The following is a 144,179-nucleotide window of genomic DNA, read 5'->3' as shown; positions in this document are numbered from 1 at the left end:
CCTTTTTTACATAACCATTTATATAGTTTTTGCTAAAGATAATGTATTGCATGATGTGGTTGTATCTTTAAGCTTGAATTTATGCCGAATTTGTTTGTAAAACCATTTAAAGATCTCTAATTAATTGTTTGCTTTGACTCTTCCTCCTCTCTGTCTTATGTGCTTGTAGTATTTCATCCTTGCTTGATAATGTGATTTTTCAATGCCTTGGATCGACCAGATAAATAGACTTACACACTATTTAATAAAATATGGAGCATGGTTGTATAAAATATGTTTCACATTTAAAAAACAAAGAGAGATAGTTAAAAATATTATTTGAGTTAGACAATGAAGAAACTTATAAGAACTTTTTACCATATAGTGAGTGAAGTGTTGATTGCTTCAAGCTTTTGTCATTGCCTTTTTTAGAAGGTTCAATTGGTCTTTGAAGTCTTTCAGATCATCTTTCTAATCAATTTTATCACAATAAAAATTATTTTATTTAGTTTTTCCCAAACTTTAGCTTTTTTATTCTGAGCCTATCCATTATCAGCATGATTCTTAACTACATGATGTAGGAATTTTCATTGATTATATTTAATGGTTGAATCTCCATTTCTAGAGTTAATCTTACCAAGCTTTCTATAAAAGCCTAGGAACCTTCTAGCCTCCACTCCACCAATAGATGGCTTTTTGGGAACACAATTTCTATCCTTGGACTTTTGAAGGTCTAGTTCAATAACAACATTATCTCCATGCAAACTCTATGGTTACATCTTGTCAAGAACATCTTGTCTAGTTCAATTACATAGGGTTCTCATACATATTGTTATACTTGTTAACATTTATTTGATGGTATGGTATTTCTTGAGTACAAAAGCCCCGTGAAACATTTATCTTTCTTTTGAGGAAAATGCATGTGTCTATAATAGTAAAAAGGATAGTTCATTTTGATTATAGTTGAGCTAATTAAAGTATTTATCATGTGTGGTAAACCCTATGAGGATCACCACCCAACAAAGGAGGCTCCCACTTCCCTTGTGTGTATTGAATACCATATGGGTCACCACTGAGTGAGAAAATTAAATGTTCATCTTTCTATTCATAGGTGGCCAATGGCTAGAATGCGCTAAAATTATACTTTAGTCGACATTGATAAGATGCCCAAGAGAAATTACGAGTTAAGTTTGGCGGTCAGATTGACTAGAAAGCCCAGATGATTAAGACTTTTTCACTCTGATAGTCACATTGATTAGAAACCCATATAATGAGTGGTTTTATAAAGTGAAACTAGCTTATAATCAAAGAAATAAACCATGAATTGGTGAATCCATACAATTAAGCTCTCTAGAGCCTAAATCTAGCGACTCCTAAAATTTAGGAGATTATTATTTTTGGAAGTTACTTAAATGGAAACTATAATTATGTAGTCCTCAAAGATAGTTGTGCTAGGGCTACTAAAATGGCAATGCAAATACACTGCATTATTTGCTATCTCTTTACACGTGAAGCTCTATTCTTTTCTTATTGGAACCTAGCAAACATTGAGAGAGTAGTTAGAGATAAAGTGATGCAAACAATTCCTTTGATCATGTGAATGTAAAGCAAGATAAATAATGCAAATAGTAATGCACCTTTTTATCATCAACATAGAAGCTAAACAAAGTAGAAAGTTGGATGTCTTCATTATGCAAGTCCCCCCTCAATTTTTGTAATGTGCACATTGACCCTGCCTTCATAATGATCAAAAGTTAACCATCTAGCCAAACATCAATATCACATAATGAATTTCCAGAAAACTCCCTCATGTTTTGGTCTAGTGGCACCAGTTTCCCACAAACATGGTGTCATCTTCTATACAAAAATGACATGATAAAGTTTTGAGTGGCAATCATGTACTTATAGACAACAGAATCTAGTTGCACCTTGCAAGTGAATCCATCTTGTACCTTTGTATCCCACTCTATATCTGCAAACTTTGGGATACTGTCTACATCTGGGCACTTCACTAGAAACATGGTTCAAAAGGTCTTGACTTCAGTGCTAGAGAAGAAGTTCACAAAAATGGCTATAGACATAAATGTGGATATTCTTCTTTGACTACATGAAATGTTGTTGGGCTTTAGGCATTTCTACACCTCGTGAAATAGTTTGCACCTGTAACTCTCGCTTATTCTAGAATTTAGGTAACTACCAATCCTTGGTCTTCAAATCTAGAAGGGAAAGGCTAGACAATGCTCCACATTGCCCACTCGGGGAGGTGATATGTAAAAATAGTCATAAAAGAATATGCCTCTCTCAGCCACCACTGTTGCTTTGATCCTCCCCTTGTAAATCTCTTTGCCAACAATAGAGTTGTGGATGACATCCAAAACATCTATCAAATATTCTACTAGGGCTACCACTCTTGGACACTTGCTGGATACAAGTATGTTAACATCAATTGGTCTTATCAGTTTTGCAATGTGAATAGGAAACACGAACCTTCATTCATACCAAAAAGTAGCTACAACCAAAATGCACCAATATTTGGGTCTATGGAGAGGGATATTAGAGACAATGGGCTCAAGGTGAAGGTCCTTAAAAACATGCTGTACATGCACTTCTTTGATTGTCTACTTAAAGCCACCAAGCCTAAAATCCGTTACCCTACCCTTCCAACATGATAAAAAAGGGATGACTGTCAAAGATCTCGTCCACTTTCTTCGTTGCATGAGTATCTAACTTCCCTTCATTATGGTAAAAAAGGGCTAGCTGTCAACAAATATCTCTTCCACTTTCCCCAATGCATACTGTCTCTTTGACAACCACATACCCTCTAAAGTCCTAATGATCTCTATGCAAATAAAATAGCACAACCCTCCTAAATCCTTCATCTCAAATTTAGCCTTGAGAAGACCCTTCACATTGTCAATCTTTATCTTGGTATCATCCATAATGATGAAATCATCCACATATATAGTAATGACCACAATACCTACATCACTCTCACATACATAGAGTGAATGATTAGCATGTACTCTATAAAATCCAATATTGACAAGATATTTTATCATCCTTTCATGGCATGCCCTAGGTGCTTGCTTCAGTCCATCTAAGGCCTTATGAAGCCTGCAAACATAATCTGGATGATTCTCATTCAGATAACCAAGTGGATGCTCCACATAAACTTCCTTTTACAACTCCCCCTACAAGAAGGCATTGTTAACATCCATTTTATGCATAATTCAACCTTTTGATGTAGCCATTGCTATCCGATCCTTTATAGTGGCCATTAAACCACTAGAGCAAAGATCTCATCATAATCAATACCATGAGTCTACCTACGCATACCCTTTGGCAACCAGTTGTGCCTTATAGTGCTCAGTAGATCCATCTGACTTATGCTTGACCTTGTAAACCCATTTGTAGCTTTCCATAAGTGCAACCATTTATTCATCCATAGCACAATCTCAATACACATTGCCCACTGCATCCTCAAAACAAGTGGATTCCATATCCTAAACAATCTTAACCATGTATACATAGTGATGAGCTACATAGCTATTATATGTCAACATTGACTTTCTCACTCTACTTCAAGTGCATGGACATGGATCACTACCAAGTGCTTTAGCATTCTCTTGTGCCTTCCGTAACTAGGTATTTTAATATATGGAATTCCAAACTCCTCATCTAAGCTTTCCTCAAAGGCATCTGAATCAACATCAATATGAGAGAAACTTGATTATATATATCTGTCACAATAGGTGATTTTTCAACTTTCTGTTTACCTTTTCTTAATATTTGTGGTGTACTTGGTGGAGCAACATGTGACCTCAATCTATCACTCCAAGGTCTATCAATATAACCATGATTAGAAGCCTTTTGTGGTCCACTCAATATTTGTGGCTGTTGACTTGTTTTCTACATAGCCACACTCTCATGCTCATCATCCCTAGCTATATTCTACACATTACTATACTAGCTACTCGTTTCATAAAAAAACAATATCCCTACTAACTCTCAGCTCACGTGTAATAGGGTTATAACATCTATATCCCTTCTGCTCAAGAGAATATCTAACAAAAATACATTTTTTTTGCTTTGGGATCCAATTTATTGCACAACTCATTAGGAATATGCACATAAGCAATGCATCCGAATACTTTCAAATGGGATAGATTCGGCTTTCTACTCATAAAATTCTTTTCATGTATCATACCATGTATAGGAGTAGTGGGTGTCATATTCATAATATATATAGCAGTAGCAACTACTTCAGTCTAATAGTAATAAGGCAAGTTTCTTTTTGGCATAAGTCCATGAGCCACCTCTACAATATGCCTATTCTTTTGCTCAATAACTCCATTTTATTGTAGAGTATATCTATATGTATACTACCTATGCATACCATTTTTCTAAAAAAAACAAAAAACTCATTGGAGATATATTTTTCCCCTCCATTTGATCTTAGGTATTTAATAGACAACCCTTCTCCTTCTCAACTAAAGCTTTAAAGCTTTTAGAGTGAGTGAACGCCTCACTTTTTTCATGCATAAAGTAAACCCACACTTTGTGAGCATGACCATCAATGAAGAAAACATAATACCTACAACTACTCAAGGTTGCAGTCTTTGTAGGACCCCACATATCAAAATTTATCAATTTAAGTGGCTTCTTGGATACATGCTTTTCATGTGAAATTCCATGTCTTGCTTTTCAAATTGATATGATTCACATACTTTTTGTATCTCATCAACTCTAAACTTAGGCAAGCCATTCATGATCTTTTGACTGCATGATATTTAGCTACTACACATTCACATGACCAATTCTCTTATGTTGAATTTCAATCTTTGCCACCACAACACTTAAGCCTTATGAAAACATGGCAATATCCATTTCAAGAAAACTTACATCAAGAGTAAACCATTACGAACATGTTTCCCTTTTGTAATCAACTTGCAATCATCTTTTAGATCTTCTACATAACAACCATCAGATGTGAATCAATTTTGTGATCCCTATTCTACCATTTGACTAACCAAAACCAAATTTTTTGTAATATTTGGTACATGTAGCACATCAACCATGTACTTAGTTTTTCCATCCTACATACTCAAAGATATATTTCTAACATGAGTAATGGGGTGAGTTGTATCATCCCCTATCTCCATATAGCCCAAAGACTCTAGACCACACATCTCTCTAAACCACTCTCCATGAGAAGTCATGTGGTTGGAGGCACGTGAATCTACATACTATGCATTATTCTTTGATGAACCATCAACAGTCATAGTGTTCATAAAGTTCTATATAACAAACAACTATTCACTTCTATCATCATTATTTCTGCTCTATTAGATGCATAGTTACCTTGCTACTTTTTTCCATTTCTAATTTTAGCCTTCTTTTTGAAGCAATTTTTAGAAATGTGGCATTTTTTACCACCATGCCAGTACTCTTTGCTATCACCAAAAATTTATTACCTATTAGAATCATCAACTTGCCCTCTTTGGATCCCCCTTCCTCGAGACTGTCCTCCTCTATTTTTTTATGTAACATAACCTCGACCGACCACCACATTGGCCTCTACCACAACCTCCACCTCTACTAATAGAGTAAAACACATGTTCCAACTTGTTCTTGCTTTGAGAAGAAGAGGAATCCAAGCCAAGTTTTTTCTCCTCAAGTATTAGCATAGAAAAACATAGGATATCATCCGTCATATTCATCATAGATGACCTGAAGCTCTTATATTCATCTCCAAGTCTATCTAAGCATGCATGCACAAACATCATCATCATTAACTATGACACTAATAGATTCAAGACCTTCCGCAATACTCTTGATCTCCAAGGCATAATCATTAATGGATGTTCTCTCTTTTCACTTGGTTCATCTCTAACTTAAGCTACAGCTTTCTAGCCTTTGTATTTACTTCAAAAAACCTTGCAAAATTCTTCCATGCAATAGCGAAGGTTTCAAATTTCTACAAATAGCCCATCATGCTATGTGTAACACTGACAGACAGCCAATACATGACATTACTTTGTGTCTACTCCCAATCTTTCTTAGCCTTTAACTATTCTACAACATCATTTCATGTAAGAAGTTTAGGTGCTACAGCCATATCTCCTTCAATGTAATTCCAAACACATTTTTCCTTCAGGAAATTTATCATCCTAAACTTTCAACCAAGATAATTGTTCTTATCAAGCTTCTCGTTGACAATCCTGTTGAAGTTGTTAAGCATTTCAACAAAATAGAAAACCTTGCAAAAAAATTCCAATCTTCAAGTAAGATGATACCAAGTGCACCACAACTAAACACGCAACCTTTTTCACTGACTACACAATAATAACTGTAATTTACAATCTATATGCAAATGCTTTTGTGTCTGCCAACCTAGCAAACACTTAAAACCTTACAGAACTTGTAGATCCAGAGTGGAGGCTAAAATGACCTCAGATGCCAAAAATCACATTGGGCAAGCCTTTATGGGCTTGTTTGTAGTATATACATTATTCTTCCTACTCACCAAGTTTACTACAATTGAAGATTGCAACCCTGCCAACCTCAAGAGCCTCCTAGAACAACTATAACCTAAGGAAAATTGAGCAAGGGGGGAAAGCTTCTTACTCCTTGCTTGCTTGCTTACTTTTTTGCTCCAACACCTTCACTCAACCCCCATGGGATGGCTTTGCTACAATGAAAATAGAGAAAAGGGGAGAGAGGTGAAGCATCCAAGAGCACACATACACAAAAGCAATGGATGCTTGAGAACACACAGAGATAGGATTGAAACCTTCTTCTTCACACAAAAAAACTAAGTCTACAACATGATAAAAGACTAATATGAAAGTATCACAATGTATGTACACACATTTACTAAGTGTGAATCTACTAATGAAAGAAGAGGTGGCACAAAGAATGTGCCATAACTAAGGATGGACTACTTGGCCGTAGTCCAACTACTATAAAATCACAAGCATATTCTCATATATGTCATCTAACATGCCAATGAATAATATCATGTCACATCACCAAGGCACGTAGTGGATACCAGCTCATGTAGAGCTCAACATCTCAACACTCAATGTTCACCTTGGAGATGAAATACTCCTTTGGTCATCCAATACCAAATTGATGAAGATACCACCACAAGATACTTCTTCCAAGAGTTTTGCTACTACAAGGTACTCCTCCCAAGATCTTTAATGTGACATTGTATTTCAATATTTTTTTATAAGCATGGAACATAGGCTTTCATACAATGACCATTTTACTTTGATTGTCATATAGAAATATGTTAGGCCTCTTTTGCACTACTCCTTTGTACTCAACTTTTATTGTTGACAGAACAACTATTGATTGCTTCTTCCTTATCCATGAGATGACTCCAAAGAAATGTACCTTAAAGCATAAAGTTTGCCTTCAATGACTTTTCTGTTTTTTTATCAAAGAATAGTCTAAAACATGTGTAGCTTCACTTATGTCTAGGTATATATTACACAAGTAAACAGGTCCTCCCATAAGCTTTTTCAATATATCACTATTAAACAAAGCAATACATCTTCTTTTGAAAGCTTCAAGTTAACTTCAAATGGTATAACCACTAACTTGCATACCAAAATATTTAAGTATCTCATAAACAAATATTCTTTGAGAGATGAAAATCCTATCTAGTTTTTCCCAAACTTCAATTCCTAAACAAAAGTGAGTAAGCCCAAGTTTTGTCATCTCAAATTCACTACATAGAGATTCCTTTTTTTAGGAATCTTCTCATCATGATCCCTAAAAAGAGTGAGATCATTTATAGATACTACAAGGAGCATGTACCTACAATTTTTCTCAAACACATATAAGCTAACATCAAAATGGCTTTTTTAAAAGACCAAACACTTAGCTTTGCAAAAGTATATAAACTTTGTCTTCAATTGGAGCTTCAAAACCAAGTGATTATTTTGTCTTGTATTAATTAGCTTTGTAGACCCACTTGGTGCCAAGCACCTTGTGATTCTTAAAATGTTCTACAAGGTCTCAAGTGTGATTGTGCATGATTATCCACTTAGCCAAGGGATTCTTTTGTCAACCCCTAAGGTTCATTATTCTTGCCATGTTGAAGTTATTCATGACTCCTAAGCACCAAAAGGGCTTTTGCCTTACATCTCATGGTTTTTCTTGATAAGAAGGGATTTCTTGGGTGTTTGAAGAAGGATCTTCCTCCTCACATTGATGTGGTTGCTTTAAAAATACCATGTCGCAACTTATAATGAGTTTCCTTTTAGAAGCATTGTATATCTAATAACCTTTTGAATATTCACTATACCTAAGAAAAATAATTTTTTTTGCTCATTACATCCCACTTGGTTCTTAAGACACATCGTACCACATGAGGAGCACCTCCTACTAGATAGTTGCTATGGCTTTTAAATACAAGCATTTTCGTACAATTTAGGGATTAAATATACACCATCCCATCTTGCACAAGTGACATCACAAGCATTGAATCCTTTATCTCTTACCAAAGTTCAAGAAAGAATCTAATGTATCTATCATATGGCTCAAGTCCATCACGTGCTTAGTTAAAAATCAATCAAGTGTTATGTGTCAATGTATGAATATGAAACACTTAATGCAATGAGTGAATGCATCATGCACAACTAAGCTTTTATTAATTAAAGTATAAGTGCACAATGACTTTTCTCTTTTCATGTATGCCAAAACATTCACTTCCAAAAAATTTGAAATGAGTAATTAAAGGCTTCTTACTAGTAAAGACTTACAAAGAAGTCCCTTCTTTCACAAACTTGGGATAGTTATGATTCTAAAACATACCCAATCCAAATCATAGGAAGGGTTGTTCAATAGTCATCTAGGGATATGATCCTAGCCATCACCATCTGTGCTACTCACGAGCATGTGGACTTAGCAAACTAGGTGCTCCCTAGGTTTACCTTGCAAGTGAAGCATCTGGCCTCATCCCACGAGGATCAATGTGCAAGCTCCTAATGGACCCATCTATGGTCTCTAGTAGTATTTTAGCATCAAGCAAAGAAAGTTACTACTGCGCATGATTCATTGAAGACTCGCAATAGGTGAGCATCACACTTGGTTCAATGAGAGTGAGAAACAAGGGAGAGCTAAGCATTTGCCCCTCTACCCACCATAAGGCATAGTCTCACATCAGTTCCCTAAAATAGTGCTACATAGGCTCTAGGACTTGACCCTTAGTATCATCATGGTTTATGGCCCTTTCCCAAATTTTAGGATAAGTGACCCAACTAAGAAGACCATCCACCCACTTTTCACTTTTAGACGTGATGCTTTTTAGTTTTCTAAGAAAAAAATCTAGTCACAATGTGAAAAACATAAATTCCATAATTACCCTTCAAAAAATAATCTATTTTTTTTGTCATAATTACAACCACTCTAAAGAGAAAAATTAAACCCAAAATCGGGTTGTCACCATGCCTTGTTCATCCAAGACTTTCAACACTAAACCGTGGTGGGCTCATATAGGTTTCCTTCCCTATCAAAGGACTAGGTATGAGATTATAACCTCTAACTAGAGCCATGTTGATTCTCACTAGTTGTAAGGGAGAACCTTTCTATACAAATGACCATACATACCTAAGTGGTGGTCAACCACCTTAAGTAGTTTATTACAACTCAAAGTGAAGAGTTTTTAGCATGGCCCTAGGGATGACACAACACCTCAATCCCATCTGGCTGTCGAAGGCATGGGTAATATTAGAACTATTTTTAGGATTTTTCTTCAATTAAAATCAATCAAGAAAAATAATTCGATAAAACATCCCTTTTTAGACAATGTTTAAAGTAACTTTTCCAATGGTATCTCAATAATTTTCATTCAATAATAATAATCAACTCACAACTTGAATTTAGTTTATATGTGTTTGAATGCACATATGTTAACTATTAAGGTGTTTTGATTAATTGAAAAGTTGAAAAAAGGAAAGTAAATTATTTACTTATCCTATTTGAATACATTATGGAAAAGATAATTGTTACACATGTAATCCATAAAGGAATTATGATTGTAAATAATTTCTAGGCTAATGTTACAAAAATGCTAATTTTACTTGATTATATTAATGAGAGTTTAAACAAAATGTATTCCTAAGCATCTTACAAGTCCAAAAATAATTGTTCAAAAAAATTGATAAATTTATAGAATTAAAAGTTACTTTTCTTATTTTCTTGAGATTTCTTTGCTAATTAAGCTAAGGTCTTTGGAAAATTTAAGTTTTAACTTCTCATCTAATTTACTTATGACTTATTTTATTTATCCAATATTTTTTTAATTTTTAATTGAATAATGATAATTTAATGCTAAATTTTAAAGCTAAATGTTATTGTTTCAACTCTAAATTATTAGTTTTTTATCATTTTAAACATATTTTAGTAGTAAAACTTTAATACTTTAGCAAATTTATCATTAATAAAAAATTAATAAGTAGAAGATAAGTCTAATAGAAATTTAAGATAATTTTAAAGCTTGATTTTTTTAGTGATACAACTTATTTAAGAAATTTTTAAAATAAAATACTAAACATATATCATATTGGCTATTGTATTCTTAGTATTAGGGGTAGAAAAAGGTCCCACAAGGTTGATGTGCTTACATGGGGCAGTGGTAGTTGAAGAAGAACACTAGAATGATAATGCTTGCAAGAAGGATGATGACACGTGAACAGCCACAACGTCCTTGTTGCACCTTGAAGCTTTAAATTTCTTCAAGATTTAGTACTTCCTGATCTTCAAGGCTCGCCTACATCCATTGTACTCCATCCTTGGGATTAAGATTGCAAATGTTGAAGGGGATTTCAACATTGCAAGCATTATGAAGCAACATTTTGGGGCTCTTGCCATGGATATACTCATTAAGGAAAAAGGTGGATATCGAGGGAGATAGTGGGATAAAAGAGAGGTGACCATCCCTCACTATCAAAGATCTCGAAGAGGTGCAACCAACCAACCACAGGGGAAACTTTACCCACCTCCCAGTGATTCAGAGTTTGTGTAGGGAGCCCGTCCTACAATTTTAACCCTCAAACAAATGTCACAAGTGGAGTTATTGAAGATTTGAAGACCTCAATTGAAGAGCATCAAAACAATGTACTCATTGATCAAATTACAAGAATTACCAGTGGACATATCCTTTTAGCCTTCAAGAGCAAGGTATAGGTACTTGTAGGTGAAACAAGACACTTGGTTATTAATTAGGAAAGAGTTTCACTCATCTACATGTGTTGTAGACTATTTTAGGTCTTATGCAAGTTGCTCACATGTTATTACAATGAAACAAGGCACTAGGAGTCACTTTGGGGGTGATACCCACTTAATTGCAATTGCTACAAGTTATTTTAGAGCTTAAATGAGGCTTTTACATGTCACTACAAGTGATACTTAGTATCTACATGTCTTATCTAGGGTGCTACAAGATTTAGAGACCTTATTTTGGACCTACAAGTGCTTGACAAACCAAAGTTGTTAGTTTATAGGGTGTTAAACTATTAAGTTTAGTAGACAAAGACTATTTTCAAAATATAATGATCTAATTGTGAAGTGGTTCTTGATAGATTATCTCAAAGATGTATTCATTATATTCAATTTTAATCATAAAGTACCTCATTTGGATATCATGGTAAAAAGTTACAGCCTTTTTTGTGTGATAGAGGGTCTATTTAGAGTGACAGTGAGTAAAAATGGTAGGAAATAGGAGAAAGACTAAAGCGAATGAGAATTTCCAGCAACAAATCAAGGAATGACATGATGCAATACCTAATCCACATCATGAAGATGAGGAATCATAAGAATATGGTGCATGCAATACTTCGAATGCCACAGTTTGTAACCATGAAGCTAGAAATTCCATCAAACACATGGATGTTGTTTCCAAGTTAGATCAAGTGGTTGAGCAACTAGTTTAGTCAAATGCTCAAATCAAGGAATTACTGGGGTAAATTATACTAAGGAATATTTGGAGAAATTTATTGCTTCCACTAAATAATCTTTGGACAAGCTTGCTCCTCAAATATTTATGCTTGTGGCAATACAAATGGTAGAGAAGGAAAGTAGGTATAAGCAATCATTTTAGGCTTCAAATCATAATCCACATCATGGTATCATTGGAAAGAAAGGCATACCACATATTACCTCTGAGATAGGGGAGACATCTTTTAGGGTTGATGAGCCAATCGTGAGTATTCATGCTTCCACTCAACCCTCTGGGAGCTAGATTTCAACCACCTATTCTTCCATGAAGATTCCAAATAAATTATCACAAGAGTACTTCTAAACTTTTAGTTCCCATTGGTAGTTACATGGATACGCATTTCAAGTTTCAAATGGGTAGCCAACTTTTGTAGAAAGATAACTCTGTGTGACAAGATAGTATTGACTGAAGACAGTGGTCATTCATCTTCACCATTAGATTTGGAGCAATGGACATTCAAATTAGAGTCTTACTTTGATATTTTCCCTAGTTTTGATGATCAAAATATCCATTTTGGTATGCCTCACCACCATACATGGTGGAGGTACATTAAAAGAAAGAACTAACAAGTTGAAAATTGGGAGGATTTCAAAGCAAAAGTGGCTCAAGTATTTGTGTCTCCCATAGAAAAAGAGAAATTGGCTAGGAGGTGGTATAAGTCAGACCAAAGAATCCTATTTGTTAGAGAGTATACCAACTAGTATATGAATCTTACCATTTATGTGGAGAGTGTAAGAAATGATGCAAAGCTCCATAAATACATCTATTGTTTAGAGCCTAGTTTGTCAGTTGATGTCATGGCCTAGAAAGCCATAACACTATTCCAAGCTATTGACTTTGCTAAGAGGTATACTTGTAAGTACAAGTACGTTATCCTTACTCATGCCACTTTTGGACATCAAAGGGCTATAAATAGGCAGGGCAACTTTGGTGGCAATTTTGATAGATATAGCACTTCATTTGGTAATGCCAAAGTCCCCACGTATCCACATTTAATGCTTTAAGGCAGCAAATCACTTCAAAGACAATAGTCAACCATAAAATTGAGCCAAAACAAGGTGAAAATAGACCCAATAATAATTTAGCCGATGATGAGAATTTTATACCTATGGATCTCTTTAAAGAGAGCAGAAAGAGAAGGCTCTATTCTTTAAGTATGGTGAAACATATGCGGCTGACCATGCATCCAAATGCACCTACAAAAATGCTAAGGCTAAAAATTACAATATTATTATGCTTGAAGATATTGATAAGTAATTGAGGATCCAAATACATGTGCACATGCTGAATTTGAGAATCTTGAGCAGGATCAGTTCTATGACCCAACAGATGGCTTTCCATTTGACCCAAGTGGGCATGTTCCATTTAGTCTAGGTGGGATTGATCTACATACTATTGCCACTATAGTTTATTCTATCTCCATGGATGCATGGACATATTCTAGAAGCCCTAATGCACTCCATATAAAATGTACTATTTATGGGAAAGATGTATCTATCTTAATAGATAGTGATAATACACATAGTTTTGTAAATAAGTCAATTATTAATAGGTTGAATTATCTCCCCAATGATTTATAATAGCCCATGAAAGTTTAAGTAGCCAATAGAAAAGAAGAAATCAGCACCAACCTAGATGTGTCCATAGGTCCACATACAATTGGCTAAAAATTATGAATCAAAAGTTAACATTGAATACCTTGGAAGTGGGACCCATAGATGTAGTGCTTGGGTGTGATTGGCTAATGACTTTAGGAAGAATTACTATAGATTTTTTGTAGTTGTACATGGACTTTCTCATTGCTAGTAGCCTATCCATCTATAAGGACTCCATAGTAAGTCATATTTTTAGCTTATCACCATTAATTCAGCATAAAAAGAGCTCTCATATTTTTGTATTACACCTAAATAAAGAGGTAGTAGATCAATCCAAGGAATCGGTTGATAATTCAACACTAAAAGCTCTACTTGATGAGTACAAGGATTTGTTTGAGGTGCCTACATTACTACCTCCCAAGAGAGCAGTGGATCGCCCTATTGACCTAGAGTCCACCCTATAGATTGTTTAAATGTGAGTATGAAGAAGTGGCCAAGAAAACCAAGAAGCTTTTAGAGATGGGTTTCATTGAGTCTAGTTCTTCAACATATGCTTCATTAGTCTTGTTAGTTTCTAAAAATTTGTGGATCTTTCAGAATATGTATAGATTACAAAGATCTAAATAAGATCACAATCAAGAACAAGTACCCTATTCCTAGATTGGATGATTTTCTTGATGAGATCAAGGGGTCTAAGATCTCTACAAAAATGAACTTGAGGTTATCAGATCCACATTCGAGAAGGTGATGAAATTAAAATGGCCTTTAGGACTAATCATGAGTTATACCATTTCTTAGCCTTGCCATTTGGGCTAACCAACCACCTTCTAAAGTTTGATAAATTAAAATATTGTAGCCTTTCCTCTTCAAATTTGTTCTAGTATTCTTCAATGATATACTTATTTACAACAAGACATTGGAGAACCATCTTTCACATATGAGGAAGGTATTTGATGTGATAAGATATCACTAACTATTTACTAATGAGAAGAAGTATTTTTTATGCAAATAGAGGTTGAGTACTTGAGCCAAGCCGACCCTAAGAAGGTGCAATGTATTAGAGATTGGCCAGCACTTGCAAACACTACTTCTCTTAGATGATTTCTTGGCCTATCTTCATTCTATTGCGGGTTCATAAAGCATTATGTCACTGTCATAACTCTTTTGACTCACAAGTTGAAGAAGAAAGTTTTTTTTTAGGATGCCATTGTAGATATAGGTTTCAATCAGTTAAAGAAAATCCTCACTTCTACTCCTATCTTCCTATGCCTAGATTTCTCTAAGGAGTTTTCTATACAATGTAATGCCAGTGGTAGATGCATAGGGGCTATATTGCCATAGAAGCATGGTGCCATTGTCTTTGAGAGTCGCAAGCTCAAGGATAAAGAAATGACTATGAATATGTATGACCAAGAGATCTTGGCTACACTCTATACGATTAAGAAGTGGCACCATTACATGTATGGAAGTCGGTTTAGGGTCAAGAGTGATCACAGGGTCCTTAAGTACTTCCTCGCCCAATGAAATCTCACTCCTAAGTAGCATAGGTGGGTAGCTACCCTACAAAATTATTATTTTGACATCATGCACATATACAAGTTAAGGATAATATAGTGTCTGATTCTCTTTCTAGGATATGGGCATGTAAAGTTTCAACTGTGATTGAGATACATAGTGGTTGGGTTGAAGAGAAACAAGAAGCTTACCTTTTGGATAAAGAGCTCAGCCATATATTCCAAAAATTACAACAAGAATTAATCGAGGGCATCTCACATTTTTAGCTTAAAAATTGTCTCATTTGGCTCAACGGCAGTATAGGATCGTTATTCCCTCTACTTCTTAATTCAAGCTGAAAATTATACAAGAGATACATTCTTTGCCTATAACTAGATACTCATGCATGTTCAAGACCTGTGATAAAATCAACAAAATTTTTCACTAGAAGGGATTGTGGAGAGATATGAAGGATTATGTCAAGAAGTGCATTCCATGCTAACAGAATAAGGACAACACTCATAAGCCAGGTGGTTTCTTGTAGCCATTACCGATTCCTGAAGGAAAGTGGACACAAATAACCATGGATTTATTTTATTGTCTTGTCTATGACTAAAAAGGGATGCAATAGTATCTATATGGTGGTGGATAGACTCACCAAGGTATCCCATCTATTTCCACGAAGACACAATTCATTGCAACACAAATGGCTAGTTAGTTCATGGAGCACATCATTAAGTTACATGGATTACCACAGGTGATTGTGCATGACAAGGATACAAAGTTCATGAGTAGCTTTTGATAGGCAGTATTCAGCTCCATGGGTACTAATTTAGCTCCCTCTATAGCCTATCACCTACAAACTGATGGCTAGATAGAAAGTATTAATAAGTGGTTAAAGACCTACCTTCAACATTTTTGTTATGATGTGTAACATGTATGGGACTCCTAGTAACACTTGACTGAGTTTTCTTATAACAACTCTACCCGTGCCAATATCAGAGTTTCTCCTTTTGAGGTCTTTTAATGCTATAAAGTGTCCCTTCACATAGTTCTTTTTAGTGAGAAGAAAAACCCTCATGGGAAAGAGAAGTTAGAGAGGATGCAAACCATTCTTCAACAATGCAAAGTGAATCTTATGAAAGCCCAAGAGCAAATGAAGATGTATGCTAATGAGAAGAGGAACCCTATGGATTTCTAAGGAGAGTTTATTTTGCTGAAAGTACCCAAGTCTCATTACTCTAGCTTGAAAGATGATTCCTACAATAAACTTGCTCACATATTTTATGGACCATACAAGACACTAAAGCATATAGAAGACTTGACATAAAGACTAGAACCACCCTCTTCCACTAATATTCATAATGTGTTTCATGTTAGTCAACTCAAGCCATTTTATGGCACCCAAATTGATAAAGTAGATGCAACCTCCCATAGATGAAGAAGATCTCCTAGAGTATATCCCTAGAGAATCATAGGATAGCATGAGTACCACTGCCTTGTGAATCTCTCTTTTTCTACTAGAGACACAAATACTTGAACCATATGCATTTTAAAATCTTCCCAATTGATAAACTATTGATTTTCTCTACTTATGTAGTGCCACCATGTGTGGGAAAATCCTTCCAAATTAGATAGGCAGAAATGATTTTTTGATCATCTAAGCACAGGTAGATATTAAAATATTTTGGTCCATACTTCCAAGTCAAATGGGGATGGTGATTTTCCATTGTATATGGTGAGAATGATCTTATCATGGAGGAAAATTGGGTCTAGTTACCCATGGAATCCTTGGTGCACATACATGCCATGCTACCCATGAAAGCCATGTTGTGCATTACTGCCCATTTAAGCCATGATGTCCATAAATGCCATGCTAGCCATTAATGTCATGCTTTCCATGAATGCCATGCTAGTCGTTAATTCCATGTTGTCCTGATTTGGTTGAGCCACATAAGTTCCATTTGGACCACCATTATTGGAATCACTCCTAGGGAAAGTGGGTGGGCTTCTACCAGTAGTGGGTTGTGGCCTCACTAAGGGGCTAACTGCATGTATAATAGGAGAGCTCAAAAGAGGCTCTTCATTTCAATGCAAGGGCTCACCAACCTCCTAATTACTAGATGGGATACCCCTAGCTCCAATGATGCCCTATGAGCCATGTACTTGCTCCAATGGTAAAGGTTGTCCTACTTTAAGCTTGGACTCATCGGTCTTCTCTTGCACTTGAGTAGTAGCTAATTGGGTGACAAGAGTGGTGAGATGCTCAGTCTGAGATTTGGAGAGGTCTATTTATTTGATTGCTTGATCTATCTTAGAGATCATTTGTGATGGTTGGTGACCATGTCAGTATGCCTCTCCACATGGCGAAGTTCATTCTAACATAAGGTGTGGTTGAGCATACTATAGAGATTTGTTTCTTCCTGTATTTCTCCATTTTACTCTTGGGCTAATCTAGTCTCATCATTCATGGATACTCTGGATTCTATTATTTCCCTTTAGGACTCTTCCTGGGCCTTTCTTTTGCCTCTATGTCCTGCCATTTTAATGCAATCCACAAGACTTTGTTGCATGAAAACCATTATAACTTTCAGCTCATAATTCCAATCAAAGAACTTTTTGATTCAAATCAAAGGGAATGATTCATTTTTCATAATGACCTATAGAGCTCTCTAGAAAGAATTATAGAAAAAAAATTGTAAGCAATTTTTTGTGGCTACATGAAAATTCATGTATCATGTCTATTGTCTCTTGACCAAATTTCCACTATCTTACCTCCTTAAGGGCTCAATTCCATGTGCCACCTATTGCAAGGTATACATATCATTGTGCTATATACTAATGACTCAATACATTGATTGTAAATGTTTAAACTCAATGAGCAATCTGTACATAAGCCAGAAATGCCATACATCCAACCCTTTGCCAGTATATTTTGTGAGAACCAATTGCCACTACCAATCTGTTTAAATGGGATAAGGGAGTATGGATGGGAAAAATGGGGATGTACTAGCACCTACAAACTAGTATTGGATCCAAGACTTGAGGGGTATGCAAACTTATGCCTCAACTAGGTTGTGTACCCTTTCATGGTTTTTAGTAGCAAGGGAGGGTCACCTCACTCTTATCTTGCAACCTCGCCTCGCATTAGTCTTTTTGTTAGCTAGAATAGACATGGCACTAGAATTCTATGCTAATCAAATAGCATACAATGCAAGTTTTATAGAAAGAGCCTTTTGCTTTCGATGATATACAAGAGCAATAGGAAAATGAACTGAGGGAGGGAGCATACAATACAAGTTTTATAGAAAGAGCCTTTTGCTTTTGATGATATACAAGAGCAATAGAAAAATGAACTGAGGGAGGGATTACTTCAATAGCTCAATGACTCACTGGCTACTAACTTACCCCTTTTACAATTTTTCTTAAAAGATTTACTCAAGGGAAGTACACAAATGTTAACCCCGAGTCAAGATGGCGGAAAATGAAGGAAAAAGCAGAAAAAGCACGAAAAAAGAGTAAAGACGCATAGGGAACCGCTAAAGCTAAGCCGGGACAAAAAGTGCAATTTTAAATTAAAGGCGCCTCAAAAACTTGGAAAACTCTTGTAAAAGAGCGCCAGGCTCTCTCCTGTGCCAATTATAAAATATTAGACAGGTGTAGGCTAAAGGCATAATGCTAGAAGAGTAAAATGGAAAAAGGACCTTGCCACAATGGCCGGTCATGTAAAAAAAAGGGGATGGGTACCCATGGGATTTTAGGGCTTGTATATAAAGTTCAAAAAAATGAATGGAAGCTCATTCTTTGGTATGTGGCCAACAAGAGCTCTTATCTTCTTCTCTTTTTCTCTTCCTTCTTGCTTGTGTGTGCTCTTGAGAGAGGGAGTGTGAGAGTGTGAGGGAGTGAGTGTGTGGGAGTGAGGGATCAAGAGGGTGAAGCTCTTCACCATCTCCTCCTCTCTTCTTCTCTTATCTTCTCTTCTCTTTTCTTGCGTGCGCGGTTATGGAGGATGGAGCTTGGCGATGGAGGATGCTTGAGGATGCTTGAGCTTGCATCAAGAATCGTGGAGCTACTAAGGTGTGTGAGGGAGGAGGCTACTCACATCGACATCAAGGTAAGCTCACTACACTCGTAGGATCGACGGCGCGTTGGCTAGGTGAGAGATAGCCATTAGAGCTCTCTTGAAACACTTGAAGCAATAAGCGGTCTGTGGGTCTTGGCGGTTGAGCGTGAGCTCCCTCTACATTTTGGTTCCGTTGCTAGGACCAACGGATTCAAGCTTGAGCACTTGCGTGCCTCATATCGAGCATATCGAAGTAGGAGATTCATCCCCGAAACGGAGCTTGAGATAGGTAGGAAGTTTGGGTGTTTTTGATCTTCAAAACAAGTAAGTATTTTGGGATATTTTGGTTGTTTGATGATTGGAAAACATGGAGAAATTATTTCAGTTTTTTGCTTCCGATTCTTGTTGCATTTAGAGTAGGCTAACATTAGGAAATCGCACCCGAGAGGCATAGGGTTTGCTATTGTAAAACAGAGAGAAAATTGGGAAAAACAAGTGGAAAATGGAGGAAATGCTCATTTGAATGTGTAGGAATCGCAAGGAGAGTGATCGGTAACATATGGGTAATGTCCAGCAGGGGTATAAGTTCTTGGAGGGCAAGGAAATCCTCATTTGCAACTAGTTGAGAGAGAGAGAGAGAGAGAGAGAGCTTGGGTGACCCATTTCGATCGATCAGTGCAAGGAGTTACGTTGTTATCGGTGATCCCCAGGTATATAGATCTCTTCCCCATCACTCTAGCATCATTCCTGTTGAATCTTGTAGCTTGTAATAATCGATACCTTAAGATCTTGACGATTTCATGGTCGAAAGTGCGTTCGGGTCGGCGGGATCGAACATCTGATCCAGTGTCCAATTCTCAGAATCGGATGTTCGGACGTTCGATTCTGAGAATCAGACAATCAGATAACCGTCCGATCGGACCATCTTGTCCGATCGGACCACTCCGACCAACCCGTCCGATTTTGGAAATCAGACCACTCGGACCACTCGAACCAACCCGTCCGATTTTGGAAATCGGACCATAGAAAATCGAACACTTGACCCCTGTCCGATTCTGAGAATCGAACAACTTGTAAATCGGACGTCTGATTCTCAGAATTGGACACACCCTTAGGCAGAAAAAAGAAAACATCAAAAATTTACCCCCGTGACCGACTGGAAGCGCAACCCGCTCTAGGACAACATAGCGGATGCCTTGTAGGCAGTTCCCGACATAGGAGTCACGACCAAGGGACAGGGGGACAGTGCTGGAGCACTCCCCAGTGACTTGACTTGTTGAAAACGGAAATCCAATCGTAGGACCTGTGATCGACCCTTGAGTGAACAACAAGAAGCAACGCAGACCCTAGAATCCACTAGAACGGCCAGGACTTGAGTGACAAAGCTTATCAGGCCCAAGATAAGACAAGAGGGCGTAAGGCATATAGAGATTGTTTGTCGCACTCACATTGAATTCCGCACTTGAAGTACACATAAGAAAGCTGAAAGCCTGATTGATCACAAGTGCACAAGAAATGACACACACTGAGTGATCATAAATCGAGGATTATATTCAATAAGTCAAGGAACTCACTCAGATAAAACCACTCAAGGAACCCACTAGCAGGGAGAGAACCAAGACATAGACAAACCATCAAAGCGCAGAGTAGGACCAAGCAAGGAGCACCAATGACGTGGATCTGTCAAGTCTATTCAACCTGATCGACAGCTTAGTGGAGCACGAGAACTCGACCATGGCGGAAGAGAGCTCAGACCATCGGTCTAATGAGGAGCTTGATTTGAACGTATTCCTAGATGCTATTCAGCAAAGCTGGTGAGCAGTTACGACGTGCACGCCCGGTACGAGCACCGCGGCAGGACAGCAGATGCAATCATCGCAGATCTAGAAGAGGAGAGAAGGCTAGCCCGCAAAGCATTGCAGAGCATAGTCGAGTACAATAGGATCAACAGGCTAGGAGCCAAAGGCAAAGCATGGAGCTGCATGAGGTGCAGCGAGTGCCGAACTTAGCTGGCCGAAACCGAACGGACCATGAGAGAGCACTAGAGGGAGACTTGACATTGAGTGAGCTTCTCATGAAGCGGTGCTCAATAATACAGCAGCAGAACAGAGTGCCACCGCACTAGCGACGTCATTGCTTGCAGGATTAGGGGCAAGCCAAGGCTCAAAGAGCCAGGCCAAGATACCGATTGTTGCCAAGCAACTCGATAAGTACCAACCTCATGACGACCCATACAGCTTTGTTCAGCAGTTTGAGCAAGTCTGCGAAGCCAATGGCCTCAACGACCAAACTCAACACTCGCAAGCGTTCGGGCTTTGCCTAGGGACAAGGTAGGACGTGGTATAGAGCTTAGATGCTGCAGAGCGTTGCCAATTTCAATAGCCTCATCTCTTCATTAAGAGATTTGCCGAGCATGAATACTCCGATAATCTACTAGTACGCTTGATGAACGTCAAGCAGAAAGAGAAGGAGGACATCCGCGACTACATAACCCATGTGAGAAGCCTCTTCAAGAGAATCCCTATGGCCAAGCGACCGATTGAAAGAGCAGTTTCGACTGTGTTCATCAGCAGTATTTGGGACGAGGAGTTATATAAGGCTTTGGCAGGCAATTCGAGCTTGCAGCGAGACGCGATAGCTAGAGTGTTTGAGGAAGCTATCAAAGTCGATGATCGATTGAAGGAGCGGAACTCCAGGAGCTCGAATCTAGAGGAGACCAACTCACGAAGCTCAGAGAGAGCGTCAGCCTCTAGTGAGAGATCAATCCCATCATCCCAAGATAAGGGGAAAGCCACTGAGACAGACCTTGGCTGATGTCAAGATGGAATTAGCCAAGTTGCAAGACATGTTGAGACGACCAACACGCCCGCATGTCCAATGCGTGTACTGTGGCGGAAACCACTTGCCGGCCGAGTGTCAAAGCCGAGTGTCAAGACCCTAGGTCAAGACCTTGTGCTAACTGCGGTAGGTTCGGCTATGATGTCTCGCATTGTAGATTACCAAGAAGACTCCGTACTCGCAACCCTACGGCCAGCCTTACCTAGCGAATAGGCCACAGCCATTCTTCAGAAGGGGAGCCCCATTGGCTCTTCCTGTGCCTAACAATATAAAACCAGCCGTCCCTAGAATGGACATAAACCCTACAGGCATTCCTAGACTGCCTGGTCCTTGCGTGACCCATCCACCAAGCGATGCTCTAGTCCACTACGTGGAGGAGCCGAATGAGGAAGAGACCTACATATACCCTTATGTCTCGCACGACGACGAGGACAACGTGGTCCTCATGGATTATCGACCTGTGCCAGTGATGGTGTTAGAAAGAGGACGAGGTAGAGGCCTAAGAGGGTAGACGCAGGATCCAGTCACTTATTGGACTTGTGGTCACCCCAGTCATGTCTCATCATGCTGTCCTGAAAGAGGACGAGGTAGAGGCCTAGGAGGGCAGACGCAGGATCCAGTCACTTGTTGGACTTGTGGTCACCCCAGTCATGTCTCATCACGCTGCCCTGAAAGAGAGTAGCAAAACAAAGACAAGGCTGACCAAAGGTGTGTAGAGTGCGGAATCACCCATCTCTTTGTAGATTGCCCAAAGCAAAAGCCATCTTCTAGCCCAGCCAACGTACCATCTGTCCCATTGGGGCTATTTGGTGTCAAAAACCTCAATGGGGAGGCCACACCTATCCCATTGTGGGTCATGACCCGAGCCCAAACGAAGCAGGACGGCATCTCTCTGCCAAGACCTAGCAATCTTGATGCAGCCTCGATAGGAAAGAAAAGTCATAGGCGGAAAAAGAAGAGATCGGAAGCTAAAGTCACACTAAAAACCGAGAGTGCTACAACTCTACCTGCTGGAAAGAAGGTCTCTGACGCAGAGGCAGAGACTTCAGCCCCTAAGATGGCCGAAAAGGGAAGCACTAAGGTAGGGGAGTACCTACATCCGAAGCGACAGTTAGAGGCCATAGAAAAGGTGAAGGAATGGGTAAAGGAGGCTCAAGAGCATCTCAAGGACGCTGAGCCCATCATAGAGGACAAGATCAATGATCTCTCTAGTGTGAGTACGCCAATATCACCTCCTCAACCAAGGTCGAGAGACGTAGCTGCACCACAAGCAGTGCTGCTAAGACCAAGCCTTGATGCTACGAGCACACAACGATGCATGCGGTCTTGTCGGTTTTAGCCCTAGGTGACACAACAAGAAAGGGAATCGTAGACACGGGAGCTGGGGTTAGTGTCCTTAGCCACGCAGTGCTTCAGACTTGGGGAAACCTGACTATCAAAACTGCTAGATTTAATGTCACGTTAGCAAACGGTATGAGAGTGAAGCCATTCGGGGTACTTAAGAATTGGCCAATGAAGATCGTAGGTGTCCAGTTCTCTGTTGACTTTATAGTCATGAAGGGAGTGGACTACGATATCCTATTAGGCTGACCTTGGATGCGCAATGCTAGAGTCATCGATGATTGGGGTAACGGCTTGATCTTCCTTGGCAATAGAACGGATGCCGTAAGGATAGAAATGGACACTTGGAAGACCTCACCAGTCGACCTAGACGCCATCTCTGCTATGCTCAAGGGTAACACTCAGGTCAAGAAGTCTTATGGGCCCTTGACCAAGTATATCCCATGCCCAAAGGATGAGCGGGATTGGATGCACGTTCTCGCTACAATCGACCTACCATTCTCAGATCATGAGGCATATGAGAAAGCCATCAAAATGATCGGCAAGTCTAACGAAGCACTCTCTATACCAGTCCGCATGATAGCAGGAAGCCTCCGTGGAAAGCCTAAGCCTGTCACCTTCCAAGTACCATCCAACAAAAGGGAACTCCAGGGGATACTGGAATACCTAACGGACAAGCTAGCTGGCAACCCAGCTGCAAATTTCAAACCACTCCAGGATCTCTTAGAGGAATCCAAGTGGCAATGGACCAGGGTGCATGATTTAAACCTCATGTATAACTGGGCCCTAGTTCTTGACCAACGACATGAGACATACCAAACTCTAGGAGACGATGAGCAGTCGGATGACAAAGATTCTAGCGACGAATACGAAGACTACCAATCCTTCAGTGATGAGAGCGAGGGTGAAGTAGATACCGTAGAATACGACACTGAAGGACAAGAAATTGAGCAGATACGAGCAGACTCCAAGCCGCAAAAAAGGCAAACCTTTATGGTAGAGCAAGGAGTCATGTGCATGGAATGTGATCGCGCTTGGTTGGAACACGTAGAAGCCATAGATCTTGAGCAAGCAGGCCTAGCCCAGCCAGGAATGACATCAGTACTTAGGACTGAATCACCATCTGAACTGAGACCACCAGGGGAGACCACCTCTTCTAGCGAAGACGGAGGGTTTGACTCTGAATCGGAAGTTAGTTTGGATAGTGATCCAGAGATTCCTAGGTTTCCCACGACCAGACGTACCAAGGGGGACCTACCCGTCCACCTAAGGCGTAGACGGTTAAGGCGGGAAAAGGCAAAGCAACCCAAGGATACACGAATAGAAGAACAACGAAAGCCGCAGGACCTCCCTAAACGCTTCACAAAATTCAAAAAAGGGGATAAGGTAGTAGTTCTGTTAGGTGCCAAGCGCCAAGGGCAGAGGAGCGAACCAATCGAGGGACCAGCCAAAGTCAAGGAGGTAGACTTAGCCCAGGAAGGGGAAACACCCCGACCAGTATTCATTGTCGATGACTTGACTGATGAAGAAGAAACGAGTCTTGTCGCTCTCTTGTGAGAGTATATAGACGTGTTTGCCTGGTCCTTAAAGGAGCTTAAGGGGGTAGATCCGAGTGTCGTGACTCACAACATACCCATGACGCCAGACGCAACACCGGTCAAGCAACGACCATACCCTATGAATCCAAAACACGCTCATGCTGTCAAAGAGAAAATTGACAAGCTGATGAGAGCTGGATTCATTTACAAAATTGAGCACACAGACTGGGTATCGCCCATAGTCATTGTGATGAAGAAGAATGGAAAAATCCGGGTGTGCATCAATTACAAGAAGGTGAACGCTGCTACGAAGAGGGACAACTATCCATTTCCATACACCGAGCACATGCTTGAGAGGGTGGCAGGCAAGGAAGCCTACAGTTTTCTGGATGGCTTCTCAGGGTACAAGCAGGTGCAAGTGCATCCTGCGGACAGGCACAAGACCGCCTTTGCCACTGAGTGGGGTGTCTTTGCATACATAGTCATGCCCTTCGGGTTGACCAATGCCCCTGCCACTTTCCAATGTCTCATGTGCACCATCTTTAAAAACATGCTTCGCAAGGAGTTAGAAGTCTTTGTTGACGATCTCTGTGTCCACTCGCACTTAGACAAACTCCACGCAGTCTTTGAGTGGTGTCGCTTGTATCGTCTCTCCTTAAACCCCTTAAAGTGCCAGTTTTGGGTTAAGCACGGATGTATCTTAGGGCACGTGGTGTCGAAGAACGGCATTGCCACTAACTTCTCGAAGGTCAGGGTTATTGTTGACCTTCCACCCCCCAATTAACTACAAGGGAGTTCAATGCTTCTTAGGCCATACGGGGTACTATCGGCGGTTTGTATTGAACTATGCATTGATCGCCAGACCATTATACAAGCTACTGATCGTCTTCGAATGGACCGAGGCATGCCAACAAGCGTATGAAGAATTGAAAAAGGCTCTAACAACAGCACCAATTCTACGAGCCCCAGATTGGACCATTACCTTCCACGTGCACATCGATGCTTCCAAGTTTGCCGTGGGGGCAGTGTTGTGCCAACCTGGTGAGCACAACTTAGATTATCCAGTGAGCTTTGCTAGCAGACAACTCACTAAGACGGAAATGAACTACTCGACAACAGAAAGGGAGGGATTAGCCATGGTGTTCGACGCTGTGAAGAAATTCTGGCATTATCTACTGGCCACACCCTTCATCTTTTTTGTGGACCATCAAGCCCTGCTCTATCTAGTAAACAAACCTTGTGCTACAGGACGCATAGCTCGATGGCTCCTTGTGCTTCTAGAGTTCGATTTCTCCGTGGTAGTACGGAAGGGAAAATAGCATTGCATGGCTGATCACATGTCACGCATCCCCACAGGAGAAGGCGTTGGACAAGGTATCGTTGATGAATTACCCGATGCCCATCTATTTAACCTGTCTAGCGAGAGAGAGTTATTCAAGGCTGATCTAACGCCATATTGGGCGGATGACATAGTCCAAGTGCTTGAGCACGGACTGCCTGAGCGACCAATAGAAAAAGCCCAACTTAGGCAATTAATCCTTAAGATCCAGCCCTATCAGCTGATTGCAGGCCAACTCTATAGGCTGGGGCAAGATGGATTGCTGCGTAGATGCGTATGCGAGCACGAGATGCACGATGTGCTCTCAAAGGCACACAACGGCATTGCGGGAGGACACTTTAGCGGAGACATGACAACACGAAAGGTGCTGTAGTCTCAACTGTGGTGGCCCACGCTTTTCCGCGACGCAGCACGATTCGTCAAGCATTGTGACGAGTGCCAACAGACAAAAGTTCCGATTCGCAAGGATCAGATGGAGTTGACCCCAGTTATTGCTCGACAACCATTCGAAAAATGGGGCATCGACTTCATAGGACCCATTAGTCCTACGGCACAATATTCACAAGCCAAATATATCATTGTGGCCACGGACTGCCTCACTGTAAGAACGACGCTAGGACGACTGCCAAGTTCTTATGGGAGCAAGTAATCTCGCTATTCGGCTACCCCATCGAACTGGTCAGTGACCAAGGCACGCACTTCATCAATGAAGTGATAGTGCATCTCTTGTCCACCTTTCTCGTTATCCATCGCAAATCATCGCCATACTACCCTCAGGCGAACGGTCAAGCAGAATCCACGAATAAGATTCTTGTCAATGTCTTGACCAAAATAGTCTCAGTCTCACGTAGCGACTGGGACAACAAGCTTATGGCAGCTTTGTGGGCTTACCGTATAGCTTATAAAACGGTTGTTGGTCAAACCCCATTCAGGTTGACCTATGGAATAGAAGCAATCCTACCCTTAGAATTCTTTGTTCCTAGCCTGAGAATAGCCCTTCAAGAACAATGGGAAGGGAAGGAGGCATGGACGCAACGCCTGGTCGAGCTTGAACGCCTATCAGAGACTCGTCTTCTAGCCACCCACGCGCTTATCTGTGAGAAAGCCCGACGCAAGAGTTGGTTTGACAAGCATGTCAAGCAACGTGAGTTTGAACAGGGTGACTTAGTGCTCCTTTACTCAGTTAAGGGGCATAAGCAAAAAATGAAATTCAGAGGTCTCAGACCCTTCAAGGTTCGTGCAATCAGCCGAATCGGCAATGTCGAGCTTGAGACACTAGACGGTGAGGGAATAGGCTTCTTCAATGGCAGTCATGTCAAGAAGTACTACCCTCCCACGCATCCTTTGCATGAGCCACCATTGTTAGAACCGTTGGTCAAAGTACGAGTAGCTACAATCACTGAAATCAACGAAGAGGATAAGGAAGCCGTAGAACCCGCTTACCTCCGTATCACGGTCACTGCCAAGCAAACATGCACTTTCAACGCCTTGATCGACGGGGGAGCAGACTTCAATATCTTAACCCACAGTCATTGGATCCAACTTGGCAAACCACTACTTCAACCCATAACTGCCAAATTAAACCCATATGTGGCCCACTCATATGCACTTCTCGGTAAGTGCAGAGTCACCGTTTCTATCGAGTCTGAGACTGTTCCAATGCTTTTTTATGTATTGCCAAGTGCTACAGACGCAGGCACGGAGTCACTGCTGGGGCAAACCTTCAAAAAGAAAACTCACTGCAATGTTGATTATGAGTCGCAGCGCATACACCTAGCAATAGGCAATGTGCGCATTGTCCAGCTTTCAGCAAGGGCTGCACAATACCATCACCGTCCGCAAAGCCACCGGTAGAAACATCCGTAGGCAAGACTAAGGAGGGGGTTAGTGCACGGTCGCCACTCCCCGACTTCCATAAACTGCAACCCACAGCAGCCAAAGCTAAGGCCCAACAGCCTCGCCTTCAATGGGTGCCTAAACAGCCGCAACGTCCGCCTAGGAGTCGACGCTCCTATCCTCATAAGACCAAGAACTCTAAACCTAGGAGGCCAAGATGCAATCACAGGAAGCGCCGCATGATCAAGCAAAGATGGGTCCCTAAAGCCCTCTTGCATGCGCAAGGCTACTACGAGGGAAATACCTGGCTGTGGATCCCTAAGGCCCCCACGGCCAGAGGCACTATTCATATGCCACCCTCAAGCTTGATCAGTCCACGTCCCATAACACCTCAAAACCATAAGCCGCAGTGCTCTCCAGAGCCCCAGCCATCCGACTCATCTATGCTTCGGCCCAAGAGAGTCGCACAGGCCTATCGGCCCAAGCAACAACCACCGTCACAGGAGGCATCATCCAACCAAGTCAATCCGACTTCCCAAAGCAAACCTGCATACAACAGTCCATCTGTTGTGGCTGACCCTAATCCACCCATATTCCAAACAGCCCAACTGCAGGCTCAAGGGAACTCCCAACCACCCATCTTCGTTGTCAAGGCCTCTAGTTCTAGCAAACCTCGACCACTCATCGGCCTTACGCCCTCATATGAATGCAAGTCCTTTTTAGTGCTGGCCGCCGACCTCGCTGAGGACACCGAGGATGACGTGGTGGAATGCATTAAACGACTCGATGCCACCTTTGTGTTGCTAGCCCTCAGCTACGACCGCTTGGCCTTAGGTCTATTAGAAGAACCATTTGCAACGGAAGTGCACAATATGCCTTGCTCTTGGGAGACCTTTGAATTCGCATTTGCAAAAGCTTCTCGCTCTGCTGCTGTTGAGTTTCTCAACAGCGAGATCTCCAAAGAGCAAGCCATTAAACAACATCTCATCACATCCAATGATCAGCGAACCACTTCTGCTATCACTGATCAGGAAATCACAGAGTTATCCAAAGAAGAGCACATCAAGGGGCATCCCTACCTTGACCGCCTCTTAATAGAGGAAGAACTCCACATTGCTAGTCACGTCAATTTTGGCGATCTCCTAACCGATGTTCTGACATACATCACGCACATGGGTATCTGTCCCTTCAAATTAGACCGTGAAGCTCAGCTAGAGTACAACTCCAACTTCTATGCTTGGCTCGTGCCCAAATAGACCGACGCTCTGTATACTAAATGCCCTTGTCCTCTCAACCTCCAATCCTGGGACGGATTCTTCTTGTTCCAAAGGGGGAGGGGGTAAGGTGGAATTTAAAAAAGTGAACCAAGTATGAAACGTCAATAAAAGTTGAAATGCAATGGTAAAATGTAATGGTAAAACTCTGAAAAGAAAAGTTAAGGCTATACTCAAAATATTTCAGATCAATAAAATCTGCTACGCTTTTCTTCTTTCAGCAAGTTACTTGTCAAAAAGCACTAATGGTGGAAATGGCTGAACTTGCAGGCATCTATCATGGCAAGCCAGGACAAGGCTGGCAAGCTCCCCTTCTCGGAGGAGGAGCAAGAGAAGTACGGGCTCACGGTGGAGACTAGAGCCTTTAGCCAGTTGAAGTTCCGTCACATCTTCAACCTTGAAGATGTGGCCATCGAAGAGCCGGCAGTGCGCAGATTATAAACCAGTGCCATCTACAGAAATACCTAGAAGCAGTGGGCCAGAGGGTAGACTACACCCAGTGTGCCGACTTTTTGCGCACCTTTAACAGAAACAGAGGCACCATCACGGTGCACAAGAATGAAGCCACCCGGCAAGTACAGATTGAGCTGACCTCGGAATTGGTGGAGAGGGCACTGGGGCTGCCAAATAAAGTGGAAAGAAAGCCGAAGAGGGACGTCTATGCCATGTTGGGAATGGACAAGGTGAAGGTCCATACCAACAATGGGATTAGCTTGGCAAACATCCCAAACCCGGATATCGAGCTGCAAGCAAAAATGGTGCACACTTTGTTCTCAAGCCAGAGGTACAACTCCATAATGAGCCGAATCAACGTGCCTCTACTCGACAGCATTGCGGCACAATCACTGGACGAGGTAAACCTGAACGGGTTTGTGAGGAGAACCATAGAGGCTTCAGCTAAGTCTCTAGCAATGGGAGGAAGAGCCGCTGGAGGAGAATCCCCATCGTCCAAATCAAAATGCAAGGCATCGTCCTCCAAGGCCTCAACCATAGGGTTTGGAGACGTCCTTACTGCCATAATCCGAGAAGCACTAGGGCAAGGACGGGAAGAAGAAGGTACAAAGGGAGACGAAGAAGGAAGTGACGAGTCACCGTCACAATCCCCACCTTACACAGAAGAACAGCACAGGTCTTCAGATGAAACGGAGACTAACAAAGACGAAGAGGGAGAGTCCCAGGGCACCCCACAGAGGCACACAAAACAAAGAATGAAAGCCCTGCATGGAAAGAGGAAAGAAGAGCGCAAGAAAAAAGAAAAAGAAGATCTAGATAGGGCTCAGAGGGAGTCGCTCAGGGATGAGGAGGAGAGAAAAAAGAAGGAGCAAGAGGAGGCAAGATTAGCTGAGATGGAATCAAAGAAGGTAGAGAAGGAGAGGAAGAAGACTGAAGAGGAGTTGAGAAGAAAGGAAGAGGAAGAAATAGCACTAGCCACCCGTCGCTCCATTGAGGAGCAGCACAAAAGAGATGAGGAGGGTGCAAAGAGCCCACGCAGAACAAAAGCACCTGGTTCCAGTACCAATGTGCCAGAAATCACACCCCCGCCCCCAGCAAAAGGAAAAGGCAAAGAACCAATGGCGCCAATTCCCCCTCTCTTTGTACCTACCACACCAGCCACTCTCATCACGACAACGCCCACTACCACCGCCACCCAAGGCTCCACTCCCTAGGTCGATCCCAGCAATGTCTTGGAGTGGGTGCAGTTTTTGGTTGACAAGTAAATGGGCCAAGGAGGAGGAGAGGTCATGCCCTCTGCTCCCAGAACTAAGAGACCTATAGCTGTTGATGCAGAGTCGCAAAGGGACCCAAAGAGACAAAAAACAGAAACTTCCACCACCTCCGTCCCCACAACAGGCATGCCAGCACAAGAATATGATGAATACGTGAAGCAGCTACTAGCTCAACTGGAAAAGAAGAAGAAAGAGAAGAACGCAGCGGCTGCTGAGCTGGAAGCTAAGAAAGAGGCTAGAGCTGCCTTCTAGCTGGAAACAATGAGGCAGCTAGCCGCAGCTCAGAGAGAACTACATGAGCTGAAAGGGCAGCTCCAGGAAAAGGAGGATGCGGAAGCCGAGTATGAGACCAAGGCCAATGAAGATGCCGAGGTCATGGCATCTTTAAGACAGCGAAATGATGAACTTGTAGGATTTTGCGAGGATATGCAGGCCCAGGGGGAAAAGATCCAGAAGGCTGCGAATGACCTAGAAGTGGTACCAGAAGAGAGAGCTCGTAGGTATGAGCAAGAGATAGAAAAGTTAAAACAGGAGCTGAGTGCGAAGCAAGAGAAACAGGTACAGCTGAAGAAGGACATGCAAGACCAAGAGCAGCGAGACTAACAGTGCTGGCTCAAAGGCAAGACGAGAGTCTGGAGGATATGAGAAAGAGGGCTGAGGAGTGGGCCGCTCACAATGAAAGGCGGGTGAAGACTCTCGCCCAATGCCTAGGACAGTTGGAGAAAGATAAACTGATGGTGGAAACAAGGGCAAGTGTCGTCTCCATGAGCTTCAATGCTCAACAACATGCTTTCATGACCACCTTGCTGGACGTAACAGTGCCAAAAGACAATGAGACCGTGGAAACAGCCTGCAAGAGACTAGGCATGGTACGCAGAGCACTAAAAGTAGGACTATAGCTGCCGGCTCGAATGACAAGAGCCAGCCCAAGCCTGGAAAAACAACGTAATTCACTACTAGAGGCAGGGCTATCTCCCCAGGAGATAGACTCATTGGGCTTCACAACAGAGGCAGTGCAGCAAGAGCAACGACAAGAGGGGGATGAGACCGACTTCAATTTTGAAATGGGGCCTCAAGAGGAGGAGTTGGTCCATCCACCCCCTTCGCCACCACCAGAAGACTAGCCGCCCACTGACCCATCCACAGAGAGAGCAGCCGCTCAAGAAGAAAGGCAGAGGAAGCTTATTGAAGAGGTCAGGGCTAGACAGAGGGCTCGGCCAGTGATAGTGGTCGCAGTGCCGATTCCGCCCACCCTAGAAGAGCGCCCTGCGCGCTTCCAAGCAGACATCACCGCCTGGGAGAAGAAGGAGCTGAATAGACAACCCTATGACTTCGCTTTCAGCTTCCCCACGAACTTAAGAAGAGTTTTACCCAGTGGTGGACGAAGTCATAGGTGTCGCTGAAAGGCTAAGAGACAGGTGGTTGCTGGAAAGAGAGCAGCATCCGACTGCATGGAGCAATGTAGATAGCGAATACTGGCAGAACAAGGTATTCAAACCTCCAAGATCTATGCCAGGATTCGAAAGCCAGCCTCTGTGGGGAGGAGAAGGCTATGTTTGATGAATATGGACACTTGGATGACCTTTTGCAATGCACTCCCCTCCGAGCGTAATGATCCCACTCACATGTCGTACCCTCGGAGGATTGGAGTCGATTTTGACCCAAGTGCCCATGGAAGGTATGATTTCCCAATCATCTACAACCCTAATTGCACAAATTACGAGGAGGCTCTTACCTTCACCCCTAGCGATCTATGTAATGCCATTGTACACTTCCTAGACACATTCTCCTCTTGCCCTGACCCAGCGTTTATCACCACTTGTAATTACCTTCGCCTACTTAGAATTCTCCTTAGGATAGATCTCACTCTACAAGAGCACAACTTACCCCCTCTCTTCTTCGATCCTAACATGATTGATAGCTGTACCATGGCCCGTCTCATGATGCGAGCCACGCTCCTACCCTCGTTTTGCCTAGCCCTTTTAAAGGATATGAGCGACAGCCGATTTTTGACTTGTAATCATCCCTTCCTCTCCACCACCACACTCCAAACCCGCCTCGATCTACGTAGGTATCTGCAAAGTCGACCCTTCCTTAATAGATCCCACAAAACCCAACCTCCTTCCCAACATGATCAGAGTGAGCAACAGTAGCCATATCCTCCTCTGTAACTTCTTCCCTTATTAACAAAAAAAAAAAGCAAAGAACATACAAAAAGAGGAAAGCTAAGAAAGAAAGGCAAAGCAGAAAGCATGACAACACAAGCATTCACTTGTAGAAGCACTCAATCACCACATAAGCACTATCACTGCACCTAGGGGTTCTCAAGTTAGGCGTGCCCGGTGGCTTCGGTTGGCCGGCTCCGCTCCTAACCCCCTAGCCCCTTTTGCTCCCCCACTTCACCCTTAGGGCACATCAAGAGCAGGACCTACCTAGGGAGGTAACACTCGCATATGGTTAGACCTGTCGCCCTAAACCACTTGCACCGCACCTCCCTCGGCACAAATGGGGTCCTCAAGTGTGGGACATCACCCAGGCTTGCCTGCGGTTAGACCCACCTCCCCATTCCACTAGCACGAGCACAGTACACTAACACGGTATGGTAGACACTCCCCTTAGGTAGAGCATAGCACCTTCTCTTATCAATCATCACAGAAAGCAATAAACCACCAACTTCGGAGGCCTCATCCACCACTCGCTATCCATTTAACTTCTCTGACAACCATCCTTCCTCAGCTTCCACGAGCACCTGAATCTCCACGTGGCCATCCCCTTTACATCATCATTTGTCCAACAGCCTACCATTGTGCAACAACACAGAAGTGCCATGGGACTAGCACCCATCTAGGAGGGGGTAATGTTAAGCTCGAGTCAAGATGGTGGAAAATGAAGAAAAAAACAGAAAAAGCACGGAAAAAGAGCAAAGACATGCAAGCGATCGCTAAAGCTAAGCCGGGACAAAAAGCGCAATTTTAAATGAAAGCCGCCTCAAAAACTTGAAAAACTCTTGTAAAAGAGCGCCAGGCTCCCTCCTGTGCCAATTGTAAAATATTAGATGGGTGTAGGCTAAAGGCATAATGCTAGAAGAGTAAAATGGAAAAAGGACCTTGCCACAATGGCCGGTCATGTAAAAAAGGGGATGGGTGCCCATGGGATTTTAGGGCTTGTATATAAAGTTCAAAAAAATGAATGGAAGCTCATTCTTTGGTGTGTGGCCAACAAGAGCTCTTATCTTCTTCTCTTCTTCTCTTCCTTCTTGCTTGTGTGTGCTCTTGAGAGAGGGAGTGTGAGAGTATGAGGGAGTGAGTGTGTGGGAGTGAGGGATCAAGAGGGTGAAGCTCTTCACCATCTTCTCCTCTCTTCTTCTCTTCTCTTCTCTTCTCTTTTCTCACACGTGCGGCTATGGAGGATGGAGCTTGGTGATGGAGGAGGCTTGAGGATGCTTGAGCTTGCATCAACCAAGCTCAAGAATCATGGAGCTACCGAGGTGTGTGAGGGAGGAGGCTACTCACATCGACATCAAGGTAAGCTCACTACACTCGTAGGATCGACGACGCGTTGGCTAGGTGAGAGATAGCCATTAGAGCTTGCTTGAAATGCTTGAAGCAATAAGCGGTCCGTGGGTCTTGGTGGTTGAGCGTGAGCTCCCTCTACAACAAATCAAAGGGTTACAAGTTAAGATACAAATTTTGATCAAGTAAAGAGATTAACAAAATCATTAATAACCATTGATGCATCTAGTGAATGATTGAATGGTATTGATGCTTTCAATTGTTATGTTTCATGTAATGAGAAAAATAAGTGAAAAAGAGGGTTAAATGCCTAAAATCTCTCAAAAAAGTGGCATAGGCTCACCAATGGATAAAGAGAGAGATTAGAATTCATTAGACATACCTCTTCCATGCTTGGAGTAGGTGGATGGAGCTTACTTGATCAAGGGACCCGAATCCTCCACTAATTCAATCTATGGGAGCAAGATAACTTCAATGTATTGTACTCTTCAACGAATAGAAGCATGCACTAATGTAGGGGAATCCCTTGAGATTTGTCTAGCTTCCACTTCAAGAGATTGAAAGCTTAAGTGAAGCTTTCATGGCTTCCTATGAAGGTTTCTTCCACTTTGAGTTTCATGTCTTCAATCTCGAGCAAACTTAACCAAGAGGGACTGAGAATCGAAGGTCTCTTGAAGCTTTGTGAGCTCAAGGCTAAGTGGTTATGGTTTCTCTTTACTATCCACAACAAGGTTTGCTCTAGGAGATGAGGGATGCCAAAAGGGAGGAAGAAGAAGGTTAATGCAGGTCAAGAAGGTGCCATTTGTGCTTTGGATGTAAGCTTCAAGAACTACCAAGTGGGAGAAAGCACTTGAGGATGAGCATTTCAATAGCTCAATTTGTGATGCTAATTATGGGCACCATCAAAGAACTCTCTATGGCTTGCACCACTCAAAAATGGTGCTCAAAATGCTTCAAATCAACCAATGAAAGCTCCTATAAGCTCACTGATCCAGAGTATCAATGATATTTGGAGAATGCTAAATTGGAAGATGAAAGCAAAAGTTTTTTGGAAAGACTATTATTTGGAGGCTTCATTACATAATTTTGGACACTTGTGTATTATTCTACTTCATGGGACATTAGATTATTATAGTTGTATCATTTTGTGAGAGTCGGCTCACTTCCATGCACGTTGTATCATCTTCCACAGTTATACTTCTCATACTCACAATTGTTATGTAAGTTATGCACATGTATTTGTCATTGTATTAGTGTAGGCATGGTCTAATAAGGCTAAGGCACAAGTATGCTACAAGAAATAACTAGGCTAGATTCCATAAAGTGGGTAGAACACCCAATTTAGGAGGGTGAAAATCCTAAAATGCAAAAGGGATGTAAACCCTAAAATGCAAAAGGGAGGCAAAGCATAAACTGCTAGCAAGACACTATCTTAGAGAACTGACCTAGCCCTAACCCTAACCCTAATTTTGATCTATATAAGGGTGGGAGGTCTTACTTGTATTTACCCTTTTGGTGCATCCATGCTACTACAGAAGCTCTATTAGTGCAACTATTGAAGCTTTCTATTCTCTTTCTATATTCTATCATCTTCCACCATTATTGAGAATGAATGAGAGAGAGTGAGTGAGAGGTGTGTTAAGTGAGGGATTGAGGCAAGGTGAAGCTCTATGTCATCTTCTTTCTCTACTTCTTCTTCTCTACTAGCTAATCAACTTGTTGGTATGCTTGATGGTGGATACAAAGGAGTGATGGCATCAGATCGTGTTACTTGGGCCATGGAACCAACTTCAAGCCTTTAAGACTTTGGACCTAATTGTTGTGTGTTTATTTTTGCTTTTGTTGATGGGACCAAGGATGGTGCAACCACCAAGGTTCTCACACTTCTATCATGTGTAGAATAAGAGTCTTGTTTGCTTGAGTAGATGGGATTAATGTAGTATTGATCGTCCACACTTATGACTTGCATACTTTGAAACACGTGTCTAGTTCACGAAGGCTAAATCCGGAGAAACTGTTTTGTTAGATTGAGATCGAAAAGATTGAGAAACTATTTTGTTAGATTGAGATCGAAAAGATTAGATCTACTAGACTAAATGAAAATACAAAAATCTAACTCAAAAACACAATAAAACTCAAAAAAATACCTAAAAATGCCAAAATACAAAACTCAAGACTCAAACTTTCTTGCTTAAGCAAACTATGTGATTATCGTGGATTGAAGATACATCACCTTGTCATACTTGTTAGGTTTTGTGTGTATTGAAACAAGAAAAACACAAAATGCAAAATGCAAAATGTAAACTCAAAAAATACCAAATGCAAAACACAAAACTCAAGTTTTTTTACTTGAGCACTTTGTGTATTAATGTCTTAGGTGCAAATTTCTTATTAAGGATCATTGATAGTGTGAGCATTGAAGGAATAATAGTGAGTAAAACTCAAAACTCAAAATACAAAAGGCAAGGCAAAAACTTAAAATCCAAACTTATCTTACATGAATAATTTCTACCATACTACTACGAATTGAAACAGCATCATGCTTATCATAATTATTTGGTTGCATTTGCATTGAAAGAAGAGATCATCAAAACTCAAGAAACACAAGACTTATGATGCAAGAATCAAATATATAGAAATTTTTTCATTATTTGGTTTATTGTTGCTTGTCACCATTTGATACATAGGATCCTTTGCACCTAGGTTTAGAGTTTCTTTGCACTAAAAGATCATTCTCATCATAATTCATTCTCACCATAAGTTTAGCCATCATATTTCACTCATTTAAGTTCACTCTCACTAGAGTTTATACTCATCAAGTTCACATCTTGAAAGCTCACTCATATCACGTTTACTTATTAACTTCACTCATATCAAGTTTACTCATCTTGAAGATTCACTCATATCTTGTTGTCACTCATCTTGAAAGTTCACTTATATTGATTCACTCACTCATATTAAGCTCACTCATCTTGAAAGTTCACTCATATCAAGTTTATTCTTGTACTTCATTTTCACTAATTCATTCTTGAGATTTCACTCTTGTAAATTCACTCTTGTGAGTTGATTCTTGTCACTTCACTCTCACTAAGTCCAATTTTCTTGCACTATGCACCCTTGCAGTTCCCATTATGCCTGAATAGCACCCTACCATAGCATACAAAGAAGCTCGAATCGGCTAAGAAGAGGCTACAAGTACGCTTGCTGGCAATAAAACCTACAATAAACTTTCTTCTTCACCAAGAAACTATGCTCTATAAATACACAAGAGATAATAATGATACACTAAAGATGAAGCAATGTCTTCATCCTCACTCTCTTCCTCCTCTTCACTTTCCATTGAAATAGGCAATGAAGCACAAGAGAGAAAGAAACAAGCATAAGAAATGAGAGTTGTGCCAAAATGAGAGTGTAACGTCCCCATTACTTAGTTTAATTTAAGGTGTGTATACATTCCAAAGAAAATTGATTTATGTTACACATTTTAAAAATACTAGCTCTAATTATAAAATTGATACTCATTATCAAGATAATTATTATTATTACTGAGGTTATATTCCAGTTCATGGAAGAAAGACTTGGAAGACCCTCCCAAGATTAGCATATTAAAACTATGTTTGTAGTATAGAAAAAAAATTAAGAACTAGCCTAGTGGATAATCACTTGGCAGTTAAGCACACTTGAGTGACAACACTGCCAGGATGAATGACCTCTCGGGAAATTTTTCCTATATGCTAGTGGGAGCTTCTCGTGCGCAGCCAATGGCGACAACGAAGACTTCGTAGCCTATTGCCAAGTATGCCAAGGTCTATGCCTTGGTCGCCGCCTTGGTCATAAGCCTTTGAATGACGGCCGCCGATTTGTCAGCATAACCCTCAGGGAAATAGAAGATGATGAAGATCCCGCCTTGGAAACCGACATGGAGAGAGCAAGAATTCATGCCTCTCTCAACAAGAAGGGACCAAATCAAAAATTCTTAGTGATTTGAACACCATTAATCTATAACGGTAAACTTTTTAAAATTTTGATTGATTGTGGAAGCACACATTCATTCATATCACCAAGGTGTGTTAGAAAACTAGGCATAGACACAACACATGCACCTAGGCTGATAGTTGAGTTAGTTGATGGAAAAGAAGTTTCCTCGATACAACAAACAAGTAAGGTGGAGTTTAATCTAGGTGGCAATCAAACCAATATGCAATTTCAGAGTGATGAACCTGGGAACCTATGAGTACCTATTAGGAATGGACTGGTTAATTCCCAATGATGCTCATATTCATTGTGAAAAGGGTCAAGTCACATTCTTAAATCTTGTAGGATAACAAGTGACCACACAAGGAGAAGCAGGAAAACCAAAGATTCAATTAGCAAAAGCTTCTCGAATTGCTAAAGGTTTAAGAAAAGTCTCACCTGTATACCTAATCAAATTAAGTAAGATTGAATAGGATAAAGAAGCTAAAGATGAACTATCGTGGCTTAGGAAATATGCTGACGTATTTCCTAAAGAATTAACTAAACTTCCACCATAGAGAGAAGTCGACCACAAAATCAAGCTAGTACCAAGAGCTGTACCAGTTGCAAAGTGACCATATCGAATGTCCATTCCGGAAGCCATAGAACTAAAGAAACAACTCTTAGATCAGGGATACATTAGACCCAATAACTCACCATGGGGAGCTCTCGTGTTATTTCAGAAAAAGAAGGATGGGACTCTCCATCTCTGCATTGATTACCGAGGGCTAAATCAAGTAATAATCAAGAATAAGTACATGATTCCAAGGATCGATGAACTACTTGATTGACTACAAGGTGCGAAGATTTTCTCCAAGATTGATCTCAGATCAGGGTATTACCAGATCAAAATCAAGTAAGAATATATGTCAAAAAACGCTTTTAGCACAAGATACGGTCATTACGAGTTTATCATAATGTCATTTGGATTAACAAACACCCCCGATACCTTCAATAGATTAATGCAAGATATATTTAAACCTTATCTTGATGATTTCGTCCTTTTATTCTTTGACGACATCTTAATATATTCCAAGGATGAAGGAAGTCACGAGTCACAACTGTGGACACTTCTTGAGTTAATTTAAACAACAGAATTGGTGGAGAACAAGTAGCAAGAACAACAAGTCAACAAGCCCATCTTCTTCTCTTATCATCTCATCGATAAAGCCCTTCTCTTATTCTTGATTCTAGATAGCCCATCTGTTCTTCTTGAGGATGCACTCAAGAAGGGGAGAGAGAATGTTGACACCATGCTTTCCATCATCGTCATTTCTTTCTTTCTTTTGAAAATTTCTATGCATTGTTGAAGAGAGAAACTATTTGAAACCTTCCATAGCTAAACCTCAAAAACCTTGTTTCTTACAAGATCGATAGTCACCTTTTTCCAACCAGTGCAACCACATGAATAGCACCCTACCACGGCACACCACTGCATTATGATTTTTGAATTTTCATGCATATAGCTAAGTTCTTAGAGATGCTTTAATTTTGAGATAGGACAAAAGGTGTGCACCCTCCTTTTCCTTTCACAATATTTAAATGTGAGCCTTTGGACTACAGCTGGTTTTACATTGCTTCATAGACAATTTTTGACGAGTTACATTTGCAATGGATCATTATACAAAAGATGTTTCTATGATCATGAGCACATTTTTGTGCCTTTATTTGCACACATTTTCGAGTTATCATTCCTCCCATACTTAAATGCAAAGCGTCCCCTCAAACAATCTAAAGAGAAGAACCACAAAAAGTTCTTGGAAAATGTCTTCATCTTTATCTTGTTTTTTGGTCTTTGTCTTCCTTATTGCTTCTATTTGCCTTCTTAAAGGAGGAAATTCAAATTGGACACACAAAAGAAAAACCACATAACTAGGTCATAATGCCTAGGTTACAAACACACCGCACAAAAAAATCTCACATAGCACACAAAGGGTAGGGCTCTCAACCAACTTGCACACAAGAACAACTTAGGACAAATAGAAAAATAACCAAACAGTGAAGCACATTGAAAGAAACCCCCAAAAGATAAAACATGCAAACACACCCTCGCAAAGGATATTAAAATCATATTCTCCACCCGTTTTTTATTAGAAAGGAACAAGAAATGAAGTTTTGTTAAAAAGAAAACTAAGAAACAAAAATATATAATTTCTTGTGTGATTTGATGAGGATGAAATTCCTTAATGATGAGAAAAAGAGGGCATAAGGAATTCAAAAGCTACCCGTATGAATAAGGTATTTTAGAGAGAATCGCTTATTAAAAATGATGTACTTCATATTAATGTTCTCTCTCAATTATAGGTTGAGGATAAGGCAAAAAGAAGAATCTCATTGTGATGTTACATGGATCAATGCCTATGAGGGAGATGCATAGCAACAGGTGGAGATGCCAAGATGAGCCAACCATGTCAAATTGGTCGTGTATTGCTGCTAAAAAATGAGGCACAAAAGTTTAGGCTATTGGTTATGTCAAAGATGACAGTTGTTGTGTTGCACATGTCATGGGGATCAATGTGAGGAGTGCCACTGTGATGCAAATCTAACAAGGGGATGCAATCATAGTGGATGTGGTGCCATAGGGGCAATTCTAAGGTATGAGGAGGTGGAAGTGCTCACATTGGAATGTGAGCCTGTAGCAACTTGTGTATAGCTGGTGGTAGGTCTACTACCAAATGGAGGCATTGAGGGTGTTTACATCTTAATAGTGCTAAGAGACTAGGCAATCTAGGGCAACAGGACTGGGCCAGCAATGACAAGATATGGAGGGCATGAGAGGAAAGGATGGTCCACGTATTCATAATGGGGCACCCAATGGACACCTACTGCTCACAATGAATGAAGGGGATGATGAAAGGAGGATGGAAGGAAGGAGAGGAAAGAGGGAGACACAGGGACAAGGTGGTTTTCTTTCTTTTTGAATAATTAATTTAAACAACGAAATTGGTGGATAACCAATAGCAAGCAAAATGGCTTGGCAAACCCATCTTCTTCTCTTATCTTCTCATCGATAAAGTCTTTCTCTTCTTCTTGATTCTAGATAGCCCATCTATTCTTCTTCAGGATGCAATCAAGAAGGGGAGAGAAAAATGTTGACACCATGCTCTTCATAATCGTCATTTCTTTCTTTCAAAAATTAGCATGCATTGTTGAAGAGAGAAACTATTTGAAACCTTACATAGTTGAACCTCAAAAACCTTGTTTCTTACAAGATCAATAGCCACGTCTTTCATGGTTAATACACCAAATGAACAGCATCCTACCATGGCACATCAAGAAGCTCAAATTGGTTAAGAAGAGGTTACAAGTATGCTTGTTGGCCACAAAACCTGCAATAAACTTTCTTCTTCACCATGAAACCATGCTCTCTAAACACACAAGAGAGAAAAATGACACACAAAAGATGGAGCATTGTCTTCATCCTCGCTCTCTTTCTCCTCTTGACTCTCCATTAGAATAGGCAATGAAGCACAAGAGAGAAAGAAACAAGAAAAAGAAATGAGAGTTGTGCGAAAATGTGTGTGTGTGTGTGTGTGTGTGTGTGTGTGTGTGTGTGTGTGTGTGTGTGTGTGTGTGTGTGTGTGTGTGTGTGTGTGTGTGTGTGTGTGTGTGTGTGTGTGTGTGTGTGTGTGTGTGTGTGTGTGTGTGTGTGTGTGTGTGTGTGTGTGTGTGTGTGTGTGCAAGAACGAGAGAGAGAAATGAAGCATGAGAGGAGAAGATAAGGGGAAAGGGGGTTACAACCACCCTCAAAACCACCACCTCCTCAAATCATCCAACAAGCCTCCTCCTTTTCCTTTCTTGAATTATGATTTTCAAATTTGCATACATTTAGCTAAGGTCTTAGAGACCCTTTAATCTTTAGATAGGACAAAAAGTGTTGGCCCTCCTTTTCCTTGCACAATATTTAAAAAGAAAACTAAAAAGCATAGAAATATATTTTCTTGTGTGATTTGATGAGGATGAAATTTCTTGATGATGAGAAAAAGAGGGCATAAGGAATTCAAAAGTTACCCATATGAACAAGGTATTATAAAGAGAATGACTTATTAAAATGATATACTTTATGTTAATGTTCTCTCTCAATTGTTCAGGATAAGGACAAAAAAAAAACTTATTAGGACACTGTGTGGATCAATGCTTGTGAGGGAGATGCAAAGGAACAAGTGGAGATGCCAAGATAAGCCAGCCATGTCAAATCAGCAATGTGTTGCTATTAAAAAATGAGATGCAAAATATTAGGCTACTGGTTCTGTCAAAGTTGATAGGCATTGTGATGTAGGTGTCATGTGGATCAATGTGAGGAGTGCCACTACTGGTTCTGTCAAAGTTGATAGGCATTGTGATGTAGGTGTCGTGTGGATCAATGTGAGGAGTGCCACTATGATGCAAAATATGACTATGAGGGGATGCAATCATGGTAGATGTGGTGGTGTAGGGTTGATACTGAGGTATGGAGAGGTGAAAGTGCTCAGGTTGGATTCTAGGCAACCATCTGTTCTTCTTGAGGATGCAATCAAGAAGGGAGAGAAAATGTTTGTATTGTGCTCTTCATCATCATTGTTTCTTTCTTTCTTTTAAAAATCAACATGCAATGTTCAAGATAGGAACTATTTGAAACCTTCCATAACTGAATCTCCAAAACCTTGTTTCTTGTTGGCAAGCTCGAGAGCCACCTCTTTGCCACCAGGCAATGCACCAAATGAAAAGTACCCTACCACCATGGCACACAAAGAAGCTCAAATTGGCTAAGAAGAGGTTGGAAGTATGCTTGCTAGCCAAAAAACTTGCAATAAACTTTCTTCTTCACTAAGAAACCATGCTCTCTAAATGCACAAGAGAGAATAATGACACACAAAAGATGAATCAATGTCTTCATCCTCACTCTCTTCCTCCTCTTCACTCTCCATTAGAATAGGCAATGAAGCACAAGAGAGAAAGAAACAAGAACAATAAAGGAGAGTTGTGCCAAAATGAGAGAGGGAAAAATGAAGCATGAGAGGAGAAGATAAAGCAGAACGGGTGTTGCAACCACACTCAACCACCTACCTCCTCAAATCACCTGACAAACCTCCTCCTTTTCCTTTCTTAAATTATGATAAATTTAGCTAAGATCTTAGAGATCCTTTAATTTGGAAATAAGACAGAAGGTGTTGACCCTCCTTTTACAATATTTAAATGTGAGCACTTGGACTGACATGGTTTTACATTGCTTCATAGACAATTTCTCATGAGTTATATTTGCAATGGATCATTAAACAAAAGATGTTTCTATGATGAGCACATTTTTGTGCCTTTATTTGCATACATTTTTGGGTTATCAAGGCCAGCATTGACTCATTGACCTTTTAATGATGGTGTTATCATGGCATTGCTTGCATATATGCATAGTGAATTTGAATTAAAGAAAGCCTAATTTTGCACATCTCATTCTTGTATGTTCAAAGTGTCTCAAGTGTCTTGAAGACTCTATGTTTTGGAATCAATTTATTGGAAGAAGCATTTAAGTTCCTTGGAAATTTACTATAACAAGCTTAACCCAAGGTTAAGAGGCCTAAGAAACATTTTGTCATATCACAAGGACCTGGCACACTTAGCCTATAGGCAATACACATTTGGCTAACATCACCTAGGGACATTTATGATCATAGTGCATAACCACAACAATCATTTCCACATGTAGGAATAAGGCACGCACTACAAATCAAGGTGGGAAAGTCATCCAACCAAGCTTCCATCAAGTTCTTAGTTCCAATCATTATGTGGGCCTAATGAGTAAGAGGTTATTTATGATCATAGTGCATAACCACAACAATCATTTCCACATGTAAGAATAAGGCACACACTACAAGTCAAGGTGGGAAAGTCATCCAACCAAGCTTCCATCAAGTTCTCAGTTCCAATCATTATGTGGGCCTAATGAGTAAGAGATTACTGACCAAGCTACCAAGAGTCCCAAGCCAAATTCAAATCATGTCAAGTCTTACACTACACCAAGATTGAAGTGATTGAGAGGAAAATCCACCCACTAAGCCCACAATTTCAACACTTGCACTTAGTGTAGGATCACAAGGAAGATTAACCAAATAGAGATAAATTTGAAGGATAGAATGTCCAAGAAACAAAGTTTCAAGATCCAAGAAGAGTTGACCATTCTAGAGATTCAAAACAGTTAAAGCGCATGTAAGGCTACACAAGACCTTGATTTAGCAAGCAGAGTGAAAGAGTTTGATATTTGGCTATTAAGAGCCTTATACTCAATTGATGTGCTTAATAGTAGACTAGATTGTGAAGTCTACGAGTCCTGAACCTTTAGGGGTCAACTAAGAGTGCACACACCCATCCAACTTTCCATTGACAATATGGCTAAGCTAGCAACTCAAGAGCCAAGGCCACAATAGTGGATTAGATGGTGATCGATAATTTTCCAAAGGTTGATCTTAGATGCATTGAATGTAGTATCACTCATATGTATCATGATTGTCTGACATACAAGGTAGATTGTAGCGCCCTAACAATGTATACATAGCCTCACATTCCAAAGGGCCAAGCCTCAAACACTAACCGAGAAGACGAAAAGCTGATGTCTCCTACATATCTTAGGGTCAAACTAACTGGTAAGTGAGAGCTCATTATTGGCACTCTCATTAAAAAAGGTTTTGATTACATGATCCTAACTTATGATGTATGGAGTAAGATTGGTCAATCTAAACTCATCCCAACAAATGTAGTCATCAAACCTTATGGAGGGTTACCTTATCCCCTTCTAGGACAATGCAAGATTCTTTTGACTATAGAGACTGAGAGCCTACCCATCATTTTCTATGTGCTTCCAAACCAAGAAGATATGGGTAAGGAAGTCCTATTTGGAAAACCTTTCAAGCGTGCAACCAAATGCAATGTGGACTACATGGCATATCACATACACTTGAGCTTGCCAAGTGTCAAGATTATAACAACTTTCACTAAAGGAAACCTTGTCTCTCCTCCAAGGAAGGGCAAGTAAATTGCCTCAAAGTCAAATAAGAACCCTAGTGAGGATGGCAAAATATTTCTAAAGGAACTCCTCAAGGCACACTCTTATAAGAAAGAGCCACTAAGTAAGAGTCCTCCTAGAAGCAAGGGAAATACCAAATCTACTAGGATCACTACACCAACTTCTCCAACTGTCGCAAAGAGAATTTCCTCCTAAAGGAAGAGGAGATCTAGGGCATATCATCTCATGCATCAATGGAAAGTTAGCACAATATCGCAATGGGTTCCCAAAGCATTACTATGTGCTCAAGGGTTTTATGCAAGAAATTGATTTGGTTTTTGAAACCATCCGCAAAGCCACCTCCACTAACCATAGCCCAAGTCCTATCAAAATTCAAGTGCAAGGGAAAGAGACCCACCAAATGTAGATCTAGGTCAAGGACCAAGATGCTTGAGGAGCCAAAAATAAACAAGTTAATGATAGCCAAAACACTAGTTCTTGTGACACCAGCATCCACAGTTTTGGAGGAGCATCTACTTGAGGTAGTTGCTAATTCACATGAGGAACTAGTAGTGTTTAAGAAGTCATTGAGTCAAGAACAAGAAAGAAAGCAGCCACTTCTTAGTGATGTTGCTTCATGCTGAAATAGCCAATCCAAAGAAGGAGAAGATAGATTCCTTAAGTGTGACAAGTAGCAATCCTTAGTTGTTGTTGGTCCTTTGCAACGACAAAAGTCTCCCAAAAATAAAGAACCTTTGTCACCCAAGCTCAAATTGAAAATCCATAGCAACCTAATACAGTTGCTCAATCCCAAAAAGTGGATCCATAAGGAATAGCCAAGAAAATGTTAAAGAATTGACAACCTCCCTTTGAGACTATTGCCAAAAATAAGTTTTAAAATTCCAGAATTGAGACTACTTCTCATCAGTCCATCAATCCAAATATGCAGTCATCTTTGATTGTCACTATTGACTAATCCATTGAATGAGAAGTTATTGCTTCCGATTCTAAGGTAAAACCCACACATTCATAGCCAAAGGCTATGACCAAGACTATCACTTCAACTAAGAAACTAGCCTCTAGTGCTTCATCCTCACAACTAAATACTAACTCTAGCCCAAAAAGCACAATGAATCCAATGACTCACAAGTCTTGTTCTTCTCAGCTAGAAGCTTCATTACATTTATAGCCTAAGTTAAGAGATCTCTCATAGAAACTTTAGAAAATATGGGACAATAAAAAGATCAATCCAAGGTTAGGAGTTCTAGGGAACTAGATGAAACATCATTGACTTTGCTCACTCATGCATATGTTCATGCTCACATTCGATTTTAAACTGTTGAGGATGAGAAGCTCTTAGAAAGGTCTTTGATATGGTCAAAGAAACCACTAATTTATTGGTGTTATCTAGTAGGTGTGGGAGAAGTCATGAAGAAAATGACCAAGGCAGAGCAAGAGAAGTATCACTTTATTCCTGTGTTCCACCCAAGGCAGTGTCAAGCAAGTAGGGAGGAAGTTGCAACATTAGACGGCAAAGAAGAATGTCAAAGTGAGTTTGAAAGGAAATAGTATTCAAGTCGAGGTTTAGCTATAAGGTATGGCAGCAGCCTAATGACTATGGCTTAGCAAAGAAAGTCACACTGGACTTCCACACATGATCCAACATATATAGCCCCTACATCTTTGAGAGTGCTTGTGACTATCGATAGTGTCAACATTTCTAAACTTGTTGAAATAAATCTCTTGTATGATAAACTCCTTTCAAAGAAAGAGTTGCATATTGCAAGTCAATTGGGAAAAAGCAACATAATGATTGATTTCGTTAGATATATTTTCTACCTCACCCATGACCCACTATTTTTCGTTAGATACTCTAGAGGAGGTTGTTAGACTCACCTGTAGATCAACCCTACAAAATCTAACCCTCCTTCAAGCATTTATTATTTGCTGGTATGTTGGCCATTAAGTACCATGGCTACTCATTTGGCAAAGAAATTCAATTCCTCCTATACAAAATACCTACTCTAATTTGATGCCATATTTACTACTTATGCCAAGCTATTTACAATGATTGATTTAGTCTTTGATGACAATGAGGCGATACAAGTTGCTTCCAAATGGCATCCCACTTAGGAAGAGAGTGAGTACCTTCACCACAAAAGTATCTTGATTCAATATGAATATATAAAGACCCTTCCTCAGAAGCAATTGTAGTCATGCCAATTCATTCCTTCTTATGGTTTTGTGACCCACATTCAAGACTAGTCAGTACTTCATGAGCTTGAGCAGAATTGTGATTCCTCAAGTCCATTCTTACAAAAGTGGTATTCTCATTAACTTGAGCTTGCTTGCAATGGAAATTGTCTTATGACAATGAGACTGAGAAATAGTGTATAGTCAGTACACTTCAATCTAACCCAACTTGCTATGAGAACACTTCCTTGCACTCTATCATCCTCTCTCAAAATTTAGCATTGCCAAAAAAGTTGAAATATCACCCATTTCTTGAAAAGATTTTGATTGCAGAGGAGTTACACATTGCCAATCACTTTGTAGGACCATCCTTGCTTAGCGACCTAATTACTTACATTTGTGGACTAGCTATGAAACCAACTGACTTGGATGCTTTTGCTCACTTGGAGTATAATCCAAATTTCTATGACTGGTGAATCCCAAAAACTAGAAATTTTAAGTCTTGTATACTTTATATAACAAACCTTAGTTTTCTTGTATATTTTTTTCTTTTGTTGCACTAACAAGAGCCAAAGCCCTTCAAATCTTGGAACAATGCTACATCTTATGTGAGGGCATGATCAAAGGTACAAGATCAAAATTTTTTCTTAAGATATGATGGTGAAATGAAAAAAGGGTTGCTTGTAATCATTTATGTCTTTTGACTTTAGATCTACTGTACGGTATGCTCAAAGCTTCACCAAGTGAATGCAAGAAGATGACAAGTGACAAAGCAAAGCACTACACATTCAAGACTTGACTACATCATAGAAAATAGAAGAGCTCTCCAAATTCAAGCTACAACACATGAAGACAACATCATCGGTAATAAAAGCATTCTTTAAAGATTCAAGCTCTAGTAATCTCACACCAAATATAAATGACACTAACCAAAGACAAAGGCATCCAAGTGCCATCAACAATGACATCCAATTTTTTCAACAATAGCATACCTTGATTGCAACATCTAATGGTTATCTATTTCTTAACGAGTAGTTGCAACTTGGTTCATCAATGAGCATAGAAGTCTTCATCACCAAGGTCAAGTTCTTCTTCAGTAATTGCTTCATCAACAACAAGGCAATGTGCTTTCAAGGTTCAAGGCTCAATCTTCCATTTCCATGTGTACACTTTGGTGCACAACTCCATTCTTTTGATCTGAGTTTATTATCTACATTATGCCTTCAAATCTTTCCTACTTCCATTTATCTTTATAAGGCTACATGTGTATGGACATGTCATTGTTTACAAAAAGGAAAAAGAGTAGTAAAAATAAACAGAAAGGAAAGGAAAGGATAGAGCCACAAAAAGAAAATAAAAAAGAAGTAAACAACAAAGAAAAGAAACACAAATATGCACACACATGTACTAGGGATCCTCAAGTTAGATGCATCCCTTTGACTCTGTCTCTAAAACCTAAGACCTTTTCCATTTTCCCCTACATTTACTTAGGGCATATCAAGGTCATGACATACCTAGGGAATCTCAGCTCACCTAGGTTAGACCTATCTCCCTGAACCACTTGTATATTTTTTTCTTTTCACTTCATTCATCCTAGTGCTAGACAATCAACTTTGACGCAAGCAAGAAACAATTCTTCAAGCAAAAAGGAATCCATTCCATTACCTATACATGTGTTTGATCCTATGGAGAATCATGTGCTTTAAGAGCTTATTGAATTGGCCTCCCTCTTTTGTCCATCTCCCCAACAATGCCTCTCCAACTTCCTCCAAAAAGTCCCTTTTCCCTCAACACAACACTTTTTCCTTATATTCAATGGTTCAAGATTCCTTGCTTCATCAACCATCCTCAATAGAAGAACCCATGGAGCAATCTTCTAACTATGTATTAGCTTATGTATGCATAGGCACTCGTATAATATTTGCACCATCATCTATTCACAGTTTTGTATCCTCAGTGTGGGACAACACTTTAAGTTTGTGGGCACATCTCTCAAACCAATAATATTTTATGTCATGTATATAAATTGAAGACTAGCACTCTCCCCTAGGAAGTGATTGCATGTGAGGTTTTACTTTGTAGATACAATGTTTGTGAAGAGTCATGATCACTCCCTTCTATATCTATGATTGAATCTATCATATTTTGCAATCTCTTCTTCTTTTTTTGTGCCCTTCAAGTTCTTTCCCCTAGAAAAATCATTAGTCACATGTCTCTTTACCAACACCAACCCCTAAAGTTGTGTTTCTAATCATATTGTTCTCATTCCCATCCAACAATGTACTAGCAACATCACCCATACCACTTGCAATAGGAATACCATCTTCGTTTAGAGTTCTTCATTAGCTGCATAAATTACTCCTCCATCATGACTATTCCTTCTTTAGAGCTACTTCATCAACTATTCCTAGCATTTCACTTCTACCTCTTTGACTGAGTGCCATGAGATTGGCACTCATCTCAAAGGGGGATAATGTTAATGGTATTTTGAAAAGGATAAATTGGAAGGTCAAAGCACAAGTGCAGAGACTATTTTTTTGAAATAATTATTATTTTGAGGGGCTTCATTATATTACTTTGGTCTCTTATGTATTTTTATCATAGTTTTATTATTTCATGAAAGTCATGTTGACTCCTATGAACATTGTATCATCACCCACAATTGTATTTCTTGCACTCACAATTGTTGTATAGGCTTCACACATGTATTTTTCATTGTATTAGTGTAGGCATGGTTTAGTAAACCCAAGGCACAAGTGTGCTTCAAGGAATGACTAGCCTAGATCTCATAAAATGGATAGAATGCCCAAAGGAGAGTGCAAATCCTCATTCACAATGGTGGAAACCCTAAAATGCAAAAAGGGCACAAACCCTAAAATGCAAAAGGGATGTAAATCCTAAAATGCAAATAGGACACCATCCTAAAGAAGGGACCAAACCCTAACTTTAATATTGATCTATATAAGGGTAGGAGGTCTCATTTGTATTTATGCTTTTGGTACATCCATTCTACAGAAGCTCTATCAATGCAACTATTGAACCTTTCTATTCTCTTCCTCTATTCTATCATCTTGACTCCATTGTTGAAAGTGAATGAGAGAAAGTGAGTGAGAGGTATGTTGAGTGAGGGACTAAGGAAAGGTGAAGCTCTATGTCTTCTTCTTCTTCTCTACCATCTACTGGACTTGTTGGTGTGCTTAGTGGTGGATGCGAAGCAGCAATGCAATCAAATTGTGTTGTTTGGGTCATTGAACTATCTTCAAGTATTCAAGCTTTCAAACCACAGTACGGGAAGGTAAGTTTGTGATTTCACTACACCTCAAAGCTTGTCTTGTATTCTTAATTTTTGGGGATAGTGAGAGGGATGCATGGTTAGTTAGAGCAGAGTGTTGAGAGACAAGATGAGAGATTTTTGCCCAAGGAAGTTGTAGCTTATGAAATAATAGAAGTCTATCAAATGTCTCAATTGTTGTATGTTTGGCTCAACACATTAGAAGGGGAGATTCAAAAATGATATTCAATTTTCTTGTTGAGAATCCATGGTATCTTGACAAGGAGAAGAGAAAGAAATTCCTCAACCAAAAAGTAATTATGGTTTCCCTCTTCTCTAACTCCTATGTTTTCTTCATTTACTAAGAACCTCTAAAAATTGCATGAAACTTAGTGATGACCTACTAAGATAGCTATATTATCTTTCAATATGTCCAAAACTTTAGCTCCTTTGTGTCTCCCCCCAAGAAAGCTCCCAACTAATTGTAGTTCTTCCTACTATACTAATACTTGTTGTCCTAAGTAACTAAGGTTTCATATTTTTACAAGAGAGCTAGATTCAAGAAATAGAAAGGGAGAAAGGACCAAAGCACAGGGGTCTAATACCAACAGTAATGAAGAGGACTAGAGAGGGAGGAGAGAAGAGAGTCAAGAATACAAAGAGGAGAGAGAAAGAGAGAGAATAGCAGAGAGAAAGACTAGAGAAAGAGAGAAATACAAAAAGAGAGAGAAAGAAGGAGAAAATTCCATGGAAGCTTCGAGAAGGTGAAGAGAGTTATAGATTGATAATTTTTGGATACCCTAACTAAGTCCCTTTACACCTTTTATACCACGTCAATGTGACTAGGTATTTTTCCACAATTCTTGTGCAATCTCACACTTTACAACAACGTGCATGATGAAGAGGCCCTTAAAAATCGAGAAAGAGAGAGAACAGGAGAGACAAAGACTAGAGAAAGAGAGAAAGGTAGAAAGAGAGAGAAGATAGAAAGATAGAGAAAGAAGGAGAAAGGCCATGGAAGCTTGGAAAAGGTGAAGAGAGGTATTGATTCATAATTTTTTAATACCCTAACTGAGTCTCTTTACACCTTTTATACCCATCAATGTGACCAAGTATTCTGTAGTTCTCGTGCAATCTCACTCTTCACAACAATGCGCATGATGAAGAGGCCCTTGAAAATTGAGAAAAAAACTTTCTTTGTGCCATCCATGCTTATAAACCATGTTATCCCCTTTTCACCCAAGCACACTCTTTTACGCTCTAGTTGAGTTTAATGTGAGGTTGTTCGACTCGCATACTTGCTCAAACTACTTTATAAAGCTATATGGGTTATTCCCTATTCCATACTTATCCACTTGTTTGGTAGTTTGAAGTATTTTGGCTTTTGCTCTCTAGTCTAAGGTGTAATGACAACCCCCTTAGTAAGGTATTTGCCATTTGACTTCCAACCTAAGGCACGATAGAGCAGTCTTAGCTTATGCTCTCTTCAAGTGACGACTTGTTAGACATGCATACTTGCTCAAACTACTCTATAAAGTGTAGTGCCACCCTGCACTTTATACTTATCCGTTTGTTTGGCAATTAGAGGTATTTTGGAATGCTCTCTAGTCTTAACTGTCTCATGCAAAGCCTTTCCAACTAGGGTTAATCCTCATCTTGGCAATTAGGCACAATGTTAGCATAGTCTAAGCATGTAGGTAGATAGGTAGACAACTAGACTACGTTTCAAGTAGGCTAATGACGAGGTGGAACTAGCTTTCAAGAATGCATGCAATCATGGGTGTGTAGTCCAGCCCCTTGGGTAGACAAAGTAGACTAGGTAGGCTACTTCAATTGGGGACTAGGCAATCTTGGCCAAGAGAAGGTAGGCTTGTGATGATGGGACAGAGCACTAAAGTATGCTAACTCTAGTTAGGAAGAGACTGGGCAAATAGCAAACAAGTAGACAACTAGGCAAATAGGTTTCCCAAGTAGAGAGAGTAAAGACTATGTGGTAGTCCAAGGGAGTGGATAGACAAGTAGACTAGCAAGCTTTGGACAATTAGGCTCATCCAATCCTAGTCTTGGGCTTCAGGTACCCAACAATGAAGTAGATAGGCTACTAATTGTGGGCAAGTAGCCTAAATAGGTGGGTAGACTAGTAAGCAAGTAGACTAACTCCAGTTTGGTAAGTAGGTAGGCTAGAAGGGTAAAGTAAATTGGGTAGACTATTGGATCCTTTAGCCATGTCTTAGTCCAAGTAGTTGGGTAGATCGATGACATTGTAGCCAAAGTATGTGGGTAAGCATGTGGACTTGGTAGTCATCACAACTTAGTAAAAATGGTTGGGAAATTTTGTCCTGATGTGGCAAGTAGGCTACCCCTCAAGTATATTGAATCAAGTCACTCCAAGCTTCAAGTAGGTGAAGAATCTACTCATGATTTGGCAAGTAATCTAAAGAACTGGATAGACTTGTGTTGATGTGGCGGTCTAAGGAGAGAGCTAAGCTTGGCAATAGGGATTGTGGGTTGACTTGCCTTAATTGCACTCATGAATCATTACCCAAGGCTAAAGAGTCATAATAAACTTATCATGTTAGACTTATCTCTCTAGGTTGTGGTTTTCTTTGTCCAATGTAGACTCTTCTTCCTTTCCATCTTTGTTATGTTTTCTCTCCTACTTCTTCCTTCTCCTTTAGGATATCAACCTAGAAGGGCTTGGATTTGAGAGTGGATGGCTCAAGAATAGCTTCTTGATGGTAGGAGAAGAGGATGGGTATGAGATGATTATGCAAAGAAAATATGCTTTCTAAGAAGCATAGATAGTCAAATGAAAGGAAGGCTATATGGGACATAACTCTTGCTTAATGGAACATATTCAAAGACAATGCCAAGGTTAATATTGATTATGATTCAATCTCTATTCTCTCTTCTCATGTGCAACTTCCATGTTGCAACACATCACATGTTCTCTCAACTCTTCTCTCTGCTCTCTTCCTTTCTTAATTCACATATAAGTGGTGCTCTTCCTCATCCTACAACAAGTAATTTGTGAGACATTTAATCATGTTTAGCTAGGTAGAATCATATGCCTTGAAGGTTAAGCATATGGCTAGTACCTCTACTACAGTCATGGGGTGCTAGCTTAACGTGTATGCTACTTAGTGTGTGTTGATGATGAGCTTTGTTGTTCCTATAGCTTCCCTTGAGGAATTGTGATTGAGGATATTGCTTTATGTGTTTTTGATGAGCAATAGGATCACTTGTAGCCAGTCATGGGCAAGTTAATTGCAATCACTAGCAAGTAATACTTGGTTGTGCGTTGCCAAAATAGGTAGATTTGTTGCTTCCATGCATTGGGCCAGCTAATCTAGGTAGTGGTGGCCTCTTTCAAGAATTGCTCCTAAGTCAATTGTATGCAAGTTTTGATGGATCTTGCCCACTTTTTGAGTCATGGGAAACTTCTTTAGCAAGAACCCTAGGTAGCTAGGTGCTTTTATGCAATTAGGGGTAGCTTAGTAGTATCATGGATAACATATGCAGTCATGGATAATGCTAATCTAGAGCCATGTGTGGGCTAATCATGAACACATGAGCATCATGGGCAACTCTTCAAATCTTTTTCTATAACCCATGTTCAAGGAAAAAATCAACAAGTTAAAAGAAAAAAGTATACTTAGATTTCTATGTGGCACTAGGGGAGATTTGGACTCAAGTTTGGGCCTTGTAAAAATTTCCACCTGAGCATAAATAGAGGTAGTTCAAAAATAGATGAAAATAGCATAAAATTTAGTTTAATTTAATTTTTTTTCTTTTTTTAATGAATAAATTAGCATGAAGCTTTTAAGTTGTCAATTACCATTGATTAAGAGTCTAAAGGTCAATACATGCAAAATAGACTAGCCAATGGTCAGAATTTGATGGCTCGTATTTAGATCAATTTGAAGTAATAGTGCACTTCCTTTTCATCAAAACTTGAGCCAAAATACCATGCCAAGACTCGATCTATCTTTTGACATGTTTATGTTTTATACATTCTTATTTTAGGTATTCTCATTTCTTCAAAACAACTCTAGATAATACTAAGAAGCTTGTGAGGATGGCTTCGACTGAATCAACATCACAGAGAGAGATGGACAAGGCCTAATCATCAGCAAAGAGGTACAAGAGAGATGTGTATCACCTCCATAGCAAGCTTGATATATATAGATGTTTCAAGAGATGGTTGGATCTATATTATAGAGGCATATGTGGAATGTACATTATCTTCATATAACAATCTTGATCATGAGTATGAATCCTTAAGTAAGAAAAAATATGTATTATCTTTTGTATTTTACTTCTAAATAAGTATTAGGATTCTATAATGTAACAAAAAACTTTGAGACATACAAGATACGAAGCTACAATAGGACAATATAAAGAAGAGGATACATGCAACAAAGTAAGATATTTTCTAAAATTATTTTTATGCTCATTATTTCTATATCTCAATTCATTTTTTTTTTCTTGATGGAAATAGACCATGGATTTTTGAGAACACATCCATCCACTCAATCAAAAAACATTGAAGCGCACATTAAGATGATTAAGTCTATCAAAGTAGCAAATCCTTTGAGATGGAAATCTTATTTGTTGGAGTTTTCTTGTATAATCACATCCCTTGGCTTCCAAATGAATATAATAGTATATCAATTTGGTCGTTCAAGAGATGGAGAAACCATAGTATCAAGCTCATTCATATTACTCTGCCATATAAGATACAATGGAATGTAAAAAGCTAATATTCTAGAGGAATTATATCAATGAAAATTGCTCCACAAAGCCAAGCCAAAATAAAGTAATACAATTCTTAAAAAGACAAGCAACTAGGGAATTGTGGCACAAATCTAATGTAGTGATTAAACATCACCACTCCTTGCATTGCACGAGTCCAATTGTGAGCATGGACCCACATAACATGAGAAGGGTCCCTAGGGTTCACAATGCAAGGCGGGATGCTTGAGATTTTGAAGTCATCCTTTCTCATGTTGTGCAAGTCCAACACAAGCATGGACTCACACAATGCAAGAGGGACCCTTGAGACTTTTAAGTGCCTCCCTCCTTGCATTGTGTTGGCATTGTGCAGATATATTGCCAACACATTGTAAGGGGAAGTCCACCATTACATTTGGAAATGCCTTATCACATTATGCACGTCACTACCACCCAATTTCTTCATAGATTAATTTGCTAGTGTTCATTTTGAGAAATTTTTAATGCCCCACAAAAATTTGGACTATTCAAGTTATACCTACATTTAGGGTTTAAAATTTCTCAAAATGGATAGCAGAAGACTAAGATATGAGGAAATGGAGAAGATATCCAAGAGGATTGGAATAACATGAGGGGAGCACCCACCAAAATTGATGGGGGTCCTCTGCATGTTATACTGATATAAACCTAGGGAGGCCCCCACCAAAATTGGTGGGGGCCCCTTGCATTGTGCCAATTCTCTTGAGTATCTTTTCAATTTCCTCATATCTTAGCCTCATGCTTTCCATTTTGAGCATTTTTAAATCCCAAATGTGTGTTTTGGGCTATTATGGACACAATAACACTATTGGTTTTGCCTAGTTTTGCATCCAAAATGTTGATTTTGTACTATCAATTGATTTTAGAAATGGCTTAAAATGTGATAAGATATTTTCAAACAAGACAATGGACCCTCCCCCTTGCATTGTGCTCGCTCTAGGCTAACACAATGTGAGATGATCTTGGCCGATAGAATGCAAAGGGGGACCATCCAACAATCTTTGGGGGGGGGGGGGGCTTTTTGCTCTATGCTAGCCCAAGTCCTCCCCTAATAAAATTCACCTTTGTTCATCTATATTTAAAATGTATACTTTCCATTGAGATAGAAAACAAAGAAAATGAAAAGTAGGAGTGATGAGAAAATCACATGAAAATTTTTGCAACTAGAGGCGCTTCATTTAATACTCAATATTTTCAAGAAAAAGATAGGTGTACTAGAATGGAGGGAGAATATTTTGATGTAATATTTGAGAATTACAAGAAAATGATAGAAAGAATAGAAGGGTGTACATGACTAATAAAAATTGTTGTTATCTAGCCTCTTAAATTGTTCTAAAGCCTCTTTGTTTCTCCGCCTCACCCCCAAAAATATGTTAAATTTTTTACGTTGGAAAATTTTAAGGACAAACAAGTTAGATAACCCTATTTTTCCCCATGTGGGTGGGTAGGTTAACTAACTAGGATCCAAGTGCGAGAGTAGACAAGTAGTAGTAAGCCTAAGTATGCATGCAAACAAGTAGACTAACTAATTGACTCTCAATCACACAATTATATGCTCAACAACATTGTATCCACTTCAAAAAACATAAACTCTCCTATGAATCATTCATAAATCTCAACAATCTCATGCTAGCCACCAATAAACCAGCATTGCATAACATCACTCACACAAGATTGATGGATTATATTTTTATACCCTCTGAGTTTTTTTCTCAATTATTCCTAATCTACTTCCATTTCCCAAACCAATTCCTCACCAATTTGATATCCTAATTAGCCATGAGTGCTTCAGAGTGAGCAAGCCATACAAGCAGGAATTTGGTTCTTCATCATTCAATCCCTATCAAGCACAACACATAATGCCTCCTATTATATCACATAGTGACAACATGAGTACCTTAAATGGATTGATTCCATCCTGACCAAAATTTTAGGCTTTATGATAGCTCAAAAATGGGACAACTGACAGAGACTCTTACTATTTCGAGAAATTGATATACCTATACCTCAACTAGCTCTTACCTTATCAGTTCATATTCTCAATCTCAAAACATCTAAGTTTCCTCTCTCAATCCCCATGAAGCTAGAGATCCAAAAGTGTAGTATTTTCATCTACATTTGTAGTGCAAAAAGCATGGAATACTCGTTAGTGATCTCATGAGTCATATGTAGCTCCTCAAGCCACCACTTCTCCTCCTTTGTATCCACACCATTGAATCTCCAATTAGAGAGAAGAATAAGGATAAGAATAATATGACGAAGAATATCTTCTCCCAATTAGTCCTTGTTTCTCCATTACACACTTTCTCTCACTCGACCTCTTACCCACCACACTCTCCCACTCACACACTTCCTCTCACTAAACCTCTTACCCTTTAGGCACTTGAAGTAAGAGGAGAAGAAGAGATGGAAGAAAGGAAAAGAAATAACTCAAATTCAACCCATGGTCTCACTCTCTCTCGCTCACTCTCAAGTAATGGTTGCCACAAGATAGTAGATAAAAAGATAGAAGAGTGGAAATTTGCACAAACGAGAATGAGCCCTCTACTCACTCTTATATTATAAGCATTAGGGTTAGGGTTTCCACTTTAGATTGAGAACCCAACCCTTATAAAATACCCTTTCTTTTGAATTCATGTGGTATCTTACATGTTCTATAAGGCAAACTCCCCAGAATCTCAACCATCTCCACAAGCTCTCCATAAGCATAGCCACATGGGTTGAGAAGAGGTGAAATACCTTCCCATAATTTCAAAAGAAACAACTAAAAAGATAAATTAAAAATCCTAGACCTTTCTTTTTTACCTAGAAAATCCTGAAATCGTCCACAAATACATAAGCCACTCTAACCACAACTACACTACAATTACCTTGATTGCCTTAATCATGTTTACCTAGAGTCATCTTCACCAAATTTGTCATAAGTGAATAACCATGTTTGTGAATTGACTACTCGATCACCACTAGTATTGTTGTAAATGATAGCCTAACTGCTTGATTGCCTAAGTGCCTAAACTACCAGAGTGCATGAGTGCTTGATCTAAGGGCTTGAGTGCTTAACTACTTGACTGCCTGTGTATGAAAGCCTAAGTACCTACATAGCTTGTTTGATTGATTAAATCATAGTAGCTTGCCACTATTGAATTCACTTGAAGTATTTAAGTTTGGAACTGTTGAGATGGCAAGCTCAACAGGTGTAGACATTGATAATGGACCACCTAGTTAGATAGTTCCACACATTTACACTTAGCACATCAATGGTCATCATGATCCTCACATGGCCACTGACTTATCACTTATTATATTTAGTTTATTTCTCCTACCTACAGATGGCATAGTTATAGCACCATTTTATTAGTATAGTCAATTATACATTGTTTGACTTTATAGGCCACTTTCCTTTATGGTGTATCTTATCTATGCTTTGTGTACATTGTATTAGGTGAGGGAAAATAAGAAAAACTTGCAAGAAAACATTTTGGCCTCCCTCTCTTCTTGTATACTTGAGTGAGCTTCATCTTGTGTGTGTGGTATGCATAGCAACTCAAGCAAGTCCCCCCACCATGCAATCCTGACATGTTGTTAGAGCAGTGCCATTGAGAGAGGCTCATTTTGAAGGCTAAAGTGAAGGAGCAGAAGAAAGGATTCGAGGAAGCAAGCATCGGGTAAGAAGCTCTCCTATTCTTCTACTCTTTCTCTCTCGGATAGTGCCTATGGAGGCACTAGAAACAAGGTTGAGCAAAAATATCAGATCATTACTGTGAGATTTGGTATGCAAGTAAAGCACTGTATATTCTACAAATTAGCCCTTAAGGCCTTTCATGCTGCTTTTTTGGCTATCTAAGGTTGTTTTGGGACCTGTTTTAGACCTATAAGATTGTGAATAATAGTTTCAAGGTATCCTACATTTCGAATGTGTCAATCAAAAGTGGGTGCATAGGTTACAAATTTCACATCTATAAGTTCTTAGGTGTTTTCCAAGAAGAAAACACAAGATTTATCTACACAAAGAGGTTATAGATTATATATACTATTGAGAAAGCAGTAAAAAAATACTACTTATTGTATTTCTATGCACTCCTTGTGAAAGGTTGCACAAGACTTGCTAGCTATTTTGTATCAATTTTGTGATAATGGCAGAGAACAGTGGAAACCCCATTATTGAGAAGATGAACAAGAACAATTAACTATCATGGAATTTTTGTGTAACGAACTTCCTTATTGAAAAAGGCCTTTACGAGTTTATTTCACGTGAAGAAGATGAGCCACAACTGAGTAACCCTATGACTATAGATGAATGGAAAGAATGGAATGCAATGCATAAAAAGGTGATGTGTTACCTATCTACAGTCATTGATAATACTATTCTAGGGCATATTCAAAAATAAAAAAAATTTACATGTAGCTTGGGAATTCTTTTTAATATATTTTTAGTAAATTAAAAAACTCAGAAGATTCAACTTAAGCAAGAGTTGAATACTTTGAAGAAAGGGAAAGTGTCTGTCAATGAAGGTAAGGAGCATTGCAGATACTTTGGCAATAATTGATTCTATGTGTATGATGATGATGATTTGGTTTCATATACTTTAGGTTAGACTTAATAATGAGAAGGCTTAGAAATTAGTTATCACTTTAGTGCAAATACACAAGCTATTTTCAGTTTTTTATGAGTTTGTCTCTCTCATGATTATTGAAGAGATCAATATGCAAGGTGACTCATTTGAAAGAAATGGTGAATAGGTCCAAACATTTTACTCAAGTTCAAGAAGAGAAAATGGAAAATCCTCTTCAAGAGGCTGTGGTATGCGATGTGCTAGTGATAACCCAGTAAAAACATGTTAAATCAACAATTTGGTGAAATGAAAGTTTCAGATGACCATGGAAACTTTAGAGGCAAAGGAAGCTCTAGAGGAAAAGGTGGATGGCATAACCTTTTCTTAGCATAACAATGAGTTGCAATATGACCTGATTTTTCAGAATAATGACAAACAATACCAAAAATTTTAGAACCTCAGGATGATATCCACAGTGGTAAATTGCAGCAAGGAAACTATACATCGTCTTCACGATAGAATGAAGACAAAATGAGTCTTTGTTTGTTATGCAACATATAATGAATGTTGTTACAGGAAAGGAGACATATGATGATATATGGTATGTTGATTTAGGCGAATCTAATCATATAACTAGTCATGTTGAATAGTTTGAAGAGATGCAAGATTTATAAGATCTAGGTTATGTCCAAACGACTGATAATTCATATCACCCAATTTCACACATTGGAAAGGTTCCCTTATCCTTGCATGATGGCCAGACAAAGAGTTTTTCAAATGTATTACATGTGCCATCAATCAGAAAGAATTTAGTGTCTTTTGGCCAAATGGTAGAGCAAGATTGTAGGTTCGATTTAATGCAAAAGGTTGTTTTGTAGAAGACTTTAATGATAAGTGTAGATTGGTCACAAAAGGAAGTAGAGCTTACTGCATGTTCATCTTCGATGTTGGAATCCATGTTATGAATGTTGTGGTGTATGCTAAAGGCAAAGGAGTAGTTGCAGACATTGAAATATGGCACAAACATATTGGACATACAAATCTGCAAATGCTAAAATTAATGTAGTCCAAAGGATCGGTTACATGGCTGCCTACTTTTAGAGTTGCATAATTTCATAGTGTGTGTAAAGCATGTCAATTTGGTAAGCATGCAAGACAACCTTTTTCGCATGACAGAGATGTGAGCAAAAACATACTTGATGTGGTGGATACATATGTTTGGGAGCCTACATAGAACATATCTCTTTGTGGTAGCAAATACTTTGTCATGTTTATTTATGATTGTTCAAGAAATCTATGGATATATTCCATGAAGAAAACAATGATATATTTAAACACTTCAAAACTTTCAAGGCTACTATTGAAATAGAAACATGCTTGAAAGTTAAGTTGATGGAGATTAAATGGAGGGGCAGAGTACTTCTCTAATGAGTTTAGTGACTTTTGAGGTCTCATGGCATAAAGAGACAATTTACTATTGAAATAGAAACATGCTTGAAAGTTAAGTTGATGGAGATTACATGGAGGGGCAGAGTACTTCTCTAATGAGTTTAGTGACTTTTGAGGTCTCATGGCATAAAGAGACAGCTTACTTGCAGGTATACCCCACAGCAAAATGGGGTTGCAAGAAGGAATAATAGATGTATTGTAAAAGTTGCACAAGTATTGATGACTAAAAAGAATATACCAAAATACTTTTGGTTTGAAGATATTCATACTGATGTCTATATTATGAACAAAACTCCCACAGCCGCAATTTATGGAATGACCCCCAAAGAATGCTTTACAGGCAAGAAGCTCAATGTATCACACTTGAAAAATTTTTATTGTATTACATATGTTCATGTGCCACATGAGCTGCGAAAGAAGCTTGATCCAAAGGCTGAAAAATGTATTTTTATTGGATACTCTTTAGAGCAAAAATGGTATTTTTATTATGACCCTATCATGCATGTGAGTTTAGAGTGAGCAGGGATGTTATTTTTTATGGGATGAGAAGTTTATATGCATCTAATGGTGATGCATTGGATGATGATGATCATCATGATAGTTATGTGCAAAAATAAAAGCAAGAATCATGGAGTCTTAGTGGACCAAAAATATCATCTAGTACTACATCTAGAGTTAGCCATTAGTCTGGGAGACTAAGGAGTAGCCCCACATTTTCAGGTGCATCTACAAGTGTTGCACATAAAGACAAAGGAAAGAAGAAAGTGTCAAATGGTAATGATGCATCTACTAGTCATTTGGGATTTGATGGTGATTACTGTGGTTCAGAGAGTTTGGATGATGAGCTTGGTATTCCTTCAATCAGGACACTAGGTGTCCAAAGAGCACATGGTAATGTAAAGACTCCACTGAGTGATCTAATGGTAAACAGGTCAAGCAAGGTTAGATACCCTATTAAAATATTTGGTTTTGATGATTATGCAACTCACCATTATGCTTATATAGTAAAGGTAGTTGAGGATATTGAGCCTGCTTGTTTTGAGGATGTCATTGTCATACTCATTGGGATGCAGCAATGGATGAGGAGATGGTTGTATTAAAAGCCTATAAGAATTGAGATTTGGTATTATTTCCTAAGGGCAAGAAAGCTATTGGTTGTAAGTGGGTTTACAAAATCAAGCATAATATAGATGGTTATATTAGCAAGTATAAGGCTAGGCTGGTTGCAAAAGGCTATGCTCAAATATATGTCATAGATTATGAAGAGACATTTAGTCCAGGTGGTTGGATGGCAACTATTAGATACATGATTGCTTTTGTAGAATTTGAAACAAATGGATGTCAAGAGTACCCTCTTGCATAGTGAGTTGTAAGAAGAGGTTTATATGGAGCAACCAATAGGTTATGAGAATTCAGAGCATCCCACATATGTATGCAGGTTAAAGAAAGCACTCTATGGGCTGAAGTAAGCACCTAAAGCATGGCTTAACAAGATCAGAAAGTGTCTTCTCAACATTGGGTTTTATGTTTCTGATGTTAACCACTCACTTTATGTGAGAAAGGGTGATGCAGGCTTGGTCATTATAGTCATCTATGTGGATGACTTGATTATTACAGGTGACAGTGACAGTAGGATTGCTAAAATTAAATAATTTTTGAAGAAGAAGTTTGAGATTAAGGATTTGGGTGAGGTGAGGTACTTTCTTGATATTGAGATGATCAGATGTGATAATGGTATATGGTTGTCCCAAATGCGGTATGTCTTGGATATGTTGTCTGAGTATGATATGACAACATATAAGCCTCTTTTAGTGCCATTGGAGCGAGTTGTGAAGCTAAGTGTTGATATTGGGGATGAGATAGAAGATCCTACTATGTTTAGAATGATAGTAGAAGGTTTGATTTACATGACCATCACAAGGCCAGACTTGAGCTATGTTGTTGGCCTTGTTAGATAATTTATACACGAGCCTAGAAAGCCTCATCTGGATGCAGTTAGACGCATATTGAGATATGTGAAGTCCATTTTGCATTACTGACTTTTTTATGAGGCAGGTAAGGATGTACAAGTGTTTGGATACATAGATGTAGATCGAGCTGGTAGCATGTCTAATAGAAGGTCTACTAGCAAATTCATGTTTTGCCTTGGTAGTGCAGCAATTACATGGAGGAGCAAAAAGCAACCTACACTTGCTTTATCAAGTATAGAGGATGAGTATAGAGGTGCTGCTATGGTAGCATGTGAAGTGGTATGGCTGCAAAAGTTATTGGGTGATTTGGATGTGTGGGGAGATGGTCCCATTTTCATTCATTGTGATAACATGAATAGCATATAGTTAGCTAGGAATCTAGTGTTTCATGCTAGAACAAAACACATTGAGGCGTATAGGAGTGATTAACTTAGTATATGCCAGCACATAGGATCAAATAGCTGACATTTTTAAAAAGGCATTGGGTGCAAAGAAGCTTCAAAAATTTCAAAGCTTACTCGGAGTTGTAGATATACAATTGAGCTTAAGGGGGAGTGTTGAGATGGCAAGCTCAATACATCCAAACGTTGATGATGGATCGCTAGGTTAGATGGGTCCACACGTCTACAATTAGCATGTCGATGGCCATTATGATCCTCACATGGACATTGACTTATCAATTATTATATTTAGTTTGTTTCACCTACCTACATCTAGCATAGTTATAGTGTCAATCAATTACTATAGTCAAATATGCACTGTTTGACTCAGTAGGCCACTTTCCTTTATGTCATATCTTATCTATACTTTGTGTACATTGTATTGGGGGAGGGAGAAGAAAACCTGCAAGAAAACGCTTCAGCCTCCATCTCTCTTCTTGTGTTCTTAAGTGAGCTTTCTCTTGTGAGAATGGTGTGTGTTTGGCACAATAACTCAAGCAAGTCCTCCCACCATGAAATTCTTGACAAGAGCTATTGATTAAGTGTTTTAAGTAAAAAGGATTGCTTTTTTTCTCTTGAAAAGACACTTTAATCTGTAAACTTGACTTTGGTTGAGCATAGAGTACCATTGCATACATAGATAAGTATCACATTAATCTAAGCATTCAAGGAAATATGGAATGACTATTTGAGCATTAAAGGGAAAGATTTCATTGGAAGTGCATGCATTGGGTTGAAAACAAAATAAAAGAGCTACTAAGTAGAGAGCTTCTCCTTCATATAAGTACAATGAAAAATTAAAGCAAGAAGATGACTTGCTAAGAATGAAGATGAATGGACATCTTCGACTATAGACAGGGAGATGCTCACTTCGCACACAATTAGTATTGTGGTAAAGGCCAAATGCCAATAGTTGGGTGAGCACCTCTTGTATAAGTACACATTGTATAGATATAAACAAGTGAAGATAAGAACGAATAAGGGTACCATTCATTGCACCCACTAAACTCTCTTATTTGCTTCATATTAATACTCCCAAAGTTTGTTCACTTTAACTATAAAAGATGTGGTAGGTGGTGCAAGCTACAAAAGATGTGACAAGTGGTGCATTTGGTGTATGGAAGAAGCTTGATGACTTGTATGAGAAAGAAAGTAGTATTTCACAAGTTTACTAGTTGGAAAAACTCATTGATAACCACATGGATAATGGGGATTCTGTGTCTAATCATCTCAATGAGTATAATACTATTTTCAGCTAGTTGTTGATATCATAGAAGATCACTTTTCATGATTCGGTTAAGACTATGTTCTTATTGGTTACCTTGCCTAAGAGTTGGGACACTTTCAACATAGCCATTAGTGACTTTGCACATGCAAGTGGTCTTACAAGTGCTACTATTGAGAGCATTTTTCTCACTAAGAAGGTTAATATAAAGAAAAATGGATGATCAAAGAGCTCTAGTACACTCATTGTGAGAGGAATGCCAAATTCCAAAAGGAACTCTTGTTAAGAGACACGAGTCAAGAAGTAAGCATCATAGTAGCAAGAAGGATATGGATTGCTTCTTCTGCACTAAGAAAGGATATATAAAGAAGGATTGCTACAAGTGGAATAACAAGGAAAAAATAAAAAATCATAATGAGGACAATGGCCAAAATGAAGAGAAGGACAAGGCAAAGATAGAAGATGATAATGCATGTAGTAGTGACAATGGAGATGTCTTGTATGCTTTCGCTTTTGGTGATGCATTGTTGGTTGCCAAGAATAATGCATTGCATGTCAAAAATTTGGCTTTTGGACTCATGAGAGCATCATTCCACATCACTCTGGATAGGGAGTGCTTCACTCTTATGATGCTTGGAGACAAGGATGCATCTATCTTGGTAATAACTATGCATGTGGCATTATTGGTATCGAGGATTTACATTTTTCACTCCCTAATGGATCTTTTTTTATCTTGTGGAAAGTATCACATGTTCTGGACTTAACTAAGAGTCTGTTGGACAACTTGATGACTTCTTAATGGATTTTCTTTTGTCTTACAAAATATACAACGTGTTCTAGACTTGACTAATAGTATATCAGGTAGATAGCTTGATGACTATGGCTATAGGGTGATCTTTGGAGATCATGTATGAAAAATTCACAAAGGGGTTTCTTGTTGTTACCAAAGGGCATAAACTTAGTAGCATGTATCCTTTGTATCTTTTTAGGGTTAAAGAGACCATATTGTGACTATCATACTGAATAGTCCTCAATATCTTTAAGGCATCAATATTTGAGGCCCATGTCAATTACTAGAATGAAAGCTTTGTGCCTTTTAAATTATCTTCTATGTTTGAACTTTTTTTATCTTGGTTTTTGTGAGCATCGTATTTTTGGCAAAAAATCTAAATTGTCACATAACAAAGATAGGTGATGGTACTAGAACACTAGAGTGGTTGGATTTAGTTCATAGTGATTTTTGTGGGCCTATGTCCATACTCTCATTGGGTGGAGCTTCATATTTTTTCACTTTTATAGATGATGCAACTAGGAAAGTTTGGGCTTACCCTCTTTATAAGAGGAGTAATATCCTAGATGTGTTTTAAAAGTTCTTAGCATTTGCAAAGAATCAATCAAGTAAAAGCCTAAAGGGCTTATGAATTAACAATGGTGATGAATACATTTCTCATGCCTTTATAAACTTTTGTACAAGCCATGTTATCAAAAGTGAGTTAACAGATCTTGAAAATCCTATTCAAAATGATATGGCTAAGAATATGAATATGACCATTCAAGAAATGACCCATAGTATGCTCTCTAGTGCTAGTCTCGCTAATGGGGTTTTGGAGTGAATATATAAAGATAGAAGTGCATTTGATCAATTGGTCTCTTAAGTAAGGCATTGGATACCAAAATTCCAAAGGAGTTATGGTCTAGAAAGAAGCCTAGTTATTGATCACTTGTGTCTCTTTGGATGTGAAGCATTTATGTATGTACCAAGGGACGAGTGGACTAAGTTTGATCCCAAGTCTAAGAAATGTCCCTTTCATGGATACGGGGAGTTAGGAGAAATGGGCTATCACTTATGGGATCTTGAGTCAAATGGAATACATTAGGAAGGTAGTAGGGAGCATTTAAATATGGAGAGGGGAAAGGCAATTAGTGCTAATTTCTCCATTGCCTCCATATCTAAAACTTAGCCAAGATCGCAACCCCGAATTAGGTGAGTAGAAGGTTGAAATGGCCAAGGTTCCTTATGTATCTGTAGTTGGTGGCTTGATGTATGCCATGGTTGCTACATGTCCAAACATTGCCTACACAATGGAATTGCAAGAAGCATTGGGAGACAGAAGAGTATCATGAGATACTTGAACAACACCAAAGCCATGTGTCCATGTTTCAAAAACAATGATGCATCATCCCTTAGATATCTAGGTAATGATTTTACAAGGAGTGTAGACTCTAGGAGGTCTACTACAAGTTTTGTCTTCCCATACTAGTCTAGGAGATCTACTACAGGTTTTGTCTTCACTTTCACAAAAGATGCAACCTCTTGAGTCTCTCAATTTCAGCCATGTATAGCTTTATCTATAACTAAGGCTAAGTATAGTGTAGCCCCTAAGTCCTGAAAGGAAGCTATCTGGTGGCTTACTCATCACATGAGAGAATTGGGCTACAATGAAGATACCTACATTGCACTACAATAGTCCGAGTGTCATTCACTTGGCATGGAACCCTGTCTTTCACGCAGAGACAAAGCATATTGAGGTGAAATATCACTTCATCAAGGGAGACACTCGAGGACAAGTGCATTGAGCTTGTTAAGATCCATATGGATGATAGCCATGTAGAACTTCTCACAAAAAGGTTACCTTCTAAGTGCTTTGCACACTATAGAGTGTTGATAGGCATTGGATAGTATCATTACTTTCATCTTATACTCCCATAAAGGCACATTAGCCTATAAGTGGGAAGTTGTTGGGATAAAGGCCAATGGCCAATAGAGCCAAGCGGGCACCCCTTGTATAAGTATACATTTTATTATCATATATACATGAAGATAATAAAGAACAAGAGTAGTGTTCATTATCCCTACTACACTCTATTGTATGCTTCTCTCTTTTAACCCTCTTGCACTCTATAGCTTCTGCCTCATATCCTACAATAGCTACTCTCTCAATTAAGGACTATTTAAACTCAAGGATACTTAACCTCTTATAGAACTAAAGGTAAACTCCTAAATTCCAAGCTAAAATTGATATTCCAAGTTATACATTCCTAAATAATGCAACTCTCTCCCTAGTAGATCATATCTAATTAATGCAACTCTCTCCTCAGTAAAATGTTCTTTAAAAAATAATGTGAGCTTGCAACAATATGTCAGGCTAACAATGTGACATTCAGCTTTAAGAAAGTACAAGACTTTGGATTGTGCATGGGTGAAAAAGGAAAAATGTGGTTTACTAGCTTGGTTACCCCCCCCCAAAAAAGCCTCGTTCTCCACTTCAAGGACCTCTTTATTATGCACTTTACTAAGTCCCACTTTACTGAGGCTAATGACCATAGAGCAATGGGAAGAAGAGAATATGAGGGACTATGTGTCCAATGTAAGAAGCCTATCGCAATGTTCCCAAACTAGTAGACGAAGCTAAGAGCTAAATGCTACTCAAGATATCCTCACTTCCTTTCAACAACAACAACAAATGCTCATGGATACCATTAAGCAACCAAAGACTTAAAAGAAAAATCATGCAATGGACAAGTTGTGGCAGAGATCAAAGACCTAGTTGGGCATTGTACTAATTGCAACTGCTTTGGACATGAAGCTACTTACTACAAATCTCTAAGACAATTCCCTATCTTGCACCATTTACCAATGGTTTTTATCAACATAGAATAGAGGACTCTTCTATGGAAGACCTCAACAAACAGCTCTACTAATCCCACCTAACCAAAGACCCATCACACCTTAAGCAAGCATCAATGATTGAAGGACACCAAGACCTCCCCATCCAATTGTGAGACACCCACCAAGTGATGCTCCTATGTATTATACTGAGGGACCACCGGAAAAAAGGAAAATTTCACAAATCAATATAGCATATATGGCAACAAGGGCATTGCACTACTTATGGACTATCAAACCATTCCTGTGAGAATGTTAGGATGTCGCCATTGGAGAGGTATGACTCAAACTCGTGAGACGATCAAATGCTAACACATCAATCAACTTGGGCATGTGTCAACCAAGTGCTCTCAAAAACAAGAACTTGCCTGAAAGATTAAAATTGATCAAGGATGTGCCGAGTGCGGCATAACCCATATGTACCAAGATTTTCCCAAGCAAAAAGCTAGCACATAGCATCTATATATCATTGAGCCTCTTTGAAGTAGAAACACAATCCCAATTTTTGCCATTCTTGTGAATGTTACAACACAAGCACAAAGTACAAAAGAATATACCAATTTCCCTAGTTATTCTATAGCTAATGGACCCAGGATTGAAAAGAAGAGCTCAAAGTAAAAAAAGAAGTGCATTTCTACCAAAGTTTCTTTGAAAAGTGACAAAGCTAAAACACTGCGAGAAGGTGCAACCTTTTTTTTTCATTATAAAAAGTGCTACTACATCACTCTAAATGGAAAAGGCTTCCACTACCACAATAGGTGAATATCCTAACCTAGAACATTAGTTGAAGGTTGTCAACAACATAGAAGACTAGGTCAACAAAGCACGAGTTGAGCTTCAAAAGGAAGAGGTAGTGGGAGGCATAAGCACAATCAACTTGTGAAGCAATACACCTCTATCAACCCCCATAGGCCCCAATACCTTTGAGAGACATGCCTCTACTCAATTTGACCAAAAGGAACTTTAGGTAATACCATTATTGCAACTCTCGAAGCAGTAGAATCAACCTGTGAGAAATTTGAAGTAGCAATCATATCAGCAAGGAAAACATAGTAAGACCAAAAACTTGGTCATATGATACCATGTGGGGATAAGATATGAAATGGAAGCAATAGAAATCAATCATTGAACATTGAATGGAACAAAGAGGAGAAACAAAAACATATCAAATCAAAGAATTAAGAAACAAGCCATGGACTTCATATACCAAAGCATGAGATGATGAGTACAAAGCACACTAGCAATGCTGACCAAATGAAAGCTTGCAATCTCACTCTCCCTTGCCTAATGTCCAATGCAAGCCCAAATAGCTCATGCAATGTATGAAACTAAAATTGTATTCCTCTCAAGCAAGGCATTGTTGCACTTAGCCGATTTTCATCTAATCTAAGCACTCCAAACAAACAACTCTAAAGAAAAAACTTCAAATGCCATATAAATTCCAAGTTTGATCAAACTTGTTTTAACCCATTTGATGGCATATTCATTCCAAAAGCACACTAATATGTCTCATGAGTACAAAGCACACTAGCAATACTGGCCAAATGAAAGCTTGCAATCTCCCTCTCTCTTGCCAAATATTCAATGCAAACCCAAATAGCTCATGCAATGTATGAAACTAAAATCGTATTCCTCTCAAGGGAGATATTGTTGCACTTAGCCAATTTTCATCTAATCCAAGCACTCCAAACAAACAACTCTTGAAGACAAAACCTCAAATGCCAGATACATTCCAAGTTTGATCAAATGTGGTCTAACCCATTTGATGGTATATTCACTCCCAAAGCACATAAATATGCTAGTCCATCCACAAACAAAATCACCATAAGCACGAGGTTTTAACATTTCAATTCCCTAGTTTTTATATTTAACTATTTTGAGACACTTAATTGTTATCACCACATTCTTTATCTTTCTTGTATAGATCTATATTGCAAGCCAAACACAAGTACATCTCTTCATTAAGGCCATCAAAATAAGATAGCATGCCTATGATGATCAACTACCTCACCTCATGAGCACAAAGCACACTAGCAATGCTGAACAAATGAATGCTTGCAATCTCCCTCTCCCTTGCCAAATGTCCAATGCAAGCCCAAATAGCTCTTCCAATGTATGAAATTAAAAATGTATTCCTCTCAAGCAAGGCATTATTGCACTTGGCCAACTTTCATCTAATCGAAGCACTCCAAACAAAAAACTTCAAATACCATATACATTCCAAGTTTGATCCAACATGTTTTAGGCCATTTGATGGATACAAACAACTCTAAAGACAACTTCAAATACCATATACATTCCAAGTTTGATCAAACTTGTTTTAACCCATTTGATGGCATATTCGCTCCACAACAAGATCACCATGAGTAAAAGTTTTAAATTTTCAAGTGCGTAGCTTTACCATTTAATTGTTTTGAAACATTTTGTTGTAATCACATGCTCTATCTTTCTTGTATGGATCTATATTGCAAGCCAAACATGAGGACATCTCTTCATTAGGCCCATCAAAATGAGATAGCATGCCTATAACCATCATCAACTGCCGATGGTGGTTTTAAAATGGCAACCTAAGCATTTTAAAAATACAATTGCTCAACAACACATTTGCCTAGTTTTTCATCCTGATGAAAGGTCCCTACCACCATGCATTGGGCACTTGTACACAAAATATAAATGGTAAATTGTATGGCTTAGTTCATAGCCAAAAGCTAGTTTCATCATGAACTAGATAAAATCTCATGGCATTGGCCATGTCAATTTGCATGGCATCCTCTTGTATATTATTAGATTAGTTAACAAGGGAGATGATAAATCAACCAAGCTTGAAGATAGTCTTTTAAATCAAGCCACAAATAGATGCTTGTACAATTTCCGCTCTTAGGAATGTGAAAATTTTGGCACTCTATATGCACAATGTATAGTCTCGTCCTTTGAATGTCAACAAGGGGGAAATCTTAGTTCTCATAGCTCAATCTCTAGGAGAATTCAATCATGCATGTGAGCTCAGTGGTTGCTTGCATCTCTCAACACTTGCTATGCAGAAAGATGCCAAACAGCTTGCACTGGAAGAATCATGCATTACTGGTATAAAAATGCAAGAGTGGCATGTACAACAATTACAATAGTAGCGGCTTTCCAGTGCATTGAAATATTTGCTAGATCAGATACTGGAGACGGGCGCTATCACCTTAAGCAGCGATATCAGGATCAGCATCAAGCATACACATACTTTCAGGGAACAATGAAAGCATTATTACATATGCCATTGCACTAGACTATTTCTATGGAGCCCAATGAGCAATAAGGAACAATACGCTTTGAATGATTACAACACTCCTGAAGCAGTGGCAGGCTTCCACTTCCACTTTAAGCTCGTGATGCTGGACCTAGGATTCACCTTTGTTTTAACAGGGTGTAACCTCCCTTGGGCAAAGTCGGAAACAGGCTGACCACAATCCCACTTACAAAGGTTGGAAATGAGGGCCTGTCGGTGGGATGACATCCAGTGACCCTGATCTTGCCTCAAGCAAGATTTGCTGAGCCCTTACCATATCATCACGGAGGCGCTGAAGCAGAGAAAAATTGCCACCTACAGTAATTGATATGTGAATCTGAATTAGAATGGGAAATCAGCTGTAAAATACTGACATGATACTTAAAGAGACTCACCAGCAAGTTGTAATGTTTGCTGTTGCAGCCTTTGAATATCTTCTTCCAGCCCATCCAATGGTGGTGGATGAGCATCCTCCTTCAAGAATGGATTGGGTAGATGAGTTTCATGGTAGACATCTTGGTCCAGAATGGTCGGATCTGAATGGAGGCTTTCATGGATGGTGAAGCTTTCCTCAGCCAATCCTACGCACTGTGAAACCATAGAAGACACAGGAACACCCTCCATAAGCATCACCTTGACTTGATGCTTGCACTGATTTCCTTTAACTGCCCAGTCACAAGTACAGCAAGCCCAACCAGATTGAGCATTGAAAACTTCATGCCAGACTTCTCTATTGGATTGGCTCCGGACATGAGCAACATGCCCCAAGCTAGGAAAATGTGCATTTCTGGGATAACGTACATCTGAATCAGGAATCTTCAATGCACGAGCCACGGAACTCTCAATGATATTTGAGGCAGCTGGAATTTTACCCAAACTACCGTCCTTGAGATGATGTTGATACCAGAAATATGGAAGCACCTCCGTTGTCAGAATATGAAATAACCAATCTATACGCCACCCATGTATTTTCCGCTTTCCCTTTAAAAACTGCTGTTTCAGTATAGTATGAAATGCCTCCATGGCTCCATTCGTCTCCTGATTTGCATGATTTAAAGATCTTGCTGCCCAAACCCATATTTCTGGAATCAAAAAAAAAAATTATGCCAACATAAGATGATAGCTAAAAGATGTGCACAAGAAGGGATGAAAACAAGTAGTACTATTACCCATTTTTTTAAGCCAATGCTCTGTAAAGTAGGCCATAAACTCCTCTTGCTCACAAAATTTCTCCACAAATTCATTCACAATAACATTGGCTGGCCTTAACTTTTGTGCATTCCCTTGACCTGGGTGACTTGGCATGTTCATAATACGTCCAAGGGCATTAAACATGGCTGCTCTAATACCCCATCCTTTCACTTTCTGAATCAGGTGCTTTAACCAGCACCTTCTAACATGCCACAAGCATAATAATATGGGCATGTCAAAAACAGACCTGCATAATCAGGCTATTAGGATTACAGATTGTGTGGATTTGCTACCAGGACTGCAAATGGATTAACAATTTGCATGAATAAATACCTCAAGGCCTCAAGGTCAACAGTTGCATCATCGATAACAAGTGCACTTGGCTTCCATCCAGAATTTACAGCAACAGCTCGTTTATTAAGCTCTTGAAGCCACTGTTTCGTTGTAGAGGCACAAGGGCTAGACACGATGACCCATGCAACTGGAATGCTATTTTGATGTTGATCAAAAACCATGATGGTGTATAGATAAAACTGAAACTTGACAAAACATAAACTATCAATAAATACACAATACAGCAACCATACACTGCAAAGGCTTCTTACCTTCAAAGTGGAACACTTACATTACCTTGTACTGACTTGGTCCGAGAGTGGAGTTCATGGCAAGCAGTCTATCATGTCCAAATTTAAGCATCATTTCCAACTGCCAATCAGTCTGAAGACCAACAATAAAGTGAATATTCTGAACTAGGTTTTGTTCTTGAAAAATGAAGATGTCCCCTTTGTTAAGCAAGCACCACAATCGTGTGCTAAGGGCATCGTCATCTTGCACCTCCTGCCTAATGCAAGCAAGCTGCTTTCCAATGTTTGCAACATCTTTGGGAGTTAAAAAATCATCCCTGCTTATTTGGTAGGTGGTGTGCCTTTGTCGCCTCTCATGCAGTGCTCGGACATGCCTATCAAAAACTTGCTGTGCTGTGAATCCAGCACAAAGCAAAGCAAAAACCCACCTCTTAATCTCATAGGACAGCCATGGGGCAACAATCCCCAGCCCCATTTTCAAGCGATCAAGATCGACTGCATGGCAGACTATATCGTCATCATTTGTATGATGGGGATGAACATAGGATACACGAGCAACATCTGGAAGTAGCACCAACCGATGGACAATAAAGTGACAACCACACCCTTTCTGAAACCGGCTTGGGGTCACCCTTGGGCGTGTCCTTTTACTGTCACTTGAACTCGCAGATTTTTTATGTTTCCTAGGCTTTGTATCTGGTCCATATACGCACCAATACCTAAACACATGACAGGAAAAGGATTAACTTTCTATTCCATTCCACTGAATTTAAGCGAACAAAACAACCCAAAAAACAAGGGTTTGAAAATCCATCCCATGCACATGTATCTGTGGCGATAACCATGATTTAAACAAACAAGTAATAATTAAAACAACTTGAGTACCCACATGTTCAAGCATATGGGTCATAGACAATGATTATCTGCTCATGATCACACACACTTGCATAGCCACTGCAAGAGCCAAAGTAGAGTAACAACATTATAATTCAGAAGCATTCAAAAGTCAACTTCATTGCTGAAACGGGTTGACCAACAGTTAAAAGATACACTCGGAGAAAGTCCACGATCTTTAGACATTCATGAGTGAGGCCTTCAATTGGATCTCAAAGTTCTTGTTCTCACATACATTTTCTGAAGGAATCACATTAAAAAGCATTTGAATCTTCCAATTTTCTGCAAGTATGCCCACTCTCTAAAGAATCTAGAAAGTGTTCCTCAAGTTCGGCAATGTATGAAACATTTCAGAACCATTAAGTTTACGTGAAACAAGTAATATGTTGCTTTTTCAACTATGGCCCAAAAAACAGAGGCTCCAAACACCCCAAAAGCTTTTCAAAACTGTCTTTTGGCACATTTTGCTTTGGGAAATATGGCGCTTGACTCTCTCTCTCTCTCTCTCTCTCTCTCTCTCTCTCTCTCTCTCTCTCTCTCTCTCTCTGCACACACAATCAACCGCCCTTTTTTTGGGTGGGTGAGTGCTGGTGTAAATTTTTTTTTGTCGTAACTTATTTTATTTTGATGCAAATTACAGCAACAAAACTCTTGCCAGGTCTCACCATGTCTCACAAGTCTAACAAATTTGGAGGCATGAGGAATTTTAGGGCTCAAGCTCTAGTATAGCAAAGTGGATTTGCAAATTTTGTGGCAATGAGTGTATGGCTCTGACTAGATTGAAGGCACATTTTGGTTATACGAAGTCCTCTAGCATATACAATGCCTGAAAGTTCTTAAGCGTGTTTATGAGCCACTTAAGGCTTGGAGAGCAAAGCGATTGGGATTCGATCTACATCCAATAGTAGACCCTAAACATCTAAAAAGCCTTCCCTTGACATTGGTATGGAGCAAGCTGAAATGCAAAGTCAAGACTTCAAGTATGAACGAGTCCCAAGCAGCCATAGCAATATCGTAAGTAAGAGTTCGAAAAGTGCACCACATGTTCAAAGAATGGCCCTTTCTTTATCGAGGAAGAAAAGTGTCAAAGCTGGTTTTTGAAAGCAAGTAATGAAGGAAGTTAGAAGGGAGTTAACTAAGTTCAGTATCCAATGTGCATCGTCATTGTGCGCATAGCCTGCAGCAAAAAGTGACAAAGTCAACTTTTTGCATTTGATGTGAACGGTGGACCTTCATATGAAGTTTTTCATACTATTGAGCTTCAAAAGGAGAAGGAAGCTGCAAATGTAAATTTGGAGCCTCTAAAGGGGACACAGATAAAATATGGTTGCACTTTGTTGTGGGATAAATGGTTAGATGTATGTAGATAGAATGTCTATATTAATGTCTCCTCTTGCCGAGGAAACATATTCATTTGTACTACAAATGCATCAATGGCACAAATAGTAGTGACATGTGAATTCATCATACATTACATTTATGATGTGATCCCCAAGACATGTATAGAAAACAATCTGCAACTCATCAATGATAATGGCTACAATGTGCCTCAATGGCAAGATGCTAGGGGAGTTCTCAAAGATTATGGGATCTACTTGCATTGCACATTACCTTGATTTAATGAGTATATTGAAAATTCCTCAGTTATAACTTTAGGATTTTTTGGGTTGGAACAAGTAGGGTCGATATTGTTAAGAAAAGACGAAAGGTAATAAGCATAACATTTGAAATTTTTTTCATACGCATCTAAAAACAACTATGCCTGCAATACCCAAGTCTCCCAATAGACAAGTAAGCCATATAGCTTCCTTGGAAGCCTCACTATCTACAACATACTCTGCCTCAAAGGTAGATAAACCATACATGGCTGCAATCAAGAGATTGTACCACCTATGAAAGTAAAGACAAAACTTGTAGTAGACCTCCTAAAGTCTACACTCCCTACAAAATCAACATCTACATATCCAAGAACAGATGCATTCTTCATTTTGAAGCATATATGCATAGACCTAGTGCCATTCAAGTATCTCACAATACTCTTTACTACCTCCCAATGTTTCTTGCTAGGGTTTGCTATATGCTAACTACTCCCATTACATGGGCAATCTCTAGAAGTGTAGCAACCATGGTGTACATCAAGCTACCAACTACGAATGCATAAGGACCTTGGCCATTTCATAGCCTTTGTTCATCCAACTTGGGATTGTCCTCTTGACTAAGTTTCAAATATGGAGGCAATGGAACACCAATAGCCTTTCCCCTCTCCATATTCAAACGCTCCAATACCTTCCCAATGTATTTCTTCTGAGACAAATAGAGTATCTTTTTGTCTCGATCCAGCATTATGCGCATACCAAGAATGTGACCAGCATTTTCCAAGTCCTTCATGTCAAAGGTCTCATGTGACCTTTTCTTTAAAGCATCCACATCTATAATAACTAACTCTTTCCTTCCAGAACAACTCCCTCAGGTTGCTACATGTAAAATATCATCATGCAAATCCCCATGCAAAAAAGCGGTCTTTTGTCATGAGGGCATATATTTTTGAAACCTCACTTAACATGTGGATTGTGCACATGTGAGGTGTAACTGGGGTTAGAGTAAATTTATGAGCTCGAGACCCGAGAAACTCACGAGATGTCAAGGCAAATGTTGCTATAAGTTATGCCGCATAGCTATGGTACTTGGTGGTATCTAGTGCCAGTCGTTGACCTAGGTTATTCATTTGGCAATAACTGTCAATTGGTGACACTAGAGAAGTGACATTTAATGGTACCCAACGCCAATCTAATGATCAAAGATGGCACACAGACACTGAGGAATGAAAGTTACCTAGCCAATTTAAGTATTGGCCAGTCATTATTTTTCTGGGCACCGAAATAATTATTAGATTAATTTTAGTATTTAAAGACTGAAATGTGATATTCAATTACAAATAATGCTAAAAAAACCATCTGGGAAGGTTGCCACTTGTCAAAAATGCCCATACAAGACTAAAAAACGTCTTTAAAGACTGGAGATGCATTTTTAGTGCATTCAACCTGCAAGCGAGGAGGAGATGCTACTGGTCTGATCTGCAGCCATTGGAGAACCTTCTAAAGCATCTAGGGGTAGGAGAAGACCAATCAACAGCAGGTGATAACATCTACAAGCCGTTGAGACAGGGCAATAGCAGTAATAAATGACTACTTTTCTTCAGTTCTTTGCGAAGAAAGTCTGAGTTTTCTCTCCTCAGCATTTTCTCTCCTCTCCCAACCTTGCTTCGAAGATTACAACATCACGATTACCAAAGGCTGAGAAATTTCAAGTTTCTTTTCTATAAACCCTAATCTACAACAAAAATTAGGGTTTAGCAACAACTTCGGGAAATGTGCCAAAATTTGGAAGCTCCAAGACTTGGATTCAATAGGGCTGAAGCTGTTTTCAGTCAAATTCAAGTGAAGGAACCAGCAAATCAATGAATTAGGGGCATTTTCCATCTCCATCAAAGCAAGCGAAGGCCAATTGACTGCCCAAATCAAAGGGCAAATCAGATTGAAGACTTGCTATTCATTTTGGATAGCAAGGGGAGTTGGAATACCAAAAGGTATTGGAAAAATCCCATTGTGCATCAACTTCTTCTTCGATTAAGTTAAAGAAATACCGAAAGGGGCGCCAGTTTTGGAGCCAATAAGATGTTCATTGTCTAAGATTGTAAGTTATTTTGCATTTCCCAGTTTTGTAATAAATGTTGCTATTGTAACTAGATTGTAATCAGGGAATTACCATCTGTCCATGAAAGGAAAATTGGTTTCATCTTTACATCCATCTGAAGCAACTTTATATCCTTTTTAGCAACCAAAGCAAGAACCATATAAAGACTAGTCATCTTGACTACTAGTGAGAATATCTCATCAAAGTCAGTTCCCTTCTCCTACTTGAATCCTTTGGCCACTAATCTTCTGGGCAATGCATTAGATGGAGATACCTTCAACTTGTAAACCCACTTCCACGGCAATTCATGTTTATCCTTAGGTAAAGAGACTAACTTCCATGTAGCATTCTTTTCCAAAGAATCCAACTCTAATTGCATAGCCCTCTTCCACTTGTGACTGTCATCCCTAGTCATAGCATCTGCATAACAAGAAAGCTCACCACAATTCATAACCATGACATGGTCTAGAGACAGAGTATATCTATCTAGCCATCTAGAAATCCTTGTAGACGTGTGTAAAACTGGGTCAACTAGAGACCCTAGCTCTCCCATCTATCTATCATGTAAAACATGAGGCTATCCACCATCTCATGGTAGTCCCACCTCAGCATTTGCTGGATATCCAAGCCCTAAATCATGTGGCCATACAGTCTGCTCATGTGTTGGCTGCCCATCCTCTTGAGATACCACTTTGCAGATCTCAACCATTTTGATAGGCTACTTATGCATCTTATCCTCATTAAAGGCGACATCATCATTGCATGCTACCTTCTTTGATTCAAAATCCCATAAGTGATAGCCCATTTCACCAAATTCTCCATAGCCAAGAAAAACACATTTCTTAGACTTAGAATCAAACTCACTCTACTTGTCCGTAGATATATATATAAATGCTTTATAGCCAAAGCACGCAAGTCATCATAACTAGGTCTCTTGCCAAACCATAACTCCTCTAGTATCTTGCTATTCAATGGCTTGCTAAGGGACCTATTGATCAAATGCACTACCATCTTCACAGCTTCAGCCCAAAATCCATTAGAGAAACCAGCATTAGAGAGCATACTATGGACCCTTTCCTGAATGGTCCTATTTATCTTCTTCGCCATACCATTTTGAGCCAGATTCTCAAGAGCTGTCAACTCCCTCTCGATACCATAGCTTGCATAAAAGTTCATAAAGGCATGTAAGGTATACTCTCCACCCTTATTAGTCATCAAGCTGTTGAGCTTCTTACGTAACTAACTTCTACAAATACTAAGACCTTTTGAAATGCATCCAATACATCACTCTTTTTACAAAGAGGATAAGCCCAAACCTTCCTTTGTGGCATTATCTATAAAGGTGACAAAGTACAAAGCTCCACCCAATGAAACCATAGGCATTGGCCCACGCAAATCACTAAGAATCACATCAAGATATTATGATATTCTACTTCCAATACCTCTCTTACATGACATTTTAGTTTGATTTCCAAAGAGAGAATAATCACAAAAGAAAATATCAAAAAAATTTAGACAATGAATAAAGTTCAAACAGCATAAAGCTTTTGTTCCAATGACTAGCATATGCTCAAACAACAATGCCATAAAGAGACAGATAGCTATTCAATGATAGCTACAACATAGTCTTAATCACCAAAAACATACAAAGGATACAAAGTATCAAATTTTGGTCCTTTGGCCACAACAAGAGATCCCTTGCAAATCTTCCACACACGATCACCACAAATCACTCTATAACCACAATCATCAAGCTATCTTGTACTGATCAAACTCTTTGTCAAGTCTGAAACATGTCGTACATTCTACAAGATGAAAGAAAAACCATTTGACAATAACATGTATCTCCAATCCCAACAATGTTGTGTGCATAGTTGTTTCCAAGATGGGTGTATTCTCGTTTTTTAACATATAAGTAGAGAACCACTCTCTATGTGGAGTAACATGAAACAATACTCCGCAATCCAAAAGCCAATTTTGAAACATGCCACTATCAATGGCAACCAGGAATGTATCGTCAAAAGAGGATACAAACAAGACATCACCATCATCACTACCACAATCATTAATCTCATCAATATTTACCTTACTTTTCTCTTTGCCGTCATCCTCGTTTGTCTTCTTGCCTTTTTGCTTATTATTCCACTTGTAGCAATATTTTGTATATATCACTTCTTGTTATAGAAGTAGCACTCTACATCCTTTTTGCAACGTGACTTGCTTTTTTATTTACCTCTCTCACAAGAGTTCCCCTAGTATTTGGCCATCCTCTCACCATAAGCCAAATAGAGCTCTTTAACCCTACATTATTCTTTCTATTTACCTCTCAGTGAGCAAATTGCTCTCCGTATTAGCACTCCTGAGACCACTACAAGTGCAGAGTTACTAATGGCAGTCCTAAAAGTATCCCAAATATTAAGCAAGGTGACTAACAAAAATATGGTCTTTACTGAATCATAAATGACAATCTTCTAAGATGTCCATTGGTTGAAAATGATATTGAACTCATTAAGGTAGTTAGACATCAAAACCCTCCTCTCCATACAGAGATCACTAAATTTTCTTCAACCAATAAACCTGTGAGCCTACACTTTCCTTTTCATAAAAGTCACTAAGCTTTTTCCATACACCATATGCGCCTACGTATAACATCTTCATCCATGTCCACAAGCTTAATCCCACTATATCTGATCAACTTTACCTGCTTCTTTTGAACCAATACATTATATATTTATTATTTTCAATATAAAAAGTTTATACCAACAAGCTTTTCAATACTAAACAATACATTCTCTGAATTCGATGAGAAAGCCATAATGATAAAAGTATGTCTACACACCAAAAATAGTAAGGAATACCCAACTGCAAGCTCAAAATAGACAAATGAACTACAAATGGAGTGTTTGCAAAGCTAGGCAATGGTATCCAAATATCAAACTAGCATAAAACCAATGCCAAAATGATATTTCAGCACTCTTAAAGGCATATGAATTTTCTACAAGTTTTCGCAAGTATTCCGACTATCTTTTGAGCATAAAACGACCACTTGAGACCAAGTACAAGTAAACCGCCTTCACAAATTGATTTTAACCCATATAAGCTCTGCAAAGTGAGCATAAACCAACATGATAGATCCTTCAAGTCAACAAATCCATGAAAATATGTGTGCAATTCCAAGCCATGGGTAGTCTAAGAGCCTCCAAGTCGAGCTGCTGTCCAAACCAAAACTGTTATGTTTTGTGTAAAACACGACTAAAAACTGCACAAAAACGACTCTGTGACTGCTCAAATCTATAGCTCTCACCGTGCTCTTTGTTTTGAGCTATAGACAAGGTAACAACGAAACGATTCACCTTTGCAACATTTCACCCTTGAAACATTGCGTTTCACCCCAAAACGTTTCACCTTTGGACAAGTCCCAAGCGAAACCCCAAGTGAAATAGTTAAACAATATATGTGATATAGTTTTATTTGTAAATAACGAGTTGTAACTTACACATTTATACCATGCAAACCCTTTCGTGTCAATAAATGATGTCCATCATATATGTAGAGTGATTAAAAACTCTCAAAAAAGAACAAAAAAATAATTTTTTTCATTTAAAAATCTTGTTTCAACCAACCATTTCACGCTGGGTGTTTCGTGTTTTAGTGAAATGTTTCAATCGTTTCACGTTGCAGTGCTAGCGAAACATGTTTCGCGATTACCATGGCTATAGAACACCTCAATTCAATATCGTATGCAAAAGTTATGGCCAAAATATGAAAGTGTTTTCTATAAAATGTGCAAAGGGAGGAACACGGAGAGAGAGAGAGAGAGAGAGAGAGAGAGAGAGAAAGAGAGAGAGAAAACATGAAGAAGAAGATAAAAACAAATCTGCACTGATTGAGAATAAATGCTAAATACGACAGTGTAGACTAATCAATCCCTAGACACAGCGCAAGGCATCAATGAGGCAACAACAGCATCAGAGATGTAGGAGTATGCCAAAGTCGAAGGAGCAACCTTCAGAAGATGAATGCCAAAGTAAGAAGTGGACAATTATAAATAATTGAATACCTCCAAATCTGGCCAACTACTGAAAATGACCTCTAAATCTAGCTAACCTATTGAATTATATGTTGAGTCTGCAACAATTATAGTTTGACTACACAAAAAATTTCGGCAAATAATGATGTGGCATCCTAGGCAGCAAGCAAACACTAGCAAGGGGTGTAAATTGACTGATAAACATAGAAAAAGTGCCAGAAACATAAGAAATGCACACTAAAATGCCAAAGCTCCCATGTCTTTGTCAAACTCTGACAACCTCGATGTGCTTTGTACGAGCGTGAAACAAAGGGTTCTTACCCAAAGCGAGGGCACTTTCATTGTCCATGCGTAGCTGAGTGGATCCTGTCTAGGGACAACCAATCTCCATCAACATTTAACAAAGCCACACTACCTCCATAGTAATCAAACAATGAGTACGGTACTTTGGCTCTGTAGAAGAAAGTGCCATAGTAGGCTACTTCTTATTGCTCCACGAGATATCTCCCGAACCAAGGGAGAAAGCAAAACTTGCAGTGGACCGTCACAAATCCACATCACCTACCCAATCGGAGTCATTACATACACAGAGTGGCCCTTTCTTCATACATGATTCCATAGGATCGAGTCCCCTATAGATAGCACAAAACGTGCAAAGCGACTCTCTAGTGAGCCTGAGTTAGTAGTCTTCATAAGAGAAGACACCAAAGCCACCACAACAGATATGTCTAGCCGAGTGTGAATCTAACAAATCAAAAAGCCAACAAGGCACCCATAGCAAGTAGCATCTAGAAGGGAATCACATGCTATCAATAACTTGGACTTGGGGTCCATGGGGCAAGAAATAGGCCAACAAAGATGCCTTGTGCCATCTAATAAATCTCCAAACCAAGGAAGAAGTGTAGGATCCCAACATTTGTCATAATGAACTTCTATTGCAATATCTCCGGAGTTTGATCAACCTCGTGTGAGTCACTCCCTCTGATAATAAGGTCATCAACAAACAAGATAACCAATTCACACCTGTCACCCTCAACCTTGTAACAAAGATTGGGGTCATGATCAAAACAATGGAAGCCACTCTATAAGAAGAAGCGATCAATCCTCTACTACCGAGATCGAGGAGCTTACTTTAGGCCATAAAGGGCCTTCCACAACTTGTAAACATGGTCCTCCTTCCCTTGCACAAGAAAACCAAGAGCCTATGAGACATGAATGTCCTCCTCCAAGCCACCCTTCAGAAAGACTAACTTCATGCCCATTTGATAAACTAGCCAATGGTGATGAGCGGCTAAAGCCAAGATATAGCTCGAAAAGTAGACATCCGAGCTATTGAGACAAAAGTCTCAAAGTAATCCAAACCTGCCCGCTAAGAGAATCCCTTGGCAACAAGCCATGTCTTATGCTTGTCCAAGATCCCATCAAAAAGATACTTGGTCTTACAAACCTACTTTACACAAATCACCTTCTGCTTCTTTAAACGAGAAACAAGCTCCCAAATTTAGTTCTGCTCGATAGACTCGAGCTTAGCTTGCATAGCACTATGCTAAACATCCTATCCAAGACCCTCATCAATTGTAATAGGCTCATGGTCCTAAAGAATCTATGACATAAGGGCATAGTTCACACAGAGTGAACTATCCCACTAGGCTGGAATCTGAGCTGATCTGCATAGACCAAGAGGCGTCTCAAGAAACTGAGTGATCCTTGAATCCTATATGAGCCTTTGATACCACCAAGAAACGGTGATAGGCTCAGCCTATTGCAAAGGAGACGAAGAGGCCTCAAGTATCTATAAAGCACCTATCTATGGAAGGGACTCCCCCCACTACGGAAAGATAAATTCTCCTCATCTGAAGAAGAAGGCTCACCCTCTAATGGCTCAATCCCCCCAAAGGAAACCTAAGGAGACTGGAAAGGGTTAGAAAAACTCGATGACAAGAGTAGATGGAGGAGCCATCAAGGGTGGAAGGGGAGTGGGTGAGGGAGAAGAGAAAAGAGAGAGATGTGGCACGGGAAAAAGGGATACCAAGGGATAACCTGGAAGATCACATCCTTGCTCACCTCAAACTTTCGAGTCTTCGGATTATAGAGCCGATAGCCCTTCATGGTCGTGCTATAGCCCGCGAAGATAAGCTTCTTCGACTTGGGGCTAAGTTTGCTCCCTCTTTTCTTCTTGTCTACATGGGCATATGCCTTGCACCCAAAGATGTGAAAGTGGGAGAGTAAAGGCTTCTTTTCAAAGAAAGCCTGTAGGGAGTCATATCCTATAATGAGAAGTAGGGGACATGTTGCAGATATGTACTAGGGTAGCCACTGCCTCACCCCATAAGAAATGGGGATGGCTTCATACTCCAACATCGATCAGGTCCATTTTGAGCTTGGTTTGATTGGCGCACTCCACCACACCATTCTCTACTCCATCCGAATAACGTGATCCCTAGAAAACTAAGAAATAGGTTAGAACAAAACTCGTTGCTGTGGTCTCCTCATACACCGTGAACTTTGAAAGAGGTTTGCATCTCCGCAAACACCTTCCACTCCTAGAAGTGGAAGTATGCCTCACTCTTGTACTCCAAGAAATAGGGCCACACTAACGACTAAGTCGTCAACAATCAATATGAGGTACTTGGTTTTCCCAAAGGGAGGCCATGCCCATAGGTCTGCAAAGGTCAGTGTGAATCAACTCAAGCGGTGTGAAAGCCCTCCGAGTAGCAACATGTGGATAAGGCTGCCTATGTTGCTTGCTCCTCAAGCAACTGGGGCAAAGAGAATGAACGGGAGAAAAATCTAGAAGCCCCTCCACCATTTTCTTCCTAGAAGCTTGTTGAATAGCATCAAGATTTAAATGCCCATAACGAGCATGCCAAAGCATTCCAAGAGTGTGTAAAGACTACATACCAAGGGCTATGAGCATGTAAATCCCACCCTCTTGTGTACCTGTCCAAAGAGCAACTCCTATAGATGCATCCTTCATTGTGACGACATCCTAGGTGAAGATAACTCTGTTGGGATGTAAGGTCCTTTATTCACCTCCGTGTATTGTACACGTGATTATTATGTTGTACATGTGAATGCACCCTTACGTGCCTAAGTATAAATATATTTTATTCTTTGTGTACCAACACATTGTCGGTACATCCAAATCAAATCGTACTCTCTCTCTATCGCTCTCACTCATCTGCACACTTCTGCAAATCTTCGCACTTCCTCTATTTGTGCATGCAACAATTGGTATCAAAGCTCGACGGTACAAGCCGGCAGTCACTACAGACAGTGCATCGTCATTGAGACCGACGGATCAAACGGGCTGCTAAGGTGCAAGCAATAGCCACACGCTACAATCACAGGAAGCAGTCACAACAAAGCATGCGACATGCAGTACTACATGACAGGTGTAGTCTATAGTCACAAGCGAACCAGTTGACCAGTCCAACGGGGACCAGCATGGACAGTAGTCGACGCACTCCAAGTCAGCGCAAGGCTGACTGCTCGCGACGCATGACGAGCTGGCACCAGGGAGCAGGTGACAGGACACGCGTGCGATGGACTGACACAACGCGACGGGCAGGTCAACGCCCCTCCCCCTCCCTATATTTTTAATAAAAAAATTTCAATTCATTTTTATTTCTCCCCTTCCAGGCGTTCATACACATGAGCATAGATCATAAATTTGTGCAAATCTGCTTCTCGAAAATTGGGGCTTTCCCAAATTTGATGTTGTTTATGCTTGACAATGACATTTGTGTCAAAAATTGCAGACATTGTGCATATTGACCTCAATTAAATTGAGGATTTTGCCAATTTTGTTGGAATTTTACTCATCCGAGTAAAATTTATTGACATTTGACCTAGAAATTTTGGGGTTTTTCATGTATTGATGAAATTTTGTTCAACTGGGTCAGATTGGCTGACATTTATGCACAGCTCAACTTGGAAATTTGGGATTTTGTGCATATTGACCTCAATTAAATTGGGGATTTTGCCAAATTTGTTGGAATTGTACTCATTCGAGTAAAATTTATTGACATTTGACCTAGAAATTTTGGGGTTTTTCATGTATTGATGAAATTTTGTTCAACTGGGTCAGATTGACTGACATTTATGCACAGCTTGACTTGGAAATTTGGGATTTTGTGCAGATTTTGGTAAATTTCTGCAATATTTGGCCATGTGATGGCTGGTTTATGTAAAACCAGCAAAGGTTTATTGCTAGTTGGGCAAGAACAGTAGTGTATTTGCTGGTTTAGCTTCTGCTCTTGCAATTCAATGCATTTACACTTGTGTTTGTGATAAAAATGGCTGCAACTTCTTACAGTTCCGACCTTAAGAGTTTGATGGAAATCAAACAGTTTGATGGAAATCAAACAGTTTGATGGTCAAGGTTTTGACCTTTGGAAAGACCGTATGCAGGGCATATTGTTTTTAAAGGATTGTGAGGATGCTTTGCAAGAAGATAAACCCGCACAAATGTCTAATGCAAATTGGGCCAAAGTCAACAAAAAGGTTGTGGCTTATATAAAGATGGGTGTCACTGATGACATTTTGATACACATTAAGGGCTTAGATACTGGTCATGCAATATGGGAGAAGTTGAAAACTACCTATGAGATCACCACACCTGTTAATCAGGTGCATTCCACTAGGTTGTCGATCAAACCGATCAACTCAGGTAAGGTTGAGTCTCTACTCGTATCGGTCTCCTTACCCTCCAAGAGGCTTGTTTTTTATACTTGGTAGCCTTGGCGGCACGTTTGAAATTTGAGGGTCTTCTCCTATTAGTGTGTTCATTCAAGTTGCTTATCTTACATGTGAGTTTTTTATTAGTTCACTTAGTCCTCAAATTTAAGTGCGCTCAAGTGTTTGTGGGGTGCTAGTGAATATGCGGTTGGATGAGTCCAAGCCTGCAGCTAAGCACTTGAGTGCATTTACTAGTATTTTAAATCAGCTCAAGGATGCTAATTTGGATTTTGATAATAAGTTGAGGGCGATCTTTCTAATCATGGCACTGCTTGATTCCTGGGAGACCTTGGTAGTTTCTCTCAGTAATAACCCAAAAAGGAACCAACAAGGGCACTTTGTGACGTTTGCATTGTAAAGCTTTGAATGGCAAGTTTCTTGCAGTTGCTGAAATTGGCTGTCATTTGGAGTTGCGGCACAAGAGATTAGGCCATATGAGCCAGAAAGGACTTGATGTCCTTACCTCTTTGAAGAGGATTGATGGAAAAGGCTCTAAACTTGATTTTTGTAATGACTGTCAGTTTGGAAAGTCGATGAAAATTTCATTTTACTTTGGTGTCTCCCGTGAGTCCAATGTCTTGGACTTGGTGCATTCTGATGTATGCAATATGCCCGTGAAATCATTGGGTGGTGCTGCATATTTTCTCTTTTGTTGATGATTGTTCCAAGAAGATTTGGGTTTATCTATTGAAAAAGAAAAGTGAAGTGTTTGTTGTTTTTAAAACTCTTCATGCATTTGTGGTCCCACTTAGACAAGTAGAAAGCTGAAATGCTTGAGAGCTAATAATGGGGGTGAGTTCACATCTATCGAGTTTAAGTCTTTTTGTGACTTGCATGGAATCAAGAGGGAGCTTACAACTCCTTACAGCCCTTCTTCAAATGGTGTGGCTAAAAGATACAATAGGACTTTATGTAAGAGAGTGCGGTGCATGCTGTCCACTACTAATCTCCCTCATGAATTTTGGGGAGAGACACTTAAAACTGCAATTCACATTTGCAACCACTCTTCAAACAGGTCCTTAAATAATGGCATCCCTGAGGAGGTTTGGTCTGGAAAATCAGCCTCATATCACCATTTACGGATATTCGATTGTGATGCTTTTGTGCATGTTAGAGATGAGCTGAGAAGTAAACTTGACCCAAAATCCACCAAAGGCATTTTCATGGGCTATGGTAATGAGGATGAATTCGGCTATAGAGTGTGCGTGGAAGCTTTTCCTCAACCGCCAAGACCCACGGACCGCTTATTGCTTCAAGCGTTCCAAGTAAGCTCTCATGGCTATCTCTCACCTAGCTGATGCGCCGTCGATCCTCTCGAGGTGCAATGAGCTTACCTTGATGCCAAAACGAGTTGCCTCCTCTCTCACACAAGTCAGTAGCCCCACAATCCTAGATGCTAGCTCAAGCATCCTCAAGCCTCCTCCATCTCCAAGCTCCATTCTCCATAGCCACGTGCAAGGTAAGAGAAGGGAAGGGAAGAGAGAGGAAAAGAGAAGAGGAGATGGTGAAGAGCTTCACCCTCTTGATCCCTCACTTCCACACACTCACTCACTCACTCACACTCTCACACTCCCTCCCTCAAGAGCACACACACTAGCAAGAAGAGGGGAAGAAGAGAAGAGAGGACTCTTGTTAGCCACACACCAAAGAATGAGCTTTCATTCACTTTTTGAACTTTATATATACAAACCCTAAAACCCCCATGGGCGCCCATCCCTTGTTACATAACCGGCTATTGTGGCAAGGTCCATTTTCCTAATTCCCTCTTCTTGCTTCATGCCTATACCCGTCTATTCCTTTACAAGTGGCACAGGAGGGAGCCTAGTGCTCTTTTACAAGAGTTTTTAGAGTTTTTGAGGTATCTTTCCTTTAAAATTGCTCTTTTTGCCTCAGTTTAGTTTTCGAGGCCGCCTCTATGCCTTTGCTCTCTTTCTATTCTTTTTACGCTTTTTTCTTTATTTTTCCGCCATTCCGATTTGAGGTTGACATTACCCCCCTCTGAGACGGGTGCCAGTCCCATGGCACGTCAAGCTATTTATTGGAAAAGGGCAAGTGGTGGTAGGGCCATAGGCGGGTTGGGCTGCCGTGGAGGTGTGGCCAATACTGTCAAGTGGGTGATGGGGCCTCCAAAGTTAATGGTTGGGCACATCTTGCAATGGTTGTGAGGAGAAGGTACGGTGCTCTTACCTAAGGGGAGTGTCTTCTTTATTGTGGGGTGCCCTGTGCACATGCTGGTGGAACGGGGAGCTGAGTCTGACCACAGGTAGGCTTGGGTGATGTCCCACACTTCAGGACCCCGTTCGTGCGGTAGGGAGATGCGGTGAGTGTAGCGTAGGGTGACAGGTCTAACCATAGGCGAGTGTTAACTCCCTAGGCGTGTCCTGCCCTTGGTGGACCCTAGGCGTGAAGTGGGGGCAAAAAAGGGCTAGGGGATTAGAAACGGGGCCGGCCGGCCGACCGCGGTCACCAGACGCGCCTAACTTAAGGACCCCTAGGTGGAGGGATTGTGTGCAGTGTGCTGGGACCAGCGTGCAAATGTGTTTTCTTTTTTTCCCTTTTTTTTTTAATTGGGTTTAGTTGTAGGGACTTGTTAGTCCTCGTCCTCAGGGGGAGGTGGTGAAGGAGATTTGATGGAGTGGCTCAAAAATCTCCGACCCTGCAAGAAATTCTTAAGGTTCAAACAAACCTGAAGAGGAGTGGTGGAGAGGAAAGGATGGCTGCAGCAAGTGAACCATCTGTCGCTCATGTCTTCAAGAACAGCGATGCAGAAAGAAGGGAGGAGGCTGGCCCGCATCATGGGATGGGTCATCGCGCAGCTGTCAATTGCGTTAGGATCAAAAAAGAGCGGGGGAAGGCCGCGTTCGGCCGGGGTGGGGTCTTGCCTAAGTAGGATTTTTAGGAGCCTAAGATAGTTACAAGTGGTGATGAAGGTGGGATCCGGGCAAGAGGAGAAATCGGCGATAAAGCGTATCATGGTGGCATCTAAGCTATCGGAGGTGAAGGTGAGGGCTTGGGCTAAAGTAGTGGTACATGGGTTGTATATTACAGGGAAGTTGTAACGGCCGTGGGCGTTTATATCGAAGTCTACTCCTATTCGTCGAGGGTATGCCATGTAGGCACGGTCATTCCTCTCTGAAGGGAGAGTGTTACAGATGCCAGTATTCCACATCCTCGATGCCCCAGAGGGTGGGATTCTTTTCTTTTTCCTGCAGCCAATGTTGGCTCAGGCGGCTTCCGACGTTGATCACCTCGTCCACAATTTTGGTGGAAAAAACTCTGCGCAGGGCATTGGGGGTAAGGAACCTGAAGGTGAAGGGTTGCTTCGCCCATTCCTATCTCTCCCAAAGTATGAGCTCTGCATGAAAACTGGGGGGCGTGTCATTTGGGCATGGCCGGAGGGGTACAGAGGGTTGGGTCATAGGGTTAGCTCTTAATCTTTGTCTGGCTTCTTCCACCAATTTCCTCCTCTTCTCCCTCACGGTGGTTTTCCTGTCCGTAGTTCTGTTGACTGCCCTTGCCCTTCAGGATGAGGTGAAGGGGGTTGTGGAACCACCTCTTCTTCGAATCCTCCTAGGTCAACGTGCAATTCTGTCTCACTCCCTGGGCGCTCTTGCTGTTGCATCCCTTCTATGAACCCTAAGGCATCAATTTCCTGGGGGTTTAGGCCGGCCGATAGCAGATACCTACGGTGTTCCCTTGGGCCTAGCCCCTCTGCCATGGGCTTGGAGGGCATGTATAGCCATGCGCATAGGGCTCTGCGCACTATGCTTAGTTTCTTTTTCACTATCTCCACGGATTCCCCTTCTTCCTCATGCGTGGCATCCATCAAGGTGTTCAGGAAGATTTGTTGCTAAGTGTGGAAGGCCACTTGGGCTGCCTCTGCTCTGCCTTCTACTAGGATTTTCTCTTTCTCCGCCAGAGCTAGGTGATGCGCCAAGGTCTTCACTCTTTGATCATTCTGGCATGCCTACACTTCAGCCCTTTTCTTCATCTCTTCCATACCTTCTTCCTGTCTTTGCACCAAAGCTGTGAGCCTCCACTGCTGATCTTCCAACTCTCTGCCCATTCGCTCCTGTTCTTCTCTTTCGAGGCTCAACCTTTCAGTCATTGTTTCCATTTCTCGGTGGTGGTGCTCCTCTTCTTGTTTCCTCCCTTCCTCCCCTACAATAAACTCCTTCATGCCTTGCTCAATCTGCCCTATTTTCGCTACTAGATCCTTGTATTGCATAATCAGCAGGTCATATTCTTTTTGCATCTTCTCGAGCTCTTGATTTTCATCTATGAGCTGTCACCGCCAGCTTTGCTCCTTTTCTTCCTTGGCCTTCAGTTCCCTCTTCAAGTCGAGAATTCCCTTTTGTTGCGCAGCCATTTGCTTTGTTTTTTCGAGCTGGAAGGCCACTACCGCTTCCCTTTCTACCTCCGGCTCGGCCACCGCGATCCTCCTTTCCTCTCTTGCCCTTTCTAATTATGAAAGCAGTTCATTGACATATTCATCATGATTTGCGTGCGGCGTCATGGTGGTGGGGATTGGGGTGGTCGAGGCTTCCATTTTTTGGTGTTTTGGCTCTTGCCTGGATTTGGCATCCATAGTTGGCCTTTTGTGCCCAGTGGTTGTGGCCTCCCCGCTCCTTCCTTGTGCTAGTTCCTTATTGATAAAGTATTGTAAGCATGCCACAAAGTTGTCCATGTCGGTGTTGGCCGGGATGCTAGGAATGGCAGTGGTGGCTTCGTTGTTGGGTACCAAGGGGGTCAGGATGGGATGGAGGGGGGCCTTACCCTTGCCCTCGATGACCGTGGACGGCATGGCTCAGGTACTTGTGCGCTTAAGCCGGGTCTATCTTCCCTAGGCGGACTTAAGGTCCCTAGGCCATCAAGTCAACTCTGTTGTTCTATCAACCGACAAATTGCTTCTGTCATGTCTTCGTCCTCTTGTCTTCTCAACTCTACCTCCTCTTCCCTAGCTCTTTTTTCTCTCTCTTCTATTATTTTCCTTGCCTCCTCGACCAACCTTTCAGCTTCTTCCTTCTCCTTTTTCCACTCCGTCGCCTCTCAGGGATTTCTTTTTTGCTCTTTCCAAATCTTCTTCTTCCTTTTTCCTTCCCGCCTTCTGTTTCTTCCTCTGAGTTGCCTTCCTAGTGAACTCCTTTGTTTTTCTTCGTTTGGATTGAGCCTCCCGCTCCTCCTTTGTTTCAGTTTCTGTCCGGTCGCTCAATTGCTCCTTTTTTTTATGGGTCAGTGACCTATCTGGGGTCTCATCTGCTCCTTTGCTTCCCTATTGGGCCTCTTTCACAGCCTCCTGGATGATGGCCATTAGTATGCTTCCATACCTGATGAAGAAGGCTTTCGAGGAGGGTTTCTTCCTCTCCATATTCTTAGATGAGGGGGATTCTCCACCTGTCTGTTTATTGCCCAGGGCTAGTGCTTTGGTCGCTTGGTCTATTGTTTTGCGCACATAGCCATTCCAATCCACCTCGTCCAAGGTACGGGCTGCCACATTCTCTAGCACAGGTACACTGATCCGGTGCATAAGGGAATTGTAGCGTTGGCTAGAGAAAAGGACATGCACCAACTTTGCCTGTAGACGAATCTCAACATCGGGGATGTCCTATAAGCTGATGCCGTCATTTGTCAAGACTTCTTCCCTATTCATCTTCAGCAGGGCATACACATCCCTTTTACGTTTTTTCTTCACCCTAGGTTCCAATCCCAGTGATTTCTCCACCAAGGCCTGGGTTAGCGGTACTTGCACTTACCAGGCATTGTCCCCCCTTCCCACCGTCACCATTCCGCACTCTCAGTCGAGGTTGTACGTTCTCAAGAATTCCACACACTTTGTGTGGTCAGGTTCCTGTGCAAACTTCTCTAAGTACTTGTGGAGGTGGCACTGTTCCACTATCCTTCTTGCGGCCTGCTCCTTGGGCACCATCTTCTTAAGGTTGTAAATGCTGCAAAATTTTAGCTAACTATAAGTTCGATTTTCCAAGCTGATGCCGTACTGTGCTCTCTCTTCTTTTGTGAAGGGGAGCCAATGGGCCCGGTCTTATTGCGACATCTCTCGTTCCTGTCATGAACCATACTTCCCATTAGTGCTATAATTATTATACATACAAGAATTAGCTAAAAAGAGAGATTTTATATTCGTTGAAGGACATCATTAAACTCCAATACAAATTCTCCCCTTCAAACTTGGTTTGTGATATCCTTCCTACATCACCCGTTTCTTAGGTGTTTATTGCGTTTACTTGATCTTGATTGGTTTTAATTTGGTTCACCTTCACCCTATTCACCTTCACGCTACCCTCGTACCCTCTCCCCTTCCAGATTGAGAAGCATCCTTCCTAGGATCGAAGGTTAGGAGATCCAAGGCATTCACCGTTTGGGTATAAGGCTTACTGGCGCATGAGCCAAGTATAGAATTCTGGGTTGTATTGCAACTGAGCCTTGGGGTCCAGAGCAAAGGGTCGGGTACTTACGTATGTGATGTAAGTGAGGACATCGGTTAGGAAAGCCGGAATCGACGCGGCTAGTGATGTGGAGCTCCTCCTCGGTCGAGGCGATCAAGATATGGGTGTCCCTTGATGTGGTCTTCCATGGGTCGGCCACAAAGAGTGGTTAACACTCTATATGAGGTGGGTGCGACATAGGTTGGGTCGTACTCCAATGTCTTGATTGCACGGCGCTGCTCAGCGTTGGTTATGATTTGGCATCCTTCGAGTTCCCATTGCAATCGCAGAGTGTACCAGTTTTGTAAAAATGGGAAGTCGGTATCAGCTAATGCTTTCAACTCCTCGACTTCTTTGTCAGTGATGGCGGAAGTCACACGCTTATCGTAAGACGTAATGAGGCGTTGTTTGATGGCTTGGTCTCTTGATATCTCAACGCGTAGCAATTCGGCAGCTGAGTGGGGTGTTTTGACAAAGGCGAATTCGAATGTTTCCCAGGAGCAAGGCATCGTGCGAACTTCTATCGCTAAGGGCTCTTGCAGTAGGCCCAAGTCCAAGCGGTCATAACTTAGAGCCAGTGACATGAACGTAGCATCCAAGCGTCTAAGACAAGCAATAACGTCATCCCCTGTGTCTTTGGCTAGGTTTGCAGCTAGAGTTAAGAATGATTTCCGCTCGTAAGATGGTTTAAGGCCTGCAGGTGGCTGGGGTTTGATGGGGCTAGTAAGCGCGGCGACAGATGGAGGTAGTTGCCCATGACGCAGTGGTTGAGTCCCATGGATAGGCATCGGAGTAGTAGCTACTACGGATGGACTGCTACACTCAAATTGGGCTTGGCAAGTCTTGTCGTCATTAGTAGGGGTTGAAGGGGGTAACGTTGTTTGGGGTTTGGGCCGATAGTCTTGCTAAACTCCTCAGAGCTCATGCGTGAGTGAGCTGGTAGCAGGCAGGCTCAGGAAACGCTGCAGCTTCTTGTTCCAAGGTTCCATGAGGCTCGGGTTGGTTAAACGAGAGGGTGGCGTTTGAGTGATGCCATGGGCCGCTCTGGCCTTAGGGATCCATAGCCAGGCATTCCCCTCAAAGTATCCTTGCGCGTGCAAGAGGGCTTTAGGAACCCATCTCGGCTTGATCATGCTTTGATCTCCGTAACGGCGTCTCAGCCTCCTAGGCTTAGAGTCTCTTGAGTTACGAAGACGTGGGCGTCTACTCCTAGGCGGCAGTCGCAATCGTTTAGGCCTCCATTGAAACTCGGGTAGTTGGGCCTTAGCTTTTGCCGCTGTGAGCGGCGGCCCGTGAGGCTTGGTGCATGGTGGCTGAGCCCTACCCCCCTCCGTGGACTTGGCTACAAGTATTTCTATCGGTGGCTTTGCGGACTTTAACGGAATCGCATAGCCCTTGCCGAAGGTTGTATCAATACGGACGTCGCCTACGGTGAGGTGGATGCGCTACGACTCATAATCGACAGTGCAGCGAGTTTGCTTCTTGAAGGTTCGCCCTAGCAGCAACTCTGTGCTCGCTTTTTTAGTGTTTGGTAGCACGTAAAATATCATTGGTACAGTCTCAGACTCGATAGCAACAGCGGTCCTTGCCGAGGAGTGCGTATGAGCGGCCCCCATATGGGTTTAATTAGGCATTAGTGGGCTTTAGTGGTGGTTTACCAAGTTGGGTCCAATGATCGTGAGTTAAGACATTGAAGTCTGCTCCCTCGTCGATCAAGGCATTGAAAGCGCATGTTTGCTTGGCAGTGACCGTGATGTGGAGGTATGCAGGTTCTATGGCTTGCTTGTCCTCATCACTAGCTTCCGTAATTGTGGCAACTCGTATCGTGATAGGGGGTTCCAACATTGGTGGCTCATGCACCGGATGCACGGGAGGGTAGTACTTCTTAACACAACTGCTATTAAAGAAGCAGATGGCTTCACCGTCTAGAGTCTCGAGCTCAACGTTGCCGGTTCAACTGATTGCACGAACTTTGAAAGGCCCAAGACCTCTAAACTTCATTTTTTGCTTGTGTCCTTTGACTGAGTACAAGAGCACTAAGTCGTCCCGTTCAAAGTCGCACTTTTTGACATGCTTGTTAAACCAGCTCTTGCGTCGTGCCTTCTCGCATATGAGCGCATGAGTGGCCAGAAGGCGTGTTTCCGAGAGGCGTTCAAGCTCTACTAGGCGTTGCGTCTATGCCTCCTTCCCTTCCCACCGTTCTTGAAGTGCTATTCTCAGGCTAGGGACAAAGAACTTTACTGGTAGAATTGCCTCAGTCCCATAGGTTAACCTAAAGGAGGTCTGGCCGACAGCCATTTTATAAGCTGTACGGTAAGCCCACAGGGCTACCATCAACTTGTTATCCCAATCGTTGCACGAAGCAGAGACTACTTTGGTCAGGACATTTACAAGGATCTTATTTGTGGATTCTGCCTGTCCGTTTGCCTGAGGGTAGTATGGAGAGGATTTTCGATGGATGATAAGAAAGGAGGATAGAAGGTGCGCTATCACTTCATTGATGAAGTGTGTGCCCTGGTCACTGACTAGTTCGATGGGGCAGTCAAACTGTGAGATCACCTATTCCCATAAAAACTTGGCACTCGTTCTAGCGTCATTTTTGCGTGTCGCTCTCGCTTCCGTCCATTTCGTTAGGTAGTCCGTGGCCACAATGATATATTTAGCCTGCGAATATTGTGCCGCAAGACTAATGGGTCCTACGAAGTTGATTCCCCATTTTTCAAAGGGTTGTCGTGCAATGATTGGGGTTAACTCCATTTGATCCTTGTGAATCGGTACCTTTGTCTGTTGACACTCATCGCAATGCTTAACGAATCGTGCTGCGTCGCAAAAAAGCGTGGGCTACCACAGTTGAGACTACAACACCTTGCAGGTTGTTGTGTCTTTCGCTAAAGTGTCCTCTAGCAATCACACTATGCGCCTCTGTGAGCACATCGTGCATCTCATGCTCGCATATGCATCTACACAGTAACCCATCTTGCCCTAACCTATATAGTTGGCCTGCTATCAACTGATAGGGCTGGATTTTGAGAATGAGTCGCCTAAGTAAGGCCTTTTTTATTCGCCGCTCAGGCAGTCCGTGCTCCAATACGTGGACGATGTCATCTGACCAGTATGGTGTTAAATCGGCCTTGAATAAATCTCTTTCGCTGGAAAGGTTGAACAGATGGGTGTCTGGCAATTCATCGGCAATGCCTTATCCAGCGGCCTCTCCTGTGGGAATGCGTGACATGTGGTCAGCCATGTAGTGCTGCTTTCCCTCTCGTACCACCACGGAGAAGTCGAATTCTGAAAGCAAAAGGAGCCATCGAGCTATGCGTCCTGTAGCCAAGGTTTGTTCACTAGATACAGCAAGGCTTGATGGTCCACGAAGAAAGTAAAAGGCGTAGCCAAAAGATAATGCCGAAACTTTTTTACCACAAATACCATGGCTAAGCCTTCTCTCTTAGTCGTCGAGTAGTTCATTTCGGTCTCAGTGAGTCGTCTGCTAGCAAAGCTCACTGGGTAGTCGAGGTTGTGTTCGTCAGGTTGGCACAGTACTGCCCCCACGGTGAATTTCGAAGCATCAATATGTACGCGAAAGGTGACGGTCCAATCTGGGGCTCGTAAGATCGGTGCAGTAGTCAAAGCCTTTTTCAATTCCTCGTACGCTCGTTGACATGCTTCAGTCCATTTGAAACGATCAATAGCTTGTACAAAGGTCTAGCAATCAATGCATAGTTCAGCACAAACCATCGATAGTACCCCGTATGGCCTAGGAAGCATTGAACTCCCTTATAGTTAATTGGGGGCAGAAGATCAACAATAACCCTGACTTTCGAGAAGTCAGTGGCAATGCCGTTCTTCAACACCACATGCCCTAGCATGCACCCATGTTTCACCCAAAACTAGCACTTTAAGAGGTTCAAGGAGAGACAATATAGGTGACACCGCTCAAAGACTGCTCAAAGTTTGCCTAAGTGTTCTCGCCAGGTTGAGTGAACACACAAGTCATCCACGAAGACCTCCAATTCCTTGCGAAACATGTCTTTAAATATGGTGCACATGAGGCGTTGAAAGGTGGCTGGGGCATTAGTCAACCCAAAGGGCATAACTATGTAAGCAAAGACGCCCCATTCGGTGCCGAAGGCAGTCTTATGCTTGTCAGCAGGATGCACTTGCACCTGATTGTATCCAGAGAAGCCGTCCAGGAAGCTGTAGGCCTCTTTGCCCGCCATTCTTTTGAGCATGTGCTCGGTGTACAGCAATGGGTAATTGTCTCTCTTAGTGGCAGCATTCACCTTCTTGTAATTGACACACACTCTAATCTTTCCATTCTTCTTCATTACTATGACTATGGGCGACACCTAGTCCGTGTGCTCGATTTCGTTGCTTTCAATCTCTTCTTTGACTACATGAGCGTGTTTTGAATTCATCAGGTGTGATCACTGCTTGACCGGTGTTGCGTCTGGTATTATGAGTATGTTATGGGTCACTACACTCGGATCCACCCCCTTAAGCTCCCCCAGAGACCAAGCGAACACGTCTACATACTATCACAAGAGAGTAACAAGACTTGTCTCCTTTTCCTCAGTCAAGTCATCGGCAATTAAGATCGGTCAGGGTGCCTCCCCTTCCTGTGCTAGGTTCACCTCCTTGACCTTGGCTGGTCCCTCGATGGGTTTACTCGTTCGCCCTTGGTGTTTGGCATCCAACAGGATCACCACCCTATCACCCTTCTTGAACCTCGTAAATCTCCTCGAGAGATCCTGCGGCTTCCTTTGCTCCTCTATTTGTGTATCCCTAGGCTGTTTTACCCTATCTTCCTTCAACCGTCTGCGCCTCAGGTGGACGGGTAGGTCCCCCTGGTGCGTCTAGTCTTGGATGGTCAAGGTATCCCTAGGTTACTATCTGAGCTCACTTCTGACTCGGAATCAAACTCACCATTTTCGCTAGAAGAGGTGGTTTCTCCTGGCGTCGCAGTTCAGAGGGTGACTGCTCTAAGCACTGGTGTCGTACCTGGTCAGGTTAGGCCTGCTCGTTCGAAATCTATGGCTCCTGTGTGTTCCAACCACGCACGGTCACATTCCATGCGCATGACCCCTCGTTCCGTCCTAAAGGCACCCTTTTTCTGTGGCCTGGAGACTGCTCGTATCTGTTCTATTTCTCATCCCTAAGTGTCATATTCCACCGTGTCTATTTCGCCCTTACTTTCGTCGCTGAAGAAATGATAGTCTTCGTACTTGTCCATTGAATCATCTTCGTCGACTGCTCATCGTCCGCTAGGTTTTGACACAACTCTTATCTTTGGTCAGAGACAAGACCCCAATTGTACATGAGGTTTAAGTCATGCACCTTGGTCCATTGCCACCTAGGTCCATCTAGCAAATCCTGGAGTGGCTTGAAGTTTGCTGCTGGATTGCCAACTAGCGTGCCAGTCAAATACTCCAGAATCTCTTGGAGTTCCTTCTTGTTAATTGGCACTTGAAACGTAACAGGCTTAGGTCACCCACTAAGGGTTCCTGCCATCATACAAATTGGTGTGGAGGGTGTGTCTGTTGTCCTGCCAACTGTCTGAATGGCTTGTTCGTATGCCCCATGATCTTAGAATGGCACGTCGATCGTAGCAAGGACATGCATCCGGTCTCGCTCATCCTCCGAGCATGGGATATACTTGGTCAAGGGTCCATAGGGCTTCTTGACCTGAGCATTAGCCTTAAGCATCGCGGAGATGGCATTCAAGTCGACTGGTGAGGCTTCCCCACGTCTGAAGACTGTGTGGCTTAGTACACTAACCCCCGCTCCTATGTCTACAATCCCCTTTCGAGTTGTGTCGCCCAGGGCTAAGACAAGTAGAACCACATGCGTCTCGATGCCTTCCCAGAAAGCATTAACGTACAAGGACTTAGGCATAGAGTGCAGCGTCAAGCTTGTATTTGTGTCTCTACGTCACGGTCGTGCAAGTCTACAGCAGCTTGCTCTCGTAATCCTTCAACCCACTGCTTCAGATCTTGCCATAGGGTGGAATGCAACCTAAGCAAGTCTCCCAAGCTCAGCGTCACAGGGGTGGTCACCAGTGTGGTAAGGAGGTCGTTGACTGCTCGCCTTTCTCCTATTCCAGATTTTCCTGGCCAAAGGCCGTGACTGATTTACTGGCCTGTAGTGTCGAGGTTTTGCATAAGCGGTACCGCTTGCGGCGCAGTTGCATCTCTTGCTTTCGGTCGAGGGGGTGAGACTGGCGTACTTATGCTAGAGAGATCTTCGATCTCGTCCTCTAGGATGGGCTCTGCATCTTTTAGGTGCTCTTGAGCCTCTCTTACCTATTCCTTCACTTTCTCGATAGCCTCTAGTTAGCGCTTAGGATACGGGTACTCCCCTACCCTAGCACTTCCCTTTTCGGCCGTCTCAGGGGTTGAGGTTTCTACCTCCGCATCAGTGACCGTTCCCGCAAGCAGAGTGGTGGCAGTCTCGGTTTTCAGCGTGATCTTAGCTTTGGGTTTCTTCTTTCTCCGTCTACGGCTCTTCTTCCCGATCGAGGCTGCATCGAGGTTGCTCAGACCTGGCAATGATATACCGGCTTGCTTTGTCTGTGCTCGCGTCATGACACACAATGGGATAGGTGTGGCCTCCCCATCGAGATTCTCAACGCCGAACAGCCCTAATGGGATAGATGGCACGTTGGCTGAACTTGAGGATGATTTTCGCTTGGGGCAGTTAATGAAGAGGTGAGTGATTCCGCACTCTGGGCATCTTAGGTCTGTCTTATCTCTATTTGGTTGCTCCCGTTCAGGGCAACGTGATGAGACGTGTCCTCGATGGCCGCAAGTCCAACATATGATTGGATCCTGCGTCTGCCCTCCTAGGCCTCTACCTCGGCCTCTTCCTAACACCACCATCAGCACTGGCCGATAGTCCATAAGGACTACGTTGCCCTCGTTGTCATGCAAGACGTATGGGTATACGTAAGTCTCCTCCTCATTTGGCTCCTCCACATAGTGGACTGGCGCGTCAATTGGTGGATGAGTCACGTAGGGATCAGGCGGTCTTAGTATACCTGTAGGATTTATGTCCATTCTAGGAACAGCCAGTTTAACAACATTAGGCGCAGGAAGGGCCAATGGGGCCGCCCCTCCGAAGAATTGTTGGGGTCTGCTCGCTAGGTATGGTTGGCCGTAGGGTTGTGAGTAAGGGAGTCTTCTTGGTAATCTGCAATGTGCAACATCATGACCAAATCTACTGCAATTAGCGCAAGGTCGTGACCTAGGGTCTTGACACTCGGCCAGCAAGTGGTCTGCCACAATACACGCATTGTACGCGCGGGCCCGTTGGTCGTCTCAACATGTCCTACAGCTTGGCTATCTCCATTTTCACCTCAGTCAAGTCTTGGTTTGTCTCAGAGGCCTTCCCCTTGTCCTAGGCTATTGGACCTAATCGTTCGCTAGAGGCTGACGCTCTCTCCGAACTTTGTGAGTTGGTTTCTTCTGAATTTGAGCTCCTGGAGCTCCGCTCTTTTAGCTGGTCACCCACTCAAATGGCCTCTTCAAACACCCTAGCTATCGAGTCTCGTTGCAAGCTCAAATTACCTGCCAAGGCCTTATACAGCTCCTCGCTCCGTATTCCACTGATAAATACAGTGGACACCGCTCTCTCGGTAGGCCATTCGCCCACAAGGATTCTCTTGAAGAGGCTCCTTATGTGGATGATAGTCGTGACTATCCTCTTTTTCCTTCTGCTTGACATTCATCAGTCTCACTAGCAGATTGTCAAAGTATCCGGGCTTGGAGAACCTCTTGACGAAGAGTTCTTTGAGGCCGTTGAAATTTGATCGTTCTCTGGCATCTAGACTCGTGTACCAAGTCCTACCCTTGTCGCCTAAGCAAAGCCCGAATGCTTGAGAGCGTTGAGTCAAGTCGGTGAGGCCATTGGCCTTGTAGACTTGCTCGAATCGCTCCACAAAGCTGTATGGGTCGTCGTTGGTTGGTACTTGTCGAGTTGCTTTGCAACGATTGGGATTCTAAACTGGCCCTTAGAGCCTTGGTTTGTTCCTAATCTTGTTAGTAATGATGTCGCTAGTGCTGCAACACTCTACTCTGCTGCGGTGTTATCGAGCAATTGCTTCATGAGAAGCTCACTCAATATCAAGTCGCCTTCCAAGGCTCTCTCGTGATCGGTACGATTTCCACCTGCCAAGTTCAACACCCGCTGTACCTCGCGCAATTATGTGTTCTGCCTTAAGCTCCTAGCACGTTGGTCCTAGTTGTATTTCACTATGCCTTGCAGTGCCTTGTGGGCTAGCTTCCGTTCCTCCTCCAAGTCTATTATGATGGCTTCTGTTATTCTACCGCGGTGCTCATATCGAGCGTATGCATCGTAGCTGCTTACCAGCTGGTGGATCGCCTTTGGAAAAACTCCTAAGTCGAGTTCCTCGTTCGGCCTACAGTTTGAGCTTTCCTCTGACATAATCGCGTTCTCGTGCTCAACCAAGCTGTCGATCAGGTTGCACAAGCTGGTGAGATCCACTTCTCTAGTGCTGCTTGCTTGGTCCTACTCTGTACCTTGGTTGTCCGTCTATGTCTTGGGATCTTCTTGTACTGGTGGGTTCCTTGAGATGCTTATTTGAGTGAGTTCCTTGACTTATTGCATCCAATCCTCAATTTACCCCCCCTCAATGTGCGTATTCTTTCCCGTGCACTTGTGCTCAATCAAGCTTTCCGCTGTCCTTAAGTATACTTCAGGTGCGGAAATTTAGGGTGAGTGCAGAAAACAAGTGTCTAAACGGATTACGTACCCTCTCACTTCGTTTTAGGCCTAGTAAGCTTGTTGACCCACATCAGGCCGTCTTGTCCGTCTTTGGGTTGTTCGTCCAAGCTGCTAGGGCCGAGTGTGTCACTCGAACAGGCCGAGGGCCAAATGGTAACTAGTCCGAATGGGCCAAGGGCCGAGGGCCGAGTCAAGAGGGCCGAGGCTAATGGGCCGAGGGCCGAATGGTGTTGTAGGCCAAGTGGCCGAGTCAAGTGGGCCGAGGGCCGAGGGCCGAGTGGTCCAAGGGCCGAGCGGTGAATTCGCCGGGCTGAATGTCAACTTGTCCAAGCGGGGTTGGGCCGAGTCAGCAAGGCCGAGGGCCGAATTTCAAAGTTGATCCGAATGCTTCACTCGGACGGGCCGAGTGAAAGGCGTCTGTATTAGACAGTCGTTTCCTGGACAGTTAGCAGTACAGCAGTCCACGCAGTCCACGTCAGCAGTCGGCCAGATTTGCTGGTAGACGGCCAGATTTAATGCAATCGGCTGAGCCGACCTGCTCCAATTATTTCCTATTTTTTCGGCTATTTATAGCCGGTTTCGTGGCTCACTGCAGAATTCATTATTCAGACTCTGATCTTAAGATCTGTTGGCTGAGACAGACTGTGCTCGGACTAACGGAGATCAAGGTCATCAAGTCGGAGACATACGCAGATATTTCATCTGTCCCCTTGTATATTTCTGCACTCTTATACAGCATATTACACCGCAGATTTTCTGCGTTTACATTGTCTCCTTTCTCTCTCTCTCTTCTCTCTCTGTGTTCACTCTCTCTCAGTCTTCGTCCTACGCTTCCGCATCACTGCACTCTAACATGGTATCAAAGCACTGAAGATGGACTGACTGAGAGCTGAACCTATCTGAAGAGGAGATTTCATCGCAACAAAAAGGCTGTGTTTCCAGGTTTTGAGGGCGAGCAGGAGGGCTGCGTATCGGATCAAGGCTGAAATGAGCATGGGCGTGCGGGAAAGGAGTCTAATCGGTGAATTTGCTGAAGGTTATTGCTGTTTGAAGGGGAGGAAGGCTGCATTTAAGGCCTTCCATTGCAGATTTTACCTTTTCATCGCCTCCGGCGGGTGAAGAAGGTTTGGGCAGCGGAGGAATCAATCCTAGAAGGTTGCGTTTTCACAGTCAGAGGGGGCTGCTTTTGCGTTTGTGCAAGTATTGCACGTTAACATGTCTTCAGAGACTGATTTGGAGTTCCAGGCGATCATGGACAGGAAGGTGCCTGTCCTACCGGCTCTTCCAATGGATCAAAAGCTTGATGGTGACAATTACCACATTTGGCGGGTGACGATGTTGGTCATTTTAGAGTCTTATGATTTGGCGGAACTAGTGATGGAGGAGATTAACAGGCCCTCGGTGAGGGATGAGTCCAAACTCTCTTCCAATGCTCGTGCGGAGTTGACCAAGGCCCAGTCTCATTGGGACAAACTGAATGCCAGGATTCGATCTTTTCTGTTTCTGTCTTGCACCACAGCCGTGATAGCTCACATCGAGCACTTGACGGTGGCTCGTGAGATATGGTTGGAGCTCGACCAGATGTACAACCGGATGACTCTAATGAAGAGGGTTTCTTTGGAGGTGCAGATGCGGACTTTGTCCATGAATAAGTCCTCTTCGCTTCGGGAACACATCAACAAGCTTCGGCAGCTTCAGAGGCAGGTTCAAAATGCGAAGAAGCCTATTTCCTCCGAAGACATGGCGATCACTTTACTATCCCAGTTGCCGCCACGATTCGATACTTTTTATTCCGCTCTTATTGCTTCAGGGCGGGAATCGACTCTTCAGTGGGAAGAGTTGGTTCCTATGGTCTTGGACCAGGAGGAACAATTGAAGGGACAGAATGCTTCCAAATCGGAGGCATTGGTTGGTCAAGCCTCTCAGAAGAAGGGGAAGGACCAAAAGAAGAAGGAGGACAACAAATCCAAGAAGGACAAGGAGAAGGAATCAACTTGCCATATTTGTGGAAAGACCACTCACTGGAAAAAGGATTGCCCTAACAAAGACAAGAAGGATACCAAGAAGAAGGGCATGAAGGGCTCTGGAGCGGTGGCTGCACCCTCATCAGCTGCTTTTCTACACTTAGTAGTCATTGAGGACTCTACCCCGACAATTTCTGATGCTGCGATGACAGCTCCCCAGACTCAAGAGTGGATTGTGGACAGTGGTGCCTCACGGCACATGACTCCTTCTTCCATTGGTGTTGCCCATTTGCGACCTTCGCATGGGCAGATTCTCATTGGAGACAGTTCTTCTCTGTCTATTGCTGCGCGGGGTGAGATGCAGCTTATTCCAGATGGACGTGGTGGTACCGACACCTCTGAGATGTTGCATGTGCCAGGATTGGGGTATCATTTACTTTCGGTTCATAAGATTTGTGCTCTTGGCCTCTTGGTGGAGTTTGACAATGATACTGTTCGAGTCCTTGATCGTGGATCGAGGAAGATTCTCTCTGCAAGGTATGAGGAGAATGGAGTCTACAAATTGAAGTCTTCTTCAGCTCTTACTTCTCTTCTTCCTACTTCTCAGACACAGTCCGAGCTATGGCATGCTCAGTTTGGCCACCTGAACTACGAGTACCTTCGGAAGGCATCACGAGGGTCATTTGTCCGAGGCTTGCCGGACATAGTGGTGAGCCATCAGCCATGTGTCTCCTGCATTCGTGGAAAACTGCATCGAGATACGATTCCCAACAAAGCTTCTAGGCAGTCTACTTCACCTATGGAGCTTGTATCTACGGATCTTTGTGGCCCGATAAGGACCGAGTCTCTGAAGGGGAGCTTGTACTTCATGTTGATCGTAGATGACTACAGCAGGATGACTTGGGCCTATTTCTTAACTTTGAAGTCAGAGGCTTTCTCTCATTTCAAGGATTGGCTTCGCTTTGAGGAGAACCGTTCTGGCCGGCAACTGAAGACCTTGTGTTCAAACAAGGAAGGTGAATTTATGTCTAATGAGTTTGCTTGTTTTTGTGCAGACAGGGGCATTCACCAAGAGTTTGCTAACACCAACACTCCCCAAGAGAATGGCATTTTGGAGCGAAAGAACCGAAGTGTAATCAAGATGGCACGCACCATGATGGAGCACCGCAAGACACCTCAGTTTCTGTGGGCCGACGCAGTAGCTACCGCAGTTCACATCCTTAATCGATCTCCCACTTCTGCCGTTGACAGGATGACACCTTTTGAGGCTTACTTCGGGACTAAGCCTGATGTCTCTTATTTCAGGATCTTTGGGTGTGACGCCTATGTGCACATTCCAAAGACGCAGCGTGATAAGTTCGAGGCGGCTTCCCAATGACAGGTTTTTGTTGGCTATAGCTCCCAATCCCAAGGTTATCGTTTATTTGATCCCGTTAAGCGGGATGTCTACACGAGCCGAGATGTGCGGTTCGTGGAAGTACCGGCCACAAAGGGGGGTGAGGAGCACCCCGTCCTTGGAGATCCAGGGGAGAGTTGGGCTCCCGAGACAGTTTCTTTGGAGCCAGAGCCTCTTGATGGAGATTCTTCTTCACATTCCGAGTCTTCTCTTCCACCGGCCACCCTCGAGGAGCTTCCACCGGTGGATGTTCCTAAGTCTTCAGCAGATGGAGAGCGACGGGGAGAGGTTCGTCCTCCTCGTTGGGCCCGTGACACCCTTCGAGATTCAGGGATCGAGGGGGTCCCTGAGGAGTGGGAACCATAGGATGGACCGAGGAGGTCACGCAGGAACCAGGCACATTCTTCGGAGCTTGTCTGCTCCAACTATTGTTTACTCACCCGTGTTATGCAGGATCGAGAGCCCACTTCAGTGAAGGGGTCTTTCCAGTCTGATCATTGGCGGAAGGCCATGGAAGCCGAGTTGGAGACTATTCAGAGGAATGGCACTTGCCTCTTGTGCCTTGTCCCTCTCACAAGAAGGTGATTGATGTCAAGTGGGTCTTCAAGACCGAGTACCTTAGCAATGGTTCTTTGGACAAGCACAAGGCTTGCCTTGTTGCTAAAGGTTTTGCTCAGCGCCCAGGCATTGATTTCCATGATACTTTTGCCCCCACTGCTCGTATGGTGACTATTCGAGTTGTTCTTGCCTTGGCTGGCCATAGGAGATGGCCTGTTTATCAGTTGGATGTAAAGTTGGCCTTTCTGAATGGTGACTTGCATGAGGAGATCTATGTTGTGCAGCCTCCTGGCTTTGGATCCTCGAATGGAAAAGTTTACAGGTTGAAGAAGGCCTTGTATGGCCTCAAGCAGGCTCCGCGTGCATGGAACGAGAAGATTGACTCGTTTCTTCAGTTGCAATTGAGATATCCGTGCTCCCAGGCCGATCCGCAGCTTTATGTGCACACTTCCGAGGTTGGTCGTGTGTTGTTTGTGTTGTATGTTGATGATTTGATTTTGACAGGGGATCATGCACAGAAGGTCCACGAGACCAAGACAACTTTACATCAGGCATTCGAGATGACGGATTTGGGGCTTCTTCATTTCTTCTTGGGTCACCAGATTTATCAGTCTCAAAGGGGGATTTTCCTCTCTCAGTAGAGGTACATTCAAGAGCTCTTGGTGACTTTTGAGATGGAGACTTGTCGGCCCATTACTACTCCTATGGATCCGAATTGGAAGGCCACTTCACACTCAGATTCTCCCATGATGGATGCTTCATACTACCATCAGTTGATTGGATTCTTGATGTGGCTTCTCAACACTTGTGTTGATCTTTGTTTTGTTGTGGGTCTTTTGGCAAGGTTCATGACGGAACCTAAACAGGTGCATTGGCAGGTTGCCTTGAGGATTCTTCGGTATTTGAGGGGGACCTCTAACTTAGGGATTTCTTATCCCGCAGGTACAAACGCTTCAGATCTGGTTCTTGCAAGTTGAAGTAACTTGAATTGGGCTGACGATGTGGACCACGGTCTACTACAAGCTACTGTTTTATCTTGGGTACAGGTGTTATCTCTTGGAGTAGCAAGAAGCAGCCCACGGTAGCCCTTTCTTCTACTGAGGCGGAGTATCGGGCTGCATCTTCCACCACATGTGAGGTTGTGTGGCTTCGGAGATTGTTGGAGGAACTTGGCTGCCCCCAGACTCGTCCTACTCTTCTACGGTGCGACAATGAGAGTTGCATTGCCTTGGTACGGAATCCAGTCTTCCATGCTCGGACGAAGCACATTGAGATCCAGTATCACTTCATTCGGGAGAAGCTTCTAGATGGGACCATTGATGTGGAGTATTGCAAGACGCAGGATAATCTTGCAGATTTGTTTACGAAGGCGCTTCCCCAAGCTCTTCTTCGGCAGCATTCTAGATCCCTCAGTCTTTTGACTCATCTAGGATCTGAGAGGGGGTGTTAGACAATCATTTCCTGGACAGTAAGCAGTACGGCAGTCCACGCAGTCCATGTCAGCAGTCGGCCAGATTTAATGCAATCAGCTGCATTTAATGCAGCCAACCTGTTCCAATTATTTCCTATTTCTTCGGCTATTTATAGCCGGTTTCGTGGCTCACTCTAGAATTCATTATTCAGATTCTGATCTTGAGATCTGTTGGCTGAGACAAACTGTGCTTGGGCTGACGGAGATCGAGGTCATCAAGTCAGAGACACACGAAGATATTTCCTCTGCCCCCTTGTGTATTTCTGCACTCTTATACAGCATATTACACCGCAGATTTTCTACATTTACAGTGTCTCCTTTCTCTCTCTCTCTTCTCTCTCTGTGTTCACTCTCTCTCAATCTTTGTCCTACGCTTCCACATTGCTGCACTCTGACAGTCCGAGTGTAGTGGGCCGAATGGCCGAGTGGTCCGAGGCCGAGTGGCCGAATGGTCCGAGGGCCGATTCTGGAACTCGGCCCAGAATCGCCGACACTTGGACAGGCTAAGCATTGCACGATAGCCGCCGTGTCGGGAATGATTTCGTCGAATCTAACGATCCTCACAACCGCCGAGCACGACGCCTTCCAGATCACAACAAATACATAGCAGAGAGGTCCTAACGTACCAAAATCGCACGGAGAGCTCCCCAATGGCAAGATCGAATCGAATCAATGCTGGAAGCACACTCTCACTCTCTCTCAATGTCAGGGCATGAAATGAGCTCTTCCCAGTCCCCTTGGCTCTTAAATCCCTTGCTGGGTAAGGTTTCGGTATCCCCAATCACTAACTTGCCGACATTAACATCCCAAGCGCTCTTTTTTTTCGATTTTTGCCTAACTTGTGCCCTGTTTTTCAGCAGCAAACCCTACACTTTTCCTATCCGGTTTCCTAATCCTATCCTACTGTAAATACAACAACGGTCGAAGGCAAAAAACTAAAACGATTTTTCCATCTTTTCCAATCATCAAACCAGCAAAATAACTCGAAATACTTACTTGTTTCAAAGATCAAAAAACCCAAACTTCCTACCTACCTCAAGCTCTGGTTCAGGGATGAATCCCTTACTTCGATGCTCGATATGCGGCGCGCGAGGGCTCAAGCTTGAATCGGTTGGTCCCGGCAACAGAACCAAAATGTGGGAGCTTTCGCTCAACCGCCAAGACCCACAGACCGCTTATTGCTTCAAGCGTTCCAAGTGAGCTTTCATGGCTATCTCTCACCTAGCCAATGCGTCGTCGATCCTCTTGGGGTGTAGTAAGCTTACCTTGATGCCAAAACGAGTTGCCTCCTCTCTCACACAAGTCGATAGCCCCACGATCCTAGATGCTAGCTCAAGCATCCTCAAGCCTCCTCCATCTCCAAGCTCCATTCTCCATAGCCATGTGCAAGGTAAGAGAAGGGAAGGGAAGAGAGAGGAAAAGAGAAGAGGAGATGATGAAGAGCTTCACCCTCTTGATCCCTCACTTCCACACACTCACTCACTCCCTCACACTCTCACACTCTCACACTCCCTCCCTCGAGAGCATACACACTAGCAAGAACAGGAGAAGAAGAGAAGAGGAGAGGACTCTTGTTAGCCACACACCAAAGAATGAGCTTTCATTCACTTTTTGAACTTTATATATACAAACCCTAAAACCCCCATGGACGCCCATCCCTTGTTACATGACCGGCCATTGTGGCAAGGTTCCTTTTCCTAATTCCCTCTTCTTGCTTCATGCCTATACCCGTCTATTCCTTTACAAGTGGCACAGGAGGGAGCCTGACGCTCTTTTACAAGAGTTTTTAGAGTTTTTGAGGCGCCTTTCCTTTAAAATTGGTCTTTTTGCCTCATTTAGTTTTCAAGGCCGCCTCTATGCCTTTGCTCTCTTTCCGTTCTTTTTGCGCTTTTTCCTTTATTTTTCCACCATTCCGATTTGAGGTAAACAATGTGGTTACCACAGTCCAAGAAAATTTTTCGCAACCGTAATGTTGTATTTAATGAGGCAAAGTTGCTAAAAAGTACTTTAGCCTCTGATGAACACATGAAAAAGGTCAAATTTCAGAATTTACAGCCATCTATTACTTCAAATGATGAGCCTCATGATGCTGTACCACAAGCTAAAACTGATGATCAGCCAGTTATTTTTGAGTCAAATGATGATGAACAACAAATAGAAGCACAAGAAGGTCATGGAGAGCAAGATAGACTTGTTGATTATGAAAATGCAGGTACTGGTAATGAATATGAAGGTGCTACACAGCATGAACAGCATGCTGAAAATGGAGTACAGCAACCAATAAATGCTGAAAATAACATTCCTCTAGATGTAGACCCGATTCCTGAGAATGCAGATCATTGGGTGCACAGGTCTACACGCTTAAGAAGGCAGCTACATAGGTATAACCCCTCTTTGCACTATGTGATGCTTACAAATGAGGGTGAGTCTCTTACATATAAAGAGACCAAGTCATGCAAATTCAGTAGTAAGTGGGAGCTAGCTACGCAAGAAGAGATTAAATCTCTGAATGCTAATGATATTGGGATCTTGTGTCGTTGCCCAAAGGAAGAAAGCCTCTTCCAAACAAATGGGTTTACAAAGTAAAGACACTTGATGGGAAATCCAAGTACAAGGCAAGACTGGTTGCCAAAGTGTATACACAAAAGGAAGGGATTGACTTCCAAGAGGTCTTCACACCTGTTGTGAAGATGACCATTCTACGTGTGCTTTTTGCTCTCACTGTTGTATTGGATTTAGAGGGTACCAAATGGATGTGAAAACAGCTTTTCTATATGATGACATTGATGAGGAGATCTACATGAAATAGCCCGAGGGCTTTGTAGTTCCTGGAAAAGAGAAGTTGGTGTGTAAACTAAAACGCAGCTTGTATGGGCTGAAGCAAGCACCACAACAGTGGTACAAAAAGTTTGACACTTTTATGCTCTCTCATGGGTTTACACACAGCCATGCAGATCATTGTTTGTACATGAAAAAGGCTACAAATGGCAACCTCATCATACTTGTTTTGTATGTGGATGATATGTAGCTAGCTGGGAAAAGAAATACTAGTTTGGATGCTCTCAAAGATCAACTGAAATCAGCTTTCTCCATGAAAGATTTAGAGAATGCAGGGCATATATTGGGCATGAGGATTCAAAGGGATAGAACGCAAAAATTGTTGTTCTTATCTCAAGAGAAGTACATTGAAAAGGTAATGGACAGATTTAACATGGCTGAAGCTAAGCCTCTTGGGATGCCCTTACTTCCATATCTTAAGCTTAGTAAAGCCCACAGCCCAAAAGATGACATGGAAGCCAATGCTATGAAGGGAGTCCCTTATGCATCAACTTGTGGCTCTCTTATGTATGCTATGGTCGCTACTTGTCCAAACATTGCTCATGCAAAGGGAGTTGTCGGTAGGTTTATGTCAAATCCTAGCAAACCAAATTGGGAGGTTGTCCAGTGTATTCTTAGATATCTGAAGGGTACACAAAGAAAGTGTATTTGCTATGGACAAGGTGCACTTAGTCTCTGCAAGGTTATTGTGATGTAGACATGGCAAGTGACTTGGACACTCGCAGGTCCACTAGCGGGTATGTCTTTATAGTTGCTAGTGGGGCTGTTTCTTGGTGCTCCAGATTGCAGAACATCGTAGCACTAAGTACTACTGAAGCTGAATACATTTCAGCTACTGAAGCTTCTAAGGAAGTCGTATGGTTTAGTAGACTTACAAAGGATCTCGGCATGTCTATGAGTACTCCAATGTTGGGATGTAATAGCCAGAGTGTTGTGTATCCAACTAAAAATACCATGTATCATTCACGCACAAAGCATATAGATGTGCGATATCACTTTATCATACAGATTCTGGAAGATGGTCTAATCACATTGACCAAAATCAAAACACAGGACAACCTTGCAGATGTTCCCACTAAAAGTCTAATCAAGGCTCAACATGAGCATTGCATACAACTAGTGGGAGTTGGTTAAAGGTTCCCTTGAAGTGGGAGGTTGTTGGAACTTGGGATGTAAAGGTCCTTTATTCACCTCCGTGTATTGTACAAGTGTATTATTATGTTGTACATATGAATGCACCCTTACGTGCCCTAAGTATAAATACATTTTATTCTTTGTGTACTAACACATTGTTGGTACACCCAAATCAGATTGTACTCTCTCTCTCTCTCGCTCTCACTTACTCACACACTTCTGCTCCAAATCTTCACGCTTCCTCTATCTGCGCATGCAACAGACTCCGGTACCTAGCTATATAAGACCATAAACAAATAAGAGATTAAAGCCCAAATTTAGTACATAGAGAATTTTGGCCAAAGAAGTATGCCAATCAGGTAATAGGGAAATCATCTCCACTCCACGCACAGGGACGGAAAAGTTATCACAAATGGTAACAAATCCCCCTCTAAATTTCATGTCCTAAAGCCAATCCTACCAGTAAATCATGTGGGAGGAGGTCCCACTACCCATGAATCCAGACTTCTCAAAAAAAAAAGCAGCAAATATTGTATCCTCCACCTTGAATAAGTGTACGAAGATAAACTTTGTGGTAGCAGGTGCGGTCTTCGAATCCTTGGATCCCTCCTTGGCCTTCAAATAGGGGTACTTCGACCAACACTTCTCCTCAAGATGAGTACCCTTGCCACAATGGAGACACTTAGGCTGCTTCTTGGAATCCTTGGAATCATTTTTCTTATCCTCTTGTTTCTTAGCTTGGGGCTTCCCCTTCTTCCCTCTTTCCGAAACCTACTGTAAAAGCCTTCGTGAAGCCAAATCCATTAGTGCCAATGATAAGAGTCACGTCATGTAAATGGTCCGTTGGGGAAAGAAAACATGTTGCCTGCACCAAACCAATTGCATTTTCAGCAAAAACCTTGTAGGTCATCTCGTGGGCTACATGTTGATGCCCTTTGATCCATGATCCACGCTTCCTAGGCATTTAAATTGTCATTAAATGCAGTTGTTGCCCCTAGTGTCCTATGACAATTAGGCCATTACGGTTTCATCTTTTATTATTTAAAAATGCTTCATGCCTCGTTTGCACAAGTGTGGTATTATTCGATGTGATCGCCTTGAGCGTTGTAATCCCTTTCACTCGTTAAAATATTGCTTCTCATTCGTGATCAAGTATCATTGTGCATCGATTAATTCTTTCATTCTTATTCATTTTCCATTAAATTAATCACACAATTACTCCACGCTTGGGCTAAGAGTAGTATCCGAGTAAAGTTCATTCATCGCCATCACCATCGCTTGCCATCATTCCTAGCTGTCATTGCCATTGAGCGCCACACCTTGGCCAGCTGTTGCCTAGAGTCATTGCACTCGCACTAGCTCTATTGTCTTCTTGGCAATTGCACTCCATCCCACCATCTTCGCCCATTCACCTTTAATCACCATCATTGTCCTACTTGCTGGACACATAGGGACTACTACGTGAAGTGACCATCCAAATTGGAGGTTGCCCTAATTGCTTGCCGCCTTAATTCTCAACCTGTCGCATTGCCCAACCAAGTGTCAAGTTGCGACCGTATACTTTGCCAACCCTACTCACAAGTCTCTGTGTATCTCAACCAATAATCATCTGCCTCATCGTCAGACCTATAGGTTGTTGTGTACTGTCATGACATGCCACATCAGCACATCATCAGGTCCATCACATTGCCACCTGACACACCTCAACACCGATAGGTCCACGCATTTCAGCCAACACGCCTCAGCTCAACCGACAATCTTGCCACGTCAAATGCACCACCTGATCATCATTAATCCTGCTACCACATCACCAACAAGTACCTAACAACCCAAGGTCTATTAAACAAAGACATTTAATCACTTATTTTATTCTAGCAAGCCCCTATTTCTATCCACTGCCCCTCTCAAGCACAGTTTGGGGCTAATTAGGATATTTCTATCAAAATTGACCGATCCATCTTGGATTTCATTAAAAAATTTGCAGTTTCCTATTATTTCTCACAAATTCATTGCTGAATTGAAGAAATTAGTTGTTGGTCATCACAAATTTTGGGGCTTTTTATCAAATTGGCTGAATTTTGCCCAAATTTTACCAAAAATTTTGGGGCTTTTCAAAAATTTGGCATTCTTCATCAACATTGAGGCCCAATTCATTGCCAGATGTGACATTAGGCATCTTTCAAGTAAAAATTTCACAAAGACCATTCAATTCCTCTTCAATTTTCCAACAAAATTTGGGGCTTTTTACCATTTGAGCTCAATTTCACCCTAGTTTCTTCGAAAATTTTGGGGCTTTTCAAAAATTTAACAAATTTCATCAATATCGAGGCTCGATTCACATTGTGGCATGGCATTCAACAACATTGGGGTGATAATTTTATCCAATTTCTTCAATTTCTCTTCAATTTTTGAGAAAAATTTGGGATTTTTGCCAAATTTATCTACTTTGGCATATAAACTACCCCTCCTAACATTATCTTCATGCTTTTTCTTCATTGGGCTGCCAAAGTTTGAGGCTTTTGCTTCGAATCATCTCCTCTAGCTGCCGCACATTGAAGGCACCCTTTTTGGGACTGTTTGTGCCTATCTCCATCAAGATTGAAGACAAATTTTATTATTTCAGCATATTATTGGGCGAATTTTCATTATATTCTGCTGCTATCAGCATTATTGGAGCACTTTCAGCCATTTATCTCTGATTTCAGCATATTGCTGATTGCTGCCTTGATTGGGTAACATTTTATTTCCGAAAACAATTATTTTCTGCATATGTTTCTCTCTCCTCAGCAGAAAAACAGCAACAAAAACTTATTATTCGACTTCATTGAGGTGGACAGTAACTCTTCTATCAATGACTTATCATTATCCAGACATATATTCTCTTTCCTCACTTGGAAAATACCATTTTATTGCTGATTTCCACTTATGGCTAGCAATAATAATGATTTGTTGGGCATGCTTGGCGTCGACAACAAGCTGGATGGCACCAATTATCCGATGTGGGCTTACATGATGCGACATGTTCTTGTCGCGAAAAATCTATGGCATATTGCGAACGGCACTAAGCAAAGGCCAGCTTCTCCAACACCGGCACCACCTCCTGCCTCCACATCGCGAGGTGGCTCTCATTATTCCGAATCTTCTTCTTCTTTGACAACACCTCCCACTCATAACCAAATTCGATAGGATGGTCATGATGCCCAAGTGCATGCCCTAATTGCATTATCCGTGAATAAAGATATTCCACATATCCAATCATGCAAGACATCCAAGGAAGCATGGGATAAGCTTGCATCATTATGTCAAGTACACAATGAATCACACATTACTTACCTATGTAAGCAATTGGAAGACATTCGCCTAGGAGGAGGAGGTAATATGGATACCTATCTCACCGGCATCAAAGATCTTATTGAGCAATTATTAAATATTGATGAAAAAGTTCCTGATAATCACTTGTTTCCATCACTCTTAATGTCTACCGGAGTCATATCAAGGTTTTGCTACCACCTTGCGGTCGGTAACCATGGGTAATCAAGTTACCTATGGTTTCGACCAACTTGCGTCTCTTTTGTCACACGAAGAACAAAGCTGGCTCAACTGCAATGCTACCATGGCCACCAAGCAAGCCTTTTCTACCCACCATTGTGGAAAAGGTCAAGATCAAGTGAAGTACAAGCATGCTGGTAAAAAACCAGCAAATACCCATGCTAGTCATTCATCTTCTTCATCACATCATTCCTCCAAGATACCTTCCCATGCTGGTCCATTGTCTTCCAACCCCTCCAAAGATACATTCAACAAGCCAAAGAGATGCAATTACTGGCGAAAGACGAGGCACAACATCACCAAATGTCCTAAGCGCATTGCATCGAAGAAAAAAAAGAAGACGACCGATCTCATTGTCACCAATGAGATTGCCAACCTCACCAAGCATAAGGAATATACTTTCTTCATTCAATGTCAATTATAATACTTCTATACATTATGCCTGTTCTCTTATCACTAATGTGGTTTCTACTTAGTATTTCAACAATGGCGCTTCTAAGCACATCACTTCTTGTCAAGAAATATTCCCAACCATTACACATATACCTAAGGGAGGGATAGACATGTCCGCAAACAATGCCTCTTATGCATTGAAGGTATTGGTATTGTGCAATTTAATACTTTTTCTGGCACTTCCATGACGTTACAAAATGTCCTCTATGTGCCAAGCATTAAGAAGAACCTTCTTTCCATCTCAACCATTGCTACTTCAAGCTTTCATGTCTCTTTGATGGCCCTCGATGTGCCATTTATGATGATCGGGTACCTTCTTCTATTGTATTAACTGGCACTCTTACATCAGGACTTTATTGTCTTGATACTTATGATCAACAGATGCCGAAATTTCTCTTGATCATGCTTCTTCAGCGAGTGATCTTTTTATAACACATGTTCCTTCAATGCCACGTATTTCAGATTTGTCAATTTTTATTCCATATATTGATTATTTGCTTATTATTGGGATCAATGCTGTCCAAATTGCAGCATTACAGCATCATTTGCAGCAACCACTTACTGCCATTTATATTGGTGTTCTTCACCCACCGATGGTTTCCCAATTTGTCACCATTGAGGGGAGCATATTTCCATTACCAACAAAGTATTCAACTGCATAATCAAGCATCATAACAGACAGCCTTTTGTGAGTCATTAGCAAACAGTAAAGAGTGACTTTGCTTATCTCAAGGACACCAAGGATTTAAGCCTTTTCTTCAAGGCTGTTTCTTCACTTATGCATGGTTTTGTGGATTGTGATTGGGCTGGTTACTCAAAGGACATTTTGACAAATCTTTTTATGAAGGTTGTTCCTCCATCACAGTTTTGAGCTATTCACCTATTTCTACACATGATACCTTTTAAAACATGATTTGTCATTCATTGTATTATCATAGGTTGCTATATCCATCATGATGAACATGTGTAACCATAACCACATATATCATTTTTTCTAGGATTTTGTTATTGTTCCTAGATCAGTCCGCCCATTTCATGGAGGGAAGCTTGAGGGCCATCTCATGGGCTACACATTGATGCCCTTTGATCCATGATCCGAGCTTCCTAGGCATTTAAACTGTCATTAAATGCAATTGTTGCCCCTAGTGTCACTTAGTGTCCTAGCACTAAGTGACATGAAGATGACAGCTATAAATAGCCAAATGTCTAAATGTCTCCAAATCTAGCTAACCACCAAAAATGGCCTCTAAATCTGGCTGACCTGCTGATTAATATGTTGGGACTGCAATAAATGCAGACTACACAGAAAAATCCAGCAAATAATGACGTGACATCCTAGGCACTCCAAAGGCAAGCAGGCACTAACAAGGGATGTAAACCACCTGACAAATGTAGGAAAAGTGCCAAAAACAAAAGAAATGCACACTAAAATGCCAAAGCTCCCATGTCTTTGTCAGACTCTAACAAGAGCTCACAACTAGGAGATGACAAATTGACAATCCTAAAATAGGCAGGCTTTTCAAGCTGCCATAAGTGTCCATGACTTTTATTGCATGCTCTGTATCCACTCAAAATGAATAGAATGGCTCCAAACTGAATGCTTGAAATGTATTTTTACTTTCTCCTCTACTATACATACATTTGAAAGAAACAAAATGGAAGAGAATGCTAATTTCGCTTTTCTTAAAAGGCTCCAATGTTGCTCAATCTAGCATCAATGTCAGAGAAGAAACTCAAATCCTCAACCTTCATGACAAAGCTTCACTCCTCGCATCCCTTGCTCCAAGCACAATTTCCCACAAACACTAAACGCCACTCTGATACTAGTTGAGAGGGAAGCAATGGTGGGATACAAGGTAGAAACAACGGAATGCAAGAGGGTTGAGAGAGAGATGAACACAAGAGCGTTATGTGGGTATAAAATGAATGGTACCCTTATTCTTTGTTATCTTCACTTATAGATGATTGTACAATGTATACATATACAAAGGGTATCTGCCTGACTATTGGCCATCGGCCTTTAACCCAACACTCCTACGCATTGTGGTTAGTCGTGAACGAGCTAATTGGAGAGATGGAGAAGACTCAAAGCCCATTGCATTTGCACATACAATATCAATGATTGGTGGGTTGATGCAAAAGCATGTTTTAAAGTCCTATACCCATGTATAGGATCCTTCATGTTACAAATATGGAGGGCAACTATTCTTGGACTCTTCTATATGAATTTATGAATAAGATTGGTGAACCCCACAATATATCCACATTACTACTTTTATTGAATTCTTTAGAATTTAAAAAGTATGCATCGTAAAGGTTTTAACGTATAATGTTTTTGGAGTTCTTGAAGAGTTGAAGTCAAGAGGCAAGTATAAAACAATCGTTGGGACTTATCCAATAATCCCATTCATTCAACGGGTATTGTGGAGAAGTGAAGAGCAACATGTGAATCAAGAGCTAGAAGGTCAATAGATAGAGGTTTTGTGGGTGATGACTTATAGCTAATGGCAAAGCTTGAGTATAAGGTCTTCTATCGTAATGGCAATCAATCATTTGGACGGCCACCTGATAACTTAAGAGCACAAACGAAACATTGATTCATGGTGGGAAAAATATGGAACTCTACTCCTAGCAGTATTAGTTATCAAAATCCATACATAGTTCACATGCTTTTTTGTATTGTTGCTAATACTTCGCAATGCTTGTAATGTAGTATTACATAGACATATTACTAGCAGAGTTCTCACAAGATTCTAGTTTCAATCCTTACAAGAAAGACTAGACTTTAAACCAATCTGTGTTGACTAAAAGGATGGTGGAACCCTGATTTACAGCTGCTTGCAGCAAGTGATTAATACATGAATTGATATTTAAAAGAAATTCAACTCTTTAACAACTTTGGGCTAGATGGGCCTCATGAAAAGGGACAAGTCGACACCAATTGGCCCCAATCCTTGCACCCTTCATTGTATTTCTTTTCACATTAATCGGAGAAAATTGATTATCAATATTAGCTATCTTATCACCTCCATATGTGAACACAACTTAGTGTGTATTAGAGTGTGTATTTAGTTGTGAACAATCATTGACCTTCCTGCAACAATTTGATGTAGTTTATTTAAGGGGCAACTTCATGGAGTCTTCAAAAGTACACAAGGCAACCTTCTGAAGAAGAGTAATACACTACAATAGTCATGCACACATCTCATGCAAAGGAAGGCACCAAACGCTTGGGTACATTTTAAGCAAGTTTTCTCTTTTGTATTGCTAACGAGCCCTTGAGGTGAATGTAATGATGCAGAAAAGAAAAGTTGTATCGCTAACGCTTGGGTACATTTTAAGCAAGTTTACGAGCACCTAGAAAATGGGATTAGAAGGCTGCCACTTGGCAAAACTTGCCCATATAAGTGAAAAAAACGTTTTTAGGGGTTGGTTGAAGTCTATTCCATCCATTATGAGAGAGAAGAAGACTCTTAGAGAGCAAGGACAGGCTTTTGATGTGATTTGCAGCCATCGGGGATTAGTCCTACAACATGTGACAACAGTTTGGTCCAAGAGCAGGTAACAGCAGCCCAAAGGTCCTTTTGGTGTAGATGACAGCATAAGGAGGGGGCAACACTCTTTCTAATGGTCCTAAATAGTAGCTTTTCAACATTTCTCGCAGTGAAACTCTAAAATTTATCTCTCTACAACATTCTCTCTCATCCCCAACCATTTCTTAAGTTATCTCAACATTTTCCAACAATTTGAGCCATCAGAGAAAGAGATGCCAATCAATCTCTGCTGCAAACCCTAATTTGCAGCAAAATTTAGGGTTTTGGTAACCATCTCAGGATCCATGCCTAAAATTGAGGGCCTAGGACTTGAATTCCAGAAACTGAATTTGAGGAATTTCAGGGAGATTCAAGAGGCCAGCTAGCCAATATCGAATTTGGGGCTAAATTTGTCTTTCAAGGAGCAGAGTAAAGGCCAATCCCCAAGCAAACCAAGGGGTAAATTGGTTTGGAGGCTTACTGGTCAGTTTTGACAACAAGAGGCACTTGGATAAGCGTAGGAGATCAAAGAATCTCAGTCGTACTCCTTCCATTTGCAATATAAGATAAAGAAATACTGGAATGGGCACCAGTTTTGGAGCCACCAGGGTGTCCAATGTCCAAGATTAAAGTGGTAAAGTGTGCATTTTCAGTCTACGTGAATTTTGTACTTGTTGTAATTAGTGTTTAATCAGGTTATTTAACACCCTATCGGAGGAGGAAGACTAGTTTCACATGGAGTCTCTCTCTAACAAAATGATAATGCATCTCAATGTACTTAGTGCGAGCATGAAAAATTGGATTCCTCGCAACTACCATGGCACTCTAACTGTCAATGTAGATAGAAGTAGGTGACTGCTATCCCACACTAAGATCGACCAAAAGGCGTCTAAACCATACACATATGTAGTCGCAAATGCTACCTTGTATTTCGCTTCGCAACTAGATGTGGCCTCTGTAGATTGCTTCTTGCTCGGCCAAGAAATGCATAAATCACCAAGCATGAAACAATTACCACTATTGGATACCCTCGTTTCAAAACAACCAACCCAATCATTGTCTATAAATGTATGCAAGCAAAGAATAGTGCCTTTGGATAAAAAGGCCCAATGTCTCATCACCTTTGAGATAACGAAAGACACGTTTAACTACTTGCCAATGTGTAGTACCACGGTTGTGCATAAAGCATGCCAACTAAGAGACCCCAAACTGAATATCCTGCCATGTATTACACAAGTACAATACACAGCCAACAACTTGCTGATAAAGAGAAGCATCAAAAGGTTCTCCTACATCCTCAAGTATAAACATGTGGCTTGTCTCAATGAGAATAGAGATAGGCTTGCAATCTTACATCTGCAAATGCTCAAGAAGCTGCCCAATGTACTTAAGACTACTGCAAAATAATGCCCCCCTCAACTACAATAAACTGTATGCCAAGATAATAGTGCAAGTGGCAAAGATCTATCACATCAAAGGCATGCTGCAATTCAGCTTTTAAGGCTGAGTATGTGTCTCATGAGGTCCAATCAATAGCATGTCATCCACATAAAGAATGAGAATCAAGAGGCTATCCCTATCTTTGCGGACATAAAGTGTGCTCTCAATGTGTGAATTACTAAAGCCAAGAGCAATCAAGTATGCATGTATCATCTCATACCATACTCTAGGTGCCTACTTTAAACCATAGAGGGCCTTATGCAAACGGCACAGTGCACACTTTGCTTTCTAACCCTTTCTAAACAAAGTTAGGAGATTGAGTCACCAACTCATGCAAAAAAGCAATCTTCACATCTCAACTCATGCACATGCCAATCATAATGAGCAACCAAAGCAATGACGCTATGAATGGTGATCATATATGAAGTGGATGCAAACGTCTCATCATAGTCAATCCCATGTTGTTGGGCATACCCTTTGGCAACAAGGCATGCCTTATAGTGATCAATGCTACCATCAGATCTGCATTTTAATCTGTAAACCTACTAAATGCGTATAACATACTTGATAGCATGCAAGTCACATAACTCCCATGTGCTATTTTTATTAACTCAGATTGCACAGCTACCATCCATGTTTATTTTGTAAAGCATCTTGTAAAGAAATAGGCTCTTTATTGCATGCAATAGCTACAAGTGCCTGCACAACCAAGTTACCCTGTGCATGGTGAGTGGTTGTTCTAGTTCTACTGGAAAGAGGAACAAGTTGTTTGTTGTCCCGTAATGTTTCTAACAGCCATCTAGGGACTATTTTAGCTTCTTGAATAGCAGCCCTCTCATTGGCCACTTCATAATCAGCAAGCCTTGATCAATGGGCTGAAAATCAAGCTGTTGTTCAACATGTGTTTGATGCTGATTTTGTTGCTGTAAACCCTCAATAGATTGCTAAAATTTACCAAAATCAAGTCCACCTTGCTGAAATAAAGGCAAGAAACTGTCAAACATGCCCATAGGCCCCACATTGGGCTCATTTTGGCAGTCCATGAAGGGCTGACCAGCATGTTCAACAAATACCACATCTCTACTAACAAAAATCTTGTTGGCAGAGGGTTGGTACAAGCGGTACCCTTTACTTTCTGCACTATAACCAATAAAGATGCATTTGACAGCCTTATCTTCCAATTTATGTCTTCAAGGTTGTGGCACTAAAACATATGCCAAACGACCAAAGACACTGATATGTGACACCACAGGTTTCCGGCCATTCGTAAGGCGTACAATCAGTCAATGCTTTCGTTGGGCTGCAATTCAACACATACATTTCCCATGACATATATTCCTTCCATCAATTGGTACAAAGTGTAATCAGCTTGTATCCACTGCCATTTTCAGCCAAGGCTAAAAAAGTAAAGCATGCAAACACTTCAGATTTGTGCTCCAAAGCATATGCCCAATAATAACGAGTCGTGTCATCAATGAAGGTAACAAAGTACTAAGTATCCTCTGATGGATTTGACATGCATGGGCCCACAAACATCACTGTGTACAAGCTGTAAATTCTGATCAATATGCATAGCACCCTTGGGAAACAAAGCATGATGCATTTTGCCAAGTACACAACTTTCACATACATTTTGAGTAGGTGCTTTTAATAGAGGGAGATCGAGCACCATATTTTTGCTTTTTAGACATAGCAAACTGCCATAATCAAGATGACCAAACCAAGCATGCCATGACTCAATGTCATCCACAATGGTGGCATCAACAAGTCATGCATCCTCAGATGCTCTTGTCTCACATAAGTCAAGCTGATAGAGTCCATTGTACAAAGTACCAATGACAATAAGGACATCCCCATCACTACAATCATAGAAACTGTGTCGATCCATGTGGAATTTAACCACAAACCCAACACATGCAATTGCTAAAACTCAAAGCAAGTTTTTCTTTCTGCTTGGTACATACAAGACCTTTTTAAGTATGATAGTTTTTCCATCCACTACAATAAGGGAAATCTAACCAATGCCGTCGCATACGAAGCATTGTTTGCACATACAACTAATCTTCTCTTTTGTACATTTGCATATGATACAAATAAGTCACAAAAGGACGTTATGTGCTTAGAAGCACCGCTATCAAAATACCAAGTGCTACAATTTTCATACAAACAACGCACAACAAAGGCAATTGCCATCCTCTTTCTGCATTCTTCAATTACATGTCCTTTCTTCCTACAATAATTGAACCTTTTTTTCTTAGCACCATCATCTTCGATGCTTAAGGAGCCCATAGAAGAAGTTGTTTTGCCTTTTCCTTTAGAGTTTGAGAGCTGCCATGACTTCCCTTTGTTACAATGGCTGGCAATAAATGCTTAATTATCCATACTTATATTAGAGCAATTCAGCCTTGATTGCTCTTCTTACAACAATAGTGATACCAATGCATCAAATGTGTAAGCATTAGCATCTCCCTTTGCAAGTAGATGGAGTATAGTGGCAAAACTCTAATAAGTATTGTCAAAGTAAAGCAATGCGGAAGTGAATGACCAAGATAGAGTGAACAAAGAGAGAGAGAGAGAAACACAAAAAATCTGGAATGAAGAATATTGTATAAGGATGCAGAAATATACATGGGTATAGAGAGAACATCTGCTTATGTCTCCACCTCAAAGATCTTAGTCTCCATCGGCCTTGAGGGCAATCTCCACGGTCTACAGTCTTGAATCTATGAAAACAACTAACTAAGGCTGTTGAAAACAGAGCCTATAAATAGGCTAGAAAAAATACCCCCAATAATGTGGGTCGGCTGCATTGAATGCAATCGACTGATGTTCGACTGTTGCAATCTGACTGCCTGCCACATGGCACCTGCAACTAGCCGACCTGCCACATGGCATCCTACCTGTCCACAAGATGTCACTCTCTAACACCCTCTCTCAGATCCTAGACACAATAGAAGGCTAAGGGATCGGGAGTGTTGTCAAAGTAAAGCTTGGGGAAGTGTCAGAAGTAGTGTAGATGGAAGCGTAAACAAAAGCTGTAATAAACTGCTAAAACACAAGACAAAAGAGAAAGGGAAAGAAAGAACACAATACAAATGAGAACTCAAATGTATGCTCAGGAAATAGAATCCATATATCAGACACGAGACTATCGCATACAACAGTGAGTCACTGGCTGCATGGACATCGGCATCGGCTCCTCTCCACGGGACCTCCAAGTGGTGAACTGACCAACTAAGAAGGAGGAGCCCAGAATAAAACAGGCACAAACAATGCCATAAACTATGTCAGGTCGGCCAGCATTTAATGCTAGTCAGCTAGCAATAAATGCCAAATATGACCATAAAATGACACAATAAGAAATGCCTAAATAACCTAAATAATGTGCCCAAGCCTCTGCAGCTCAAACTCACACATGAGCTGACATATTTGCTAACACCCTCACTCAGATCATGGGTGATTTGATACAATACAATGGTACAATGAGAATGAATTAGAAACCATACAACATAGAACCACCAAGTAGAACCATGGATACCCAAGCAGTGGGTGATTAAGCCACCACCAAGGTGCCTCGGAGAGAAACTAATGTCGATGTTGATCGTACCAGTTCCTGAAGATAGAGAAGATCATAGTAGTTCTCAATGTCTGTCAACAATGCCGCTGATGTAGCACAGTAACCATCCTGTCACCGATGTTGTAACGTATACATTGGTAACTATCTTGTCACCGATGCTGCAACGCATAACTGACCATGGATCCCCTGCCTTTGGCCAGACTACCAAAGTGTCCCCTCATGTGAGCTCCAGACGAAAGCCACCCACTCTCTGTCAAAGAACCAACCCATCATAAACCTGGATGTCAATCCCAGCTCCAGGATTTGTATCTGCCAGACTTCGGTCAATGCGTCTGGGATGTTCCTCTCTAGATCCTGTGCATTTGTATAGAAATATAGATGAGGTACGATTACCCCATCTCACCACCCTCTCACACTCCCTCTCTGGCACTGGAGAGTCGTGAGGGATGACCTCATCACCGCCACTAGAAAGCAACTAAGGAAGGGGCCACCAAGCCCTTCCCACAATCCAAAGAAGAGAATCCCTTCCACGCTTCCACGCCTTGGACTTCACCTTGGCCAAAGGATCTGAGTCGAAATCTAAGGCAAATGATAACTCATCGAAGGAGTCTGCATCCCGCTTGGTCTTCTGCTCCTTTTTCTTCCTAGAAGCCGCTAACTCTTTGCAATCCTTGCGTAAATGGCCCTTCTTGCCACAGTGGTAACACTCGGCCTTCAACTTCTTCAACTTCAAACCCCTCTCTAAAGATACAAGAGCCTCATCTGAATCTCCATGTAATGTATCATCAATGGATGTATACGAATGAGCCATCTGTAGAGGATTTAGAAGAGTAGAGAAAAGAAGGTATTTGGAGAGGGAACACAGTCAAAACACGAGAACAGACTCCAAAAACCAAGAGTTCACATAAAATGTAACCCAAAAATCTGACCAAAAGAAGACAATCTACTGCAAAAAAAATCAAAAAATCAGTCAAAAACTGCCAAAAACAGCAAAAACGGCTTGAAAGTACAGTCACCCAGCCAAGGAGGAGTCAGGAACACCAAAACGCGGGCTGAGTACTGCCACAAATAGGCTGGAAAACTGTCATAGCAGCCTGAAAACTGAAAACGCAGGCAGCAGAGGGGCTATAGACAGCAAGCGATGACAAATCTGCAGAAAACGCAAGTAAAACAGATTGCCTGTATGGAACAACAGTCACACGATCAGCAAGAGTGAAAACAATCCTGATATCAGCAAGAAAACACAGCTGGAACACAAATCCAGAAATCTGATACCATGTCAGAAGTGGTGCAACAATGGAAGCGTAAACATAAGCTGTAATAAATTGTTGAAACACAAGACAAAAGAGAAAGGGAAAGAAATAACACAATACAAATGAGAACTCAGATGTATGCTCGGGAAATAGAATCCATATGTCAGACACGAGATTGTCGCATACAACAGTGAGTCACTGGCTACGTGGGCACCGGCACTGGCTCCTCTCTCCACGGGACCTCCAGGTGGTGAACTAACCAACTAAGGAGGAGAAGCCCAGAAGAAATAGGCACAAATAATGCCATAAAATATGTCAAGTCGGCTAGCATTTAATGCTGGTCTGCCAGCAAAAAATGCCAAATATGACCATAAAATGACACAATAAAAAATGCCTAAATAACCTAAATAATGTGCCCAAGCCTCTGCAACTCAAACTCACACGAGTTGACATATCTGCTAACAAGAAGCACCTTGTTAAACAAGCCGGCAAGATTGTCCTTTGTCTTGCAATAGACTAGGGAAATGGCCTCATCCATAATTTTCTCCCAAATGAAATGGTACTGGATCTCAATATGCTTCGTCCGAGTATGAAACACGAGATTCTCGGCCAAGGCAATGCAACTCTCATTGTTGCACTATAGAACAATAGGACCTATCTGCGAGCAACCAAGCTCCTCCAGAAGCCTGTGAAGCCATATTGTCTCACATATAGTAGAAGACGCCACCCGATACTCCGCCTCAATCGAAGAGAGGGCAACCATAGGTTGTTCCTTGCTGCTCCAAGAATCAGCACCGGCACCCAAGGTAAAACAATAACTTGTAGTGGACAGCCGATAATCCATATCACCAGCCCAATCCGAATCACTCCAACCTGTAAGGAGTAAGTCCGTAGCACCTGTACCAGCAGGATAATAGATCCCAAAAACAACAGTGCCCCATAAGAACCGCAAAATTCTCTGAGCAACCTGCCAGTGCACCATCTTGGGTTCACTCATGAACCCAGCCAGCACACCTACAGCATAACACAAGTCAACGTGGGTATTAAGAAGCCAAATCAAGGAACCAACCAACTGCCTATGATGGGCAGCATCCCCCAAGGGAGGATCGGAATGAGCTTCAACCTTCCAATTTAAGTCAACAGGAGTCGTAAGAGACTTGCATCCCTCCATCTCACATGTAGTCAAGAGTTTCTGTACATGCTGCTGCTGGGAAATAAAGATCCCTCTCAAAGTCTTGTTGATGCCTGGAGAAACGAGTCAATCTTCTCATTCCAAGCACGCGGAACTTGTTTAAGGCCATATAGAGCCTTCCGCAGCATGTACACCTTACTATCAGAAGACCCGAAGCCGGGAAGCTGCTCAACATAGATCTCCTCCTCCAACTCTCCATTCAAAAAGGTAGACTTTACATCCAGCTGATAAACCGACCATCTCCTATGGCTAGCCAAGACACGAACTACGTGAATAGTGGCCATCTGAGTTGTACGGGCAAAAGTATCATAGAAATCAATGCCTGGGCGCGGTGCAAAACCTTTAGCAACAAGGTAGGCCTTGTGCTTGTCCAATGTGCCATCACTATGGTACTTGGTCTTGAAGACCCATTTGACTCCAATGATCTTCTCATGAGGAGGCTTCGGCACAAGATACCAAGTGCCGTTCCTCTCAGTCAACTCCAACTCCTACTCCATTGTTTGTCTTCAATGATCATGTTGCAAAGCCTCCTTCATGGAAACAGACTCCCGATCCTACATGACACGAGTCATCAAACAATAATTAGTGTAAACAAGCTCAATGCGGTATGCTTGGTTCCTCTGAAAACGCCGCAGGCTATCCTGCGGCTGCCACTCCTCAGGGACCCCCTCAATCCCTGCACCACGAAGAGTGTCACAAGCCCAAGAAGGAAGAGGCCAAATCTCGCCTCGTCACTCTCCATCTACTGAAATTTTTGGAAGGTCCAGTGATGGCAAGGGAGCAATCAGTGAATCCAATGGCTAGAATCTAAGCTCCTCATCCGAACAAGAGTCCTCAAGTGGCATAAGCTCCACAGGAACAATCGCTAGGGCCCAACTATCACCGAGATCTCCAAGAACAGGGTATTCTTAACCCCCCTCTAGGGCTGAAACTTCCATGAACCGAACATCATGGCTCGTGTAGACATCCCACTTAACAAAATCATATAATCAGTAGCCTTGAGACTGCAAGCTATAGCCCACAAACACCTGTCTTTTGGAAGCCACTTCAAATTTGTCACACTGTCTTCGAGATGTGAACATAGGCATCACACCCAAAAACCTGAAATAAGAGACATTTAGCTTGGACCCAAAGTACACCTCATATGGAGTCATACCAACAACAATGGAAGTAGGGAAATGATTTAAGGATATGAACTGCAATAGCCACAACCTTAGCCCAAAGATACTAAGGTGTTTGACGATGCTTCATCATGGTATGGGCCATCTCGATCACACTGCAATTCTTCTACTCCAAGATGCCATTCTCCTGAGGGGTGTTTGTATTAGCAAACCCCTAGTGAATCCCACGATCTACACAAAAATAAGCAAACTCATTAGAAACAAATTCTCCGCCCTTATCCAATCATAAGGTCTTCAACTTCCAGCCTGATCAGTTCTCCTCAAAAGAGCAACCAATCCTTAAAGTTGGAGAAAGCCTCCGGCTTCAGCTTCAAGAAATAAGCCCAGGTCATCCTACTGTAATCATCCACAATGAGCATGAAATACAAGCTCCCTCTAAGGGACTCCGTCCTCATCAGTCCACAAAGATCGGTAGAAACAAGCTCCAAGGATGCTGAAGACTGCCTCAAAGCCTTGTTGGGAACAGCATCATGAGTCTGCTTCCCATGGATGCAGGATACACAAGGCTGTTGGCTCACCACAATATCCGGTAAACCTCGAACAAGTTTTTCCTTTGACGCCTTCCAAAGGTAATCATAATTAAGGTGGCCAAATCGAGCATGCCAAAGCTTGAACTGTGTTTGTGCGGTAAGAAGAAGAGAAGTCAAGGCAAAAGAAGACCACAACTTGTAGACTCAATTCTCCTCATAACCTGAAGAAAGAACCTGTCTGATCCTCGATCAAGGATCCGAAAAGAATCCACATCAAATTCAACCAAAAGGCCGAGGACACAAATGTTGTGCACCGAAAATAGATGGTATCCCAAAGCCGGCACATAAAGGACCTTGGATGTATGGGCACCACCACATCCATCTAGAATAAGATGCATGTTGCCCCATCCCTGTATAGGGATAGACGAACTGTCACCAATGAGAATCTGGCCGTACAAAGGTCGCAGATAAGCAACACCTACTGAAGGAGTCATGCATCAGGAGGCACCACTGTCAACAATCCACTCTCGAGTGTATGGGGCTGTCAACATAGCATCAAAAGCTGTCAAGGTCGAATCCTCAACCACCTCCAAGTGGAGGAAAGCAATTGATGAGGAAGCAGCCACCGCTCCAAAATCCTTTGAAGATTTCTCCTTCTTCTCCTTCTCCTTCTTCTCCTTGTCGGGGCAATCCTTCTTCCAGTGACCTGTTTTGCCACAAATGTGACAAGTAGACTCCTTGTCTTTGTCCTTCTTAGATTTGTCCTCCTCCTCTTTCTTTTAGTCCTTCCCCTTCTTCTAAGAGGACTGGCCAACCAAGGCCTCAGATTTCGAAGCATTGGTACCTTTCAATTGCTCCTCTTGGTCCAAGACCATAGAAACCAACTCTTCCTACGGAAGAGTCTCAGACTACCCTAAAGCAATCAAGGCGGAATGAAAACCACTAAAGCAAGGCAATAACTGTGAAAGAAAAGTTATCACCATGTTTTCAAAAGTGATCACCTTCCCTGTGTTCTGAACCTGCATCTGAAGCTACCTAAGCTTATTGATATGCTCCCACATAGAAGATAACTTATTGGCGTTCATAGTCTGCATCTACACTTCCAAAGAAACTCGCTTCATGATGGTCATCCGATTGTACATCTGATCAAGCTTCAGCCATATCTCCTAGGCCATCGTCAAATGCTCAATATGAGAGATAACAGTTGCAGTACATGAGAGAAATAAAAACGAGCAAATGCAAGCATTGAGTTTATCCCAATGTGCCTTAGCCTTTGCCAACTCCACCTTATCACTCGAAGAGAGTCTGGACTCGTCTCGCGAAGAAGGATGATGGATAGCCTCCATAACAAGCTCTGCCAAATCATAGGACTCCTGAATGGAAAGCATCATGACCCACCAAATGCGGTAGTTCTTGCCATCAAGCTTTCGACCTGATGGAAGAGCCAATAATACGGGCATCTTCCAATCCATGATCACCTGAAACTCTGTCTCGGCCTTAGAAGACTTCACCTACAATGCCTACTCAAAACACAAAGAGCAACCCCCTCTAACTATAAAAATACAGCCTACTAGGGCTATGGTTTGCTCGTCTCGCTTCTTCTCACCCGCTGGAGACAATGAAAATGTAAAATCTGCACTTGAGGGCCCAAAGCGCAGCCTTTTTCCTTCTCTAACAGCAAAAACAAGAAGTCACTTCAACAAATCTTCTACTTTATCGCACGCCGATTCTTGCCTCAGCCTTGTTCTGATGAGCAGCCCTCTTGATGGCACTTGGAACGCTGAAAACGCAACATTATGTCGCGTTGAAATCTCCTCTTCAAATGTGTCCTTCAATGCTCTGATACCATGTCAAAGTGAAGCAATGAGGAAGTAAATGACCAAGACAAAGAGTGAACAAAGAGAGGAGAGAGAGAAAGAGACAATGAAACGCAGAAAATCTGCAGTGAAGAATGCTGTATAAGAATGCAGAAATATACACGAGTGCAGAGAGAATATCTGCATATGTCTTTACCTCAAAGATCTCAATCTCTGATGGCCCCGAGGGCAGTCTCCACAGTCTGCAACCTGAAATCTGTGAAAACAATTGACTAAGGCTACTCAAAACAAAGCCTATAAATAGGCTGGAAAAAATGCCCCAAATAATATAGGTCTAATGCAGCCGACTACTGTAGTCCAATTGCCTGCCACATGGCACCTACGACTGGCCGACCTGCCATGTGGCATCCTGCCTATTCAAAAGATACCACTCTCTAACAAGTATCAAGTAGACCAGCCAAGACCGTAAATGCAAGAGATGCATTGGGAATGATTTCATCAATATTAGCAAGCTGCTCCATAATGTCCTTGGCACTTGTAATGTAGACATCCATAAAATCACACTCTATCATGTGCTCCATCTCAACTTGCTTACGCAAGTAGAGTACATGAGCCTCATTTAGCACCTAATACAATGAAGCAAGCTTATCCCAAGCATCCTTGGCCATTGTGCACGATTGAATATGCGGGATAATCTCTCTCTTGCACAGAAGTGGAATCAAAGCATGAGCTTGGGCATCACGCCTGTCCCATCTCAACTAATTTGCTACGGGAGGTGCATAAGTAGTTGGAGCTGAAGATCCATTGGTGATTATGGATAAGCCAAAAGAAATTGTGACATTCTAAATAGCAGGGCCTGTAGGCCTAACTTCTGAACCACATATATAACCCCAAAGCTATTTGGCAACAAGTAGATGTTCCATCATGTGTGCCCACATGGGATAATTAGTGCCATCTAATTTGTCTGAGTCCCCAAACATGTTGAGCATAATCGTTTTGCCCAGCCATTGCTTGCTGAAATTTCTGGTTTTGCTATACCCAGCTACTGTCGAAAGTAGAAATGCAGTTGTAGCACAAAATGAAGCAAAGGAAAGACCAAAAACTCACAATTTTTCAAAAAATGGATGGCATCAATGAAGAAATTGCAACTTAAAGGGCTCCAATGTGCCCAAATGTCGATGTAGAAGGTGTAATTGGCCTCAATGTCGATGAATTTGGGAAAATTTCACAAAAGCCACAAACTTAATCAATGAAATTTGCCGACATTGAAGCTTGAATGTGAAAAGCCCCAAATTTTAGTACACAGAATGCGAAATCCCCAAAAATTTTGTGAGATTCAAGATTTTCCAGCAAAAGCCCAAATTTTTGGAAGAATTTTGGGGGAAATTTGGATTTGATGAGAACTCCCCAAATTTTGTCCTTCATAGAGACATTGCACACATACAGGAGCAATTTAAAGGGTCTAAATATTGATTAAGGTTTGAAGCTGGCTATTTTAATGAAAAAATTATGTCAGGCAGATGGGACCACATGCGCAGACTGAAAATGGCCTATCGGCCCGTCCACAAAGCTGACTAGGTGAGGAACCACATGCATAGGCTGAACTTGGCCTATTGGCTTGTTTGCGAAGACTGTCGAGCTGTCAATGATGTGACATGATGCACGCTGGATATGACATGGCAGGGCAGCAGACTTGGAGGCGAAAAGTTTTACGACAGCAGCACAAGCTGTCAAGCAGAGCAAGACTGACGGTGCAGGTTAGTGGCTGTCACATCAGATGCTGCCAAAACAGGCAATGTGTGAACGCATGCTGTCCGAGCTGTCTCGTCAGTTGCTGCACCTGTCAACTCAGCACAAGAATGCTAGGGGTAGATCAAAGAACACAACATGCAACAGAGCATTGATGGCAAGCAAGGATAAGAGCAGCCAAGCACAGGGCTCAACAACAACTCAGGCGGTGATGGCAGTCGCTAAGCGGTATGCTCCCATACCAATGTTAGGTTAGGATTCAGCAATACACACACACACACTCACACACCCACAGTGAACAAGTAAATAGGTAAAGAGAAGAGAGTACTGAAAGGTCACATCCACTATGTGAGAATGAATGAAAGTACAATCCCTAAGGTACTAAGTACCACACTCACAAACCGGTGTTCAATATGGGGGGAAAAAACCCTTCTCCAACTAGAAGATAGAAAGTGCCCGTGAGATAAGGGAACGTTCACACTAGAACGTAGGAGGAACATGATAAGTATAACAATCTTTTCATGAATGCTCTTGCTCAACCAAAGTTCCAACCTTTTTGGCAAGTGAATGGAATGAAGGGGACAATCTGCTATAAATAGAAAACTAAGGCCACAGTTCGCATACAAACCCAAAATATGGGTGCCCAAGTCAACCAACCCAACTAACCAAAACAGTCACAATGCCAAAAAATGAAATGCACTGATGTACCCTCCATCTAAAGTGTCTAAACACAAAAAATGACACATAATCACAATGTCTGAGCTCCTAATCTCCTCCTCTAACTCAAACTAAGGCTGACAAGCAAGAGATGATTGTACATTAACCACATAATTGCTAGCAAAGACACTAGTGAAAATGGAAATTTGCCAAGTGCCATTTTGGTGTGGTTTGAGAGTTGTAGCAGCAAGAGGAGATGCATTCTTGCTGGTTTTTGAGGTGAACAGTAAGAGGAGAGCATTTTGCAGTCATCACAAGGTATTGGACAACGGGCAATTAATCCTTCTTTTCTTCATTCTCTCTCTTGGGCTGTGCAAACTGTGTTTTACAGCACATTCCAACCAAAACCCTCCATTAGCCACTTGTTTTGAAAAACTGATACAAAAGGTGCAAAATCTGATGACAGCCTGCTGTAGGAGTAAAACCCCGATGAAAACGATGTAGAACACAGCTGATCCAATCCAAAACACAGGTAGAAAAGAGGTCGCCCAGCTGGATTACAAGTCACCAAGCTGCAGCAGGCTGGATGAACCACGAACAGGCTGCAGCAGCAAGTCAAAGAAGTCCAAGAAGCAAAAACACAGTAATAAGAGCCATGACCAGGCTGGTGTTAAGTGGAGAAGGGCCATAGACAAGCTGGCAGCAGCCTCTGGAGTAGGTGGTGATAACTAGCAGCAAGAGTAGCACCTTGAGATGTATCATATGGGTAAAGGCGGGTAGACCAATGATGGTGACAATTGTAGATGAACATGAGCAAAAGGGATACTCAGGATGAAGTGGTCTGCAAAGTGAGTCCCTTTTATAGAAACCGTTGAAATCAGGAGGAGTCTCATGTCTCATTCAAAAAGCAAAAATGCATTTTTTGGGGTGTTTTTATGAGCCAAAAATCACCTGAAAAATAAGATAAACTACAGGCAAGTTTTGGTATCTCAACAACAGGCATGCATCTTTCTAAAAGATTATTAAATTAATTGCAAAACATGTAGTGCAAGGTTATTAATAGTGGTGCTCACTTTTGCCATTTTTAGCCCTCTCTTCCTCACTTGCAGTACCAGATCTTCACACATCTAATTCCCTTGTATTCTTTATTTACTTTATGCACTGCTGCATTTGCAGACATTGAGGGCTGCTTTTGTGTATTTTGGCTACTCTCTCTTTTGAGTTGTTTAAGGAGATAGGTGCCTCGCAGTCTCTCTTCAATGCCATCTCTTAGAGGTTTCACTAGGGCCAACAAAGGAGTGGCACTTGATAGATGCCAAAATTTTTGCTTATATTTCAGAGTTGTTAGTGCACATTAAGCAAAAGGTGGTTCTATGTAAGGAGTTACTGATGCACATCAACACAAATGGAGGCGATGTATCTAAAGCAATCAGATGCCTGCTGTGAATTTGCGTGAGGAAACGTCTGGTCACAATAATCTGTACGGCAGACATCAGAAGCAGTATAGGCTGGGTGATCAACCTGCTGCCTGCAAGAAGTCAGAAAAAACATTGAAAAAGCATTTTACTTTACTGCCTAGTCAGCTCCAGCCTGCCCTGCCTGACTGACCACTGCCTACTGTTGTCTGGCTTCTATCTATGCTGCCAGGAATGCCCTACTGGCTCCTACCATATATCTAGGCTCTAACAGCCTACCATGCAACACACTTTTGGCTGTGCTTCAGCTGGCTTGCATCTAGCTCTTTCATCCACACTTCAGCACAGTGCATGTCCATCTTGTCTACAAATGTGTCTGTCCTGTGACCAACTGTGATGTGTCTGCATGAGTCATTATAGGTCCCTAATTTCATCTTCATATTTCACATTTGTTGCATCTTCAATCCCTTACAGCTAATTTTCTGGCTCACCCTTTCTTGCTTTTGAGTTCCACTCTAGGCTGCGGAAATGTGAAACCCTTAAAGACAGCCTTGCATGATACTCCTTGACTATGACATTACATGTACCATATAACCTAATCCCATCAGAAGCAACCAATTTCTCCTTGTCCCATCTCCAATCCACCATTTGCATGGCGTTAAACTGACATAACAAATCTGAACGCTCTATGGTGTCACCCACATTTGACAACAAGGACTAAACAACTCTTTGAGACGATTCATTCATGCTCTTGTCATTCTGATCCTCCGAGATCCCATGATGCTTAGTGACTCCAATGATTCCAAAATATTGATGTTATCTAGTTCTATCCCGCACACAAATATATTTCAGACACTTTCCCTCGCCTTTAACTTTCCCATATACTGTTATTCCAGACCTTCAAGCTTACCTTTAAATGTCCACATATGCAGCGCTTCTGAGGTCATGATCCAACTCTTTCCATAGCCTGGCATACGACATCCTTGTTCTAGCTTACATGCGTAAGAGAATTTGAACTTTGAAGTGTTTTCAAATATCTGACCAATCTCACCAAAAATGCTCGAAGAACTCCGAAGGAAACTGGGCTTTAGTACTGCTAGAGACTTTCAGAACTAAGCTTCACACCTAAACTCTCCAGTTCTTTGAGTTGAGCTTCTGCACAACACCCTAATTCCTTGAGCTAGAATGCTGCTGGACCCACACATGATCGACCACTGCTTGGCAAACAAAGCTAAGCATTCACAGAGACCAATGTGGGTTTGGTTTAAAGATTCGCCATTCACTTTAAAGGTGAATAACTGGAGAAAAGTCTAGTGTGCATACTAAACCAAGAGCCTGCTTAAAGAATGAAGATCCACAGATTGAGCAAATTCATGTGCTATGAAGTGGATACACAGCATTGGTGAGGAATTGATGGAAGTTGCATAGCAAAACACTGGAGAATTCAAACAGACCCAGTTACACAAAAATGACATGAGAGGATATCTTACGTTAGCTCCTCTGAGTATGTCCTATATGTGGTAGCACTTGTCTTTGACTGCCGCCTGCGCCTCCTGCTAGAGTAGATCCTGAAAGTGGTGGGATGGTCAGGATTTTCAGCTTCTCCTCGGACAAAGTCGGGTACCCTGTCATAAGGGATGTGGCATACTTGCTGAACAGGGTATGGGGAATTAGATAATCTCAAGTATTGCCACCGCACATGACCTGCTGCAAATTTACCAGGGGGAGGGGTCTGCACCACAGGTTTGGCATCCTTGTCAAATAGCTCCATCTAAAAAGCGCTGGATCAAGCAGCACGTCAAATCTCAAATAGCATTCGTAGCTGAGCCTGTATGCAATCGGCTGCTCATGTGGGCTGAATCCCCTCTCTTCCCTGAAAGATACCTGCTCAAGGTACAAACCTATCTGCATATGTGGCGGAAAAGCACAAATAATCCCACATAAATTTTGATCCGGCATGCATTGGAAACTTCAAAACCCCTTGTTAAGGGTCATGTATGCTTGGACTACAATGTTTGAGTTGTGACGGCAGAAGCCATGCCTCCGGTCCAAAGGCCTCAGAAGTTGGCCCTCCCAACGGTAAAGTTTACTCAAAGGTTTCTTCATGCACGATAGACGCTGCAACCACCTCTGCTTCCGAATTGAAGCTTCTGCACGCAGGAGATGAGTCGTCTTACCTGGCTCAGTAAATACCCCTGATGCTGAGACAGATACCCTGGCTGCTGATCCGCTTCTCCTCGCCAACGAAGCGACCTGGCAAACTGGCTCTTCTGCCTTCTCAACTGGCCGAGTCCATGGCATTCTCTGCACAGGCACAGGGAAATCCACCTTCCGCTCGAGGTAGCAGGCCAAGTTTTGTATTAATATTAATTCTCGCAATTTGCGTTGATCATCGCAGGCACTATAGTACTTCCCCTTTGACAATAAACACGTAGATTTCTCCTAGTGTATGTAAATTGTTTCAAATATGTTCAGTAAAACATTGTTTTAAGGAAATTTTGAGGAAACGCCCATCTACCTTTAGAGGTTGAGGTGTCCTTCAAAACAATTTGTCCCTTGGTTTTCTTGGGAAATTGGCCTTTACCCTGCTCCTTACAAGACAAATTTAACCCCAAATTGAAATTGGTTGCCTAGCCTCTTGAATCTCCCTGAAATTCTGCAATTTCATTTGCTAAAATTCAAGTCTTAGGCCTTCAATTCTGAGCATGCATCACGAGGTGACTGTCAAAACGTTAATTTTTGCTATAAATTAGGGTCTACAATAGAGATTGATTGAAAACTCTTCCTCTAATAAGTTGAATTGCTGGAATTTGCTGAGGAAAGTTGAGAAATGGCTTGAGAAGGGATGCAATTATTGGCTATGTACCAAAAACATTTGTACCATCTATACCTAATGAAGTAGAACTATGACCAGTCGCAGCATGGAATATAGATCTTCCACAACAATATACAGGATGTCTCATGTTTGGATGCATACCTTGCTGTCCAAAAGGGATAGTATTAGGATTATCAAGATTGCCATGCATCTGAATCCTCTTCTCCTTGCTGGTTTTTAGCATCTCTATTCATTGAAGTTCCAACTTCATCAACAAAACTAGCATTTACAGAATGCTATACATGCTGAGATCCAATACCAAGATTAGGCATCAGATTATTTCCATTGTCCCTAGTACGTACGTAGTGTAAGAAGCCAAGTTCAATTTCGAGCTCTACCTGTATAGGGCATTGTGAGGGTATCTAATAACCTCCTTTAAATGGCATCAGTTTTTTTTAAAGGAAAACCTCGCTTTAAAATTGTTACAACATATGTTCAAATAAAACATTCTTTTTTTAATACTTCTTGTATGTTATGCAAGCTAGATTGTAGGGCTCTAGTCATGAAAATGCATCTTTTTGGCTAAACTCCTACTCTGGCAAGCCATGTACATTCTTTTTGTTATAATGTAATATATTTATATTTATTGGTGACTAAATTCCATGTATTTGTCATTTCTATAACTAGTGAACTTCAAGAAGTTTGAAGGTTTTAACTTTGCCCTTTATTTTTTGAGTAATTTTATGATAATTTTTCAACTTAATTTACATTGAACCTTTGTTCTTTGTGAACTTTGTGCCTTAGATCTCCTTATTGACAAGTGTCAATCTTGGAGGTGCATAAACAGACACTCAAACGTTGGACATGACTCTACTAATGTGCCTCACCCATCCTTGTTAATGTGCCTCGCCTTTGGGAGAAAGATGGGTGTTATTCCCATCACTAAATACCTTTGAAAGGCACAATAGCTTCATTATAAAGAATATTTGGAGTGCGCAAATAGAGACTAAACATTTTATATAAGAATCCATAAATTACCATAGAAATTATTGTAATTGTTTTAGCGTTTAGATTTGGTCTATAAATTGTGGCTTGGTTGTAAAGCTATCTAATACCATCAAACACATACATTTGTACCTAGTGGGTGCCACAGAGCAAAATCCCAAGTTTGGACAATGCATTAAGTAATAACATAATTGCTTAATCCGTACCAAATAATGATGTTGTGAAGTTGCAACTATGTTCATTATATGTTGTTTATCTACTAGTATTTACAAGCTTTGTATTAAAATTTCCATATCCATATCTACATCAATTCCAAAAGCTAGATTGATAGTAGATGTTTGTCTAATGGCTACTTTGTACATATCCAAGAAGTCATAGAGCCTATGAATATTTTTAAATCTTAGTCTCACTTCTATGCAGTACTTGCCTTTCCAAAAATCAAAGAATGCTTGGTCGGTTGATTCTACATGTCCATTTCACATGTGATGACAAATTGTGGAGTTTTTTGTATAGTGGGGTGCTTGATGGTTCAACATTAAATGGCTCACTCAATGAGTTCCATAACTTAATCATAAATAATGCCAAGCTACCACAATAGGATATGACTCTCTGGTAAATAAATTTTGTTAACATTGGCCTTTAAGACATATGCAATGCTACGGTGACAAGGTAGTGTCTGACCTCAAATAATTACTTGCTGTTAGCTTAAGTTAAGTAGCCCTTTAAAAGCTCATGTCTATCAACTTCATATATGTTATATACTATTCTTGACAAAAGCGCACACACACACACACACACACATTGTGTGTGTGTGTGTGTGTGTGTGTGTGTGTGTGTGTGTGTGTGTGTGTGTGTGTGTGTGTGTGTGTGTGTGTGTGTGTCTTTTTCTTTTTTTGTGATGAGGGTCTCTCTCTCTCTCTCTCTCTCTCTCTCTCTCTCTCTCTCTCTCTCTCTCTCTCTCTCTCTCTCTCTCTCTCTCTCTCTCTCTCTCTCTCTCTCTCTCTCTCTCTCTCTCTCTCTCTCTCTCTCTCTCTCTCTCTCTCTCTCTCTCTCACACACACACACACACCATGGATGGGAATATTTGTCTTCATTAAAATCTTAGGATGGCATTAGGGTTTCTTGGTTGTGACTTCTATTGCGACTGTTGTGTGGGAAGCCATGCTGAAAGTTGAGCACACCTTCAAGCACAATGTCGAGTCTGGTGCCATCAAGTCATTACCTTAGCAAGCCAGAACCATCCACAAGAACATGTACATTGTCATCAAGAATTGGCCCTACAAGGTTGTGAAGGTTTCTACCTCAAAGACTGGAAAGCATGGTCATGCTAGATGTCATTTTGTTGGTATAGATATTTTACTAGCAAGAAACTTAAAGATATTGTTTCTTCTTCACAAAAGTGTGATGTTCTTGAGGTGACTCATATTGATTATTAACCCTTGATATATCAAAGGATGGCTTTGCGAGTTTGCTCATGGATAATGGCGGTACCAAGGATGTTCTTAGGCTTCCTACTGAGACAAGCAATTATTATAGTAGCTCAAGGATGGTTTTGCAGAAGGTAAAGATCCTATGGTCACAGTTATGGTTGCTATGGAGAGGAGCAAATTTGTGCCCTCAAGGATATTGGGCCAAAATGGAGATTTCAAAACACTCTTGCTATGGATCATTGGTTTTACTTTGTAGTTTCCATTTTATCTATAATATCTATATCCCTTTTACTCGAGAATATCCAACAAATATATATTTTTATGCTTTGGGATCCAATTTATTATGCAACTCATCAAGAATATCCACATAAGCAATACATCCAAATACTTTTAGATGGCATAGATTTGGCTTTCTACCCGTAAACTTCTCTTCAAGTATCATACCAATACAATAATTGTGGGTGTCTTGTTTATAATGTATAGAATAGTAGCCAGTGCTTCAACCCAATAGTAATGAGGGAAGTTTCCTTTTGACATCAATGCATGAGCCATCTCAACATTATACATGTTTTTTCACTATAACTACTCCATTCTTTTGCGAAGTATATCTACATGTATTCTACCTTTGTATATCATTTTTTTGTAATTGTCTGGCTTCTTTTTTTTAACTTTTCACTCCTTACTACTAACTATCTAAACCTAATAGCCCTATTTATAAATAAGACTTAGTCACATCCACCTTTTTAGGAGCTTTCCAAGTTCTCCCTTTACCTCTCTCATTGATGTCATTTATGCACATGCTCTACCTCTATCATTTATATATTCTCTCTCTCTCTCTCTCTCTCTCTCTCTCTCTCTCTCTCTCTCTCTCTCTCTCTCTCTCTCTCTCTCTCTCTCTCTCTCTCTCTCTCTCTCTCTGTGTGTGTGTGCCATGAAGACACTTGTGTCTACTTCTAGCCACCAACGTGACAAGGCCTGCCCTATGAGAGACATCACTGTTGAAGACTCCCTTCAGGGCTTAAGGCCTATAATAGGGCAAGTTATGTTGATATCATGAACGATGCCTCCCAACCATTAATGCCTAGAACCCCTTTACATATAGTGATATAATGTTATTATGGTATTGATGTATGCAATCTGTGCTGCCTCTCTAAATACTATGAGCCCTCAAGCCATTAATGTCTAGTGCTTCCTCCTATGCATATAATGTTGATCTATGTTAGCTCTCTAAATACTGCGAGTCCCCTAGCCATTAATGTCTAGTTCTTCCTCCTATATTGTTGTGCCCCCTTCAATATAATGATATAATGTTAGTGATATTTGCAATTTGTGCTGGCTTGAATAGCCTAACACATTGGGCCTCTAAATATTATGAGCCCCTCGTGCTTTGTAAGTATTTATTCTACCTTGTAGGGTAGTGTAGTCATACCTAGCATCTCTAAGGGTTCCCAAGGTCTTCTTAGTCATCATAAGGTTGTCTATCCTCTATAAAATGTTGTATCTTTTGTAGCAAATGGGCATTTCTATAATGGCATCCAATCTTGCACTTGGTTCAAAGAGAAGTATGCTTTTTCCTTGATTAGCAAGGTATAGCCATTGCTCAAATTGGGTTCTAGTTTACTTGTGGCTCTATAGATCTAGCCTTCACTAAATCTAGTTGTTTGAAAGATACCCAAACTTATTAAGACTACCCATCCATAGAATAGGATTGCCTTAGTCAAACTCAACTTGCCTCTTTTTAATTTTTTAAGTAGGTTATGTTGCCACACTTTTAATACATATATATAAAAAGGTTCTTAAGCACACCGCATGATTCCAATCATTCAAAGCATTTAAAAAACTAACACATTAAAAAAATAGTTTTTAGTCACAATTCTTTTTACCAACATGTGCTTTTTTACCAAATTGTTTTACCATTATTTATCAGATCATTTTGTCTTTTTCTAAAATCAAGACCTACCAAGTCTTTACCAAGTTTTGGCCACATTCTTATCCCTTCAATGGTAGGAGTGATTTACAAGCTTGGAGCCCCCCTCTAAGCTCCTAAATTATAATTTAAAGAATCAAACATCAACATGTAGGGCTAAATCACGACTTTACTTTGTGCCTAGAGTACCAAGTAGATCTATTGTCATCACACAAGTGATATTGACATCGTTACAATTAAGAAGGATTCAATCAATAACCTTCTTTATTCAATCTACCTACCTAGCTACTCATACGTGGAGTGAAGTATTAAAACATACTTACAATCATACACAAGAAATCAAAATATAGCCATTTCTAAAGCATAAAAACTAGTCCTTTTGAATACAATCTAGTTTTTTTTGTGATAAAGTGATGTTAATATTTAACCAAATAAATTTGAATACTCTAATAAAATTTACCATTGCATTGCCTTTGTCAAAGCATCATAATTACACCATTTCAAACTTCTTGAATTCCCCAAGAGTTAAGGAGCTCTTCTTAGGTATAAACATTGTCATCTTCCTCAAAAATTATTTCAAACTTGCTTGTATTTGCATAATCTTTTTTGTTGATCTTGGGTAGTATTTACATCCTTGTCTATAACTTCCAACATTTGTTTAGAGACTTCTACCTTTGGGGTAGATGAGAGAAGGCTAATGGTGATAAGGCATCTTGGTTGTACAATTCCTAGAACGGGATCATACAAATACTCTAGTAGTAAGAAAATTCTAACAAAGGAAGATACTCAATCCATCTTCTAGGTTCATAGCCATAGTAAGCATAAAGGACGTCCTCAATAACTTAGTTGACTCTCTTTATCTAGCCATTGATTTTGGGCAATAGATGGTACTAAAGCATAGTTGGGTGCTAATTCCCTAGAAAGGAATATCTAGGAATTTGACATGAGACATGAGGGAGTTGCAATTCATACTTTTTAATAAGCCATACAAAATGCGACGAGCTATCTTGGTTAACATGCCTACAATGAGCACAATTGAATCATAGCTTCCTTGTGCTAATGCTAAATTGATGACAATATCCATGCCAATGAATTCCAACTTCTTATGGAATATCTAGTGGTTAGAGTTTCCCTAGCAACTTCACATATTTGGCCTTGATCCTTTGGATGGGTTAAACATTACATGGCATATCTAATGGTGTCTCCTTTCATTCCTTTCTAGTGATAGCTTCTTTGTAATCTGTTCAAAGTTTTAGTCTATAGGGCTTTCATGGACTTAACACATAATCTTCTTCTTAGGTTTGGTGACTTTAGAATGCACAACCTATTCTACACGTAAAGACATCCACCTTTAAGGCTCGAGGGGTTACAAATATGTAAGTATATCACATGGTTCAATAGAAGGGATTTTAAATCTCCCATTTTTAAACTTTGTTTATACATAGAAGGCTATCATTTAATAGGGATGTTCACAACTTGAATAGGAAAAGTATACATTTTATTCATGGAAGATTCATATTTAAGGGCTATTATAATCCAAGTATATTTTTCATGTTTATTTATAGACAAGGTGATGTGTCATGTGATGAGGGTTGTAGAAATCCACCATAAAAGTGAGGACTATATGCAAAGCTGCATAATGATCCATGTCATGCGGCCAAATGCCAACATATGTATATAGGTCAAGACATCTCTAAAACCTATTTGGCTCACAATATGTAGCTCTTCCTCATTGAGAAGTTTGTCTCGGTAAGGGTGGAGTAGAATGTTGTCCTCCATTGGTATCCTATGGATCAATGCGAGGACCGAAAACAATGTAGGGGCGACGGGTTGGATCATATTTAGAGGATCCAAAATGATGTAGGGGAGACGTAAGTTGGATCCTATTTAAAGGTTTTATTTGCATGATGTTTTCAGCATTGGTCATGATTTGATAACCAAGGTGCTCCCTTTAGGCACGTAGAGTGAATGATTGTTGTGAGAACCTAGACTCAGATTTTACTAGGCTATCCAATTTTGTGAGATCATCAGGTGTAGTTTCCATGCAACTCTAGTTAAAGGAGGTGATGAGCCATTTCTAAAGGGTTTCCTCTCATGATATTTGAGTTGTGATTAGTTCTTCAGAAAATGGAAGAGGTTTTTGTAAATATGAGTTTGGATTCTTCCCATGAGAATGGTAGAGAGTCACCTCTTCCGTAAGTGGTTTCATATAAGAGACCAAGGTCTAGCCTCACATAGTTGTAGGAAAACAAAGCTTTCAAATACTCGTGATGATATCTTCACTTGTTTTTGAGGCCATGTTAGTAGCTAGATACAAGATTGATGGTCTTTTGTAAGGGAGTCTTAAGCTAGAAGGTGGATTTGGTTTAGTGTGTGCTTTGGTTCATATGGCTAACTAATTGCATTGAGATGATTGGCTAAGTGATTGCAGGGATGGGATTAGAGTTGAGTTTTGTGAAAAGAGGAGCATGGGCCTCTTGAAGAGTGAGGCCCAAAGGAACAATAGTGTAAGGGGGTGTTACCTCTTGTTCATTAGATTTCGTTAATGGTGTGAGGTGAGGTGGTTCTTGTGTTCAAGTGTGTTCATCCTCTCCACAATCTTCTATCAGCTTTGATGCAAAAGAGAAGATCTACATTTGGTATTGGTTTAATTCTCTTGTTGAGTATTGGATTTTGCTTGGAGTGTGGGTTAA

The 144,179-nt window shown here is 41.3% G+C and overlaps 1 protein-coding gene across 2 annotated transcripts; it reads right to left on the bottom strand.

Moving 5' to 3' along the window:
* Positions 1 to 71,791: 71,791 nt before the first annotated feature.
* LOC148034763 (uncharacterized) lies at positions 71,792 to 136,723 on the bottom strand. 2 transcript variants are annotated; one of them, XM_087679732.1, is made up of 6 exons: positions 135,800 to 136,723; positions 74,170 to 74,842; positions 73,873 to 74,078; positions 73,518 to 73,786; positions 72,744 to 73,430; positions 71,792 to 72,663 (listed from the first exon to the last, which is right to left on the bottom strand). In XM_087679732.1, the coding sequence occupies exons 1-6, from the start codon at positions 136,078 to 136,080 to the stop codon at positions 72,536 to 72,538; spliced, it is 2,244 nt and encodes a 747-aa protein (XP_087535858.1). In that variant the 5' UTR covers positions 136,081 to 136,723; the 3' UTR covers positions 71,792 to 72,535. The 2 variants fall into 2 exon arrangements, with proteins under 2 accessions (XP_087535858.1, XP_087535859.1); XM_087679733.1 differs by having other exon boundaries at positions 71,795 to 72,663; positions 73,873 to 74,072.
* Between the last annotated feature and the right edge of the window lie 7,456 nt (positions 136,724 to 144,179).

Source organism: Lygodium microphyllum, chromosome 6 (assembly GCF_053477565.2).
Source record: "Lygodium microphyllum isolate KBCC chromosome 6, Lygodium_microphyllum_v1.1.10, whole genome shotgun sequence".
Lineage (NCBI taxonomy): Eukaryota > Viridiplantae > Streptophyta > Polypodiopsida > Schizaeales > Lygodiaceae > Lygodium > Lygodium microphyllum.
The sequence above is the reverse complement of the archived record's forward strand: the minus strand, read 5'-3'. Positions and strand labels throughout refer to the sequence as shown.

Coding starts and splice junctions, on each gene's coding strand:
- LOC148034763 (XM_087679732.1), bottom strand. CDS start 136,080: ATGGAGCTATTTGACAAGGATGCCAAACCTGTGGTGCAGACCCCTCCC. Junction 74,843..135,799: donor ACATACTCAGAGGAGCTAAC/GTAAGATATCCT, acceptor TCATGTGTTTAG/GTATTGGTGCGTATATGGAC. Junction 73,431..73,517: donor GCATTGGCTTAAAAAAATGG/GTAATAGTACTA, acceptor TTTTGATTCCAG/AAATATGGGTTTGGGCAGCA.